This window comes from Peromyscus maniculatus, chromosome 6 (genome assembly GCF_049852395.1).
Source record: "Peromyscus maniculatus bairdii isolate BWxNUB_F1_BW_parent chromosome 6, HU_Pman_BW_mat_3.1, whole genome shotgun sequence".
Classification (NCBI taxonomy): domain Eukaryota; kingdom Metazoa; phylum Chordata; class Mammalia; order Rodentia; family Cricetidae; genus Peromyscus; species Peromyscus maniculatus.
The window spans coordinates 62732157-62876335 of NC_134857.1; the positions used below are offsets into that span (position 1 = coordinate 62732157).

Sequence of the window (144179 nt, forward strand, 5' to 3'; positions counted from 1 at the left end):
CATTGGAAAATGCTAACTCTAAATAGCAGATACAGGACTCCTATTATACATTTTAAATCACTTTTTTTTAAATCTTTTATGTGAGTTTAGTATTCAAGTACTCCATAATAACTGAGTTTTTACTTTTATGCAAGGAAAATGCAATTCTGCTAACCAAGCCTACTACAGAACCTTTTACATAGGTGGGCTCATCGCCAGTGACAGTGATTGCCTGGTGTCACATGACAAACGTTTAATGCACAACCTTACCTTTCCCCTCCAAGATCAGAGCGCTTGTGTCTCAGAACTTCACAAGCAGAGCCACACAGCTCTTTCTGAGCAGATGTTTGTCCAGCTGCATTTCCTTCTTCATACTAATTAGAGAGTTAGATGGCAGCCCAATGGATACTTCCTCTGTTAACACAAGTGAGAACGCTGAATCTCACTTTGTAGTGAAGCAAAAAGGATGAACTTTAAAAGGGAAGATCCGGAGTGGAAAACTGGCCTGGCTGTGCTTTGTAGGAGGGATTCTGGCCTACTCGTGGTTCTGTGTCCTATAGATGCCTAGTGCAAGCCGATGGCTAGCCTCAACACTGAGAATAGCATAGGGATGAAGCCAAGTTCCTGTCCTGATGTAGCTTATACTCCAGGAGCAAAGTGGGGCTCTGAAAGGGAAGCATGGACACATGAAACACATGTGCCAGCAGTTGTGAATCTAATAACCTGCAGGCCGGGTAAGGAGACAGAAGGACAGTCATTGTTGTGAAGGATTAGCACAGGTCTGTAAAGAAATGAATTATGAGCAAAATCCCAAGAGAACTGACTGAGCAAACCATGTGAATTAAGTAAAGAAGCCCTGAACCTTAGGGCTCCTTGGGCAAGACACAGACTTGAACATTACCCTGCATTACTGGTAAACTCAGAGCACTAACAGCAGGGACCTCTCAAGCACTTATACTATAGACAGTGACCTTTGACTATGGAGTATGCAATAGATATCTGAGGGCAAACATGGATGCTCATAGAGCTATAGGGCTATTAGGAAGAAGTAAGATATGGTCCTAGGGGAGCCTGGCCATCAAATTTCATGTCTATACTGAGGAAGAGGCTACAGGATTTACTGATGGATTGGGTAAGATTATGGAGAAAAAAATAGAAAAATCAAGGTTCCACTGACCAACTTGATGAATGGAGAGGCCACTCACGAAAATGGGGAACACTGGGTAAAGTCAAGATTGAAAGAGAAAACAATTTTTTGAAAATGTTAGTTACATATTGGTAACAGGTCACTAGTTAGGGCATTCAAATCACAGGAGAGAAGCTGCACAAATACAGATGTGTTTATGACACCACAGGACTTGCTGGAATTAGCTAGCCAGTAAGTGTATACAAAGAAGAAAGGAGGGTTCTGGAAAAACATTTAGGGAAACTCAACACATATAGGCCAGAAAGAAAAGGGACCCAGCACACAGCATAAAGGAAAGCTGGTGTGATTGGAGGAAGGCCAAGAGCCACGGATGCCCTGAAGTTAATTGCAAAAACGTGTTTGAAGGACAGTGCCAAATATTCATGGTAGATCAGAGACTAGGATACAGAGAGTTTGTGTGTTTGGTAATATGGAAGTCAGTGATGACTTAAGAGAATAAGATTTCAGCAGAGCACAGAGAGGAATGTTTGAGCACATCTTAGAAACGGGGAGGAGAGGAAACAGGATCAGTGGTGCTCGTGAAAGCAGTACAGAGAAAGCAGAGTGGGATCACAGGTGGAGGGAGTCTTGGGCGTCTAGGGTAGGTTTACTTGTTTCTAAGAAGAATTTGTTAACTAATATTTAGCAAAAATAAAACAAGATTGTACCTTTTATACTTTTATAGGAGGTACATATCCTATGATTGAAAAATTTAACTAACTTAGATAAAAATTTCTCTGCTATTTGGGCAATAATAATCATATTCTCTCCTTTTATCAAGTACTACCTAATGAGGAAATTGTCTTAAGGAATAATGTGGAAATGTAATGTTTATCACCTAGATTTGACAACTGTCAAGTTCTTTCTGGTCAGTCTTACTTATTTCTGCCCTGGCTAAAAATTATTTAGAGCAACCATAAAAGTTGGCAGTAATGAAAATATTGGAGAAATAATTACAGATGAAAATAGGCAGGGTTTTGACATGCTTAAATTTCTAGATGTAGAAAATAATTTATTTGGAGATTCATTTAAATAATTCTAAGTATGCACATTAATATATAATAATTAAAATGCATTACATATGTAAGCTTAGACATGATTTTTCTTATGGTGAAATGAAAAAGATAAAGAGAAAATAAACAGAGTGATGCATACTGTGGTTACATATGTAGCTCATCAAAGCTGTTGGCATTTCCGGAGTGTCTCAGCTTAAATGACCCTCACATCAAGAAAAAATAGAGAAATAAAATGTCATCCTTCAAATAAATGATAATTATTATCATCCTTGAGCCATGACAGCAAGTGAAATCTGTCACAAATATCACATATGAAAGCAGTTTCCAGATGTTTTTGACTGGGCCAAAGTATATGTTTTATTTATGAGTCATTCTTCAGACTTGCTTAATTGGGAATTTCCAGCAAAACAAAGCAGAAGAGAGTCAACGGATTGATTTTTCATTTTGATTACACATTCAAACTATATGAGAAGACTACTATTGAATTTATTAAAAGTAAAAGTAAATTAAACTCAAACATGAAAATTGGATTGAGTAAGCTACTAAATGGAAGTCTTTGAGATTTTTGATCTTAGAATTTGACATGTCTCTGCTGTTTTACCCCAGTGTTTGGACAATGTTTATGCAGATATCTCTTTTTCAGGTTCTCATTGCTTAGAATCTGGAGAATAGGAATAGGTTAAATAGAGAGCTGGGGTTTGAAGGATCCTCCTGAATGCAGGCTTCATAACCTTATTATGATACATCCAGTTCAGGCAAATGGTCATTTCTGTTGACTTTCAGAATTGTATGAAATCACCTTTATTGTTTTTCTTGGTCTTTATATCTCCTGCATAGACAAATACTCAGAGCCACAAATTAGAGGTGTAGAGTTGTTTGTTATCATTATAAGTCCCAGACATGGCCAGTTACACAGCCAGTTCCCTGCCTCAATTCTTGCTTGGTAATGGAGCTGTGGGAATGGGTAGGCTGCAAGATTCCCGGTTTAAACACTGACTTTGCATCTTTCCCATGCTAGTTCCCATGGTGACAGATGATATATTTCTATCAATATAAATAACATTATGTGCTCATAAACTTAGATGAGCATTGAAATTCCTGATAAAAAAAAGACAGGCAGAATATACTTTGTTATTTTTTCCTTGAACACAGAATAATGGCTGGAGCTATAGCAATCACAGTACTTGTTACTTCTATGTTCTTATAAAAAAGAAACTAGTTCTTCAGTCTGCTGGCAACAGGTCTTCAATGATTTGTAACCAAACATAATGTTCCATAACACACTCTCATTCTCTTAATGTGCACAACTGTTGTGGAATATTTGTTTAACTAGACAAAAATGTGTTAAATTTGTTTATGCTGAATTTGTTTAACTATGTAAAGATATGCTGCTGTTTTACCTTGTCTGTCTAAAGCACCTGATTGGTCTAATAAAAGCTCAATGGCCAATAGCTAGGCAGAGTAGGGATAGGCAGTGTTGGCAGGCAGAGAGAAAAGGGGAGTCAGCCAGCTGGCCAGGGAGTAAGCAGAGTCCAGCCAGCTAGGCAGGGACCAGACAGCCAGACATGAAGGAAGCAGGATAGTAGGACATACAGAATGAAAGAAAGGTAAAAAGCCCCCAAGGAAAAACATGAAGAGAAACAGGTTAAATTAAGTTATAAGAGCTAGTAGGATGTGGGGGACCAGCCCCCACTTTTATGACCCAGGGTACTCTTGAGTAGGGAGAAGTGAGAAATATTAGATAGAAAAAGATACCTAGTCATGAGAGGAAAGACAAAAACAGGATAGCCTTGGCCCAGGGCCTGGATCTTTATCCATCTGCCCAGAACTTTATTCCAAAGGGCTTTTTATGAGAATGCCAAGGGGAGGAGCACAAAACCTCCCCCTTGCTAGATACAGCCAAGTGTAGACCCTTCCAAGCACTTGGTACTCAGGCCCATACTCCAATCATCTTCCTCATGCAGACCTGCTGGATAAAGCCACTAGGAAACCTACATGGGACAAGCATATGATAAGGCTGAGCACACAACTAAGAAGTCTCCATGGCATGATTTGGGAGCTGGCAGTCTGAGAGTAGAAGACTGAGAGCTACACACAGCAACTGAATGGATCTAATCTTCCATGATACAGACAGGTGCTGTGGATATCACTCTATATAAATAAAACACTGATGGCCAGTGATCAGACAGGAAGTATAGGTGGGACAAGGAGAGAGGAGAATTGGGGAAACAGAAAGAAGGGGGGAGGGGGGACACTGCAGCCACCGCCAGGACAAGCGGCATGTAAAGATGCCGGTAAGCCACCAGCCATGTGGAAAGGTATAGATTTATAGAAATGGGTTAATTTAAGATATAAGAATAGTTAGCAAGAAGCCTGCCATGGCCCTACAGTTTATAAATAATATAAGTGTCTGAGTGATTATTTTATACGTGGATTGTGGGACTGCAGGGCTTGGTGGAACCTGGAGAGAAGCCCTCCAACAACAGACAGGAGTTAGTTGCTGTGGATGCTGGGAACTAAACCCAGATCTTCTAAAAAGAGCAGCAAGTGCTCTTACTTGCTGAGCCATCCCTTCAGCCATTATCCCACTGTTTAAACATGTTTATTGAAGAGTAATTCACAGAAATAGTCACAAGAAGATGTCCAAGGTTTTGATGTCTTTGTATAATATATATATATAATATATATATATATATATATTATACACTTGTATATACACTCTCCTCTTGACATACCAATATAACACCCCACCACCCCAGAGAACTTCATGCCTTTTCCCTGTCTCAGATCACACAAATATATCTTATCTGGCTCTGTGTCACTCATATCAGAGCTATACATAAGCAGAAATTACAGATTTACCATGCCATGTTTTCTTCTTCCATGGAGCATAACATCTCTGAGATTGTTGGGTATTACTGCATGCAATGCCAGTCTGCTGCCTCTGATTCCTAATAGAATACTACTGTGCATTGTACATTATAAATCCCCAACATGTGCCTGGTTTTAGTATTTGAGATTCTGAATGAAGACACTATAAACATCTTCATTCAGGCTTCTGAGGAACACAAGCTTCATTTCTGGTGAGCAAATGCCTTTGAATTGTACTGTTGGGTCATGGGGCAAGTATATGCCTAAGCATTTAAAGAAAGGATTATCAAAATTTCCAAAGAGATTATATCTCCATTACAGCCATTTTTTTTCTGTTATCAGCTTCTAAGTGATGTTATTTAGGAATCTTATTCTGGAAAGGGAGATAATGTTTACAGATTTTAATATATGTGTTCACAATGTTTGCCTCAGAGTAAATATGGATGGGTTTGGATTCTGTCACAAATAATTGTATTTAAACCAATTAGCTAACTCAGTGACTACTAACCTGTTATTTCATGAGTACCATTGCCTGCATCTGTCATGAGTAGAATATGACAAGCCATCAACAGTTTTGTCTACACATTCATGAAGCAATCAAGAATAATATAGACTAGGCAACACCATCATACACTATGGGTTTTGCCTCTTTTCCTAGTGGCAAAAAACTTCAAATTGACTTTAGGGCATGGCTAGAGACAACTGAAATTTCCATGTGTAGGGCCATTTAATGATTAGCCCAATGCCACAATAAATTGTTCAAAAGAATAATACTTGGTTTCACAGCTAGATACAGAGTGTTATGATCAAGAATGCGGCAATTGAGCCGGGCGGTGGTGGCGCACGCCTTTAATCCCAGCACTCGGGAGGCAGAGCCAGGCGGATCTCTGTGAGTTCGAGGCCAGCCTGGGCTACCAAGTGAGCTCCAGGAAAGGCGCAAAGCTACACAGAGAAACCCTGTCTCGAAAAAACCAAAAAAAAAAAAAAAAAAAAAAAAAAAAAAAAAAAAAAAAAAAAAAAGAATGCGGCAATTGTTACATGTGTTCTCTTTAGTAATGCTGTTAAAAAGCAAAAGCAAGGACAGTTAAAGATTTGCTTTATAATCAGAGTTTCCTACTTATCACAGCTTTCTTGTCAATAAATCAGTATAGAATATTAGTAAAGGGAGAATTAGCCGAGGACTTTTTTCACAATTCTTTTCAAAGTGTAACTATATACAGATGAGTGCACTGTCTCAAACTGATGCACATCGATTTATAAATTTTGTTAACCTATGACAGTTAAAATGTGCCACAAGTTACAAAAACTACCAAAATGAGCAGCATATTTTAAATAAAGTCATCTTGGGAATATTCTAAAGATAGACCCATTTTTTTTTTTAAACAGAATCAATGTGAGTGGAGAATATAAATGTTAACAATGTTAAAAATAGAAAACTGTAAGTTGGATATAAATAATGAAATTCAATTTTTATCTTTTTAATCAGTCAGAAAGAGTTTAAGTGAGGTAAGAGCCAAAGATTCAAACAGCCCCCTAAAATAAGAAATTTTTTTTGCATTAGTTTGGAGTGGGATCATCTTTCTGTCAAGAACAAACTTGTTTAAATACTCCCATTGTTTCTTCCTTCACAGGTGAGCTGCTTCTACATGAGTGACCTATATGCTCAGTATTTTAATTATTATTTTTCTAGAATTTTTATCATAAGATGGTGATAGATTTTTGTTAAAGGTTTTCTTTATTGTACATTAATGGAAATTTTCATGTCATTTTTTTTTTTTTTGGTTTTTTTGAGACAGGGTCTCTGTAGCTTTGGAGCCTGTCCTGGAACTCACTCTGTAGCCCAGGATGGCCTCGAACTCACAAAGATCCGCCTGGCTCTGCCTCCCGAGTGCTGGGATTACAGGCGTGTGCCACCACCACCCGGCCTTCATGTCATTTTTTTACCTTGAGTCCATTTATGTGATAAGACATGTTCATTGATGTAGGCATGTTAAACCATCCCTGCACCCCTGTGCTGAAGCTAGCTTGATCACAGGGAGTAATCTTTTGAGTGTTCTTGAATATGGTTTGTAAGCAGTTATTTGTGTCTATATTTATTAGGGAGATTGACTGGCCTGTAGTTCTAATTTTTGTTGAATCTTTATCTGGTTTTAGGTATCATAATCATACTGACTGACTTCATAAAGAGTTTGGAGAGTGCCTTTATTTTATATTTTACAAAATAATTTCAGTGGTATTAGTTTTAGTTCTTCGAAGGTCTGGTAAAGTTCTATGATGAATCCATCTGGCACTAACCTTTTTATGGTTGAGAATTTTTAAATCACTGCTTCTGCCTCAGTGGTTGTTATATGTTTCATGGTAATTTTATCAGTGATGAAAATTTTCATTCATTATTTGAAGACTAAAATTATCATCCCGACCTTGTACACCATCTCTCTTTCCCATGCAGTTCTACTAGACTTACACTACCATTGAAAACATCTTCACACCTATCATACTTAGTTGTAGCCTGTGTCCTATGGTTAAATGAACCCTGGGTGAATGCTGATTCTTTTGCCTTGATTTCTCCAGTCATTATTGGGTTTACTCAGGTTTATCATATGGTATTTTATACAAAATAGTTTATAACTATGCATAATGAATACTTACATGCTTAAGAATTTGTAGTGTTATGACATTTGTACTTGAATGAAAATTATGCTAGATATAAAATTTTGGAAGTTTTTCACCTTTTCTTGACACACTCAAGGCTCAGCATCCTCTTCCTCTGAATGTGCCCATGAAGGGGTGTGAGCATGAGAGAATTTTCATCCCTCACAAATAATTGTTATGGGCTGAACATTGAAGCCTTAACCTACAATGATGTTACTTGAAGATGAGCCCTTTGTGACTAAGTTTAGAAGAGGACATGAGAGTAGGACCACAGAATGGGATTAATGTGTGCAGACACCAGAGATGGCTCCCTCTTTGCCTCATGAGGACACTGTAAGATGTTGCCTTTCTGCAACCAGGGAAGAAAGCCCTACCCAGAACCCAGCCATGCCAGAACTATGATCACACTTAGTCTTTGATCTCTAGAACTATGTAAAAGTTCCTGATATATGAGCTCAATCATACATTTGGCTTCATCTCCATTCTATTGTTTTATTTGTCTGAGTCAGATACCATTGTCAAAATATATAGATGTTAATTCACATAGTTATGGAAAGTTTGCTTGTATATGAGAATATTTTTGTCTTCCATTTGCTAAATTATTCATTGAAGAACGCAGAGGTATATAGAGTTCCTTGTCTGACGTCCATATATACAATGTTCTCTATGATGCTTTATATTCTTTCCTATTACATATGATCCTCTCACTTTTCTCATTCATGTTCTCTAGGTCACTTGCTATGATGTGGGCAGTGTCTCTTCTATTCTCATGTTGACTCCTTTGTCATGTTCATTTACAGTGTTGTCCCACTGGCATCTCTGACTCTATAGTTCCGTGTCCTTTTGCATTGTTGCCACATCTCACCTCACATGTTTAGACCTCTGCTCCATGATTTGTTGTTAATTTCATTATGACTTATATTCAATTCAATTAAAAAGTTTGCCAATCCAGTGGAGATAATTTTTCCTCATTTCAAGCCTTTTTACTCCTTTTCCCACTAGTATTTAGATTAGTAATATTTATAAATGATAGTAATTGGTTTGATTTATTATTTCCATGTTGGATGATCTAAGTCAATCCCAACTCACTTATTTTAGAAAATTTGTTCTTAGAAAAATATCCCGCCCCCAAAACCACAGCTAGCACAACTTTAGCCCAATTCCCTTAGCAGCTTTTGCTGCTGCAAAGTAGTGCATGTGTGTATGAATTTGTATGGCACACTGTCTCACCACCCACAGAGATTGGCATCTGTGAACTGCTCACAGCATGGCACCTCAGCACTTCTCTGACACCTTCCCAGCACTTTCACCACCTGACATTTTCAATCCCAAAGGCAACTGCCCTATTCACTCTTGGGAACCACTTAGCCTTGGGGGAAGCAATCTCACTGTTAACATATGAGCTTTGTTCTAGTTAGTTCCTTTATTGCTGAAGGTTCTAACCTCAATGTATACTGCTTCTGGGAAAATGATGGCATTTCAACAGCTTCTGTGGATTCTGTAGTAGCAAGTGCCCAGGTGGTGTGGAGAGTGTTCTGTCTTCTCACACCAATGTGATCGTGGGAGCTTTTCCTCATGTATTATTGATTGAGCACAGATAACTCCTCAAGTTATCAAAAAGGAATTTTGTATTTTAGATAAATTTGTTATTGTGCTTCAGGTCTTCACCACTCCTTCCTCTCCTTCAATTCCAGTCCCCCAGTATCATACAGTTCTGTAACAGACTACATATTGAGGCCTTTCCTCACTCTCTGCCCCCATTCCTAGGGAACTGAGAAGCTCGTGGTCAGCAACCACTCCTATCATTTCTAAATGTCAGCTTCCATTACCTAGAAAACTATTTTATCCAGACTGCCCGCCCCCAGTGGCCACAGCTGTTAGTATCCCAAATGAATCCCCTACCGGGCAACACACAGCTACCACACCCTTCTAAGAGCAAGAGAGTTGCCTCATCCAGCTTTTGATATGAGGGTATATGCCTAGTCTTATTGTAACTTGTTACGCCATGTTTTGTTGATATCCCTGGGAGGCTTGCTCTTTCCTGAAGGGAGACAGAAGTAGAGTGGATCTCGGGGAGAGGGAACGTGGGAGCAAGACACTGGAAGGGAAGAAGGAAGGGGAAATTGTGGTTGGGGTGTAATATATGAGAGAAGAATAAAAACATAATTTAAAAAAGAAATTAAAGACTTCCTAGAATTTAATAAAAATAAATATACAACATACCCAAATGTGTGGGACACAATGATGCCAGGTGAGGCAAGTTCATAGCACTACGTGCCTACATAAAACAACAATAAATTGGAGCGATCTCATACTAATAGCTTAACAGCACACCTAAAAGCTCTAGAACAAAAAGAAGAAATCACACCCAAAAGGGATAGATGTCAAGAAATAATCAATCCCAGGCATAAAATCAAACTTTAACCAATGGAAGGAAATCTAGGAAGAACCTTGATGTGAGATGGGAGTGATCTTTACACTCTCAGCAAAATCTCTGAGAAAGTTTGAACTAGGTGACTCCAACTGTATCTGGATTATGGATTGCCTCTCCATCCAATGAAATGGGGAGCTTTAATTTATATTTCCATGATCTTTAGTGAGAAAATGGACTTAAATCCTTGAGTTTTTTTTTATTTCAATCATGATTTTTGACCCTTCTGATATTGTCAGACCATGAAACCATACAACAAGATTTTCATTAAGCACACACTTCTTAACAATATTTATAAAAGTGTTTTCAATACTAAAACTTTCACCCATGAGCAAAATTTACCCTAAGCAATGAACGAAAGCTTGGAGCAATCATCATTATTGTGTAGAGCAAGGAACAATGAAATTATATGAATGAAGAGCCCTCTCCCCTGATAGCTGTGCATTTGCATGGCGCCGGTTACTGCAGCGCAGGGATGCTAAGACAGACACATCAGAGTAAATGAATTAGCGGAAAGTAAGGGGAAGCACACCCTTTCTCACTGGATCCGGACTGAGTCATGGGGAAAACAGTGCTTTCCATTCTCAGAGGCACTGTGTTGAGATTTGGAAAGGCAAGCATTCTGACCAGAGAACTGGAGCTTCCCACCACTCCTAAAAATCTGATATCCCAACCCTGTCACTCAGAACCGGCAAGGGGCTTCTGCCACACAGCAGCTGCCCCTGAGAATGGCAATCCAATCGTATTCTTGTGCCTCTCCCCAGGGCACAGCCACTGAATGTCTGCATGAGGTAAAATCAAATTAAGTTGCCATCCATCCACTTAGCTGAATACAGAGAGCTTTTTAATCTATGAGCGTTAACATCTGGTTAGGTTTTCCCCAGACAACTCTGACTAAAGAAATCATGGAGGAATTACATGTCCTTTGTTAATTCTCAGAGGCAGTTGCATCATTTCACCATCTAATGAAATTCTCCTTGAGTTTCAGGCATGGCTACCTCGGAAATATTTAGGAGGTTCTCTGAGGAGAACTCAGGATATGATATGGGACTCTGAGTGTCTGACTCTTATCTCTGAGTGATCTTTATTCTGTTCTGAACTTCCACAATGATTGTACTGTGTTGTTTTTTATGGTTCTGTCTCCCTAGGAGACTGTTTGATTCTATTATACCAACCATGATTTATGAGTGCACCCATTGTCCATTCTTTCAAGCACACAGCTTTGCTAGCTGTCAGTGTCACTGTAAGGATGCCATAAAGATCTCACATCTCTCTCCTGACCTTAAGCAAGATCAAGTTCATGGTGACGAAACTCGCTCACAGTCTCTATAGGCTCGTGGAAGCATCACAACAGAAGATTCCCAGAAATACAGCAGCTGCATCCCAACTCCATACGCACACTGTGAGTCTACACTAACACACAAGTGCACCCTGGGTCCACAGCCACACAGGTGCTCAGACCTTCATGTCCCAAATACCACCTTTCCTTGGGAGATATGATCTGATTTTTCTCAAGTATCCATCATAAATTCTACTTTGAGAAGATAAGATGTGGCTTAGTTAACTGTTGCTTCCTAAGCCAGGAACTAGAGTAAGCCTCGTAGTACAATTAGAAACTTTTTGTTTTGTTTTTAGTTTTTTGGGGTTTTTGTTTTTGTTGTTGTTGTTGTTTTAAGTAGCTGTCTTAGTTAGGGTTTCTATTGTTTATGAAGAGACATGACCATGGCAACTCTTATAAAGGAAAACATTTAATTGAGGTGGCTTACTTACAGTTCAGCAGTTTAGGCCTTTATTGTCATAATAGGAAGCATGGTGGCATACAGGCAGACGTGGTGCTGAAGAAGGAACTGAGAGTTTTACATCTTAATGTGTAGGCACAGGAAGATACATTAAGCCACACTGGGAATAGCTTGAGCATCTGAAACCTCAAAGCCTGCCCCCAGTAACACTTCTTCCAACAAGCAACACTTACTCCAACATGGCCAAACTTTTTAATAGTGCCAATCCCTATGGGCCTATGGAGGCCATTTTTATTCAGTACACCACAATATGTAAATTTCTTATAAACACGAGTGTTTTGAATATCAGATTTTTTTTTATTTTTGTCATATTTGCATATACATAGTAAGATGTCTTAAGATGTGATCCAAATGTAAACACAACATATGCTTCATATTACACCTTATATGTAGAGTCAGGAGGTAATATTACATAATATTTTAGATAAAATTGTCCATGAGGCATCATTTCATAGAGTTTATAGTTTGAAAACTTGTGCTGATCCCTAAAAAGTTTCCTGTTTTGAAGCACTCCAGCTTGTGGATTCCTGGATTAGGGGTGCTGGAACTGTAGGTACACAAAAGAGAAGATGGGTGAATGTGGAAATGGTGTGAAGGCAAATTTCCTACTGAATTTAATTATAGTTCTTAATCAAACATAGAAACCTAAAGGAACCAAGCTAAAACAGTAAATATTCTACAATAGAACAGAGTACTATTTCTCAAGTTTCAGTCTTATATCTGAAGATGCCTATGCTTTCTGTTAAAAAAAAAAAAAAGACAGACATGGAACTTGAATTCAACCCCCCCCCCCATTCACAGGAAAACAACAGGGCTCCTATTAAGACACAACAATGGAAATACAACTACAAAGAAGAGAAGCTTTGAAAGTACAGTGACCGACCTTCTCATCTCAGCTCTCCTGCTTAATTCTTAGGCAGCCTGAACAAGAATCTCTAAACCTCAGCTTTTTCTGTAAAACACAGAGACTTTGGAATGCTTCTGCAAGGATGTAAGCATAATAGTGTAGCATAATCAGTAGAAAGGGGTCCCCTGCTGGAGATGTTTGTTATCAGTTGCTTCAGTGATTATGCGAGAGAGATGCTGCTGTCCATGGTCCTGAAAAATATATTTTGCACCTACAGAAATACTCAGTGGGGGGAACAGCGCATGAACTAATTCTTAGGTCTCTCAAAAAATAACAGACTTGAAACGGATGTGGATAAGAAGTCCAGAGTGCAGTGTTTTTTTTTTTTTACTTTTTTTTGGGGGGTCCACCACCCAGCTCCCAAATAAATACTCATAGAGGCTTATTCTTTTTTATAAATGCCTGACCTTAGCTTGGCTAATTTCCAGCCAGCTTTTAAAAAAAACTTATCCCATCTACCTTTTGACTTTGAGTTTTTACCTTTCTCTATTTCTTTATTTCTTTCCTTTTCTTCTTATTTCACGTCTGGCTGTGTAGCTGGGTGGCTGGCCCCTTCTTTTCTTGGTCCTTTATCTTGCTCCTCCCAGATTTTCCCTCCTATTCATTCTCTCTGCCTGCCAGCCCTGCCTATCCTTTCTCCTGCCTTGCTATTGGCTGGTCAGCTCTTTACTAGACCAATCAGGTGTTTTAGACAGGCAAAGAAACACAGCGTCACAGAGTTAAATAGATGCAACAGAAAGGAATGCAACACATCTTTGCATCATGAAGCAAATATTCCACAGCATAGACAAATGTAACACATCTTAAAATAATATTCCACAACACCAGAGAATAAGGGGTTCTCTCTCAGGAATATAAGAGGTTGTCTCTGCAAGCTACCCAAGAGGACAAGGCAAGAAGATTGTGGATTTGAGGTCTGCCTGTGCAACATAACAAGTTTTAGGCCACCCTGAGAAATGTTGAGAAAGCCTTTCACAAAACAAAAAGTAAAGGTGTGCTGGGACTACAGTCCAGTGTTAGCTTAGCATGGATGACACCATGTATTCAATATCCAGTGGAAGGAAACAGTGAAGCAGACAGTTATAATAAGGTGCTTAGATTGAAAGAGCCAGAAGCTTAGATATGTGGGAAGATGATTGAGGTGATCAACTGTAGGACATTTTGTGAAACAAAGTTAATGATGGGTTCTGGGAATAATTGTAGCTTGAGAGCTTCTCTCCAGATCCCACCAAGCCCCCTCAGTCCCACAACCCACATATAAAATAATCACTCAGATGCTTATATTACTTATAAACTGTATGGCCATAGCAGGCTTCTTGTTATATACTTCTTTTATCTTAAATTAGCCCATTTCTATTAATTTATAAGTTGCCACATGGCTCATGGTTTACTGGTACCTTACATCTCACTTGTCATGGCAGCGGCTGGCAGTGTCTCTCTGACTCAGCCTTCCTGTTCCCAGAATTCTCTTCTCTGTTTGTCCTGCCTATACTTCCTGCATGGTTATTGGCCAATCAGCATTTTATTTATACAGAACAATATCCACAGCAAATAATGGCAAGCAAAGCCCTGATTAGACCAGATCATCTAGCCTGCAACAAAGTTTTAGTCAAGACCAGACCTGTAGTTATGTTATTTGTATAAGGATATGTTTTCCCTAATTCTAAGTTGTGACTTTGTAAGTCAAGATAAGAGTCCCCAAGATCTGTACAGTTCATGTAAATCATGCAAATAAAACATCAACCTTACGCCAGTATCTGTCTGGTATAATCCAGTGGTGCATTCTTGCCTCTCTCCCAACATGAATGGCCTTAATGTTCTCCATAACTTGAATAAACTTTAAACAAGTTTCTTCCACACTAAAGAAATCTCACCTCCATTTTCTTAAAGCAATTATCTCTAGGCTTTTATGGATTCAATAGCCAGGAGCCCTTCACAACAACTTAGAAGCCATTCCTTTATAAGGCGATCATCAAGAAAGATTATGCTTTAAATCCCAAGCTTTGTGAACTTCCAATTCAATAAGTGACAGCTAGCTAATGGGAATGCCAATGATAACATTGTCTCTCTAATGTCCTTCAATTCTTCCCCAGGAGATTACTTCAGTACTTGAAAACTCTTTAATTGTAAGTGTTGGGAGATGAGGTCACTTCCTCTCTTCTATTGCAACAGTCATGAAAACAACCGTCTTTTGTCTTTGTGTGTTTGATATTGGGGGTTAAACTTAGGGTTATCTTCAGGGAAGGCAAGCTCTTTACCACTAAACTATTGTTTAACTCTTTACTTTGACAGTGTATAGCTATATAACCCAGGCTGGTCTTGAATTTTTCATCTAATAAATCAGCCTCTGGAAGAGCTGTGAGTATAGACCTGCACTACTGGGGCTGACCCCTTTTGTCCACTTAACTTGTTCTATGCAATGTTTCTTTTATGCACATGTGAAATTAAGGTCCACAAAGTTAGAGATGAATGATTGTTCTGTCACATCATTGCTGTGTCTTTAGCATCTATAGTTTTAATTATTATGCTTGGATCAATAAACTATGTTTTATGGAACAAATTTTGCCTCTTACCTTTTATTATCTATGATACCTTGAACTAGTCACTGATCTTCTAAATATTAATGTCTACTGGTAAAAATGAAGAAAATGCAAATATTTTAGTATCATAAATTGGCTGTAAACACTGAATCTGTATATAAAGCTTTAGAAATATGTAAGGCCTTTTGAACTTATTATTGTGTTTTCATCTATCAGACTTAAAACATAATATGGAAGCATTTTAATTCATTGCTTTTAGAAAAACAGAAATGAATTAATAGCTTAGAGAATTTAAAAAGAATAGAGAATCTGGAAAAAAGAGAAAGGGAGGGAGAGAAAGAAGAAGGAAGAAAAGAAGGGAAGAGAAAAGAAAGTGAGAGGAAAATGGAGAGAAAAGAAGGAAAGAAGGAAGGAAAGTGAGTAAGATTTGAAATAGGCTTCAAGGGTGAGGATGTATGAGTGTGTGAGAGTAAAACGTAAACAGGACTACTACAGCACTATTGTGCTTCTTGTTTTTATGGTTTTACTTTTCTGGTGTTAAGTCTTGAACCCAGAGCCTCATGTAGCAAGCTCTCTACATTGAGTTATATCCCCAAACCTATTGTGTTTGTTTATCAGGTAGAAAAAGACAGTATTCCTCATGCCAATTGTTATCATATCATAGATATGATCTGTAGTTCATTTTTTATTTAAGAAAATTTTAAATTCATTTTACATACCAACCACAGATCCCATGCTTATCCCTCCTGCTGCTCCCCACAAGCCTTACCTGCCTCTGCCCAACCCTCATTCCCTCCTCTGAGAGGATAAGGCCTCCCATGGAGAGTCAGCAAAACCTGGTACAATCAGTTGAGGCAGGACCAAGCCCCTCCCCACAGCATCAAGGCTGAGCAAAGCATCCCACCATAGATAATGGGTTCAAATAAGCCAGCTCATGCACCAGGGATATACCTTATCCAACTGCCAGGGGACCCTTAAACAGACCAAGCTGCACAACTGTCTCCCATATGCAGAGGACCTACTCTGGTCCCATGCAGGCTCCAAAGCTGATGGTTCAGAGGCTGTGAGCTCCCACAAACTCGAGTTAGCTGTCTCTATGGGTTTTGCCATCATGATTTTGATACCCCTTGATCATAGAATCCCTCTTCCCTCTCTTTGACTGGACTCCCAGAGCTTGGTCTGATATTTGGCTGTAGATCTCTGCATCTGCTCCTATCAGTTACTGGATGAAGGCTCTATGATGACAGTTAGTGAATTCACCAATCTGATTACGGGAGTAGGCCACACCCGCTCCAATACGGCTGGTAGTCTAAGCTGGAGTCATTCCTGTGGATTCCTGTGAATTTTCCTACCACCACGTTCCTCCCTAGCCACATAATGTCTCCCTTTATCAAGATATCTCTTTCATTGCTCTCCCACTCCATCCTTCCCCCAGCTCAATCATTCCATTCCTCATGTTCTCATCCCCATCCCCTCCCTTCTATTGCCCCCCCCAACTCCTAGTTTACTCAGGAAATCCCATCTATTTTCCCTTCCCAGGGCAATCAATATATCCCTCTTAGAGGCTACCTTGTTAGCTAGCTTCTCTGGAGCTGTGGGTTGTAGTCTGGTTATCCTTTGCTGTACACCTAGTATCCACTTATGAGTGAGTACATACCATGTATGTCTTTCTGAGTCTGGTTTACTTCACTGAGGATGACATTTTCTAGTTCCATCCATTTGCCTGCAAATTTCATGTCATTGTTTTTTATTGCTGAGTAGTACTGCATTGTGTATATGTACCACATTTTCTTAATCCTTTCTTCAGTTGAGGAGCATCTAGGTTGTTTCCAGGTTCTGGCTGTTATGAATAATGCTGCTATGAACATAGTTGAGCAAGTGTCCTTGTGTTATGATTGAGCATTCCTTGGTTATTGACTAAGAGTGGTATCATTGGGTCTTGCAGCAGATTCATTTCCAATTTTCTGAGAAACTACCATACTGATTTCCAAAGTGGCTGTACAAGTTTGCACTCCCAGCAACAGTGGACAAGTGTTCCCCTTATTCCACATCCTCTCCAACAGAAGCTGTCCTCAGTGTTTTTGATCTTAGCCATTCTGACATGTGTAATATGGTATCTCAGAGACATTTTGATTTGCATTCCCCTGATGAGTAAGAATGTTGAGCAACTCCTTAAATGTCTTTGGCCATTTGAGATTCTTCTGTTGTGAATTATCTGTTTAACTCTGTAGCCCATTTTTCAATTGTACTGTTCAGTATTTTACTGTCCAGTTTCTTGAGTTCTTTATATATTTTGGAGATCATACCTTTGTCAGATGTGGGGTTGGTGAAGATCTTTTCCCATTCTGTAGGCTATCATTTTGCCCTATTTACCATGTCCTTTGCTTTACAGAAGCTTCTCAGTTTCAGGAGGTCCATTTATTAATTATTGCTTTCAGTGTCTGTGCTACTGGTATTATATTTAGGAAGAGGTCTCCTGTGCCAATACGTTCAAGGCTTTTCCTACTTTCTTTTCTATCAGGTTCAGTGTAACTGGATTTATGTTGAAATCTTTGATCAATTTGGACTTGAGTTTTGTGCATGGCAATAGATATGGATCTATTTGCAATCTTCTACATGTTGACATCCAGTTATGCCATCACCATTTGTTGAAAATTCTTTCTGTTTTCCATTGTACAGTTTTGGCTTCTTTGTCGAAAATCAGGTGTTCATAGGTGTGTGGTTAAAGTCAGGGTCTTCAATTCGATTCCATTAGTCCACATGTCGGTTTTCATGCCAATATCAAGCTATTTTTACTACTATAGCTCTATAGTAGAGCTTGAAGTCAGGGATGGTGATGCCTCCAGAAGTTTCTTTACTGTACAGGATTGTTTTAGCTATCCTGGGTTTTTTGTTTTTCCATATGAAGTTGAGTATTATTCTTTCCAGGTCTATAAAGAATTGGTTTTGGATTTTGATGGAGATTGCATGGAATTTGTAGATTATATTTAGTAGGATTGCCATTTTTTTATTATGTTGGTTCTACCTATCCATGAGCATGAGAGATCTTTCCATTTTCTGATATCTTCTTCAATTTCTCTCTTCAAAGATTTAAAGTTCTTGTCATACAGGTCTTTCACTTGCTTGGTTGGAGTTGCCCCAAAATATTTTTTTACTATTTGTCACTACTGTGAAGGACAGTATTTCTCTGATTTCTTTCTCAGTCTGTTTATCATTTGTATACACGATGGCTACTGATTTTTTTGAGTTGATCTTGTATCCTGCCACATTGCTGAAGGTATTTATCAGTTGTAGGAGTTTCCTGGTAGAATTTTTGAGGTTACTTGTGTATACTATCATATCATCTGCAAATAGCAAAAGTTTGACTTCTTCCTTTCCAATTTGTATCCCTTGATTTCCTTTTGTTATCTTATTGATTTAGCTAGAACTTTGAATACTACGTTGAATAGATATGGGGAGAGTGAACAGCCTTGTGTTATTCCCAATTTTAGTGAAATCGCTATGAGTTTCTCTCTATTTAATTTGATGTTGGCTGTTGGCTTCTGCAAATTACCTTCATTTTGCATAGATGTGTTCTCTGTATTCCTGATCTCTCCAAGACCTTTATCATGAAAGGTGCTGGATTTTGTTAAAGGCTTTTTTTTTACAATCTAATGAGATGATAGTGTGTGTGTGTGTGTGTGTGTGTGTGTGTGTGTGTGTGTGTGTTTTCATTTCGGTTTGTTTATATGGTTGATTACATTGACAGATTTTTGTGTGTTGAGCCATCCATGCATCTCTGGGATGAAGCCTACTTTATCATGGTGGGTGTTTTTCATATGTTCTTGGAGTTAATTTGCCAGTATTTTATTGAGTTTTTTTTTTTGCATCAATTTTCATGAGGGAGATTAGTCTGTAATTATCTTTTTTGCTGTTGTTGTTGTTGCATCTTTGTGTGGTTTGGGTATCAGGGTAACTTTAGCCTGATAAGGAGTTTGGGAATGTCCTTTCAGTTTCTGTTGTATGGAACAATTTGAGGAGTATTGGTATTAGCTCTTCTTTGAAATTCTGATAGAATTCTGTGCTGAAACCATCTGGCCCTGGGCTTTTGTGGTTGGGAGATTTTAATGACTGTTTCTATTTCCTTAGGGTTTATATTTAAATTTAAATATTTTAACTATATAAATTGTTTATCTGATCTTGATTTAATTTTGATATATGGTATTTATACAGAAAATTGTCCATTTCTTTAAGGTTTTCTAATTTTGTGGAGTATAGGTTTTTGAAGTATGACCTAATGATTCTCTGGTTTCCTCATTGTCTGTTGTTATTCCTACATTTTTTGTTTCTAATTTTGTTAATTTGGATATTCTCTCCATACCTTTTTCTTAGTCTGGATAAGAGTTTGTCTATCTTGTTGATTTTCTCAAAGAACCAACTCTTTGTTTAATTGATTCTTTGTATTGTTCTCTTTGTTTCTATTTAATTGACTTCAACCCTCAATTCAATTATTTCCTGACATCTATTGCTCCTGAGTGAGTTTGTTTCTTTTTTTCTAGAGCTTTCAGGTGTGCTGTTAAATTGCTGGTGTGATATTTCTCCAATTTATTTATGTAGGTATTTAGTGCTATGAACTTTTCTCTTAGCACTGCTTTCATAGTGTCTCATAAGTTTGGGTGTGTTGTACATTCATTTTCATTTAATTCTAGGAAGTCTTTAATTTCTTTCTTTCTTCCTTAGCCCAGTGGTGATTCAGTTGATCATTATTCAGTTTCCATGAGTTTGTAGGCTTTCTGTAATTTTTGTTGTTGTTGAATTTTAACTTTAAGCCATGGTGATCCAATAAAATAAGGAGGTTATTCTAACTTTTTTGTATCTGTTGAGATTTGCTTTGTGACCGAATATATGGTCAGTTTTAGAGAAGGTTCCATGAGGTACTGAGAAGAAGGTATATTCTTTTGTGTATGAGTGGAATATTCTGTAGATGTCTATTAAGTCCATTTGAGTCATAACATCTGTTAGTTCTCTTATTTCTCTGTTAAGTTTCTGTGGGTAGACCTGTCCATTGGGGAGAGTAGAGTATTGAAGACTTCCAATATTACTGTGTGGGGTTTGATGTGAGATTTAAGCTTTAATAATGTTTCTTTTATATATGTGGGTGCCCTTTATTTGGGGCATAAATGTTCAGAACTAAGACTTCATCTTGATGGATTTTTCCTGTGATGAATATGTAATGTCCTTCTTGATCTCTTTTGAATAATTTTAGTTTGAAGTCTACTTTATTAGATATTAGGATAGCTAAGCCAACTTGTTTCTTAAGTCCATTTGATTAGAAAGTCTTTTCCCAACTCTTTACTCTGAGGTAATGTCTGTCTTTGAAGTTGAGATATGTTTCTTGTATGCAAGAGAAGGATGGATCCTGTTTTCATATCCATTTGTTAGCCTGCGTCTTTTTATAGGTGAATTGAGTCCATTGTTATTTGGCGATATTAATGACCCATGATTGTTATTTCTTATCTTTGGTGGTAGTGTGTGTGTGTGTGTTTCCTTTCTTTGGGATTTTCTGATGTGGGATTATCTATTGCCTGTATTTTCATGGATGCATCTAACTTCCTTAGGTTGGATTTTTTCTTCTAGCACTTTTTGTAGGGCTGGATTTATGGATAGATATTGCTTAAATCTTTTTTTTTTTTTTTTGTCATGGAATATCTTGTTTACTCCATCTATGGTGATTGTAAGTTTTGCTGGGTATACTGGTCTGGACTGACATTTGTGGTCTCTTAGTGTCTGCGTAATGTTTGCCTAGAACCTTCTGGTTTCCAGAGTCTCCATTGTTAAGTTGAGTGTTATTCTGATGGGTCTGCCTTTATAAGTTACATGGCCTTTTTTCTTTGCAGCTCTTAATATTCTTTATTCTGTATGTTTAGTGTTTTGTTCATTGTGTGGCTAGGGGACTTTTGGGGGTTCCAGTCTATTTGGTGTTCTGTAAACTTCTTGTATCTTCATAGGCATTTCCTTCTTTAGGTTGAAAATGTTTTATTCTATGATTTTGTTGAATATATTTTCTACGCCTTTGAGCTGGTATTCTCCTTCTTCTATCCTTATCATTCTTAGGTTTGGTCTTTTCATGTGTCCCAGATTTCCTGGACATTTTGTATTATGACTTTGTTGGCTTTAATGTTTTCATTGACTGATGAATCTATTTCCTCTATAGTATCTTGAACCAACGCCAGAGATTCTCTGTTCATCTCTTGCATCCTGTTGCTTATGCTTGCATCTGTAGTTCCTGTTCCTTTACTCAGATTTTCCATTTCTAGCATTTCCTTGGTTTGTGTCTTCTTTATTGCCTCTATTTTAATTTTTAAGTCTTGAACTGTTTCTTTCACTGTTTGATTGCTTTTTCTTGGTTTTCTTTTTTTTAAGTTCTATTAATTTAATTAGAAAGCTTACATAACATTATGGATATTAAGATAAGATTAAATGAAGCCAATGTCTATGGAGATGTTAGAAATCCACTAACTTTCATGAATAAAATCACATAATTAAAGTTTGCTAATGGCTATAAAGAAGATATACTTTCAAGTTCTCATTAGTGTCTCAGGGGATTTTCTTCTTTTTTTTATTTTTCTTTATTAAGAAATTTTCTACTCATTCCACATACTATACACAGATCCCCCCTCCTTCCACCCCCAGCCCTCTTTCCCAAGCCACCCCACATCCCCACATCCCCCAAATCGAGGTCTCCCAAGGGGAGTCAGCAGAGCCCAACACACTGAGCCTAGGCAGATCCAAGCCCCTTCCCATTGCACCAAGGCTGTGCAAGGTGTCACACCTCAGGCACCAGATTCCCAGAAGCCTGCCTGCCCATAGATCAGGGACAGAATCCAATACCCCTGCCTGGGTGTCCCCCAAACAGTTCGAGCCAAACAACCATCTTCCATATCCAGAGGGCCTAGTCCAGTCCCATGGGGGCTCCACAGCCACCAGTCCACAGTTCATGGGCTTCCACTAGTATGTCCCCCGGTCATCCCTGCACATCCTCCCATCATGATCTCAACATCTCTCGCCTGCAGAATCTCTTCTCTCTCTCTCATCAATTGGATTGCTGGAGCTCAGCCTGTGCCTGGCTGTGGATCTCTGCATCTGCCTCCATCAGTCACTGGACAAAGGCTCTATGATGACAGCTAGGTTATTTGCTAGGCCGGTCACCAGAGTAGACCGGTGCAGGCACCCTCTGGACCACTGTTCTTGGCTTTCTTTAAGGATTTATTGTTTTCTCACAATTTTTTGTCTTTTCCTCAATTTCTTTAAGGGAATTAATTTTTTCAATTTCTCTCCTTAGGCTTCTATCATCTTCATAAAGTTATTTTTAACATCATGTCTGTATCTCATGTGTTGTTGGGGTCTTGGAGGATGGGTGGGTTTGAGACAGAGTGAGACTTCTAGATTACAGGGTCTGGGGGGGGGGGGCGTTGGGAAGGCTTGCCAGTAGGAGTCTTGCCTACTGGCCTGTAACTGGGGCTGCAATCCTGTGGGTTTTTTTTTTTAATCTGTGGGTAATATTTTCTTTAAAAAGCTACCATTTGGCTATGTCTTTTGAGTGATCCAATAATGTTTTCTCTGGAGTCACTTGTCTGAGACTATTCATGTGATTTAGAGATACCCTCTCCATCCCATCCACATGCCTTGACACTGAGTTCCTAGCTGTCAAGGATATGTCTCCACAATAGAAATAGGTAAGGCAAACTTAAGGTAGGTTTAAAGGTTAAACAGTGTTACAGCCTAGATGCTGTCCAATTATATTAAAATGAAAGACGTTTTCATAAAGTTTAGATCTGATTTTCAGAAATCTTTCTCTAACAAAGAGGGGAAAAAGTAGAATTTCCCCCCTTTCCACTGTGGTTACTGAGTGACATGTGAGACAATGACCAGAGATGTTTAACCATTTATAATGAAAGTTGGGAGCACATGACCTACCTTTGATAGCAAAGGCAAGTTATCCTATAGGCAATGAACAGGCAGTACAGAGCTTTTGAAGAAGGACATCCATGAAAGCTTAAACATATGCATCTATGTTCACAGGAAGAAGAGTGAATGGCCTCCAGGAAGATGTTAAGAGGCCCACTGAACATTAGTTATGAATGGAAATGCTGATCATTTTAGCCTCTTGTATACTTCCAATGATAGGGGATGTGATATTCTGAACTTCATTAAGGCAGAATTTTTAAACCAGGTGTTGAAGGCTTCAGAAAACACAAGATTGCCTAGACTACATATGTCCTGTAGCAAACCTTATCCTGAACATGTCACTTTTTTATAACTATGCTGTGTGTGTTGGGGATGTGATGGGAGAGTGAGAGACATCAAAAAGAAGAGGTAAGAGTGTGAAAGATTCATATCAGACATAAGCTACATAGAAGACATGCTTTGGTATATACTTCATTCTTAAGCCTTTAGTAAATTAGATGAGATTTCATTCTATTGCGTTTTTTCACTTGTTTTCAATTTACCATTTCCTTTACCCAAGTAAATGAATCTCCTCAAGGGTTTTTATATATTAATGTCCAGACCAAACAGACGCCAGATACATTTCAAACAAGATAATTGTGCCTCCCTAGAGAATTCATTTTTTATAGGTTTTTGTTTTGTTTATCCCTGGGACAAAGCTTACTTGTCCTTTACCATAAAATTCTAGATTCTCCTTAAACTTTCTAATCAATCAAAGTGAAGTCATGGAACCACAGGTGTGCGTGCCTAGGGGTTACATTTGCAGTTCTTTGTAGCTAGAGTTTTCCTGCCTGGCCCACAGTCAGGACAAATCTTTGTCACCGACCAGTCCCACAGCCGCTCAGTCCCACCCAAGTAAACACAGAGACTTATATTGCTTACAAACTGTATGGCTGTGGCAGGCTTCTTGCTAACTGTTCTTATAGCTTAAATTAATCCATTTCTGTAAATCTATACCTTGCCACATGGCTCATGGCTTACCGGTGTCTTCACATGCTTCTTGTCATGGTGGCGGCGGCTGGCAGTGTCTCCCTTTCCCTTCCTGTTCCCTTAATTCTCCTCTCTGTTAGTCCTGCCTATACTTCCTGCCTAGCCACTGGCCAATCAGTGTTTTATTTATTGACCAATCAGAGTAATTTGACATACAGACCATCCCATAGCAGTTCTTGGTCTCTTTGCTTCAGCACACTACTCTACTAAGTCTCATCTGAAGTGCAGTGTTCCACATTGACCTCTAACACATGCACATCCATCTTTTGATCTCAGGCAAACACAAACTCCCAACTCTTTCATTATTGCAGCTGTCTTTTCCCTCCTGATCTTTGCATTGTTATTTTTGTGGGAAACTGAATGAGATTTAACATGTAATCATTAGATCAGTCCATTTCTCATCCTGAAAATGTACCAGACAATTTTAGAAATCACCTTATTTTCATGCCATAAATAATATTTTATAACATTCTAGACTACAAATTGAGAGGTAGGTTTCATACAGTTATATGTAAAATCTTGGTGATTTGTAGCCCACATGCTCCCCTTTTCATTGTTTGGAGGTTATCAGAAGAAAAAAAGTATAAACAAACATAGCTCTATTGTCAGTGGCTGGATCAGCCTCTTCTCCCAGAATCCATGAAGACATGTAAACCCCAAATGCACATTCCTATTTTTTTATTCATTTAGACGAACAATGTCATGTGGTGATATATTAGGTACCCCAATAAAGCTTATCTGGGGATCAGAGGACAGAGCCAGCCACTAAATTGGACATAGAGGTCAGGCAGTGGTGGTGCACACCTTTAATCCTATCACTTGAGAGGCAGAGATCTATTTGGATCTCTGTGAGTTCAAGGCCACATTGGGCTACATGAGAGAAACAGAACCAGGCAGTGGTGATGATGCCTTTAATTCCAGGAAGTAATATGGCAGGGCACAGGAAGGTATATAAGGCATGAGGAAACAGGAACTTGCTCTCTTTAGACTGAGGATTTCGTAGAGGTAACAACTTGTGGCTGGCTTGCTCTGCTTCTCTGATATTTCAGCTTTCACCCCAATATCTGGCTCCAGGTTTTCTGTTAATAAAACCTTTTAAGATTCATGTTACAGTGTCATTCCAAGATTTTGGTGGATTAGCACACTAGCTTGCTTTACAAGTTCTCAGTGACACACAACTGTTGACATAATACACTGATATGTCTGGTTCTTGCTCAGTCTAGTGTTTTGTGGCACCTATTTCTCCCCCATAAGCTCAATTCCACAAATGATTCAATACCCAGGATCCTTCCATTGTATGTTATCACTGTTCCCTGCCATTCCATTGTCAGAAAGGAGAAAAAGGGTGTGGAACAACCAACATACTCCTTTACAGTCTTAGCCTGAAAGTAACAGTTTATTTCTTTGGCTCATATTCTGAATTAGTTACACAATACATTTAGGAATAAAGGCTGCTCCCTAACTGGGCATCTGTAGCCATGAAACTCTGCTCAGGGCTTTATTCCTCATACAGCTCTGGAAGAGACAAGAAAAAGAGCATGCTTTGGTACACAATAAAAATCTCTACCATCATTGCAACTGTTAACATAGCCTATGTTTTGGTATTATAAATTTCCATGAAAAACCACCATAGAGGCTGTTTTAAGAAAAATAAATAAGGGGTATTGTTGTAATAAACCAATATTTTAACTTTCAGCAGTGCTTAAAAACACATCACAACATGCACATGATGATCAGTATTATGATCTCTGCACTGAGTTAGGGGTTACTTACTTATCCTACCACCATGAATAATGCCACAGTCCATTTCTTGTGTCACCTTGGTTAGGCTGTTACCAGAGACTGAATTTTAGTGTCTTTGCAAAGTCCTATTTGAAAATGCAATCCCTGAAGCTACAGTGTTAGCATTTGGAGCCTCTAGGAGTTGCTTTAAGTTGCAAAGTCATTCAGTCTTTTGGAAGTATGATTAATGTACTTACAAAAAAGACTCTATATGCAGACAGAAGTCCAGCATCTTAAAATGAAAAAGTAAATGTCCAGCAGATATCCATCCTAAAGGTCTCTAATGTAGTTGGGATTTTCTTTGGGCCATTAGCTCACAAAAAATGACACTGAGACATATTAATTATGAAAGTTCAACCTTAGCTTAGGCTTGTTTCTAACTAGCTCTTATCACTTAAATTAACCCATTTCTATTTATTTAATTTCCCTCTTGTGGTTTTATTACTTCATCTTCACACTGCCCATCCTGCTTGCTCTGTGTCTCCTGGTGGCTCTGCCTTCTTTTTCCCAGCATCCTGTCTGCCCAGAAATCCTGCCTAGCTATTGGCCATTCAGTTTTTTATTAAACCAGCCAGAGCGACATATCTTCACAGTGTACACAAAGACTATGCCACAACATCTAAAGTCTAAAACAGTAGAAAATTAGTTTCATATTATTTATAAGCAACTAAGTTTATGATATGTTATAGTATTCTAAATGAACAAAGACAGCTATGATGCCCAGATGTTTTACTCAACATCAGCCTAGATGTTACTGTGTATTTTGTAGATCTGATTGATATTTAACAATCAATCAACTTTTCCTGGGGTTTAATATCCTTGGTAATGTGAACAAACATCATCTGATCAGTTGTGAGCAGTAACAGAAAAACAAAGCTTTTGAGAAGGAAGAATTCTTCCTCACAGCATATCAACTTTTACCTGAGTTGTCAACCTGCCGCCTTTCACACAATTTAATTCCCCACAATTCTATGAGAAAACTCACTCTCCCTCTGTCCCTTCCTTTATCCAACTTTGTTCCCATCCCCAATTGGCTCTATCTCCAGTGAGAACTCTGACTGACACAAGTGTGGATATGATTTCATTGAGCCAATCAGATGCCTGAAAAGCAGAATAGGAATGTTTTCATAAATTACCCTTGTAACTTGATTAGACCAGCCCTTAACATAAAGAATTTATAACAAATGTAGAGGCATTGGAGTAAAGCACTAAACGGCTTCACAAACCATTGGATATAAACCTATAAATAAGTAGAAATCTACATATATGAATATATTCAACCAACATACACACACACACACACACACACACACACACACACACACACACACACAATGCTGCTGTTGCTGCTGCATACAAAGCCACAACAAACCAATGATTCATCTGTTTGGCAGGGGAGTCTGCTCTGAACAGTGTGGGTCCTGAGCTAGCCTTATGCATTTCATTACATGTCTTCTTGCTGTGATAAACTACCCTGACAAAGGCAACTTCAAGAGGGAAGGATTTACTTTTGCTCACAGTTCATAGATGAAGGACATAATCCACCATGAAAGCAAAGTCATGGCTGAGTTTGAAGCAGCTGGTCTCATTGTAACCACAGTCAGGAAGCAGAGAGAGAGAGAGATGAATGCTGGTGCTGATCCAGCTTTCTCTTTTTACTCAGTCAGGGATCCCAGGCACTGGGATGGCATCACTCACATCTAGGGTGAATCTTCCCAGTACTAATCAACCTAATATGTATATAATCCCTCAAAGATGTGCCCAGAGATTTGTTTCCATGGTTATTCTAAGTTCCATCAATTTGATAGTAGAGATCAACCATCATACTTGCCTACAAAGAATCACCAAAACAACTGCATTTAAATTTTAGTTCAAAGAGCATATTCTTGAATAAATTGTTTAGAAACCCCAATTCACTATTTTATGTAGTGGGTATCAGATACAAAGATTTACTTTTGACAGTTGAAGGGTACAATCTGTGCAAGGCATGAAAACTTTAACAGCATATATAGTGAATTAAAATAACTTTTGTTATTGTGATGTTTAGTGTTAATTGTCAACTCCACAGGATCTAGAATCACCTGGGAGATGGGCCTCTATTCATATTTGTTGGGAAATTTCTTGATTATTTTAATTGAGTGGTAAGACCCATTTTAATTATGAGTGGGGCCATTTGCTGGGCATGTGATCTGGGCCGGAGAAAGAAAACGGGACAGTAGCACCCATTTGTCATTGCTCTCTGTTTCTGATCATGTATGTGATGTGACAAGTTCCATCAAGCTCATGTGACTGTTATGTCCATGCTGTGATGGATGGAAGCCTGGAGCCATGCATACAACAAAATAAACCCATTCTCCTTTTTTTTTTTTTTTTTTTTTTTGGTTTTTCGAGACAGGGTTTCTCTTGTGTAGCTTTGCGCCTTTCCTGGAACTCACTTGGTAGCCCAGGCTGGCCTCGAACTCACAGAGATCCTCCTGCCTCTGCCTCCCGAGTGCTGGGATTAAAGGCGTGCGCCACCACCGCCCGGCAACCCATTCTCCTTTAAACTGTTCTTGTCACAGCAACGAGTAAAGAAACTAAGGTGCTCACTTTTGCCATTGTTGCTGTTAAGCACTACATTTGTTTTTGTAAGAGACACAATACTAATGTTTTTCATATTAATTAAAATATGAAACTACCTGGATTTCGCTGTGTCTAGCATGGGTTAGAATTGACCAGACTAAGAGCAGCAAGGGGATGAAGAGAGGATACACAGTAAAGAAACGACAGACACATACCCCAGAAAGCTGGGACCAGGTGCATTTTATACAGTCTCATAGAGTGGAACCAACTGCAAAGCATCCTGAAGCCTCAGCTAGTTTCCTGTGTACATCACGAAGACAAAGGAATTACATAGTCTCCGTAGGAGGTCTCTACAGGCTGACAGTCTCAGGCTGTAAATACAGGGAGGAGGAAGCTGTGATGTGGTTGCCAGTTTCTGTTCACCCTGGCCAATTGTGTCCAAACACTAGTACGTAGACTTTTTGTCTTTCCAGCCTGATTCAAACAAAAGGCATTGTGAATTTCCCATGGGTCTGAGCCCTTGGTTTTTGACAGTGTGAGCTCATGTCAAATAATACACACTTACTCAGGACTTCACTCATTCTTTCTATGTTCATCCAAGGCTTCCTCTGCTCCCCACGGGGCTTGGTACTGGTGGGTTGACAGGCCATTAATGTAGCATGTCCAAGTGAGCTGCTTGTTGTCACTGCAGTATAAATAGTAATGGCAAAAATGCAAATGTGTTGAAGGTAAAACATGGAACTTCTGGGAAATAATACTAAAATGATATGATGGTTATTTTCTTATTTCCTGAAAGAAAAAAGACAATTACACTAAGTCTAAAATATGATATTAAAATATTCATATTTAATTGTTTGGGGGAAGAGAATGGGAGGGACTCTTAAAACTTTCCTGTGATTCATGTTAGAGGTAAGTGGACATCTGTATTGTTACAATTTCCCTTACTGTTGCCTCCTCACAACATATTTCAAAATTCTTCAATGTTAGAAACCATCATTCCTATGAACCATGCCAGCATTCAAGCTATACATTCTTTCTCTTCTTGTCCTGGAGACAATGTCTGCCTTCCCATTTGCTAGAGAGATTAACCCTTTCATCAATGGGCCAGTTCCTTATCTCCTGGGCAGGACTCTGTATTCTCTTTGAACTCATGTATTCAAGGACATTGCAGCATCTCTCTAACTCTTCTCTCTTCCCTTTCCTCTTGTTATCAGTGTATTCTGTCTACTGTCACTCCAATCATTATCATGTGTATTTGCTATTACAAATCAAATCCAGAACAAGGACTTCATTCCACACTTCTCCCTTTAGCTACTGATGTATTCCTCTTTTCAGATTTGCAATGGACCTCCTTACTAGATTTACTTCTCCAAGCCCTTTCTGCTGTTCTCCTTTGCTTAATACAGCCAAGCTTTCTTTCCGCCACCCCATTAAAATAACACTACTTAAGATCATGCGTGGCTCCATCTTGTTGACGCCTGTGATAGGTTCTCAGCTTACATCTCACTCTGCCCACAGCATTTGACACAGACCATCATCGCTTCTCCTAGAAACCCTCCCATATCCTGGTTTCCAGGGCTGTGTTTTGGATTTCTCTTGACTCAACACTCACCTTGTTGAACTCTGTAATTCTCTTTGCCTTGGCTACTGATGAAGTGGAAGCTGAGAACTCAATCCTCAGTCCTCATGACTCTAACCTTACTTTTCGGTCCAATAATTTCTTTGAGTCATGTGCTGACTTTTAAGGACTATGGCAACTATAATTTCACGTCTGAACTTCCTTTTTATCTCAAGATTTATATATTCAAAATGCACCTATGGGCTAGATAGCCTAATAGATTTCTCAAACTCAATATATGCCATAAATGAACTTTCTAAACCCTCTATATGGAAATGGTGGTGTGGCTGGCATAGAAATCAGAAAAGTACAGTGGGGATTTCTTAGGTTATTATTAGATTTCCATCAGCCTGAAAGAATCATACACAGCATGTGTTACATATTTTTATGTCTGTCAAAGAAAAGCAAACAACTGTAGTCCTTAAAATTGTTTCTACAGAACACTGGGTATTTTCCACTTCTCTCTAAATGTCATTTCTTATTAAAATGAGAGAGATGGGCCAGAACAGACTTCAAGATCATTTCCTATTCCATATACCACAGCAATACATGGGAGTTGTATTTTAATTTGGTTTCAAACTAAGATTTCTAAAGAGGTGACATAGCAACAGCAACTGAAAAGAGAAAATGTGATGTCCAATACGGACAGTGGACATCCAATGGATGTTCCCAGTGGATGTACCATTCATACTCTCTCAGCAGATCTTACCCTTTCCAGCAACACCCATCTGTCTTCTCATTACCTGCCCCCCCCCCCGGCCTCCACAAATGCCATGTAATTTACAATGCCCCTTGCCATCTCCGATCTGTTAAACTGAATAAATGGAAGTCACATTCTTTCTCTCCAAGACTTGGACATGCTGACCATATTATAGATGGTAGTAGATCTAGACCTCTATGACAACAAGCATGCTTATTAGTGACTGTTCTCCTTTGATAGTGTCAGCCAAGACAGAGGGCTTGGGGATTTCTGACCACACTCTTGACAAATTTGGGATTATCTTACTTTATTATTTTCATTCTCTGTTTTCACATATCTACATCCAAGAACAGTTCATTTAATGTGTATGAGTTTGGCCCTGTCTCTTCTTTCAGACTACTTCTACATCAAATGCTGAAAGCTAACCAAAAGTATGTTGACCAAGCAGAGGCACCAAAGTCACAGGCCACTTGGGAATGATGGTGTGGATAGCACTGAGAAAGAAAGAAATGGTGCCCATTGTCTGGAAGTGAGGAAAACATTTTATCCAGTGGGTTGCAGAAAGCACCTACTTTTTGTTTCACTGGTTCTTACAGCAAAGGATGAAGCAGGAGGATCACTTGAGCCCAAGAATTCAAAGATAGCCTAGGCAGCAGGGCAAGTTTATCTCTAATAATTAAAAAACAAAAAACAAACAAATCTATAAGTGATAGGCAAAATATGTATTGTAGGGTTGTTGGCCTAAGTTTTCAAATTGTGGGGAATATTCAAAACCAGTGTGTTTTTATAATATGCCTCCACCCCAGCAACAATTGACTTGCATGTTCCCATTGATTGGGCAACAAGGTCAGCAAAGAACTCTCAGGGGTGTCCTTCATATACGTTATGATGGTCTATGTGCAGCAGCAACTTGACAGTGAGCTGGCTCTAAGTTTGCCCCACCCACTAAAAGTACCAACCCTAACATGAAATTATCTGACTCTAGCCACAAAGATGAATTTCTTCTCTACCAGACACCATACCTGGGACTGGTACACCCAAGATGCTGGGATTCAGGGCCTCACCACAGCACAGTAGCATCCATATCTGTCTCTGGAGCCCAGGAGCAAAAGTAAATAAAAAGGACTCAGGAGAAATACTTCAGACAAGACTGGTCTAGGACTCCCTATGGTTCTCTGATGCAGCAAAGTTCTACAAACACATTAGGAATCTTAGACAAGACTACCTGGCTCTAGTGAAGGTCAGGTGACCCATAGAATCTTTTGAAATAACATGGGTACCTTGTCAGAGGAGCTTGTTAGAAAGTACTAGTTAGTAATACTGTGCTACGTGCACTAAAGCCATTTCTGTGCCCTCCCCTCCACTGGCACATCTTCTATGTTCCTGTTTTCTGGGATCTCCTCATAGTCAGGGTGCATGGGGGCTCGGTGCCAGCTGTGGGCTTCAAGGGAAGACTTCTGAGGACTTTGCATAAGATACTTGCCCCTCCTCCAAGCTGTAATCTTTTCTGGAAGGATATGAAGCTTGAGGCTACTTAAATTTCTCCTCAGTTATTAATATTTATAACTGTATTAATAATGACACTCTCATAAGTAATTGAGAGGATTAAATAAGTACATGTAATACACTTAGGAAAGTACCTGGTACATAATAAATGTGATTAATTCTTAGTGAGGTTGAAAGCATGGAAAATAAGCACTAGTGGTATTACTTCATTATATATTTTTATATACAGAATCTGGCCTCTGGCTAGAAATAATTAAGTTGTGAGCAGTATTTTATTTTCTTTGGGGGTTATCGAGATATGGTTTCTCTGTGTAATAGCTCTGGCTGTACTGGAACTTGCTTTGTAGACCAGGTTGGCCTTGAACTCATGGATATCTGCCTACTGAAGGCTGGGATTAAAGGTGTGCAACATCACACCTGACTTGTGACCACTATTTTTATTTATTATTTATGATGATGATGATGGAAGTCTCGGGATTGTGAGATATGAAGAGATATATTCAAATTTTATTTAGTATGTGTATTATCTGATTATAAAATTTATTTTCCTTCAGTTGAATTTCATAAAGATATTGGCTCTATCTCAGGTCAAATATCTACAAAGTAATTGTTTTGTTTCCACTCCTCATTTATAGTTGATTTCCTTTGAAATTAAATAACATTTCTTTTTTAGGGAAAAAAAATCTTTACAAAGTTTTAGGTTCAGAGAAAAAATGAGAGATGTGCCTGCTGCCCCACAAATGCATAATTCCCTCTATCACCAGTGACCCCCACCAGAGTGACATTTGTTTTTGCAATTCATGAACCCATACTGGCATGTCATGATCACCCAAAGTTCACCCACTCTTGGTGCTGTGCATTCTAAGGGTGTGGACAGATATCCACCACTACAATGTCATCATACATAATACTTCCCCCCTTGAAAATCCTTGAGCTCTTCCTGTACATATTTCCCTCTCTCTAGACCCTGATACCTTATGTTCATGGTTTTATCTTTTCTACAAGAGAAAAGCTATTGTAGATGTTGCAGAAGTTTTAAGAAGTAGCTTTTCTAGATGGCTTTTTTTACTCAGTACTATGCATTTCAGTGTATATTCAAAACTTGACAACTCCAATCTTTCTCTTGATGAATAAGAGCCCATTGTTTGGATAGATCATCATGTATCTCCTGAATGACATAATTTGCAAGTTTGGACAATTATGGATAATTGTCTGCTGTAAATAAGTGGTGGCAGGGTGACAATTTTAATGTCCTGGGTCTAGAGCGATGGGTCAGTGGTTAGGAGCACTTGCTCTTACAGAGGTCCCAGGTTCAATCCCAGAACCTGTAAGACAGTTCATGGCCATCTATAATTCCAGTTCTGGGGGATCTGAGGACACCAGGCATACATACAGTGCACAGACATACATGCAGACAACATACACACAAATAAAATAAATAGATCTATTTTTTTAATACAGCACTGTTTACCTTCCATCTCCTTCAACATTAGCACTGCCTTTGTTCATGAATCAAAGTGGAGCTCACTCCACTAGGGAGTGTGAACTGATTAGATTACGCCTTGGTGTGTGCTCTACACTTCTACCCACTAACTCTGTGCCTGTAAAGGAGGTTGGGAATTTCTTCCCTCCCCCTTAGTCGTTTGCCAGCTGACAATAGTGAATACATTTTTCTCTAAGACATCTTTTGGATATGAAAACTGCAGAATTAAAAAGGATTTCAAGTAAAAGTAAATCTTCATAAAAGCACATTTTATTTTTATTGTTAACAACTGGAGGAGAGCCTTTGTAACATGTTAATCCTTAAATGTTTTGGTAGATCACCTTGTACTTATTATTGTATAAAATGTAATTATTCTGAGCATTGATGTCTCCCTGCTGGAACTGAGCACTTAAGGGCTGTAAGTGCATGCCTGGCCCAGCATGGCTCCCAGAGGGACAGCCTTGGGGCCTGCCAAGGACAGCACCCATAAAATGTCACTTAGCTGAACATTTTTACATGAATTGTTTGTCCTTTCCAGAGAGGAAATGATAGCATTAACATTTGTAAAAAGTACACATTTATTTACAGGCATTTACAAAGGAACCTACCTAAATTGGCATTGAGATTCTGTTTTCCATTATATGAATATTATAAAAATTACTACTATACTCATAGATAATTATTCATCTTTATCTATTATGCTATAATGTATTTTGTACAGTATGGAACATTTTATTTACATTCATTGTTAAATACATACACGCATAATTTTCCAGTCCATATATGGGTGTGTTTCCATTACCTATGTTTTGGAAAAATGTTCATTAGATTCTTTTAGAAGACATTTTAATAAACCTATTTCTAGTATTCATATCAGCATTTTTTGAAAAGACTTTGTGCATTACACCTCTTGATCTTCTATTTTAATTCTGTTGCTAACTGAAAACAGGTTTTGAAAGTTCTTGGCAACTTCAAGCTTTTCTTGAGTGTCCAGGGTAAAGTTGGCCTAAACCATTTAGGATAATCCTACTGTTCTTGTCATTGGTTGTTGACAAGGCAACCTTGGTTAGGAATTTAAAGGGGAGAATGGTGGGCTTTCTGGGACAGTGTTCCTGTTACAAGCTCCAGACACTCTTAGAGGGGTTCCTGATGCTGAGGGTGACTATAGCCATCCTGATGGACTGAGAGAAAAGCAAAGTTGATCACAGGAGTTTCATGTGGAACCCCAAATGGTGTGCTGTTGATTTGACACATAGTGGGTCCACTGATCTCTAGACTTTCTTTTATGAAATATGTGTGTCCTTATTGATTAGACCATCTGAGAAAGCTTTCCTGTGACTTTCAGCTAGAGCCTTCTTAGAATTTACTCTCCTCATTGTCATTAATCAGAGAGGGATGGAGGGAGGACTCTTGGTACAGGTTTCAAGTGAAGGACAGAACTAAGTTTGTGTCTGTGGAGTGTGCCATCACTAGACCACTCATTATAAACAAAACAGTCTCCTTCAGGATATGAAACAAAGGAACAAGCATGGGGGTTTCACTTTTATACAAGTACTTCTCAGAGTCCCTAGCTATTTGTATGGCATAAAATTCTGTAAACCATTTATTTCCATCGCTTAGTCGCCATCTCTGAAACCTCCTCTGATATCCCAAAGAGTTACTCCTATTATTATTAAAAGGCCTTGATATTTTCTAGAAGATTTATATACTACTTCTGTTATTTCTTGTTGTCCAGAATTTAACACATAGCTATTCCCTACAAGAAAAATACAGAAATAAAATCTTTATCCTAAATATTATGGTCCAGCTTTCAAAACAAAGAATACTTAGGTTTTAAAGTACAGCTTTGGTGTGTTGTACTGTTAACTTTGTTGTGTCTTATTCTGATGAAGACCTAATACTTATTTTTGATCATTAAACTTTTAAATTAGAGCAAGGCATGGTCTCGAATACCTGTAATCACAGCACTAGAGAGGCAGAGGCAGGAAGACTGTAAATTCAATGCTAGCCTGGACTACATAACAAGTTCAAGGTCAGCTTGAGAAAGAACATGTCTCAAAAATCCCTAAATAAGTGAAAACATAGAATATAAAGTAATTTGAAGTCTTCTGAAGCAATGCAATTGTTTTATTGGAAAGACATTTTTCATACAACATATTCTAATTATGATTGCCTTTCCTCTGACTCTTCAAATCCTCCCACATCTCCTTCTCACCTCCTCAGGACAAAAATGCACATCCTTCCTTGCTTGCTCTCATTAGATATCAAACAAGTTTCTAAAATAAAAAAAAATTATATAAATAAAATAAATATTAAATAAAACCTCTCTCTCTCTCTCTCTCTCTCTCTCTCTATATATATATATATATATATATATATATATATAGAGAGAGAGAGAGAGAGAGAGAGAGAGAGAGAGATAAACAAACCTGAACAAGGACAAAACAAACTGAAAAACAAGCAAAGAAAAAGCACAAGAAATATATAAGTACAGAGACACACAGGCAAGCATAGAAATCCCCTAAAAACACAAAATTGGAAATATATTATAGCAGCAAAAAACCTGTAGGGTAAGAAAAAAAATTCCCAGAGCCCCCATCCTCCCAAAAATAACTCTCCATAAATACTATTGAGTTCATTTGTGTTGGCAGCATCTACTGCTGAACATCGGGCCTGGTATTAACAGTGTCTTGTTTCCCCAGTGAGCCTCTGTTGGTGAAAACTAATTTTTCATTTGCAACTGGCTATCGATTGGTGATAGCTTTTGTGTTAGGGATGTGGGCATGTGTCCACCTCTCCACTCAGTAACACTGTGACCTCATCTGGCACAGATCCATGCATGCCCTGTGCATGCTACCTTAGTCTCTATGAGTTCACAGTTACATCAGTCCTGCTGCATTTAGAAGGCCTTGGTTCTTCTGTGTTCCACAGGGTCCCTGAGTGAGCAGAGGGATTCGATGATGACAGCCCATTCAGGACTGAATGTTCCAAGGTCTCTTGTTCTCTACACCATGTCCAGCTGTGGAGGTCTGTTCTCTGCACCATGTCCAGCTGTGGAGCTCTGTAATTATTCCCATCCACAGCAGGAGAAAGCTTCTGGATGATGCTGAGTAAGACCTGATCTACGGGGCATTGCAGAATCTCATTAGGAGTAATTCTGTTGACATGTCCCTTTAGAAGAACAGTAGTATTTTGTTTTACCCTAGGTCTCTGGCCTATCTAGTCTCAAGTTTCCGGCTCCCTGAGTGGTATCAGAAGTGAGTTCCCTTTCATGGAGTGCACCCTTAAGTAAAATCAGGTATTAGTTGGTTAGTCAACCAGCTTTGTGCCACTATTGTACTAGTACATCTTGTGTGCAGGTCACCATTGTAAATGGAAGGAACAGTAGCTGGGTTGGTGTTTACCTTTCTCCTTCAGTATCATGCAAAGTACCTTCCAGTAACATGAACACTAGTCAGGGTTGAAGACTCTAGGTAGGCACCAGACTGACTTCTTTATGAACAGTAAGTTGTGTAGGTACTGTCTTCAGCAACAGGGCCTTACCTTCAGTTTGTGGAGAGCAACCAATGGCCTTGGCAGTAGCCTGGGTTGTTTGGGCATCCTCATGTGACCCTTTTGGCCATCAACTGGATTGTATGTAACCCATCCCAAAACCTAGGAAAATCTAGGTGTAAAAATTGCATTTACAGTATAACAAAAACAACTGCTGCTATTATTCTGATATGCATTTCCTGACCTTTACTACACAGTGGTGACATACCTAAGTAATTTTGGTAGCTGGTATGGTTTGGGTCTTGATAGTTCCCCAATTTCCTGTGTGTTGAAAGCTAGGACCCCACAGTGGTGCTTTAGATAGGTAGTGGTGATCTTAGGAGAAAACACTAGTTCATGGGGAGACAGAGCATGCCCTGGAAAGGGATTGTGGGATCCCACCACTTCCTTAGTTTTGCTCCATGGCTTATGATATAAGTAGTTTTATGCTATCATATGTCCCCACCATGAGGACATACTTAACTCAGGCCCAAGCTGTGATCATAGACTAATATTTTCAAAACTGTGAGCCAGTAAAAAAAGTTCCTTCCTGTCTAGAAAAGGACAGAGCTCTGACTAATAGACCTGTAATCACTGAGTATATATTCTCAGAAGCGCTTCTTCTATAAATGAGCATTTTTCCTAGAATGTTGTTCTTATGGCTTCTTAGTAAATGGCAAGCACTTTGTTTCCAGACTATAAGCACTGCGAATGTATTGTGACGAGCTTTGGTAGAGTCAACTTATTTTCATTTTTATTGCCCATAACCAGTTCCTGGAAGGAAAATTTTAGGGTCAGTTTTCCTTTACATTTTTATAATTCCCACAGCACGTTCAGAGGTATGCATGCCAGTTGCCGGCACCTTCACACCCTGCTCACCAGCCTTCTCAGTGCTCTGCCCAGGACTGTAGCCATCAGCATCATCCTCAGCTCATTTGGACTAGTGATGGTGAACCTTCTCCCTAGATGATTCAGTCACATTTGCCAGTGTTGTATGATGTACCCAGAACACAGTAGCTCAGTATTTCAGTTCTGTCTGTAAGATGACATCTCTTTTTCTCTTGACATGATTTCAAGATTCTTGATGATAGGAAGTTAAATCAAGATTTTGTTATATATCTCTATAAAATGGACATACATTCCATAATGAAAAATAATGAATACATTAACAATTATGTATTATTAATAATTAATTGTTATATTATAAATTATTATTTATATTTTATAATTATATAAATATATGATACATTTATAATTTATAATTATAAATTATAATGTTTATAATTTAAATATTATATTAGGGGAAGCTAAAACTATAGAAGGAGAGACTGCATTGGATAGCCCTCTCATTATCTCAATGGGCAAGAAAAGTGATAGGTTTAAACTATTTGAATCCAGACTAAAAGCATTTGTGTATCATGTGGATCTTTCATTTTCTCTAAACTTACTTTAAACTTTCCCCCAATACATTATCTCCTACAGAATAATTAATAATAAATGTAAAAAAAATACATTTTCTGTTATTTTTTTTGCCCTTCAGTTTTATTTTTTATTCTTATTTTTTTTTTACTGAAAGTAGATTACTTTAATACAATATATTCTGATTATGGTTTCCCCTCCCCAACTCCTCCCAGATCCTCCTCACAACCCACTGACCCAAACCCACACATTTCCTTTCTCTCCTTCGTAGACTTTTCTTTCCATTTTATTGAAAATAGATTTTTTTTCTCATATAATAGATCATGATTATGGTTCCCCCGCCCTCTACTCCTCCGAGTTCCTTCCCACTTCCCCTCCCATATGCATTCATTCACTATATATCTCTCATTAGAAAACAAACATGCTGCTAAGGGATAATAACAAAATCAAATAAAGCGGGCACATCAGAACTGGAGAAAACAAACCAACAGATGGAAAGGAGCCCAATAGAAGGCGCAAGAAACAGAATCATTCCTTTGCACACTCAGAAATCCTACAAAACCCTACATTGGAAGCCATAATATATATGCAAAGCACCTAAAGGATAAAATGATAGAAGTAAAAATATATAAATAAAATAAAAATAGTAAGATAAAATTTAAAAAATAGAAAAGTCCTGACAATATTGTCAGACAAGGACCCTCCAAAGACGCTTGAGTTCATTCTCTGTTGGCCATCTACTGCTGTAGTTCCATTTCCTCAATGAGACTCCCTTGGAGAAACTAAATTGTCAGTGACTAGTGGTTACCATAGGAGATTGCTTCTGGGTGAGGGATGGAGGCATGCGGCCGTCTGGTGCAGACCCATGCAGGCCCTGTGTGCTGCCTCAGTCCCCTTGTTTCCTTTGTGTCCTTCACCTCCTCTGGCTCTTACATTCTTTCCACCTCTTCTTACACAGGGTTCCCCAAGACTGAGGTGAGGGATTTGATGGAGACTTCCCAGTTAGGGATGAATGCTCCAAGGTCTCTCATTCTCTGCCTAACGTCTGACTGTGCATCTCTGTATTTGTTCCCGTCTCTTGTAGGAAAAGCTAAAACTATAGAAGGAGAGAGGGCATTGGATAGCCCTCTCATATTATCTCAATAGGCAAGAAAAGTTTAAGCTATTTGAATCCAGACTAAAAGCATTTGTGTATCATGTGGACCTTTCATTTTCTTTAAACTGTTGGACCCCAAATTCTAGGGTCTCAAGTGGGTGCTCCAAGAACCCAGACTCCAGTCCAGTTGATGCAACAGCACGAGGTTTTTATTGAAGCGACTGTACAGAAGGGCAAACTCTGCTCCTAAGAGCAAGAGCCACATCTTACTGCAGCCCCATGGGGGCTTTTAAAGGAAAAACCCACAAAAGCCATAAGATTACAGTTCCCATACAATTTTGTTTCACAAGATCATGGTCTGATCACAGAGTGGGTACAGTCATGTCCACATGTACATTCTTCCTGAAACCTCAAGGGGCAGGTATCAGGGTGGGAGTGGAGTTTACACAAAGGTCACAGTGGTCCTTCCTGGAACACTTGCAACTATCCCAGTCACAGTTGAGCACATCTCTTAACAGAAATCTTTTTACATTGTTACATTGTTACAGGTTGAATAATTACTGAGTCAGGTGGCCCTTGGAACTAGTTTTCTTTTTAGTTCCTTATTTCCTTGGGCTTGGGGGTGTAAGCCTGAAGGGTTAGGGTCTATCAAAACTTACTTCTTTCCCACTTCGTTGTCTCCTACAGATATTATAGTACAAGGGGCTAAACCTTTGGAATGGATTTATTTACACCATAAGGGTCATAAAATACTAATTGCTTACCTTACTCTTCTTGCTCAATTAGTAAATCAGGGAGGACCTGATACCAACAATGATATGGATTTGAAAGTTGCTTTATTATATTACCTTTAACTAACAATCAGTTTTTAAAAGAATTACAGAATTCTATGGATTTTTCAAATTTCATTTGCAAATACTGTGGGAGGATAGGGAATCATTATCCAGATGGAAAGGTATTGGATTTTCCCATACAAACTGAATTTGTGACTACAAAAATTGTTCCACCTTCTCCCATTCCACGGGCTAATACTTATTTTATTGATGTCTCATCTATGGTTATAGGAGGCACTTATGGACCACATATTCATCAATCTATTAATACTTATTTTTTCCTCAAGTTAGCACGTAGAACTTGCTGTTTGGGGTAATATATTACAGATAATTCATACACGTTTCAATATGATTTCAGATTTTGCTTATGTTGTGGGATTATGTCTGGCAATAGACTCATATTCGTGCATACTCTAACCTCTCTGGTTTTATTGAAGATGGAAATAAGCAAGCTGATGCATTTCCCTGCTTTATTTTTACTCCTCCAGAGGAAAGTTGGGAAGGGGTATGCATCTGTCATTGCAGATGGATCCATTGAAACATTATGGATTCCTCTTCTGCTCCTCTGGCCCTGGCCATCAAAGACGAGGCAGAGGGCAAGGAGGCAATGGAAGGCACCATAAAGATAGCAGACCTCCAGCTAAAGGTCAAAAGGAGATGTTGATCATATCATCAGAAGTCAAGTCTGCCCACCTAATGCCAAGTTAAGGCCCTATGCAAAGGAGAAGTTATTCTTTTTTTTTTTTTTTTTCCGAGACAGGGTTTCTCTGTGTAGCTTTGCGCCTTTCCTGGAGCTCACTTGGTAGCCCAGGCTGGCCTCGAACTCACAGAGATCCGCCTGGCTCTGCCTCCCGAGTGCTGGGATTAGGCGTGCGCCACCACCGCCCGGCATAGGAGAAGTTATTCTATGAGACACGCAGAGCACTTTGTCACCTGAGAATCTGTTTCTGGTGATGTTACCTTCTTCGACCTGTGCCATCTGCAATACGTGCCTCTGAGCAAACGTATTGGTCTTGTGTTCCTCATCCTCCTTTACTTCAGCTTGTATATTGGAAGGATCTAGCTCCTGATATATTCACTAATGACTCTGTGATTCTGAATGGACCTTGGGCCTGTAGTAGACTCATGCATTCATCTGAAGAAGGGAAGGCATTTAACTTTTCGCTGGGATTTGAATCGCTTCCCATTTGCATAGGACATAACATCTGTATTCCTATTAGAGAGGAAATAGGGGCTTGTGTTTTAAAAGAGACCAGAACTACTGATCATATGGGTCTCTTTTCAAGCTATTCTCTAGATCTCTCTGATTGATATCATATTCTTAGTGGCAGAGTACTAATACACAGTGCTTTCACTGTTTTAATATTATTCATTATGTTTATAATTACTTGCTTATAGGATACTCATGCATCAAATGACAGTTAGATTTATCTACAACATCTCAAATCAAAGCCTCTCTGGATAGCCTGCTATTGAAACATAAAAATGGGTGGAGGATGTCACAACACAGTCCAAGAATGACGTAGTGGGAGGAAAATTCCGGGTGTTTGTGAGAATAACCCAAGAACAGGACAAGAGTCTTGTGACCTCAGTGTCCTCAAAACACTGAATTGTTCTTAGAATGTTTAAGTGTTCCTCCCAGGTATAGCAGAAAGGAGTGAGTTTACTTGATCATTCATTTCAACTGCATATTGTTATTTTTTATATGCCTAGGTGAAAAAAGATGTTTTGCCATGAGTGGCTTGTCCTCCACATGCAGCTATCCTGCCACATGTGGCCTGTCCTTGTGATTTCACACTTTTACTCATGTGACTCATCTTAACCCTCAGAGTACAAATCGTCAGATGCTCTGAATAAAGTTGGCTATTGCACAAGACTTTAGTCAGCCTCGTTTATCATCTTTATAATCCTAAGTTCCACCTCCTCTAGAACAATAGGTAGGTATATATTTTTTGGGGGTAGATTTTGTTTACTTCATGTGTGTGGTGTGTGTGTGTGTGTGTGTGTGTTTGTGTGTGTGTGTGTGTGTATTTTGTCTATATGTATGTCTGTGCATCATATGTGTGCAGTGCCAATGGAGACCAGAAGAGACAGATTCCCCTGGAACTGGAGTTACAGATGGTTGTGAGCTGCCATGAGAGTGCTGGGAACCAAACTCATGTCCTCTGTAAGAGCAGCCAGCACTCTTGACCATTGAGACATATATCTAGCCCTGGTATATTCTTTTTTGTGTTGGTGAACTGTTCTATAAATATCTGTTAGGTCCATTTGGTTTATAACTTCAGTTAGCTCTGGCATTTCTCTGTTCAGTTTTTGTCTGGATTACTTGTCTATTGATCATAGTGGGGTATTGAAGTCAGTGTGTGAGGGTAAATATGAGATTTAAGTGGTAGTAATTTTTCTTTTATGAACTTGGGTGCCCTTGTGTTTGGGGTATAAATGTTAAGAATTCCAATGTCCTCTCAGTAGATTTTTCCTTTGATGAGTATGTAGTGTCCTTCCCTATCTCCTCTGATTAGTTTTGTTTTGAAGTCTGTTTTGTGGGATAGTAAAATGGCTACACCAGCTTGCTTCTTATATCAATTTGCTTGGAATATTTTTTCCATCCTTCTATCCTGAGGTGATGTCTGTTCTCAATGTTAAGGTGTGATTCTTGGATGCAACAGAAAGATGGATCCTGTTTCTGCATCCACTCTGTTAGTCTGTGTTTTTATTGGGCAACTGAGGCCATTGGTGTTGAGAGATACCACTGAGCAGTGTTTGCTGACTGCTATTACTTTGCTTTTGTGTTTGTTTGTTTCTCCTCTTTTCAATCGTTGGTCTAGCAATATCTGTTCTCTGTAGATTCTTGGGTGTGGTTAACCTCTTTAGGTTGGAGTTTTCCTTCTAGTGACATCTGTAGGGCTGGATTTGTAGCTAAATATTGCTTAAATTTGGTTTTATTGTGATTTTTTTCTCTGTCTTTTGTGATTGAAAGTTTTGCTGGTTAGAGTAGTCTGGGCTGGCATCTGTGGTCTCTTAGAGTTTGTAGAACATCTGTCAAGTCCTGTTTTTTGGACTATTCATTGAGAAGTCAAGTGTTATTCTAATGCTTTTTCCTTTATATGTTATTTGGTCTTTTCTCCTTGCGGCTTTTAATAGTCCTTCTTTGTTCTATACATTTAGAGTTTTAATTATTATGTGCCAAATGGACTTTCTTTTCCTGTCCAGTCAATTTGGTGTTCTGTATGCTTCTTGTACCTTGATAGATATCTTCTTTAGGTTACGGAAATGCCTATGGCTGTGTTGAAATATTCTCTGTGCCTTTGACCTGGGTTTCTTCTCCTTCCTCTATTCCTATTACTCTTAGATTTTGTTTGTTCATAGTGCTCTAGCTTTCCTAGATGTTTTATGCCAGGATTTCTTCAAATTTCTCTTTGACTGAGCTATCCATTTTATCTATCATGTGTTGAATGTCTGAGATTCTCTCTTCCATCTCTTGTATACTATTGGCTAGTCTCTGAGATTCCCATTTAAGTTCCTAAATTTTTCATTTCCAGATTTCTCTGTATTTGGGAGATTGATTCTGTTTCTACTTTTAGGCCTTGAACTGTTTCGTTCATTTCCTTCCCGTTTGTTTACATTTTCATCCCCTCTTTGAGGACCGCTATCATATTCAGAAAGGCTACCTAAGGTCTTTTTCTTGTACCTCAGCTTTGTTGCAACACTCAGGACCTGCTGTGGTCATGTTGCTAGACTGTCATGGAGACAGATGGTCTTGGCTGTTTGATTGTGCTTTTATGCTGGCATCTAGGTGTCAGAGTTTGGGAAAGTTGCAATTCTAGGTGTTAACATCTGGTCTTGTCTTTGTTGGGTGCGTGTGTTTTTTCCCTTGGTTTCTGCTGCACTCTCTAGTTCTTAGAAGAGTTTTGTGACTGTGTGTTGCTTGGTAACACATTCTTCTGGTGTCCTGATAGGTGTGGTCACTGGGGATTCTAAGTAAAATGTGTTTCTAAGTATTGAGAGCTGGCACTTAGAAATGAGGATGGGCTGGGTGGGTGTTGAGGGTTTCAACTGGAGGGAGGAAAACTTGTTTTTTCCACCAAAATCTACTTAGTTCTCTGAGATTGAGGGCAGAGAGTGGGTAGACGCTCGATTTAGTGGTTTGTTATAGAGTTTAGGATGAGCCTGGGGGATTGTACTTGAAGGAATGGAGGGAGGTGTGAAGATCTGAAGTTAGCCTACCTGCTTTCCTTGCTGGATTGCATGTTATTTTCTTAATTCTTTGCTTTTTTTGTCAATAGTTTATGTGTTTAAAAATGAAATTCATGTAAAATTTTACTTAAAAATATGCTTTTTTGAAAAGATTTCATTTTTGTTTTTAATTGTGTCTAAATGTATACATCTATGTGTGAGTTTGTGCAAGTGAGTACAGTGTGTAGAGGCCAGAAGGGGGCATTAGATCCCCCAGAACTGGAGTTACTTCTACAACATAGCATCAGGCATTCTATTTCATAACTTTTTTCTATACAACTTTAAAAACGTTACTTAAGAAAAGTGACTTAAGTCCTATGTACTTATTAGTAGAGGCCCAAGCTGGACAAAGCCAACATATCAAGGATGTGGGGAGATTCACCTAACACTAAGGGCCATTTGAGGGATCATGTGGAAACCTACTACAGTAGAAGATTCTTAAAATATATGCATATATAAAATAAATCTAAATGTAATCACCAAATAACATTTTCACTTGTCAAGTGAAACTTCTAGTGTCAAGAATGGTTTACATCTAATTGAGTTGTTGGCCAAAGGAGACTATGAAAACCCCAAAATATATTCCTAAGGTTATTGGTCTCTTCATAAACTGATGCTTTAGGTCTTATTGCTAAAGACAGCACTTATGTACCCCATTGAACACAGAGAAGTCAAGCTGATGCCTACCTGGAGCCTTCGCTCCTATTGACTAGTGTTCATGGTACCTGGAGCACTCTGCAGGCTGCCAGAGGAGAAGGTAACAGGCAAAGCTTTAGGGACAGGCCCTGCTTCCACCACTAGGTGTCCCACAGATAGATCAAGCTACACAACTGTCACACATATGTAGAGGGCCTAGGTCATTCCCATGCGGGCTCTCTAGCTGTTGGTGCAGAGTCTGTGAGGTCCTATAAGCCAAGGTTAGTTTTTTCTGTGGGTTCCCTTGTGATGAACTTGAGAATCTGGCTCATACAATCTTTCCTTCCTCTTTTCAACGTGATTCCCTGAGCTTGGCTTAGTGATTGGCTGTGGATCTCTACATTTGTTTCCTTCAGTCACTGGATGAAGGCTTTCTGATGACAATTGGGGTAGTTATCAATCTGACTTCAGGAGATGGCCAGTGGTCACAGTGTTTCTTAACATCAATAGACTAGTAACTAAGATAGCATGTCTCTAACTTATTTGCTTCTACTAGGTCTCACCGCTTCTTACAGATTTCATTACAATCTAGTCATTCTAATAACATCATGGGCTATGCAGGAAGCCTGTAATGCATGGGCTTGTGAGGGATACTTATCTAACCATAGCAACAGTGTAGTTAACTACCATTAGAAAAATATAGGAAATGTTTCCTGACCTCATATGGAATAGAAACCACCACAGATGGTAGAAGGCTAAGAGGATTCTCAGATATAGCTGTTGTTTTTTATAATCCTTGTGAGAGTTGAAAAACACTGCCTCATTGGGGAAATGACTAAATTAACATGTTTGAAATTAATCCTTCAGTACTAATAGGGAACTATTGCTATCTAAGACATGTATCTACAAGAAAAGCACATCATGCTCCAGTCTGTTGTAAGCTATTATGCACGGCTCCCCAGAGAGCTGACAAAAATGAAGAATAATCGGAAAATGACAAGGAATGTACTTCATTGCATCAGCTCCGGGAGGTAGGCAGCCTGGGCAAGAAATGGGCTAATTAAAGAAAGCATTTTCCAGCGTCTTTTATACAAATCTTTTGTGATTAAAAATCCAATCAGTAGTTGACTAGTGAGTCCTTTGCTGTGGAACTGGTATCAACATTCCTAGAATTATTTGGGGTTGGTGGTGGAAAGCATTAATTGATTCGTTTTATTATGGATTGAGACGGGTTGTAAATGCTTTGGTCTTCTACTGATGCCTGGTGGGATCTCTGATTTTTTTTCACTTGTCCCTTAAGTAATATCAGGACTCTAGAGGATCATTCATATTTGTCCTCTGGGCATCACTGTATATAGATAACTGAGGCAAAAGAGCATATGTTGCCTTGAATTTGACTGTTAGGCAATACTTTACTTTACTTTACTCAGGCAGCTCTGTTTTCAGGAGGTTCTAATTCTTCCCATGGTTGCTGATTGCTCAGATACTTGCACCAAAATGTAATCGTCACACCATGAATGGTGTGTGGGTTACTAACAAGTACAAAATGGAACAAAGTCATTAAGGAGACTCCAGGCCTGTTAGGACTTTTTTCTCTTAATTGGAAAGCACACACACACACACACACACACACACACACACACACACACACACATTGAGAGAGAGAGAGAGAGACAGAGACAGGGACAGAGAGACAAAGAGAGACAGAAAGAAAAAGAGAGAGAGATTTAAGTGATCATGAAGAAAATCCAGCTGTAAGACACAGGAAGCTTCAGATCTTGGACTTCAGAACTGTAGGGAAGAAAAACTAATTTCTGCTATTTAACCCACAATACTTTGTTATGGTAACCCTAGAAAATTAATAAACTCAGTATTTATTTTTAATAAAAGTAAAAGGTGTCTTCAAGGCTAAAGTAAAAATTCGCTTTATCACAAAGCCTCTGTCAGACGTTGGCTGTTCAAAAGGCATTTCTAATATCATGTGTAAACGTAACAAGAAAAATGAACTCATTCCCTCTAGTACAAGGATGTCTGCTCTTTAAGAGACAGTTAAAGTAGACCCTGCTTTAAGGGACAGCTAAAGTAGACCCTGGAGAGAAGGTATCAATAACAGCAGGAACCTCCGCTCTGGCCTCCAGAGAACAAAACTCCCTTACCACCTCAGGCCTTGGAGGGCAAAAGCAAGGGCAAGCACAGCCCCACAGGCACTCCAGAACCCAGTGGGCACTGAAGCCCTGGGACCAGTGGTGACCACATATGAGGCCCCTCTGAAAGCACTTGGAAGTAACTGGGGGAACATGAAGGGTAGGGTATGTAAATGGAACTTTCTGGCTCATTAATTTAGTAAAGCTGAATGTCATTGGCCCTACAAGAATCTATTTATTTTCATACTAAAGTAATCTTAACCTTATCTCTGGACTGGAATAAATAGGCAATAGACTAGGGGACAAAGAGGTCTTTGCACTAACATTCAAATAAAGAAAGGAGAAACTACAGTTGTATCAGAGAGGATTACCCTTTGCAGTCAATGGTTCATTCTGTTGCCCAAACTGAATTTTAATTGATTTGGATCCTTTGGTCTTCAATCCATCTAGATTCCATTTTACATAACATTTTATCCTTTTTCCCTTAAGGCTTATTTTACAAGTTGCTAGAGATAGCCCCCTGCAGTCTGAATATCCCATCAAATGCAGCTGGTTCACCAATACAAAATAGCATTGAGCATATGTAATTGATTTAGCAAAAATATGCTTTCCATAAGAAAGCAGCCAACAACATGATTTAATAAAGCAAAAAGGCTAATTCAATACTTTTGAATAATAACCTTGATATATCTGAAGAATGTTCTTTGATTTATAATTTCTTATTAAGACCCTTTAGCATTCCCTGCCCTGCCAAGGATTTCAAATCGTGTTTGAAGGGTAACTTAGTACATTCTAATTCACTTGTAAATCTCACTGGTGCCTTACCTTGTGGCTGCACAGGGACTCATTTCTTCTTCTTCCCATAGAAGCATATATATAAAAGATGGCAACTATCTAGTTGCAAAACTCAACTAAACTGTTTGATCAGTTACAACTCAGACAGCGAAATCGTTAAAGAGACACAAGTCATCAGTAGAAACAGAATAGGAACCCCACATAACATGGCTCCTCAATTAAGGTTAAGGAGCTGACCACAAGGCACATCAATTTCCTACCGTCGTCCCACACTTAGTTTGCTCCGCTCCAGACCCAGAGACATTCCTGTTGTTTGTCACTTCCCAGGAACCCTTGTCCGGTGCTGGTGAACCTTCTTCCTTTACTCAGCATACTACTCCATAAGTCTCAGTAGCTGAGGTGACCCTCCCCAGAGACCTTCCCTGGTACTTTGTCTGAAATGGTAATCCTGCCCTGTATTTCACTTTCCATTATTGCCAATTCCACCTGAATTCAGCAATGAAGGTTTACAGTTTTTATTGAAATACTTTGAGAATAAATGTGTTTCCAGATAATGTGCAATTTATAGATTATTTATAAATGAACAATATATATATATATATAATTCATAATGCACAATTTACATATATAATTTATAATGCACAATCATAGAAAGATGGTGTATTCATTACTTTTCCTGTTGTTATAGAAAAGTATTATAAAAGCTACTTAGGAAGGTGTTATTTACCTTTTGAGTGTATAAATATTTGGGGGTACGGTCCATCATGGAAGCAAAGCCACGGTGGCAGAGCTTGAGGCAGCTGGCCACATTACATCTGTAGTCATGAATCAAACAATGAATTCTTGTGTTCAGCTCCCTTTTTCCTGTTTATTCAGTATAGGAGCCCAGCTCAGGAAATGGTGCCACTCACATTTAGGGTGAGTCTCCCCACCTCATTAATTAATCTGAATAAATCTCTTGAAGACATGCTCAGAAAATTATCTTCTATATGATTCCAGATTCTGTCAAATGGATAGTCAATATAAACTGTCACCAATATGCTTACTTTGGGCCACTGATTCATGATAAAATTGTCATTAATTTCACCTAAAAACACTTAAATTATTATCAGTTCAAACTGGACTTTGTCATCAAAAGAGTTATACAAAGATATATGTTTTTCAGAACTCCTTAGATTTTAGGATTCATGACATGAGATTTAGAGACTACAGAGAGAGAGAGAGAGAGAGAGAGAGAGAGAGAGAGAGAGAGAGAGAGAGAGAGAGGAAGGGAGGGAGTTCTAGTACTTTCTTATTTGAATGCTGTGTGCCAACTCACAAATTTTAAGCATTGGGGAAGAGGCATGGCATGCAATTAATAGTTTATGACTTTTAATATAAACTCACTGTCCTCTTAATGATTCTTTTGGCAGGAATCCAGATTTGCAAAAATCTTTCAAAAGAACATAAAGTGTCCTGGTGTAAGTGGCACTGAACTGAGTTATCATAAGCAAAATTACAAAGTAGATAAATTTGTGAACAGTGAGGTCAAACTGAACTAGAATGTGTTGGTCCTACACATTCAGTGGATGCCCGAGAGCACCATTTTTCTCTTTTGTAAATAACACTATGAGTAAGTGAGAGCAGCCAAGAGATAGGTAGCAATGGGAGGGAATGGCAGGACTCTCTGTCAGATACTAAGTGAGAGAATGCTACACCTGGAAATTTATTTTTTCATTCATTTTATATACCAACCACAGATCCCCCTCTCATCCCTCCTCCTGATCCGCCTCCCTCCTTCCCCCCATCCTCTCCTCCAACAGGATAAGTTCTCCCATGTGGGGACAGCTAAGCCTGGTACATTCAATTGAGGTAGGACCAAGACCCTCCCTGGTTTATTAGGGGTGAGCGGGGTGTCGGACCATAGGTAATGGGATCCAGAAAGCCAAGTCATGCATGAGAGATAGATCCTGATCACACTGCCAGGAGCCCCTCAAACAGACCCAGCTACAGAACTGTCTTCCATATGCAGAGGGTCTAGTCCAGTCCCATGCAGGTTCCACAGCTGTTGGTCTAAAGTTCTTGAGTTCCTTTGAGCTTGGTTCAGTTGTCTTTTGTCTCTGTAGATTTCCCCATCATGATCTTGACACACCTACCCCTTACCCCACTCCTAAGTCTGGTGCTTGGTTGTGGATCTCTGCATCTACTTCCATCAGATACTGGATGAAGGCTCTATGATGAAAAATAGCATATTCACCAATCTGACTACCAGGGTAGGCCAGTTCAGCACCCTCTCCACTGTTGTTAGTAGTCTAAACTGGAGTCATCTGCTGTGGATATTGTTCTGTATAAATAAAACACTGATTGGCCAGTGGCCAGGCAGGAAGTATAGGCGGGACAAAGAGAGAGGAGAATTCTGGGAAGTGGAAGGCTGAGTCAGGAAGTCACTGCCAGCCACCGCCATGACAAGCAGCATGTGAAGATGCCGCTAAGCCACAAGCCATGTGGCAAGGTATAGATTTATGGAAATGGATTAATTTAAGCTATAAGAACAGTTAGCAAGAAGCCTGCCACGGCCATACAGTTTGTAAGCAATATAAGTCTCTGTTTACTTGATTGTGTCTGAGTGGCTGTGGGACTGGCAGATGACAGAGATTTGTCCTGACTGTGGGCAAGGAAGGAAAACTCTAGTTACAGTCATCCTTGTTGATTCCTGGAATTTCCCTAGCACCAAGTTTCTCCCTTACCCTATAATATCTCCCTCTATCAAGATACCTCATTCATTGCTCTTCCACTCCATCCCTCCCCCAGTTCAACCATCCTGTTCCCTCATGTTCTCATTCTCCCATTCCCTACCCTCTATTGCCTCCCTCTTCCCTAGTTTACTCATTGGGATCTCCTCCATTTCTCCATGCCACATGATCCGTACATCCTTCTAATTGACCATATACACCTGGAAATTTTAATTTCTACCTTACCTTTTGTCTACAATCAACAAACCATGCCCCCCCCCAAGAAAAATAAAAGGACCTATGAAATTGTCATTAAAAAAAAAAGAGATAGCGGTCATATTACTTTAGGAAGAAATATTAAGAATTTTGTGTTTTTAAAGACTTGCAAAAACAAAGATCATATATGGCAGTGATTGTGACAGAACATATAGTTAGAGGGGCATATGGGAAAGTCACTGGAGCAGAATAGAGAACTCAGGAAAATTACCAGCTTGTCTTGACAAAGGTACAAATTAATTTAGCAAACATATATCATTTTTAATAGATGTCACTGGGACAACTTGACATTCATTGACACTGTCATAAACTTCAACTTTAACTTTATAGACTTTAAAATAATTAACTCCTAATAGGTCATGGAATTAAACACAAAGTTATAAAATATTTAGAAACAAATACAGGGTCCACTGAGATGGCCCAGCAGGAAAATGTGCCTGCTATAAGCCTGACAACCTGAGTCTGATCTGTAGGACCCACATGGTAGGACAGAACTTCTGCAAGATGTCCTCTGATCTACACACACACACACACACACACACAGAGAGAGAGAGAGAGAGAGAGAGAGAGAGAGAGAGAGAGAGAGAGAGAGAGAGAGAGAGAGATCAGGAAAAAGTTTTTGAGACCATGAAAAGGAGTTCATAGTTTTTGCACCAAAAACATGGTCTAAGGAAAAGCTGATAAAGTAAATTTTGTCAAAGAGAAACACTATTGATCTATGAAATAGTCTGTCAGAAAAATGAAGGACCACAGGTTGCAGAGATGTCTGTCAGTAAAGTGATTACTGTGTAAGCAGGGCAACATATTTGATTCCTCAAACCAATGTAAGAAACTAGGTATGGTGACACTCTCAGCACGTGGTGGAACAGTGGATTCTCGGGGTTCTGTGGCCAGCTTGCCTAGCCCAGTTCATGAGCTCCAGGCAAATGAGAGGCTCTGATGCAAGGGGACAGACAGTGCCTGAGGAAGTGACACTTGGAAGTTGTCCTCAAGTCCTCACATGCATAGGTACTGAAAACAAAAAGAAAAAAAGCAAACAGTCCAACTAGAGAACAAGAACAATGGGAGAAAGCAGAGGCCTGAAGAGCACACTTGAATTGTAACGAAGAACATGGACCCATGTTTGACATCACTAGCCATTAAGAAAAGCAAATATCAACCTTCACTATTAGATGGCCCTACAGCTATCAAAATGACTAAATCGACTGGTGATGACACCAGATACTGATGGGATGAAGCAACTGAGCCATTTGTTATGCTGTTTACCTTCTATTGACAACTTGGTTAGATCAAGAAACACTCAGGTAATTGGTGGAGCATAACTGTGGCTAAGTCTGTGAGGGTATTTGTAGAGAGGATTAACAGAGGACTAAAAAGATCTGAGGTGGCACCATCCATGGCTGGGGTCCCAAACTCAATAAAAAGAGGTACTGGAGAAATCCAGCTGAGCACCAGTATTCATACCTCTGTGCATCCTGACTCAGGATGCAATGTGACCAGCCACCTCCTGTTTCTGTCTCCATTTCCTGCCATCACTAACATATCCATGTATCACTCACAGTAACAAAAAGCAGTACAGCTACTATTGTGAAAAACATTTTTGGTAGCGTCCTGAGTAGTTTCATGTCAACTTGACACAAACTAGAGTCATCTGAAAGGAGAGAACATCATTTGAGAAAATGCCTCCATAAAGGCTGACTGTAGGGCATTTTCATAATTAGTAATTGATGGGAAAGGGCCCAGCCCATTATGGGTGGTGTCATCCCTGGGATGGTGGTTCTGGTTTCTATAAGAAAGAAGGGTAAGCAAGCCAGTAAGCAGCACCTGTCCATGGCCTCTGCATCAGCTCCTGTCTCCAGATTCTGCCATTTGAGTTCCTGTCCTGACTTTCTTCAGCTGTGAATGGCAATGTGGAAGCATAAGTCTAATAAACACTTTTCTCCCCAATTTGCTTTTGGTCATGGTTTTTCATTACAAGCAATAGTAACCCTAACAAAGACATGCGGTGTTTTATAAAGGGAAGCCCAAACTTAGTACACAATCCAAGAATTTTCTCCTGGTATATTTATGCTAGAAAAATGAAAATTCATGTTTACCTAAAACATTTATATATAACAATATATGTTGCCAGCAATACAAAATTAGAAACAACAGAGAAATAATTCATTGGGTGACTTTTAAACATTCTTGCCATGGGACATTACTCAATGATGACAAAAAGCAGAGGAGATGGGCCTGTGTGAATGGATCTCCAGGAAATTATGCATGCTGTGTCGGGGCCCAAGTGCCCAGTAATGATTCTACTTATTAACTCATTCTGAGATTTTTATATAGTTAATTAGGTGCTGGAAAGCTTGTGGGCACTGGGAATGGACCTCTTTCTTCTCTTGTGGTGAACAGTTTATGAAAGCAGTGACTAGATCAGAGGAGCTTGAATTACTTACTCCTCAGCACAGAACCTGAGTCATGTCCACAGCCCTGAATGAGAAATGACATCCTGAACTACTCTAAAGGTCATTGGTGGATAACTATCCTAAACTGTCTTAGACTGCATGAGGCCAAACCTTGTGGGAATAAAGATACATTACTGCTCCTTCTGTGGACTCAAAAACAGGCCTGTGATACCTGTGCAATACGGAGTCCCCTCGGGAAAAGTCACTTGTCCTAGAGATTTCATATGGTAGCACAAAGCTTGCCTAGAATGGAGATGAAAGTGTGGTCCAAACTTTGGCCATTGTCTACTCTGACCCTGTCAGAATGTGCTTCCCGCTACCCTTCAATACATTCTGTCTCTCCACCACACTATGGTGCTTCTAGTGCAAATTCTTTCAAGTGACATCAGAAGAACCAGGCAGACAGAAGGAATCTTGACATACTGGTGACAAGATGGCTATTGAAGGAAAAAATCCTCTACTAATAGTTACCAGGATTGAGGCAGCGAAGAAGGTAACAGATGGAGGGTACTGCAAGGCAATGGGGTTTTTGTGGTAATGAACTATTACATGTCTTGAATATGGTGATCATTGAAGAAATATATACCTATGACAAAATTTATTAGAATTATGCACATGGGCACACACACATAAATGTATAAAATTGATGAAATCTGGGTGAGGTTGCTGGCTTTAATATTGATCTTCTGGTGAAACTCTTATACAGTAGTCATATAAAATGGTATCATTGAAGAAAAGAAAATTATTCCCAGGTTTATAATTTTGTATTTTAAAGTATCATGTGATGCTATAATTAACCCAAACAAAACATTTAATTAAAATAATATATGCACTTTTTTTTTACACTTTGGGGATGAACTACAAAGTGATTCTACACGATTTCATGCTGTTTTGTTCTTTTAGTGGCCTAGACTTCCCTCACTCTGATAGATGATTTGTATGCAAGAATGAGAGAGCAAATGGAATTCATTAAAATTATAAACATGAATCAACTTGAAATGGAAACATTTATTCTTTGTGGTTGGAAAGTTTATATTTCTATTTCAACTAGCAATTGGCTCTAAAATATGAATTCCATAACCAGGTGAAAGTCAAAATTTCCAGTATCTTGACACCATACACCATAATTTCAGAAAAAAATAGACTTAGGTTGCAGGAACTGCAGAAAGTTCCAACCTGCTGTGGTTCTTACTTTTCTATAAGACTTGTAGCAACAATAAATGTAATGACAACTAGAGATCAAGATCATGCTTAGTAAGCTTAATCATGCCTGCCACAGATAAACATGGCTTTAAAACAGGATTTAGGGGCTACAGATATGGCACAGCAGTCAGGGCTGGTTACTTCTCTTCCAGAAGACCTGAGCTGCATTTCCAGTATCCACATCACTCATAACTACCTCCAACTAGTTCCAGGGTGCCCTTTTCTGGTGTCTGTGGGCACCAGGCATGCAAATGGTGCACATACTATATATCCAGGCAAGTGGTCATGCAGATAAAAATACATAAATAGTTTTTAAAAGAATTTATTTTTAAGAACAGTTTAGGTTCACAGTAAAATAGAGTGAAGGTACAGAGAGGCCCCCGTATGTCACATGCCCCTATGTGCCCAGCCTCACCACTAAGAAGAGCTCGACCAGTCATTGGGTATAGTTGATGCATCACTATCATTCTGAACTTACAGTCAATTTGATTTGTGGGTCTATTCTTTTTTGCTTGTTTGTTTTTGTTTTTTCAAGGCAGGGTTACTCTGTGTAGTTCTGGATGTCCTGGAACTGGCTCTGTAGACCAGGTTGGCCTCGAACTCACAGAGATCCGCCTGTCTCTGCCTCCCCAGTGCTAGGATCAAAGGCACGAGCCTCCATTGCCTGGTTGTAGGTTTATTCTTAATGCTGTACATTTTGTGGGTTTAGAAGATAAATATACAGGGGCATTTGCCACTAACAGTGGAGAAACCGTTCAAGGATTTGATGGAGTAGACTGAGACATTGCCCTCAGCAACTCACCGGATTCTCTTCAGATGTAGCTGGGATTCTGATGAACACTGAAAATAATTTCAGGCCACATCACAGTGATGCAAATTTGACAAGTTTATTGGTGAAGAAAAAGCACAAACGCACTTGAGAGGCAAACATGGGAGTCAGATAAAAACTCATTTAAAGACTTCATCAATAGCCTTGGAACCTTTAGAACTCACTGCTTAAAAGAGGAAATCTTCAGGGTTGAGAGAAGAGACATGAAAACATGCACCACTCCGCTAATTTCCTATCCAAAGAATACAATTTCTAACACAAGCGTGGAATGACTGAGTGGTTTGTGAGAGTGCCAGGCCAGCTTACATGTGAAATAGAAATGTGATTAAGGCAAATATAGGATTCAAAATAAAAGTTTCAAAGTGGTTAGCATTGTGTGGAGACAGAAGGGGTGTGCCCATGCTACAGGGTGTGTGTGTGAAGGACAGAAGACACATTTCTGGAGTTTGTTCTCTTCTCCCACCTGCATGTGAGTCCAGGGATCCAGCTGCAGTAACCAGGTTGTGCTTTGAGAATGGCTGTCTCCTGAGCCATCTCACTGGTTCCAAAGTAACTATATAGGTAGGGCAAAGAGGTAAAGAGATATTTTTATCCCAAGTACGGTTTACTAATCTTAATAAACCTATTTGTGGTATGTTAAGGAAGGGAACATAATTTTGTGAAGGGCAGTCTGCAGTCTGCTTGATGAAAACTCTTGACTTAGCAAGGGATTGAAATCAGACCCACATTGGATGAGTATTCCATTATCTAGATACACTGAAGGACTATCTATTCACTTACCGGTTGAACACCATTTGGTAATTTCGAATTTTCTGAAATAATGTATGTGTGTATTTTCACATGGAATAATTTTGTACTACTTTTAGTAGATCCTAATGAAAATGATGGGTGATTCATAGTTTTGGATGAAACTGAAAAAAAAAAAAACTCTTCCAAAATAGTTGTACTGTTTTGCATTCTCACCAGCAGCAAAAGGTAATGGCTGCCATTCCATCTTATTTGCATTTGATATTACAGGGACCAACGATGCTGCTGGTGAGAGGACTCTGTAGACAGACATCCTAAGTCAAGGAGTGCTGTAATCCAGTGCAGAGTGCATACTCTGCCTAGAGGGAATGTTATGAGTGTTCAGTCAAGAATTTAGATCAAAGAATGAAAATGAGCCTTCTTTCACTGTCTTGGGGTTTCTATTGATGTGATAAAACACCATGACCAAAAGCAACTTGGGTGGGAAAGCGTGTATTTGACTTATACTTCCACATCACAATTCATCACTGAAGTAAGTCAGGGCAGGAACCTAGCGGCCAGAACTGAAACATACATGATGGAGGAATGCTGTTTACTAGCTTGCTCCTCCAGACTTTCTCATCCTGTTTTCTTATACAACCCCTGAGCACTTCCCCAGAGCTGGCACCACCCATAGTAAGCCAGGCACTCCCACACCAACCAATAATTAGGAAAATACCCCCATCTGCTTGCTAACACACTGATCTTATGGAGGCATTTCCTCAACTGTGGCTCTCTTTTCTCAGATAACTCGAGCTTATGTCACGTTGACAGAAAAGCCACCCAGGACACGCAACTCCTCCCCTGTTTTGCCATCTCTTCTTCTTCATTGCAGCATCAAAAATTCATGTCTGAGTTAGTGTTACCCCTCAGTCATTATAGGTTTAAGAAAAAGCAGTCTAACTAAATGTAAGTTCCAACAATACCAAATGTAATAAATAATAACGTATTTCAATTGAAACAGAGAAAATAAGAGCAGATTTGCATAGAAGCACTATAGCTTTAACATGTTCAGCACTGATTTTTATGTCTAAAAGGCTATTTATTACTCACATTGTGTAGTTATAGGCAGTTATAAGGAGCACATGTGGGTTCTGGGATCTAAATCTGGGTCCTCTGCAAGAGCAGTAAGTGCTCTTAATCACTGAGCCATCTTTTCAGCACCTCCTTATCTTTGTTTTTTAATTAATTCTGTCTGTACCTATCTTTCATAGTGTCCCCAAATCACTACAAAGATAGCAGGACAAGAGAAATCCAAGGAGACAGGCACAATTGACCTGCAAATCAGGCTGTGTGTGTGGGGGGGGTGGGGGGCGACCAACTGCTCTGTCATACTGTACTGTTTCAGTGTCCCTTGATTACCCAGCTCTCAACCTGCTAGGATTTAGGAGTCTTCATCTCTCTGTACATGGTCACTGATGGCAGGAGATGTAAGCAGACACACTGCCCAGATTCCTGCAATGTTCAGGTCATTTGGCAAATACAGTTGCTGTAGTCTCCGGGAAAAGTAAATACATCAGTTTGGCTCTCTTGGAAAGCCACTAGACTAAGGCTCGGAAAAATGTTCCCTGACATTTGGAAATACTCACAGATGGGAGAAACAGTCTACTGACAACAGACCTAGGCTTCTACAGTTTGAATAGGCAACCCTCCAAACCCAGGGTAGGCACTTTGCTGTTTGTGAAGTGGTATTTTTTTTAAATTTATTTTTTAAGTGTTTTTTTTTTTCATTTTACATACCAACCTCAGTTCCCCTTCCCTCCTCTTTTCCCATTCCCACCACCTCTCCCAATCCCATCCTCCCCATCTACTCCCTTAGGGAGTCAATAAAGTCTGGCATACTAAGTTGAGGCAGGACAAGTGGGGACCCATGTCAAGGCTGAGTAAGGTATCCCCTGACAGTGAACTGGTAATTTTAACTAAACAAGGGATTTATACCAGAATAGTGTGCGTGTGCCTCTCTCTCCTCCCTCCCTCCCTCCCTCCCTCCCTCCCTCCCTCCCTCCCTCTCTCTCTCTCTCTCTCTCTCTCTCTCTCTCTCTCTCTGTGTGTGTATGTGTGTGTGTAAAATAGTTTCAAGTATCTTCATGTAGCTCAGGAAGGCATCCCACTCATCACAGAGCTACAGATGACTTTGAGCTTCCAATCCTCCTGTCTCCACCTTCCTGGGTTCAAGGATTACAAACATACACTAACCTGCTAGTTTACACAATGCTAGGGATTGGACCCAGGGCTTCACGAATGCTAGGCAAATACTCTACCAGCTGTGCTATCTTCCTCACCCCTCCTTTCTCTATCTTTTTGTATTACTTCTTGTTGTAGAACCGACCCTTGATAGGGCTCATTAATGTTTGGCAAAAATGACTCAGAGTTAGGACAGGAAAATTTCTGCTTTGAAGATTCAACCTTTCCCTTATATTTATTTTTTAAATGCTTATTAGTTCAAGCTGGTCATATGACCTAGAATTGCACATAGATTCCCACAAGTCACAAAAGTACATATTTTATTTCTGAAGGCAAATGAAGACATAAGTATGCTGCACAAAGTTAGGTACATATCTATCTTGTTCACCTCTGAGCTCTCCAGCTCTCTCAATTTCCTGAATGATGCTTCACTAATGGACAAGATGTTTAAAATTAATCTTAAAGGTCATGAATCTGGATGTCATTCTTGTGTTCTTCGTTAGTCAAAAACCCAGCCCAGCCATCTCAATAATGGTAAAAATTAAGTCACATGTGGTAGTGAATGCCTGTTCCCAGAGCTAGGAAGATGGAGAAAGGAATGTTGTGGATTTAGGGTCACCCAAGCTCCAAGCCAGTCTACATAGACAAACCCTTCTTCAAAAAGTATTTTCAAAAAGAAAAATGGAAATACCACTATTAAACTATCAAAACTATACATATTAAACTGTATAACCAACATTCTTCAGTGTTTGCTTATCTCTGTGAAGTAAGGTTTAGAAAGAATACTGAGACCCTTTGTACAATAAACATGAAAATCAGTACAAATATACAGCATCTCTGTCCCAAGTTCTGCCCACAAGTAGAGAAGATAAAAACTTTCAGTGTGCACTGTGTTCCTTCAACCTCCCCTTTCTCATGACAACAAAATATCTGTCCTAGGATCAAGAAATTTTGGGGGGTTAGAAGAAATAGATTGGATATTGGTGCTAACTAAAAACATAACTAGTTAATTCCTTAGAGAATTACATAAGATGAAGAAAATGTAAACATGGATTTAAGGGGAAAAAACTGTTGCTGCTGCTTTGACAGAGGAAATGTATGTACTAGGGAGCAAATGTATGTAAAATATATTGGGGAAATTTATAAAGGCCACTCCACGTAGTTAAAAGGAAGATTTATTTAGTGGATGACTTACAAATGAAGGAATTGATAGGTTGCGGGGGTCTGGGGAAGGTGTATCGCAATCCAGCGGTGTTCTCTGGAGCTCTGCCCAGTCAATCTCCACCGTCCAGGGTCCAGGCTCAGAGAGAGCGCCCAGAGAGAGCACTCGCCCATCCAGCTCTCGGGTTTCCAGCACCTCCCCTCGCCCTGCCTCGTAGGCGTGACAGTTGCCAGAGTCTCAATGGGGGTTGGAACTTCCAGATCCAAGCTGGAATGGCTACCCACTACATCTCCCCCTTTTTGTCTAAATAAGAAGGTTCTAAACTAATACAAGACTATATACAAAGGAATGGTTATCAAATATTGTCCAGAAATAATGAGGGATAATGACCTAGATAAGATGTAACTACAACCAATGCAAACAATATCAAGCAAGAAACACATTCTAAAATCCAGAGAAGTATAGAGCATAGGTAAACGGCATGTTATAAAGATCATTCAAAGGTGTCCTATCCTAAAGAACCTGATTCTAATACTTAATATGTTCTATCTAAGATATTATATATACTAAGTTGTAACTATAACTGCTAGTCTTCAGTCCCATCAAAAATGGCGCCCAACGGTTCGAGTTTCCACCTTAAACCTGAGAATATTTAATAACCAATTCTAAACAGAGCCAAAACCAGGTTCCTGCTTCTTGTCTCATATGGGCAGCTAGATGCTGCAAAACGTGGGTTTGAACACTGGCGGGTTCCTGGCATGTGCGTTTGACCGACAGTATGGAGGGAATGAGGCGTCTGCCAGCGGCACATTATGCTGTGTAGTAGATTTAGTCTTTACTAGTATTTTAAAAAAAAAAAAGGTTTCTGGGCTACACGCTGCTTTGATAAAAGCTTAGACCCACTATTTCTGAGACTTGATAACTCCCAGAGCTGGCGGAAAACGTACCACTGCCATGTTGGGAAGCTGAAGTGGGCGGAGCCAGCAGCCACAGCGCCGTTTCAGTCTTAAAATGGTACAGTTTAAACCAATAAGCTCAAGGTAATATAAAAAATAAGCCACATAAAGATGGCTACCACACAGAGAATCTGGATTATGTTCTCTTTGATATTCGTAACTAAAAAAAAAAAAAACATTTGATTACAAAAGCTGTTGAGTTATGCCAAAATGTATATTTTAAAGGTACCTTGACTTCAAAATTTGGATATAAGGATATGTTACTTTGGAAAAGAGGTTTTGCTTTTGTTTCCACAGAAAGCCAGAGGCTGTGGATTTGTTCCAGATTAAGATACATCAGGTTTCACCAGCCAAGACCCCCTGAAAGGTCTCCGATGACACCATGGCCCAGATGATCCAACATCCAGAGCGGTTTCAAGGCAACTGGTTCACACAATACAGCCTCAAGGACTACCCCATAGGCCTAAAATTTTCTTTGCGTCCCCATAAGATACAGCACCCCCCTCCAGCAGGAAGTAGTAAGAGATGCTACGCCCAAATTCCCAAATATACCAAGCTGGCTTTAAAGGTGGAATTAGTTCACTCCCCCTCTAAACCCAGACATATTGCTTTAAAAAAAAATGGTTAAGAGATTCTTGTGTCCCAAATCAGAAGAGCCCTCTGGTGTGGGACAGAGAAAAACCAATATTTTTATTTAAAACAGGTTGATTATAAATGTGATCTCTTTCTAAAAAAGAAAAAGGGGATATGATTAGATATATAGGAGGATATGGAGATGATAAGATAAAAGGGTAGATTAATGAACCTACTTTTACAGAACAACTTGTTTAAAATGTTTTACATTGGTATAGATTTTAGTTTATGTTTAAAATGTTTTACATTGGTATAAATTTTAGTTTATTGATACAAACTTAAAGTTAATTTTGTTATACTGTATATATATATATATATATATATATATATATATATATATATATATTCTATTCTTGTTTGAGGTATTATGTTTATGTAACTCATTTAAAATTGTAATGGATAATTAAAAATAGATTAATAATTAGTCATCTATGATAATCATATTTGTAGCCATGTTAGTTAAGTCTTCTAGATATACATAGATATATTTCAGATAGATAGGTAATCTTCAAACACTTCATAGACCTAGAGAATATGGCATTTAAATAACTTAGAATTCTGTTGACATGAGACACAATTGCTCCTGGCTGCACCAATTTGATCCCGAGAGAATGTTGGGCTTCTAAGACATTTCCATTGGGAAGTTTGTCTTCTTGGCACAAAATGGCCTACTGGGCAAAGAACTGCCCTTGCCTTGATGGCTGACAGTACAAATATAATGCTGTCCTTTCTGGACAAGCGGGACACAAGGAAAGCGACCACTGTACTCTGCCAAGACAGGGTAAGATGGTCTCTCAGAATTCCTGCTTCTAAAAATGGTCTGTCAGAGAGTCTAGGCCTGTAGCCAATTTGAATGTACCAACAATACTGAGAAACATTAGGTGACTGTCCAGGCTGCCAGCTGTCTTAGTCTACTTTTGCAAGATTCCCGAAAGTTGCTTGCATCCATCTACCATTTCTCAGGTACCATTATGTTCCTTCTCAGGTCTTTGATGTGGTTGAAAACTAGATAGTTGTAATTTCCTCAGTTATGATAAAAGATAAGTTAGATATAAAACCTTAAACTCACAAATATAAGATAGATAGGACATCTTCTTTAATATTGTAACTATAATTCTTGCTCGATAATTGTTTTGTTATATGTAATTTTACCATTTTAAAGTTAAAACCTTCCTTTTTAAAAAAATAAGAAAAGGGGAAGTGCTGTGGATATTGCTCTCTATATAAATAAAACACTGATGGCCAGTGACCAGGCAGGAAGTAGGTTGCCAGGCAGGAAGTAGGTGGGACAAGGAGAGAGGAGAATTCTGGGAAGCGGAAGGCAAAAAGAGACACTGCAGCCACCGCCAGGACAAGCAACATGTAGAGACTCTGGTAAGCCACCAGCCACGTGGCAAGGTATAGATTTATAAAAATGGGTTAATTTAAGATAAAAGAACAGTTAGCAAGAAGCCTGCCACGGTCATACAGTTTATAAGTGATATAAGCGTCTGAGTGATTATTTTATAAATGGATTGTGGGACTGCGGGGATTGGGGAACCTGGAGAGAAGCCCTCCAGCAACAAAAATATACTTGTTTTTCCAATTGTCTGAAAGAAAATGAGTCAGTTCCAAACATACAGCTGCTTCCTCTAATCCCTTATCCCTCCCCCAATTGTCCTTGAGGGACTTCTGGATGACGGGGTGCTGCTGGTTGTCTATTCTACCAGGACCTGTTGGCCACCTAAGAGAATGAAAGAGCTGTCCAAACTAATTAGGACCCCACAAAGTTAGTTCTATTTTCCTCTTACACATTTTTTTTTTTTTTTGGTTTTTTGAGACAGGGTTTCTCTGTGTAGCTTTGTGCCTTTCCTGGAGCTCACTTGGTAGCCCAGGCTGGCCTCGAACTCATAAAGATCCGCCTGGCTCTGCCTCCCGAGTGCTGGGATTAAAGGCGTGCGCCACCACCGCCCGGCTCCTCTTACACATATTTATAGCCCAGCATAGAAAAGAAGGATCCCAGAAAGTTTTAAAGTATAACTCAATAAAAGTATAGTTAGGAAATGTGCAGACTACTAAAATAGCATCTGGTTAATCATTCCTGCTCAGCTAATCATGCCTGTTCAGCTAATTGTGCCTGCTCAGCCTTATGTCTCATCCTCACTCCTTTCTCTCCTTTCTCTGCTGCACACTCTACCCCTCCATATCCCAACCCTCACTTTTTCTCTATCTATATCATCAAGTATATGCTCTCTCAATTCCAACATACTAGATGAATAAAGAAGCACCTCAGGTTGCTTTACACTTTTGCAAAGCATTGGCGTGCCTGAGTTTCAGAGATACTAGCTAAAGATCCCCAAAATAAACATCAACATGTATGGTAAAGATTCTCAAGGACTGACCATAATCCCATGATTTTGGAGAATGAGAATGTTATAGATCCAGAGCCAAATTTTGTTGGGGCTAGTTTTAGTTCCCTTAGTAGGCATTCATTGCTTTCCTATATATGACATGTCATCTTTTTGACTATCAGGCAAAACTTTTAAAAGTTCAAAAGAGAAGAAAGTGTTTGGAGATAAATTCCCACAGGGTACTCTAACTGGTTTTGTGTTTGGTAATTATGTTAATTTATCTTGAAAATTTTGGGAAAAAAGGAGAAATCTAACTAAAGATTTTTGTTTACCTCAATTGAGAGCATTTGATATTCTGAAATTGCTTTTCCCCATGCTAAGTGAGAAGTTTGAATACCCTATTTATTCAGACTTTTGGAACAACTAAGAAAAGAAATAAAATTGCTAAGACTTTTTTTTAAGTTTTGGAAATTGTATTAAAACTGAATAAAGATCTTGAAGGATGCAAGATTAATAGTGAAAATTTAGAGACTGTCTTAAAACTAAAGATAAATTCTGAAGAGATTAGCTTTTCTCAAATGTATGCTCCCATCTCTATCCTTGCCTCTTCTACCAGGAAAAACAAGCAAACAAGCAAATAAAAAACTCAGTTTAACCTTCATAGTCTTTTTCTACTGTCTTTTGTAATAATTCCTAAGGGGAATGAGTTTTATATAGAAAGAAAAGTTTGTCGTGGCTCCCTTAAAGCTAAAACTGTCTGAGTCTATCAGGGTAAATTGGAGATATAGGGACACATGGACATTCTAATCATATCAAGGATACCATGGTCAAGAAGATAGTCAGACTAATTAAAAAAGAGCACCTTCCTCACTCGTGTCCCATAAAAAGATGGAGACCAAGAACTGTGCTTTCCAGGGCCCCCACAGACCTGTCATCTGAATACCGTGTGTGTGTGTGTGTGTGTGTGTGTGTGTGTGTGTGTGTGTGTGTGTGTGTGTGTAGGACCAACAGTGAACCCCTGACTGTTCCTGGGACAAGCTCAGCTTGCTTTTTGAGCTGATGAAGTCTACTCTATAGCCATCCATCCATCCCCCTGCTCAGTCATCTAGACCTGCAGTCCATCCATCCACCCATTATTTCTTTTGAATCCAGTTCTCTTTTATTTTTCATATTGGTATCTAACTCTGCTGCTTCACTTCAAATACATAGGTTTACATCCATGACACTCAAAAATGCCTGGATCAACATCTTCCCTCCTGCTTGGTTTGGATCATCTTATCAATAAAAACTCCATTTATATTTCTATCAGCCTACTTCTGAAACCTTCTGAACTTTTCTGGGTGCCTTTTTAAGTCTTTGCATTCATCCTGTAACCTACATATGTAACCTACATATATAAACGTATATGGAGATGTGATGCAACATGACATATGTGATCTGAGAGTGAATATTGGCACTTCATATTGCAATTAGAGAATCTTCATTTGCCTTGTCTGAGGTTACCAAGGAAAGCAGAAACACATGGCAAATAGCTGCTATTAAAATGTCTGTGCCTTGTGAATTTACTGTTTTTTCAAAAATTCTGGTATTGCAGAAAGATAAAAATGTTTCTGATATAACATTCTTGCAACACAGATAAACATGACTGTAACAAAATAATAGACACACTTCTTTCCCCTAAAAGAGACATGCTGGAAACACTCTTTGAAAATACAGAACTAATTTTATTCACAAATGGTTCTTAGTTATGAAATTAACTTCTTAAAAACATTTCAGGAAGGGTATGCAGTTCCCTCTACTCTTGAGATAATCAGGAGTGCTCATTGCTCACTGAAATTCATAGCCTTAATGAGGGTATGCTATTTAGCACAAAACAAAACAGCTAAAATTGAGAAATAGACACCATGATTTTGGAGTTAAGATCACCATTACCCATGTAAATGCTTTATAAGGGTGGCAGCCCATTTGCACTCCCATAAAGTGGTAGAAAGAGATGGGGTATCCTTAGGACAAGCTGATTAGTTAGACTAGCCAAATCAAAGAGCTGAAGCTCATGTGAGAGACCCTGCTTTAACATGTAATGTGGAAAGTGATACCTGATATCAGTCTCTGGCCTCCACACACATACACAAAGGAACCCCTTATTTATACCTCCCCACACACATGAACATGGACACATATTTGTACAAACATCAGATGTAAATACACATACAAAAATGAACCAAACAGAAAGTCTACAAAAAACAGATCAACAGGTCTCAGAATTACCAGATCTTATGCATTTACCAAATCAATAGCCTATTTAAAAATCCCAAAACATCCTGAAACAAATACTAACATTGCAAACGATACTAATTTGGCTGCTGAAGCAGCACCAAAGGCTGAGTATCCTGAAAGGATCTGTCCTGTTCATATGCCAACTCTACCTCTGACTTCAGGTTCAACAAAACAGGACACCTGGCAATAAGAAGGGTTGTAAATTCAATTCCAAAACAATCTTTGGCTGGGACCTAAATCTTAGTCCACAATACTCCTAAGTGTGTAGTGGCCTCTTCTGGAATACACACATAACTTATTCGACTGGACATGCAGGACCCATAGAAAAGTGACCACTGAATTTTGCAAGATGAGATGATCCTTCAGGTTCCTCTTTTACAGAGGAGACTGTCAGACATTCTACAGGACACAGGAAAAAAGCAACTGAGAGACTAGGCCTATGGCCTAAAATTAGATGTCCCAACATTCCAGAGGAATTGGGTGACTGTCCAGGCAGCCAGCTGTCTCTGGCATTCTAGATTTTTGGAAGTTGCTTACAACGCTCTTCCTTTTTACTTAGGTACTATTATGTCTTTCTGGGGTATTTGCTGTTGTTGAAAACTAGATAGTTATAATTTTGCTTAGTTATGATAAACAATAAATTATATATAAAAATTTAGATTTACATATATAGGATAGATAGAATATTTTCTTTAATTTTGCCAAACACAAGTAGACTAGATATTGTAACTGTAATACTTGCTTGATAACTATTCTATTATATATAATTTTACCTTCCTGTTGTTTAGAAAGAAAAAGGGAAGTGATGGGGGAATGTCTTTCTGTATGCTGTGAAAATGTGTTACTCTGATTGGTTGATAAATAAAATGCTGATTGGCCAGTAGCCAGGCAGGAAGTATAGGTGGGATAAGCAGACAAGGAAAATTCTGGGAAGAGGAAGGCTAAGTGAGGAGATGCCAGCCCACCACCCAGGGAGCAGCATGTAATGGCACACATGTAAAGCCATGAAACACATGGCGACATACAGATTAACAGAAATGAGCTGAGTTTAAGTGCAAGAGCTAGTCAGTAGTAAACCTGAGCTAATGGCTGAGCAGTTTTAATTAATATAAGCCTCTGTGTCTTTACTTGGGTCTGAGCAGCTGTGGACCAGGTGGGACACAGGAAAACTTCCAGCTACAATAATCTCTTGGGGTACACAATATTTTGCAGTTCCCTCCACAAAAGCAGCTCTCACAGTATCCTCAAAATGTTTTATTTTTCCCACACATGGCTGTGGCAAGCAGCTTCATGGAATACAAGGACATTTCCCTTTACCAAATGGGCAACTTGTAACTTGATAAATAGGTTTTATCCAAATGCCTTCAATTCATACATCTTAGTCCTTTCTAGATTATGGTAGCTGGCCATATTGCATGCACCTCCAAGAAGCAGAGAGATGAATGCTTGTGTTCAGCTCACCTTCTTTTGATTTATTTCAGGGTCCCAGCTCATGGAGTAGTACTTCATATATTTAGGGTAGATCTTGCCTCAATTAACCCAATCTAGAAATTTCCTCGTAGACAAGTCTAGAGGTTTGTCTCCTAGGTGATTATACTTCATGTAAAGTTGACAATATTAATCATTACAAATGTCAAAGGTCTGCGGCTAACTGCACAGAATCAGTCTTCAATGACAATACCATTCATCTTAGAGTCATCAAAACTGGCCCAATTCAGGAACCAAAAGAGACTTGGAAGTATAAGCACCTGACTGGGAATTTCTGTACAAGTTCAATTAGCTACAACTATAGGAAGACATTCCTCATAAAGAATTCACTTTCAAAATCAGGAGGTACCATTTTGTATTAGCTGGATGAATGTACCTTACTGAACATCAACACAGATATGCTGAGGTAAAGAGAAAAATGTGTCTCGTTAATATGGCACTTAGTCGTTTGAGTAGAACAAATATGATCTTTTAACTCTTAATCTTCATTCCAAGGCACTCCTGAGCTAATTCAATTAAACTTTCAAAAATGAGTCCTGAGTTCTAACAGCCTAGCACATCTTAATGTGGATTTAATATTCTTCTTACAAATCTGATCATCAAAACCTAATTACTACACAGTATCTTGCTTCTAAAGCATGACACATTTGGATGATTTTTATCATCTCTGTAGGATGTAGTCATAACCAGAACTTTCTTAGCAATGGAAGCTATTACTAGTCTCTGCTTTAAAAATCATACCATAATTATAAATCCTAAATATAGCTGTATAGATCCAATTAAGCCTACTGTAAGTAGGATGTGTGAAACTTTAGGTTACATGCTGTTTTATGTCATTTCAATTATATTTCAGGGTTCATATGTGTGATATGGTACTCAGCTTCCCAATTACCCCATGTATTCTTGGCTAGTAAAATAAAATTTTTAATTAAAATCATTATTTGGTTAGCTATTGTCAGCAAAATCAAGTAACATACTTATCTTGTAGGGACTTCTCTTTGCCTATGTCTTCTATCATAGCCACAGATTAGAAGTAAGGCTGAAATACTATCAAATGCTGGGTAAGGAAAGTGACTGCTTGGTTCTGGATGTGCTAAACAAGGCAGGAGAAATGGCCTAGTGTTAAAGGCCTTTGCTGGGAAGTTTGATGACTTGAGTTCTCTCCCCAAAGGGAGCTGACTCTGAGATGGTACCCTCTGACCCCCACATGTACATTCTGAAGCATATACACGCACACACGTACACATGCACATGCCCCCCCTCAATAAATTTTAAAATATAAGAAAAAAGATATGCTAATTAAAGGGAGACAGATCAGCAGTGACTTACACCCTCTTATTCTAAGGGAAAGAAACTCGTGATGCCACTACCAATAATGAAGCTAGATACTATTTAGAAGGGTTCTTTGCTTGGAAAAAGAAGGGAGTAGAGATGGGACAACTGATAGAAAAAAACAGGAAGGGAAAAGGAGACAAAGGAGAAAATGATGTAAGGAAATAATGGAGGTAGAAATGGCTGGACTGTCAACATCAAATCAGCTAAAGTGAAGACACTGTGTCCCCTATTCATCCTATTTAGGATGCCAATCAATTTGAGAGTTGTAAGCCTGGGATTGTTAGCTCCTTCATTCCAAGATACTACTATGTTTAGATAGAAAAAGAGGTGGGTAGATGGGAGACTCTAGTGTTGAATGTGTTGAGGTAGCTCGGTGATATGGTGAAACATAACCCCTGAATTTCTTTGACTTAGCACTATCCACAGACAGGCCACGGGTCTGTACCCATGATGCTCAACAAAGAAACTTCTTTGTGATCACTTAGAGTCCCAAGCTGATGAAGCAGCTACATTATGGAATATTAAATCCTGAGCAGAGTTATAAATTGCACAAGAGTTTTTGGTTTTCCACCTGAAATGACATAAGCCTTTTATTTTTATGTTACTGTGAAATGTAAGAAATATGTCCCCACCTAATTTTAAGGAGGTGGAGAAAGACCAGCTAACATGGGAGGCACTGTAGGAGGACCACATACATCTAAGTAACAGTGATATGTGATACTTTTATTGTCCCTGTCAGAGAATGAAGACCATGCTAGACAGAACACTGTGCATCCATGTTGCCTTGGTTAATTATTAAGAAATAACAATTTTCTTGGGAATGGAACTCAACCAGGCTCATTTCCCCCATGATACAATAGGCCCATCAGTGAAATAGTGTGTTTGATGCAAAATAGATTATTCACAAAGCAGCCAAGTAAGAAAATGAGATGGCAAGCCTTAATTCTTCCTCTCAGAGCATAGGGTTATTGTGTGAGATTTTCCTGGGAAGAGACTCACCCTAGATGGGTAGACACTAAAGATACTAAGACACCAAGATAGACAACACTAAAAGAGTTCTACCAAAGTCCAATGTGGCAACTTGATTTGACAATGAAATTACTGAGATTTCCTATGGGATTGGGGGTGGAAGTTACAGGTTAACTAACCTACTCCACCTTGAGTGACGAGACTTCGAAGCTTCATTAAGCTTCCCTTCTTACATGCTGGCAACTCAACAAGTCATGGAGAGTCTCCTCTGGGCAGCTCAGTATCTGAGAATCTGGAAGCATTTCTGCCTCCTCTCTTCTCCCCAGCAATTGTTTATTGCTTCTGTAACCTCAAGGACTCTGTGTATCTTATCAATTTCAGGAACTTCTTTCCATTTGTGATGTTTATCTCTTGATTTTCATGAGCTTCCCCTGTCTTTTCTGGCAGGAATATCTCAACTTAGAAACTCTGAGCCTTAAGGAGCCTGCTTCCAAGAGGCACTTTCAACTCTGAGGAAACTGATGTACAACAATCTTTTAGGGTAATTTGAAGCAGGATGTTCTAATCCAGAGGGAAATGTGTTTGGACATAAGTAGAAGTGAAATAATCATTAATCTGAGCATGGGTAATCAACCATAGCTCTTCATGAGATATTTGATTTAAAAAATTGATGATGCAAACATCAACCGAGGACAATGTTATTCTTCTCACTGAAGTGACAAAGTTCCTTACAGAAGTAACTCAAGGAAGGAGAAGCTTATTTTGTCTCACACCTAAGGAGGTCAGTCCATCATGATAAGGAAACCATGGCAACTGAAACAGTGTGGCCTGATCTGTGGTAGTGGAAGCTTTCTGTATATATAGCTTGTTCACATTCCATGAGTCCCGCAGCAGAGAGCTCAAGGCAGAAACTGTGAGAAGCTATGACTTTCAAGTACAGTCCCACAGCAACCTACTTCTGCTACCTAGATCATATGCAAAGGTTCCACAGGTTCCACAAGCTGTCAAAATAACCCTGTGGAGATAGAGTGTTCAAGCACATGAGCCTGTGTGTGGTATTTTATATGCAATGCAAACCACAAAAATAGTTTTCAACTCTAATGGCAAAGCAGTCAGCCATTAGAAAGATTCCAGTGAAACATCTGTGAACTTAGCCAGTTTGAGCTAGACAAAAGTGCCCTCCACATTCCTGAGAAACAGCCAGGCAACAGTTACCATCATAAACCCACAAGTCAAAGTTATTACCTACAGCGAAGTCAGCAGTAGGCTAATAAAATGTTGCCTAGCTACCTGATTTCCAAAACTAGTGAGTCTTTTTTTAAAATAAGGTAAATTTTTATTTTATGCATAAGGATGCTTTGCCTGCATGCATGTTTGTGTACCATGTCTCTGATATGCAGTGCCCATGGAAACCAGAAAAAGACATCTGGTCCACTGGAACTGGAGTTACAGACCATTGCTAGCCACTATTTGGGTGCTAGAAATGGAACCTGGGTCCTCTAGAAGAGGAGAAAGTTTTCTTAACCACTGTTAAGAGCCATCACTCACACATAACACTGGTCATCTCTACAGCCCTTAAAATTGATGATTTAAAACCACACAACTAAAAGCATACACAGGAAGCTAAGCTTAGAGGGTGTGTTTGGATTTCCCTTTACCCTGAATAACTAAGGGCTTTATTTCCTGTTTTTCCATCTTAGGTATTGGGAGCTTTGGACACAGTTCCTGCTATCAACATTAGTAGAAGCTACTGGGGAACGTTCAAAGAATGCGCTCTAACGTAACCACAGGCTCACGCCTTTCCTCCCTCTGCCTAGAAAGCTGTTATGATGCTGCATGCTGAAGAAGAGTCATTGTACAGCTGAGGACCATGGTGTGCCCGAAATAACCATGAGTCCATGGTGCTCATGCCCCAATCCTGGCTCACACACTTTCCTTATATTCATTGCAATAGAAAATAGATCTCAGGTCCCATGAAATGGCTCTTCAGACAAAGACGCCTACTGCCAAGCCTGAAGACTCAAGTTCTAACCCCAGGACCATTAAGATGGAAGGAGAGAACTGACTCTTGCAAGTTGTCCTCTGACTTTGGAACCACAGTTTGGGAGCCGTTCATTTGTCTTGCCCTGAGACCTCACTTAGCACTCACTATAGCCCTAGAACATTTTTTCCACCTCTGATTAACTAGATTTACTTTCTGTATTTTTCCAGTTTTCGTGTGACTCGGGCTTCTGTATCAAAAAGCCAAGTGTTGTTCTTTCAAGGTCTGTAAAGAATTGTGATAGAATTTTGATGGGGATTGCATTGAATCTGTAGATTGCTTTTTCATAAGATGGCCATTTTTACTATGTTAATCCTGCTGATGCATGAGCATGGGAGATCTTTCCATCTTCTGATATCTTCTCTAATTTCTTTCTTCAAACTTGAAGTTCTTATCATACAGGTCTTTTACTTGCTTAGCGTTACCTCAAAATATTTTTAATATTTGTGGCTATTGTGAAAGGTGTTGTTTCTCTGATTTCTTTCTCAGCCCATTTATTGTTTTCATATAGGAGGGTTGCTGATTTGTTTGAGTTAATTTTGTATCCATTCACTTCACTGAAGGTGTTTATCAGCTGCAAGGAGTTTCTGATAGAGTTTTTGGGGTCACTTATATATACTATAATATCATCTGCAAATACCCATACTTTGACTTCTTCCTTTCCAATTTGCATCCCCTTGATCTCCTTACATTATCTGATTGCTTTAGTTAAAACTTCAAGTACTATATTGAATAGATATGGACAGAGTAAACAGCCTTGTCTTGTCTCTGATTTTAGTGGAATTGCTTTAAGTTTCTTTCCATTTAATTTGATGCTGGCTATTTGCTTGCTATCTATTGTCTTTACTGTGCTTAGGTATGTCCCTTGCATCCCTGCTCTCTCCAAGACTTTTATTATGAAGAGATGTTGGATTTTGTCAAAGGCTTTTTCAGCATCTAGTAAAATGGTCATGTTTTTTTTTTTCTTTCAGTTTCTTCATACCAGTGGGTTACATTGACAGATTTTCATATGGTGACTCATCCCTGCATTTCTGGGATGAAGCCTATTCAATCATGGTGGATGATCTTTTTAATGAGTTCTTGGATTTGGTTTGCAGGATAGCTACAACAATCCTGTACAATAAAAGAACTTCTGGAGGTATCATCATCCCTGATTTTGGACTGTACTAAAGAGCAATTGAAATAAAAGCTGCATGGCATTGGCATAAAAACAGGTTGATCAATGGAAATGAACTGAAGACCCAGAAGTAAATCCACACACCTATGGACACTTGATTTTTTTTTATAAAGAAGCCAAAATTATACAATGGAAAAAAATCATCTTCAACAAATGGTGCTGTCATAACTGGATGTCTGCATGTAGAAGAATGCAAATATATCCATGTCTATCATCCTGCACAAAATTCAAATCAAAGTGGGTCAAAGACCTCAACAAAAAATCTTAGTATAAGAGAAATTGGGGAATAGCCTGAACTCACTGGCACAGGCGGAAATTGGGAATTGATCTACCTCAAGACCCAGTTATACCATTCCTGGACACATACCTAAAGGACACTCCACCATAACAAGGACACTTGCATAACTATGTTCATAGCAGCTTTATTCATAATAGCCAGATACTGAAAATAACCTAGATGTTTCTCAACTGAAGAATGGATAAAGAAAATATGGTACATTTGCATAATGGAGTATTACTCAGCCGTTAACAATGGTTAACGCCATCCAGGGAGCAGCATTTAATTACACACAGGTAAAGCAGTGGAAAACATGGCAACATATAGATTAACAGAAATGGATTGAGTTTAAATGTAGGAGCTAGTCAGTGGTAGGCCTGAACTAATGGCCAAGCAGTTTTAATTAATATAAGCCTCTGTGTGTTTACTTGGGTCTGAGCGGCTTCGAGCTGGGCGGGGCCAGGAAAACTTTCAGCTACAGTGTCATGTGAGACTCCTAATAGTGAGAGCAGGGGCTGTCTCTGACTCTGTTACCTGCTTTTGGGACCCTTCCCTCCCACCAGATTGCCTCATCCAGCCTTAATAGAAGAGGAGGTGCCCAGTCTCACTGCTGCTTGAAATACCATGTCTGGCTGATATCCATGGGAGGCCTGCCTGTATTTGAAGAGAAACAGTGGAGAAGGAGTGGAGGGGTGAGGTGGGGGGAGTGGGAAATGAAGGAGGAACCAAGAAGAGGGGGGAGAGGGAAACTTTGGGATGTAAAAATCAAAAATAAAGCCAACTAATAAAAATCCAAGTGAGGCAGTATTCATGTGTGCTCATGTGCAGTAGTTTCAGGCACAAGACCTTCACTAGATCAAGCTAACCTAGATCCCAGGATGGATGGAAGCCTCAACCCTCGCCGAAGGACTATTGGCTGCTGAGGGAGAAATTCGTTGTGAAGCACGCGGGCTCGTTTCACACCTGGATAGGTCTCACTGACAGGGACGGCTCTTGGAAATGGGTGGAGGGAACCCAATATAGAGGCAACTACAAGAATTGGGCCTCCACTCAGCCAGATAACTGGCAGGTCCATGAAGAGCGTGGAAGTGAAGATTGTGTCGAGATGTTCTCCGATGGCCGCTGGAATGACAACTTCTGTTGCCAGGTGAACCGCTGGGCGTGTGAAAAGGGGCGAAATATCACCCACTAGGAGCCTGCTCTACCATGTTTCCCTTGTCCCCTCGCCCCACTGCATCACCCTAACTTCTTCACTGGTGGTGTTGAAACAAGGAAGAGAAACAGAACCCCTAGCATGAGGAGGAGTTATGGGAAAGCAGAAAGGGGGTGGCTTTATTGTCCCACACTTTGGGAAGGCTGAGATTCCAGCTTTCTCCACAATCACTGCAACTATTAGAAATTTCAGCCCTTGGAATGGAGTAGGAAAAAAAAGAAAGAAATGATAAAAAAAAAAAATCCAAGTGAAAAATCTGAGCATGGCTGCAGCTTTCCAGTGTGCTCGTGATTCTGAGCCAGCTTCCTCATTTGGTTGACTGTGTTGACCATATGGGTTTGTCACAGGATTTTACATACACGTCCTCTCAGCACTCTTTGCTCTTGTCACCTCAGATGCCACCAGTGGTTTTCCTTCACACCTGTCTTCGCTGTGCAACCTCTCCAAAAGCCAGTGATACATAAGGCAGGTGTGTCCACCTCTGACACTGGGTGGATTTCAAAAATCCTAGGTGAATTCTTCAAGCAGGAAGGATCAACGAAGAGGCCCATGGTAGTCAGGCAGAGTTCAGCTTTTGGAGCTAACATCGGGGGAAGTGGGTGACTGCAATGAGAACCCATCTGTCCTTGTGTATTCCATGCTTCCAAATGTTCCTAAGATTCCTTTCCCCAGCTTGTGAGTCTCCGTGCTGAAGCACGTTTTTTAACATGTGTAAAGCCTACTCCAACCCCAAAGCTGCAAGAACAGCAGCAGCTGCGTGTTTCCTTCCACTTACACAAACAGCCCCCTATCTCAATCATGTTTTGCTTTGTTTTAGTTTGGTTTGGGTGTTTTTGTTTTGTTGCTGAAGATCAGACTGGGGGCCTCAGCCTTCCCCTGAGCTGTATGCCTTGTCTGGTTTTTGTTTGTTTTATGTTTCTCATCTTTTTTTCTTTTCTGTTGCGGACAGAGTCCTCTACAAAGAAAATGCTTGAATTGCTTGTAAGTGGAGGGGTTGGAAATGGAAGAATCAAAATGTCCAGTAATAAAAGCACAGTGCTCCTGAAAGCATGTGTGTACAGATGATGTGAGAGTGGAAGCCAACTGGACTAGTAGATAAGGCAACTAATGGGAGGCAGAGAGGCCGAGAAAGGGGGGCCTCGCAGGGTAGGAGCTATGTGTCCAAAGTCTGTTGTATACCAGTGTGAAAATGGCATTATGTCACCATATATCGTGTCAGTTTTTAAGAAACTGAAAAAAAAAGGTGGGGGGGGGGAGAAAAGTCAAATCTGACTTCAGTGTTTCCCTGAGGAAAGAAAGAGGTGCAGGCATGTTCTCTGCCTGATGCCTTGGTGGCTTCATCGTTGGTATGTGTATGTTACAGACAGTACCAATTAAAGTAGACCCACTTAAAAATAATATGGGTTGCTACTAATAAAAGTTTGCATCGAAATTGTCTCAGAAAAGGTGTCTGATGTAAGGTGAGCTGGCACTTCTTTTTTTAATCACAAAATTTTATTCCCAGCAACGAAGGTCCAATTGCATCAGCTCTAGAAAGATCAAAGTTTTCCAGATTCAGTTTGCTTTCCTATAGTGAAGAGAGACCTTTACTTCACCAACACTATGCTTTGTTTTATTTTATTTGATCATATGAATTCTGTGAGGAAACAAGTGTGTGATGCTCAGGGTGTGTCTAAAGTTGCAGACAGCAAGTGTTCATTGTGATAGCAATAGGAGTTTAAGATCAGTTTCAGCTCAGGGAACAGGGAGAAGGCTCAGTCGGCAGAGTACTTGCTGCATAAGCTAAGGACCTAAGTTCTAATCCTAAAATCCAAGTAAATGTTCCAGTCTCAGTGAAAGACACTGACTCAAAAGAATGCGTAGGGCAATAAAGGAGGACATCATTGTCAACCTCTAGCTCCCCGTGTGTCAAGTGTACCCACACAGTCTGTATGGAGATCAATTTGAGCCCAAAGAGATGTGTGAACTTAGTCTGATTAAGTCTTCAGGCATGGTGAAGAAAGCCACATCACATAATTTTAATCAAAGGGTCCTGGGAGAGTGGCACTCCTAGGCTACCATTAGAAAATGCAATTGTCTTTGTGGAAGGCTATTTTCATCGTAGACCTCCACAGACTGCACAGAGAGAATTTCAAGGACTGTCTGCTACTTATGATAAATTGCAAGGTACAAAAGGAAGCAAACTGCTGCCAAGGCAGCAGGAGAGACCCTAGGAGCACGATTCTAGGGAGAAGAGCAGCTCGTGGACATGACGTCAGTATATGAGTCTATCTTCCTCCTCCTATGGAAAAGCCTGTTTGAAACTGATTGAGTCTCTGAACATCCTGCCAGAACCGGGACCAAGGAATATTGAATGCTAGAAACTACTCTCTGCTTTACCTAGAGACCAGGGAGGGCTGAACTGTAAGAATAAAAGGCATTTATACAAGCACCGTATCAACTCCATCCTATATCAACTTACCTGCCCTGTCTTTCACTGTCTGGCAAAAAGGAAAGGGAACATTCTCTGGGGGGCAATGATGTCACTGAGAGTCTCAGTTAATGCCATAATTTTTCAAGCACAATAGTGAGTATCAAATGAAAAGACATACAAGAAGACAAAAGCTGGGCTATAATGAAGAAAAATAAATTATATGAATGGATTTGCAGGGAGAAAAAAGCTAAAAAAGAAGAGGAAAGAGCAACATGGACAACAAAAAGGCAAATAAATGTAGATGAATGTCAATCAAGACTTTACATTAAGCCTCCCAGGCAGCAAACTAATGACACAATAGCAGATGTGTAAGCTAACTTAGATGTTCACAGACACTAAATCTGCAATAGGCCTCCTAGCCAGGAAACTCTCCCTGCTCTACCCTGAGGCCGGTGGCATTTTGTAGACTCCAGCATATTTAAAGAGAGCACACATTCCAAGTCAGAATTTGTATGGCTAGTCCTTTCAAACTGCACATTTTTGTACCAGGCATCCTGTTGCAGACTAGTACTTCAGGCAAACTGTTGAGACCAGACTAGTACTTGCTGAGACCAGGGAGGCACTGGTATTGGGAAAGCCTTTGCTCAACAATTGTGAAGACCAGAGTTCAGGTCCCCAGCACTTGAGTAAACAGCCAGGTGAGGCAGTGCATGTCTATGACCCCATTGCTGGAGGCTGGACTTGGCTGGATCCCTGGAACTCTTAGGCTAGCATACCTCAAAGTATGGTGATAAGAATTCAATGCATGAATACTCATGAATCACCTCGTGATAGGACAAATAGAAAATACCTTCTAAATAGCATTTTAAATAAGGAACAGATGCTAATATTTACTTTAAAAAAAATGAAAGCTGGAGCTTTAAACGTGAATTTCTACCACAAACGATTTAATCATCAATAATTTCAACAGTGACAATTACCACTAAGTCAAGTTCTATGCCAACTCCCAGAGCACAAAACTTTCTCCAGATTCTTATTCATTCTTAGTTCAGTACAGCTACTTAGATTCCCTGCAAAGGGTATCTTTGTACAGTCAATAGACTTAAATCATATTAATGGCTCTCCTCTTGCTTCTCTCCGTCTCTCTGCCAATTGGATCCCTAGGTATATTTAAAAATAGCTCACTGTGGTCAAAGAGGTTGCACATCAGAAAGATTCGCTATGATTCCTTGTAGTGAGCACAAAGAAAAGAGTACACAGCCATCTTAGATCTACATCCGGTTTTGTTTGTCAACATTGCCTCACAAGATCAATGCACCTTGATCTTGGTTTGGGGGTGCATTGCATTGGCTAGGAACTTTGTTTTCTAGAACTTCCTTCCATGTGTTAACTTTCTTCCTCTGGTTAGCATTTGCCAGTGAGAGTACTATTGCAGACCCATGCAAAAGCAGATTGGAGAAGGAATTTCCATTCTGGGGCATTATGGCAGCCAGACATTATAGCCTCACAGTTTTCTCCATAAATTCCTACTTGGCAGATTGTCAAGACCTTGACCCTTTATAGAAACTCAACAGTTACAATAACTTTGCAGCTCATTCAGAGGAATTTTTGAAGCAAGTGATTTAGACTGAACTCATCAGTAGCAGTACTTGCCAACAGCTGTTCCACCTGATCTCCACTCACAGAGAACTGTCAACATCCATGCTTCTGATCATTCCATTAGATGCTGAAAAGCCTTTGACAAAATCCAACACCCCTTCATGATAAAGGTCTTGGAGAGATCAGGAATACAAGGAACATACCTAAACATAATAAAGGCAATTTACAACAAGCCAACAGCCAACTTCAAAGTAAATGGAGAGAAACTCAAAGCAATTCCACTAAAATCAGGAACAAGACAAGGCTGTCGACTCTCCCCATATTTATTCAATATAGTACTTGAAGTTCTAGCTAGAGCAATAAGACAACAAAAGGAGATCAATGGGATACAAATTGAAAAGAAAGAAGTCAAACTTTCACTATTTGTAGATGATATGATAGTATACATAAGTGACCCCAAAATTCTACCAGAGAACTCCTACACCTAATAAACAACTTCAGTACTTTGGCAGGATACAAGATTAACTCAAAAAAATCTGTAGCCCTCCACAAGGACACATGCTGAACTATGTTCATAGTAGCCAGAACCTAGAAACAAACTAGATGCCCCTCAACTGAAGAATGGATTAAGAAAATGTAATACATATACACAATGTAGTACTCTCAGCAGAGAAAAACAATGACATCATGCAATTTGCAGGTAAATGGATGGAATTAGAAAACACCATCCTGAGTGAGGTAACCCAGACTCAGAAGGATAAACCTGGTATGTACTCACTCATAAGCTGACACTAGATGTAAAGCAAAGGATACCCAGACTACAACCCATAGCTCCAGAGAAGTTATCTAACAAGGAGGACCCATAGAGGGATGCATGGATTGCCCTGGGAAGGGGAAATAGATAATATCTCCATATGTAAACTGGGGATGGGGGGTGAGCAACGGAGGATAGGGGATTGGAGATGAGAACATACAGGAACAGGATGGTTGAGCTGGAATAGGGATGGAGTGGGAGATCAATGAAAGAGATACCATGATAGAGGGTGACATCATGGGGCTAGAGAGAAACCAGGTGCTAGGGAAGTTCCCAGGAATCCCCAAGGATGACCCCAGCTTAGACTACCAGAAATAGTGGAATGGGTGCCAGAACTAAACTGGCTTACTCCAGTGATTAGATTGGTGAATACCCTAACTGTCATCATAGAGCCTTTCTCTAGTATTGGATGGAAGCAAATGCAGAGATCGAAAGCCAAACACTAGGTTGAGCCCCAAGAGTCCAGTTGAAGAGAGAGAAAAGGGATGCTATGAGCAAGGGGCATCAAGATCATGATGGGGAAACCTGCAGAGACAACCAAACTAAACTATTGGGAACTCATAAAATTTAGATCAGTAGCTTGGAGCCTGCATGGGAGTGGGCTAGGCCCTCTGCACAGCGAGACAGTTGTATAGCTTGATCTACTGAAGGGGGCAGCTTGCAGGAGGATCAGAATCCATCCCTAGTACATGAGCAGGCTTTGTGGAGTTCACTACCTATGATGGGACACCTCACACAGCCTTGAGACAGCGGGAGGGGCTTGTACTTGCCTCTACTAAATGTACCTCCCCATGGGAGGCCTTACCTTCTTGTAGGAGGGAATGGGGGTGGATTGGGAAGGGAAGGCTGGAGGGGCAAATGGAGAGAAGAGGGGGATCTTTGGTATGTAAAATGAATAAAAAATTTTCTTAACAAAAAATACTTTGGAAATAAAAAAATAAAAAAGATTGAATCTCTTTTATTGACTAAGCCAAGACAAAATAGCTTAAAATTAGAAAACTAGGAATAGATAAGGATGTCCCTGTTTTGACAAAAGTTTAATAAAATGTATAAATCTCTTTTAACAAATTTATAAATTTAAGCTCATTCATTTTAAGATCAGAAGCAAGATAAGAATGTGCATTATTACTGATACTATTTTTAAAACTGGCCAAGAAATTAACTGATTTAGAGAGATTACAGGTAAAGAGAAAAAGTAATCATGACTTCCAATGATATAAACATTTATATTGAAAAAGGTAACCTGAAAATTATATGAAGTGATAAAAGTGATAGACTGCATTTATGAATGAAAAATAATATTGCTTTAAACCACAAGTAACTGGCTAGGAGTTGTAATTTAATATGGCATGTCATTCAAACAGAAACAATTCACTTTCCATAAGTAAAGGCATAATCAAAACGAGTACATAACTAGTGTAGCACCCCTGTATAAAAGGACAGACCTGGTCTCTGGGTCTGCTGACTGGGTTGTCACCCTTCTAGCTCAGCTTCTCTCATAAGAGAGGGCAGGAATTCAAGGACAGAGTAGAGTGCAAAATGCCTAGTTGGTTTCTTTCCAGCTTTACATAGGTCATGTCCACTCCTAGTCTGTTTTGTGAACAACATCAAAACACTGGGACTGTGCCCTCTAGCCATAAGCAAGCATGGCAGCTTCTATCAGTTCACTGGGCAGGTGTAAGATGGGAGGCTTCTTGCCAGGAACACTGAATATTTGCTACATTTTATCTTCTATTTATATTTGAATTTTTTATTTTTATTTTTTTTTAATTTAAATAGAGTTACATCAACCCCCCCCCTTCATTTCTACTTTCTTGAATTATCACAAAGACCTTGGGAAACTTGTATTACAGTCTCAAGCTTCAGAAGAACCAAATAAGTTGTTTAAGGTTGTGGAAATGGGGCTGTAGGAGTTAAAGCCCACTCTGACATCACAGAAACAGTGTTTTCTATAATCATGCACCAATGGTCACAAAGAAGCGGCTCGTGGGGTCAATTCATGTCCTGATACATAAACTCCAGTGTGAGTGGAAAAGTTTGTACCCTAAAGAAGCCCAGCCAGGGATATTTCTGTGGGTTATTAATTATCCTTCCCAAAGTCTACCCTTCCAACATGATTTCCCCATCTATTCCATAATTATAGCAGAAAAATGACAAATAATTAATGAAACTCTTTTGAGGGGGTATCTTTGTGGATCTCCGTGGGCCTCCCTAGCTCTCTGCTTCCTCCCCTTCTCACCTTCTCATGTGGTCTTCATTTACCATGGTCTCCTATTCCTTGTTCTCCCTCTCTTTTCTTGATCCAGCTAGGATCTCCCACTCTTTCCCTCGACTGTCGCCCTTCATTGTTCCCACTCATGACCAGGCTATTCATGTAGATCTTGTCCATTTCTCCGTGTCTTTTTTTGGGGTCCCGTTTTCCAGGTAGCCTCACTGGTGATGTGAGTAGCAGTCTAGTCATCCTTGTTCCACATCTAGCATCTTCCTATGAGTGAGTAGACTGCTGGCAATGGTCGCGAGACGGCAGGAACTGACCTACTCTGGTGATGGGATGGCCAGACACCCAGATAGTGGTGCCATAAACCCCATCCAAGGACTGAGGAATCTGAAGGCAGACATCCACGGCTGGGCCCCTGGTGGAGCACTGGGAGTCTAATTAGTGAGTAAGAAGAGGGTTTATATGAGCGAGAATTGTTGAAGCCAAGGTTGGATAAAGCACCGGGACAAATAACCAAATGAATGGAAGCACAGGATCTATGAACCAAAGGCTGAGGGGCCCCCACCTGGATCAGGCCACCTGAACGGGTGAGACAGTCATTTGGCTTGATCTGTTTGGGAGGCAGCTGTGCATTGGTGCCAGGTCCTGGGCTCGTTGCATGAGTTGGCTGTTTGAATCCTGGGACTTATGCAGGGACACTTGGCTCGGTCTGGGAGGGGGGAATGGACCTGCCTGGACTGAGTCTACCAGGTCAACCCCGGTCCTCGGGGGAGACCTTGATCTGGAGGAGGTGGGAATGGGGGGTGGGCTGGGGGGAGGGGTGGGCGAGAGGGGGAGAACAGGTGATTCTGTGGCTATTATGTTGAACTGAATGGTGTTGTAAAATAATAATAATAATAATAATAAAAAAACCAAAAAAAAAAATTAATGAAACTCTCCCATGTGGAAAGCATAAGGGAATAAATTACATAGTACTCTGAGTCAAAATTTAGTTTCCTATTTCATATTGAGAATATTTTCTGTTCAGTAAACAGAAAAATTCACTCCAATATCTAATTAACCATTAAGTTATCATGTTAAAGACATAAATTAACATTTGGGCTCAAAATGCTTATGGAACTCAAGAGTATGTTTAGGGTGCACTTTTCTTTCAGTAACTGTCCAACTTCATATCATGTCGGCACCCTGACCTTGATTTTCCATCCCCCAGGACTAGAGAATAAAGGCAGGCTGCTCAGTCATGCTGCTGATTTTATGATGACTGCTGGATCTGGGAAACTGAGATAAATGAAAAGTAGCTCGCTGAGAGCCTGAGGCTTTTACACAACACCTGCTAAGGGATTAATTGTTTGATTGATTATTGATTGATTGGAGGGCAAGATTAGGAAAAATAATAAATAATGAAGCAGCTATTCTCACTAAACTTAAGAGTTACAGTCTAATATGACTTCAATGAAGCTGCTCTTACGACATCTTGAAGGACATCTTTGGGTATTTTTCTTCACAGTTGATCCTACAATTTTAGGATTCAAAAGTTTCTCCAGACTTAAGTTTTTAATATTTCCTCTGTTACCTCATCAATTCATATATTCATTCATCCATCCATCCATTCATTCACTCACCAAGAAGTATTCAATGCTATCCATTGGAGCTCACTTAGCAGTGCCAATGCTATGTTGCAAAGTAAAGTTGAGAAGGACATGGCAGTCCAGCTCATCTGCCCAGGCTCTCATAGGACCACTTTCATATTATTGTTTGAAAACAGATTAGTGACAGTGCCTTGTCTCTTTGCTAAGGTCAAGTGTAGTGTCTATTCTTATCAGCTTAACAAATACATCAATCATTAATCTTCTGAAAAAATTTGCTATTGATTTAAACATGAGTGGCTTCAAAAATCTTGGATAAAGCTTCATTTTCCTAATGTAAAAACACTAAGAAATGGAATGGGTTCTATGTAAATTCTCCTGACTTCAGAAGGATGGACAAACACAGACTTGCAGGCATTCTTTACTCCTCACTTGCATCTCCTTCACAGAAAGTTCTCAGCATCCTTGGCTCCTTCCGTGACTTCATCTCTCCTGGGAAAGCCTCATGTTCCCACCAGCCACTCAAATCCTTTGTAGTTTAGTATAAATAATAAATTGTTTAGTGTGTCTCCTGAAAGATAGAGTGAATACAGCCATTCTTGTAGATCATACATAGTTTTTAGTAACTCCTTTATCTTGTTTTTAGTTTCAAATGTAAATCTATAGGTCTGACTATATTAGATACTCCATATGAGCTGGAATTCACACATTTGATTCATTTTTCTATAACTGGAAGATTTAACCCAGCCAAGGCATTCACAGAATCTGTCCCACTACAACATATATCATTGTACTTCGCTCATATTTGTTCCTTATTACCTTTTTTTTTGGCTCCTACCTCCCACTGATTTCTCCTTATACCCTGAAACAGTCTCCCCTCTGCCTTCACATAAAACTTTTTTTTTAAAAAAGTATAGATTCCACATACTAGAAAAACATGTAATGTTTCTCCTTCTCTATTTGATTCTCTATTTGTGTCCCACACATGGATCAAAGTGTCTTAAACATATAATAAGTGCCAGGAATGATGAGAAGGACAGGTTGGATGTTAGTAATAAAAGGCTTTGTTCAAATACAGTATTTTTTTAAAATTTCTTTGTCTTCTTATTTTATTTTTATAAAATTTATTATAAAAATTAACACACACATGCACACACACACACAAATTAAAAAGACCCACACATCTATACATCTCAATAAACTTCTATACAGTTAGAATAGTCATTTGAAACAGAAGCTAATTGTTTCTCTAGGTGTAACTTGGTCCCAAATTTGAAATTTTGACTTCATTCCTCTTGGATATAAACTCGGAATGATGTTGCTGGGTTGTAAGCAGTTCTACCCCTAATTTCTTGGGGGAATCTCCATACAGTTGCTATAGCGACTCCAATTTCTACTCATCCTCACCAACACTTGTTAATTTTTTTCCATTTGAAAAATAATCACCCTAACAAGCATGATGTGATATCTCATTATATATAGTTTTATTCATATTTCCCCTGACAAATAACGAAACAAATTTTAAATACACTTCTAAAATACCAGTTTCATGATAGGTCTCCTTATAGACTAACTGAATCTTGTCTTTGAGATGTTCATAGAAACAGTTTGTGTACAGACAGCTGAACCCTTAGCAAATCCTTTTAGAATTTCTCTGTCAATCAGATAGGCATAGTATAAGAATTATCCAAACACAAGTGATGTTGTCTATTGAATGCCAACACTACCAGACTGCAAGTTGCTTAAAGGAGTTATAGAGAATATCCTTGTATGGTGTATGAGGATCTTCTGGAGAGGACTGATATGTGAGACAGTAACTAAGAAGATAAAATCACCCTAAATATTGCAGTGCCATCCAGGATGGGGCACACAGAGCACCACTCTATCTGAGCCGCCTTGCTACTGCTGCTACAATCACCCATGGACATGCCATCTTCCTGAGCTTTTCATCATGGACTCGCACCAGTGCCTCCCCAGGAGGCACCAGGGCCTTTAGACTCCAACTGTGCCTGCATCATTGATCCTTCTTTCTCCAAGGATTCCAGCATAGTAGACTCCACACTTAACAGTTTAACTTCCAAGCATCCAGATGGCCACCGTGGGCTCTGGGTTCCAACTGTACAAACCAATCCAATAGCTCCATTTTTTAGAGAATATCATGTAAAAAGTAAGCACTGGGTCATCAAAGTCTATCCTGAGAGGCATCTCAGTATTATACAAATCCACTGCCAAGAAAATGCTATAGATTAGTCCAAATGTGGTAATACAGTACCTCAAAGTCAGCCATGGTGGCATGCTTCTTTGATCCCAACACTTGGGAGGCTGAAGTAAGGCAATTGCTCTAAGTTCCAGGCCATTCCTGAATACATAGCGACACAGTGAGTTCAAAGCCACCATTTCAAAACCCAAAGAAAAAGAATGCCACTTCAGCCTCATCTAGAAGATTCTTTTAAGTTTCAAGAGATTGTTCAGAAGGGCAAGGCATACATTAGTTGTCTACATCACTCAGTAGAGCTGAACTCTTAAGAAATGTACTCTAGGATGACCGAGCCAAGGCATCATGTCCCTGGGGCTAATCTGACATGATTATTCATTAATTCAACAGAAGTTCCTGGTTTTTCTGAAAAATTATTTTGAATTTTGCCTTCTGGGAACCTGCTGTGTAGGAGGAAGCAACAGCTTGTGAATAGCCTAGCATGTGTTGCAAAGAACTATGGTCATTGAAATGTCAGTCCTTGGTGATAGCCAAGGGCAACACGTCGAAATTAAAGACGCCAAACATCTCTCCAGAAGGTGGTGTTTAAGTGGCTGTACATTGCAGATCTGTTGATTTAGAAATCTCCAGATTTGATGGAATTTTCTGTCTTTTTTGTCCCTCCTTCCTTTCTTTAAAACCTTTAGAACATTCAGTGTGTGTGTGTGAGTGTGTGTGTGTGTGAGTGTGTGTGTGTGTGTGAGTGTGTGTGTGTGTGTGTGTGTGTGTGTGTGTGTGTGTTCATGTGTACGATTTGTGGAAGTGAGAGGACGGCTGCTTGCATGAGTCAGTGTCTTGGTTCCACCAGGTAGATTCCTGGGGATTGAGCTCAGGTTATGCCTGGCACCACAAGAAACAAGCAAACGAGCACACCACACACAGTCCCCCTGTCTTCTCTCTCCCTCCCTTCTCCCCTTTTCTCTCTCCTCTCCCACACCAGTAGCAATACACAGTGAGTGCCATGAGCAAGTGACTTTGCCTCCTTACTGTGAAAGCCAATTAGGAAGGATTGAAGGGCTTTGGCTACAATATGAGAGGGTTTTCAAAAACACCTGTTTTGAATATAAACAATTTGCCTTTTGATTGCTTTGCATCTCCTGATAGTTAGGACATCTGTACTAGGAAGTGTGACAACCAATAGAGAGAGTTTAGATGATCATAAAGTGCCATCACTCATCCCAATGGCTCCCTCATAACTCAGGGGGCTTAAGCAATAGGAAATCTGGACTCTTGCATTCAGACTGCACAAATCATGTTTATTAGTAAGGCTATTAAAGATCATTGAAGGCTCCCATTTTGGAGAAAAATATTTTTCCTTGGCACCAAGAACCCAAGGCTGTGACTTGTGATCAGTCTGGCACAGGACATCAAAAATCCTGCCCAGAACATTTCTCACATCTTTTCTTGAAATGTTGCACTTAATAGGAACCATGGTGCCTCCCTTTCAAATTTGAAGCAATGGCCTGCCAAGAAATCCTCATAAATTTATGAGTAATGTGTGAGAGTAGAGAGGAAGCCTCAGCACTCAGTATGGCCTTTGTGAGTAGGAAATCAGGCAATCAGCACTCATGAAATGACTGTGTAAGAGCAAAATTAACCACTTGGGAAATATGGACTGAGGTTCCTTAGCCAAGACCCACCATTAGGGCTAATTCAATACCCATGCGACTTCCAGAACCCCCCAAGTGGATCTAAAGCAAACCCAGTGTTGTCAAGTGTTCACTTACCGCTGCTCCCAACAATGAGTTTTAAATGGTTTGCAATCCCTGAGCTGTTCAGCTCTGGAATGTGACCCAGCTTAATCACCATTCACTTTACTAAAAAAATAATGTAATAAAGGCTAAGGGTGAGAGCAGTGTAGATTGCACAGTTCCTGACTATTACTGCTAGAGTAATTAGTGGGGGTTCCAGTCCCCCACAATAGGTGGTTCTGTGACAAGAGGACACACTCCCAGGAGCATGCTTCTGGACCACCAACAGCTATCTATGACTTGGGATTTAGTTACACCTCGGTCTTCAAAATGCATTTAAAATGGGTAATTTCCAAGTTAATCAGATGGGGTGGATTCCATCCCTTTGGGCAATTTAAGAGTATAAATTTGTAGGCCTGTACTTTAATGTTCTCTTGCTTAGCTGACAGGCAGATGGAGGGCTGAAAAAACCCCACTAGTTTGTAATAAACCAGTAATGCAAAAGTATGCTGAAGAAACATAGATTTTTCTATAAAATATATAACTTCAAACTTTAGCATTGTTATCATTTGTCTAAAACATAAAATACTTTTCTCCTTTATGTTTTGTTTTATACTGGGATAATGAATAAAATTCATTGACACTAATGGCTTTCTGGCTTTTATTTAATTTCTAGGGTAAATTATTCATCATAAAAACAAATATAGAGATAATAGATGTATCCTATTACACATAAATTTGAAATGCTACTTTTGCTAAGAGGAATATATAATTCTTCTGAAAATATTACAGTCTCAAAATATATAGTTACAAAGCAAATTATTTTTAATGAATTGGGTACATTATACAAGTTAAAGTACTGTCTAAATATGAATGGGTACATTTATCTTAACCTAAGCAGGGAAACCCGGTCAGGGAATCCATGAGCAGCACTTTTGAGTGGCTGCTGCCGTATGCTTTGGAGACAATCCAGCTCACATATCAACTATGTAACCAGAAAAGCTAAAACAGCCCAGTCTGGGTTCCTTCATCTTAAAAATCAGGCAACAGTTCCTTCTTAGAAGGTTTGTAATGATTAAGTACATTTTAAAAGATTGCAACTCAGAGAATTTCCCACATGGTAATTTTCCAATCACTGGCCCTTTAATGGATTGGAGACCAGCAAGAGTAGAAATGCAGAAGCCAATCAAAAAGCCAAGTTGGCAGTTCAGTCAAGAGCTGGGGATAGTCTGAGTTAGGGAAAGAGGGGAAACGAAGAGCTACAGATGTACTTGAGAGAGATGTATGAGTTTACAGGACTCAAAGTTTATTTGGACATGGGCTTCGCTACTAAGGGTCTGTAATACTATAAAACAGTCCCTGATCTCTTTATTTTCCTTCATTTTAGATGTTTATTTCATGCTTAAAATTTTTTTCTAACCCTTAGTAAATACCTCCCCCACCTTTACTTTTAGCTGAAGACCTTGTTGCTGAGTCACAAAGGAAATAGAAGCAATCAGAAAAAAAGTCTGAACTGCTCAGCTACACCTGCCTACTCACCCCCTTCGTCTGCACCCACATTCTCCATCATCCTGCTGTTACTGTGGTTACTACACAGGCCATCTCCAGCTGGGCCTTCAACACTGCACTTACCTCCTTCCTGTCAACTAGCACCTCATTCTCACTAGTATGTGAATATGGCACTTTTTTTTTGCCTATTTAAAAACAAAATAAAACAAAACAAACAAATACACACACAAACAAGAACAACAACAAAAATCTTGTGGTCTCATTTTTCCCCATAGCTAACATTCTACTTTGTGATTTGCTTGGTTTCAAATGAAACTTCCAGGAGTCTTGATGGAACTCCTATTCATTTAGTATACCTACTCCAATCAGACATGCACCAAACTATAAAATACCATAACCAGAAAGCTTACTTAGGCATAGGTGTGAATGTCAGGCTGAGAACATGAGAAAGAACATCAAGCAAGGTCATCACAAGGGAACTCACAGAAACAACTAACCTGACTCATAGGAACTCACAGTCTCTGAACGCACAGCCAGGGAGCCCACATGAGACCACCCTAGGTCCTCTACATATGTGTGACAGTTGTGTAACTTGGTCTATCTTTGGGACTCCTAGCAGTTGGATCAGGGTTTGTCCCTAAAGCTTTGGCTGGCTTTTGGGAATCTATTCTGCATACTGGCTTGCTTCTCCCAGCCTTAATACAAAAGGAGGAGCTTAGACCTTCCTCAACTTGATATGCCATGCTTTGTTAACACCCATGGGAGGCCTGCCCCTTTCAGAACAGAAACAGAGCAGTGGATGGTAAGGGACAGAGCAGTGGATGGTAAGGGCCAGGAGGAGAAAGGGGAGGGGAAACTGTGGTGGGGAGGTAAAATAAATGAAAAAGATAATATAAAAAAATGTGAAACCCTTAGTCATAATTGATCACACAAACTGCTGTTTCAAAAAAAACAATCTAAGCTTTTCCTGCCAATTGGCTCTGATTGACTTGCTGTATAATATAGTTTATTGGGGAGATGAACATTGGTGTGAAAATTATAACCACTATTGTTTTCTTTATGTCAGGCTTATGCTAGGCCTTTCTGACCATCTCAGAAAGCCAAGCACTAACAACTAGTTGTGCCAGGCGGTGGTGGCGCACGCCTTTAATCCTGGCACTCGGGAGGCAGAGGAAGGCAGATCTCTGTGAGTTCGAGGCCAACCTGGGCTATCAAGTGAGTCCCGGGAAAGGCGCAAAGCTACACAGAGAAACCCTGTCTCGAAAAACTAAACACACACACACACACACACACACACACACACACACACACACACACACACCAACTAGTTGCATCAGGGTTATTTGTGAAGGAAACATACATGCCCCCATCCTTTTAGAATCAGCACAAATATAAAAAGCAATAAATATAACATCAGTCATTTAAAAGGGGGAATTCAGAACCTATGGATTGGGGTTCGGGATTTAGCTCAGTGGTAGAGCACTTGCCTAGCAAGAGCAAGGCCCTGGGTTCCGTCCTCAGCTCTGGAAAAAAAAAAGAACCTTTGGATTTAAGAGTGAAGAGAAGGGGGTTAGAACAACTGATTTCCTATTACTGTTTGTCTTAATCAGAATGTGTCTCATACTCTAACAGATGAAGGCCGACCACAGTATAGTGCATGAAGTAAATGAAAAGAGACTGATTACAACTAAATAAGTTTTGAGATCAGAGTTATAAATGCCACATAAATAAATGTGCCAGAAGAACACACTTTATCTGGGAAATAATGATTTTAATGAAACAAGTAAGGGGTAAAACAGCCTTACTTGTTTGAGATGATAGGTCCCATCAATAGATATACTTCCATTTTACTAGGGATTCAAATATCTGCTTGTAAATCAAATATAAGTCAAAAGTGATGACCTTGTTAAAGGGATTTGGAGTGCATTGCTCTTCAAGAAAATGAATTTATTCATAATATACCAAAACTGCCTTCTGTTGGATTAAAGACAGTATTGTTGTTTTGAGTTGGAATAAAAGCAAGGACCTCAGTGTGAAAAAAACTGAAATGTTTATATATCATTTAAAAATAACATTTAATACAGTGAGTCAGGTTTTGGATGAAGCAACAAATGTATGCTAGAAAATGTTCTATTAAAATAATGAGTTTTCCTCTGAACTCTGTACAGTGACAGTACCAATATCTTTAGCCTTTTAAACAAGTAGTTAATATATTCATTTGGGTTGACAAAACATTGGTTTTCTTCTGTGTTCAGATCAAATGGGCACACAGAACACACTAAGGACAATAATGAAAACCATCCAAAAATAACCAATTTAAAATTTTCTATTCCTCATGAAACAGCCCAATAATATCTGCATGCTGTCATCCGAATGCTTGTTTGTGGTCCCTCCCCCAACCACGCCATTTAAACACCGAGACTCTAACCCCCAAGGTGATGATTTTAGGAATGGGGCTATCTGAAATACAACTAGGTATTGAGAATAAAGGCCTCAAGCCCCTTTGAGAATAAGTTTTGTTATGTAGGAGCCTGAGGGAGTTTGTATCCCCCTTTGAGGATGGGGTGAAAAGACATTGTACACATGGAATAGCCCTATCTAGACATCAAGGCTGTGGGTGCTTTTGTCTCTGACTTCCAGCCCATAGGACTGTGATATATCAGTATTCACTGGGTTATAAGCCACCAGCTCATGGTTATTTCATGACAGCAGCCCCTCAAATCTAAGACACTATGCGTATCCTGACCATGATGTGCACACTATTCAGCTACTGTCTGTTTAGGGCTGCACCAGGCCATATTTGAAGAAATTAACACCCCCTGGCTATCCAGCACTAGAAACAAAACTAACCCAAGCTGAAATATTGCTGGGAACAAAAACAGTCACATCAAATTTTGAAGACATTATCATAAGAATAATGCAAAATATATCACTAAAGATTTCTGGAGTTCTAACCAGACTGCAGAGAGCAAGAAAGAACATCCCTCCCACTACTAGAACAAAATAGGTGTTGGAATAAGTTCAAATTGATGAGTCGACTTACACTCAGGGAACTGGGGCTGCAGAGCCAAACTAATCAGAAGAAAGAGCCTGTGAGGAGAGAAAGGACTGAGCTCTTTCTCAAGAGATACCCCAACAAGCAGCAGCCAGCTGACTTAAGCTGAGAATATGATGAAGATTCTGTATTGGCTGGCAGAGAAATTCAGAATTCATGAGGGTTTCAAAAATATTACAGCCCCCAGGTTCTCAAAAAAAAGAACTGTGGAGCGAGAAGAAAATGCTCATTTAAGTAGAAACACAAGAACAGGAGAGCAATCCCCCTGCAGGAAGGCTAAGGAGCAAGAAGCATCTGTGAGATGGTATTGTGTTCTCCGAAATATTGTGCACCCTAACAAACTTATCTGGGGTCGGAGACAGAACAGCCACAATATTAAACATAGAGGATAGGCAGTGGTAGCACACACCTTTAATCCTAGCATTCCAGAGGCAGAAATCCATCTGTTCAAGGATACAGCCAAGCATGGTGACTCATGCCTTTAATCCCAGAAAGCAAGCCTTTAATCCCAGCGAATGAGGCAGAAAGCAGAAAGCTATATAAAGTGTGAGGACGAGAAACTGGAAGCATTTGGCTGGTTAAGCTTTTAGCTGGTTAAGCTTCAGGCTTTCGAGCAGCAGTTCAGCTGAGAGTCATTGGGATGAGGCTTCCAGTCTGAGGAAACAAGACCAGCTGAGAAGTTGGTCAGGTGAAGTTAGCTGTGGCTTGTTCTGTCTCTCTGATCTTCCAGTGTTCACCCCAATAACTGGCCTCAGTTTTGATTTAATTAGTAAGACCTTTTAAGATTCCTGCTACACATTTGAGCCCTCTTTCTTCTAAGGTTTCAGTTAGAGAAGTAGCACATGGCAGGGAGGGACACAAACACTTCCATCCTTAGAAGGGCTGGTGAGTGAAGAGAACTGACTCCTGAAGAGGGAACAGGAGTACATGGTAGGATTAAACAGCCAGGAAAGGGTCAGAAGAACTAGGAGGGCCTCATCTGACATCCAGAAATGTGGTGCCTGCCTACGCTAAAACACACCATCACATCTCTTCACCAACATGATGTTGATGGAAAGAGATTTCCTTTGAGCATGACATGGCTGTTGGCCATCACTGAGTACAGGTTGCTATGATAACCTAAGGAATGTTTAGTCTCTTTAGTTCATGACAACGAAGCAAGCAGAACAATTCAGTGACAGGTAGGTCTGTAGTGATGGCAATGGACTGTTAACACCCCCTAGTTAAAGGAAGGGGGTGCTAGGGGACTCTCACCTGGGATCTTAGGCATTTCTCCCTCTAGCCACCAAGCTGCATATGTGAGGTACTGAAGGATGTAGGAGATGGAATGTTAACTGAAGGCAAGATTCTGTGATACAGCTTTTATGATGTCACCACTCATTATGGGTGACAGAGTAGGGACTTTCAGTGATTCACCATAAATTACCTCTCCTTTGCTCCTTCTGCTTACAGCCCAATGAACTCACTGGATTATCAAAATAATCTGAGTGGAATCATTGCCTTGGTCTGTCTTCAATGTCCTAGCTAAGATAAACAAACCTTTGTTCACATATCCTCAGAAAAAAATACAACAAATAAGCAAACCAGCTTTAGATAACAGTAGTATTCACAATGATATTCTCTGCTGAATAAACTTAGGAGAAAACACCTAAGGCTGAAGACACAAAGACACGGATGTGGTAAGGAAGTCAATCCCTTTTCTAAATACGAGATATCACTGTAAGAATTCAAAGGGGGCACTGAGCTCAATCATCAAGACAGGCTTAAAATTTTGTCCAAATTCTACACTCATATAAAGGCCTAGTAGCTAGGAAGGTATACCACTTCCAGAATAAATTGTATATATCACCCAAGAGGCTTAACAACTATCAAAATCAATCAGATACGGCAGGCACACTTACTGGATTTACAAATAGCTATTAGTCATGTAGTCCAGATCCTAGTGGACACAGTAATCAACATACAAGATCAATTGAGAAATTTAATCAGAGACAAAAAAAAAAGTAAGAGGTGATCAAGTGAGAATTGTAGAAAAATTTAAAGGAGGGATAGGACATGGGTTGGAGAGATACCTTAGTGGTTAATAGCACTTGTTGATCTTGAAGAGGACTCAGGTTCAGTTCCCAGCACCCACATGAGGATTCATAACCATCCTTAATTATAGTCCCTATAGATGGGATCCAATGCCCTCTTCTTGCCTCCATAGGCTCTGCACACACATGGTCCACATACATGCATACAGGCAACACACACATATAAAATAAATCTTTCTAAAGAATTAATGAGCACTCACAAATGTCCATGAGTAAACACAACGCGTCCAAAGAAGAAATTGGTGAACTTGAAGATAGACCAGTAGAAATTGATCTACCTGAAAGAACTTAACCTACCCTGAAACTGATCCATATGTCCTGGGCCACAATCAGTACCATACACACATAATTGGACCCACAAGGAAAAGAGAGATCTTTGCAGAAAAAACTCATTTTAAAATAGCATAAAAGTAAGAACTAATTTTTTTAAGATTAAGGGCCCATAACAAAGAACAGGTCTCCAGACTCCAAAAAACACCAAGCAGAAAATTATCAAGGACAAAAGAGATTCACCTCCATGAGTACACCATGATCAAACTGGTGAAAGTCAAACTCCAAGAGAAAAGCTCAGTGACGCACAGATGTCACAGCCACGTCACACTCAGAACAGCAAAGCTGAAAACTGAAATAGATTTGGCTTCCGGTGGCTAAGACATAGAAAAGAACAACAGCTGCATCCAGCTGGGGCTCAAGAGCCTGGTGAGCAAGGGCACCCTGGTGCACACCAAGGGCACCAGCACCTCTGGCTCCTTCAAGCTCAACAAGAAGGCGGCTTCCGGCGAGGTCAAGCCCAAAGCCAAGAAGACAGGAGCTGCCAAAGCCAAGAATCCTGCAGCCAAAGCCTTCTTGAGCACGGCCAGGGACATGCCACTGTGCTCCTTAGAGCTATAGGTCAGAAACATAGAAAGGTGAGCATGAGAAAGAAGAGAAAGTGCTTAAAGGAGCAAGGAAGGGGGCTGAATAGATACACGTGATAAAAGCAAATGAAGAAAACGATATTGGGGTGCCAGGCAGAAGGAGGCAGGCAGAGGGGTATGCTTTAGGGCAATGGGTAAGGGGACAAATGAGAATGAAGTATATTGACACACAAGCATGAAAATATCATAATGAGAGGGCTAAGATATAGTTCAGTTGGAAGCAAGCCTGCCTATAATAAATGAATTCCCAGGCTTATGTGCCAGCCTGTATAAACCCAGTATGAAGACACATGCCTGTAATCTCAGAACTGAAGAGGTAGAGTCAAGATGATCGGAAGGTCAAGGCCATCCTTTGTTACAAAGTGAATCTAAGGCTAGTCCAACTTGCCTGAACCCATGTGTAAAAACAAAATAATAACATTTATAAAAACAAAATGTCATAATGAACCCCATTACTTTGCATACCAACCTTTAAAAAATCAATTAAAATATATAAAAATGATTTTTTTATTTTATATATTTTTTAAATTTTTATTTTATTTTATTTTAAAATATAATTTAGTTCTACATATCAGCCACAGATTCCCTTATTCTCCCCCATCCCGACACCCTCTCTTTCCCCCCAACCCACACCCATTCCCACCTCCTCCCAGGCAAAGCCTCCCCCGAGGATTGAGATCAACCTGGTAGACTCAGTCCAGGCAGGTCCAGTCCCCTCCTCCCAGGCTGAGCCAAGCGTCCCTGCATAAGCCCCAGGTTTCAAACAGCTAACTCATGCAATGAGCATAGGACCAGGTACCACTGCCTGGATGCCTTCCAAACAGATCAAGCCGATCAACTGTCTCACCTATTCAGAGGGCCTGGTCTAGTTGGGGGCTCCTCAGCCATTGGTTCATAGTTCATGCGTTTCCATTCGTTTGGCTATTTGTCCCTGTGCTTTATCCAACCTTGGTCTCAACAATTCTCGCTCATATAAACCCTCCTCTTTCTCGCTAATTGGACTCCCAGAGCTCCACCCAGGGCCTAGCCATGGATCTCTACATCCAGTTTCCTCAGTCATTGGATGGGGTTTCTAGCACGACAATTAGGGTGTTTGGCCATCCTATCACCAGAGTAGGTCAGTTCGGGCTGTCTCTTGACCATTGCTAGCAGTCTGTTATGGGGGTATCTTTGTGAATTTCTGTGGGCCTCTCTAGCACTTTGCTTTTTCCTTTTCTCATGTGGTCTTCATTTACCATGGTCTCCTCCTATTCCTTGTTCTCCCTCTGTTCTTGATCCAGCTGGGATCTCCTGCTCCCCCAAGCTCTCTTTCCCTCGACCCTCACCCTTCATTACCCCCACTCATGTCCAGGCTGTTCATGTAGATCTCATCAATTTACCCATCTTTGGGGGATCCCCATGTCTTTCTTGGGGTCTTGTTTTCCAGGTAGCCTCCCTGGTGATGTGAGTACCAGTCCAGTCATCCTTGTTCCACATCTAGTATCCTCCTATGAGTGAGTACATACCATGTTTGTCTTTCTGAGTCTGGGTTACCTCACTCAGGATGATTTTTTTCTAGGTCCATCCATTTGCCTGCAAACATTATGATGTCATTGTTTTTCTCTGCTGAGTAGTATTTCATTGTGTATAAGTACCACATTTTATTTATCCATTCTTCAGTTGAGGGGCATCTAGGTTGTTTCCAGGTTCTGGCTATTACAAACAATGCTGATGTGAACATAGCTGAGCAAGTGCCCTTGTGGTATGATTGAGCATTTCTTGGGTATATATATGCCCAAGAGTGGTATAGCTGGATCTTGGGGGAGATTGATTCCCAATTTTCTAAGAAAGTGCCATATTGATTTCCAAAGTGGTTGTACAAGCTTGCATTCCCACCAGCAGTGGAAGAGAGTTTCCATAGCTCCACATCATCTCCAGCATAAATTGTCTTCAGTGTTTTTGATCTTAGCCATTCTGACAGGTGTAAGGTGGTATCTCAGAGTTGTTTTGATTTGCATTTCCCTAATAATTAGGGATGTTGAGCAATTCCTTAAATGTCTTTCAGCCATTTGAGTTTCCTCTGTTGAGAATTCTCGGTTTAGTTCTATAGCCCATTTCTTAATTGGACTGTTGGGCATTTTGATGTCTAATTTCTTGAGTTCCTTACATATTGTGGATATCAGTCCTCTGTCAGATGTCAGGTTGGTGAAGATATTTTCCCATTCTGTTGGCTGTCACTTTGCCTTGTTGACCATATCCTTTGCTCTACAAAAGCTTCTCAGTTTCAAGAGGTCCCATTGATTGATTGTTTCTCTCAGTGTCTGAGCTACTGTGTTATATTTAGGAAGTGATCTCCTATGCCAATGCATTCAAGACTACTTCCTACTTTCTCTTCTAGAAGGTTCAGAGTAGCTGGATTTATGTTGAGGTCTTTCATCCACTTGGACTTAAGTTTTGTGCACGGTGACAGATATGGATCTATTTGCAGCCTTCTGCATGTTGATATCCAGTTATGCCAGCACCATTTGTTGAAGATACTTTCTTTTTTCCATTGTACACTTTTGGCTTCTTTGTCAAAAATTATATGTTCATAGGTGTGCAGATTAATGTCAGGGTCTTCAATTCCATTCCATTGGTCCACATGTCGGTTTTTATGCCAGTACCAAGCTGTTTTTATTACTGTAGCTCTATTTTAGAGCTTGAAGTCAGGGATCGTGATGCCTCCAGAGGTTGTTTTATTGTACAGGATTCTTTTGGCTATCCTGGGTTTTTTGTTTTTCCATAAGAAGTTGAGTATTATTCTTTCCAGGTCTGTGAAGAATTGTGTTGGTATTTTGATGAGGATTGCTTTGAATCTGTAGATTGCTTTTGGTAAAATTGCCATTTTTACTATGTTAGTCCTGCCTATCCATGAGCATGAGAGATCTTTCCATTTTCTGACATCTTCAATTTCTTTTTTCAGGGACTTAAAGTTCTTATCATACAGGTCCTCCACTTGCTTGGTTAGTGTTACCCCAAGGTATTTTATATCATTTGTGGCTATTATAAAGGGTGATGTATCCCTGATTTCCTTCTCAGCCTGTTTGTCAATTGTATATAGGAGGGCTACTGATTTTTTTTAGTTGATCTTGTATCCTGCTATGTTGCTGAAGGTGTTTATAAGCTGTATCAATTCCTTGGTTGAATCTTTGGGGTCACTCAAGTATACTATCATGTCTTCTACAAATAGGGAAAGCTTGACTTCTTCCTTTCAAATTTGTATCCCCTTAATCTCCTTATGTTGTCTAATTGCTCTGTCTAGAACTTCAAGTACTATATTAAATAAGTATGGGGAGAGCTGACAGCCTTGCCTCATTCCTGATTTTAGTGGAATTGCTTTGAGTTTCTCTCCATTTAATTTGATGTTGGCTGTTGGCTTGCTGTAAATTGCCTTTATTATGTTTAGGTATGTTCCCTGTATTTCTGATCGCTCCAAGACCTTTATCATGAAGGGGTGTTGAATTTTGTCAAATGCCTTTTCTGCATTTAGTGAGATGATCATGTGGTTTTTTTCTTTGAGTTTGTTTATATGGTGTATTACATTGACGGACTTTCGTATGTTGAACCACCCTTGCATCCCTGGGATGAAGCCTACTTGATCATGATGGATAATTGTTTTGATGTCTTCTTGGAGTCTGTTTGCCAGTATTTTATTGAGTATTTTTGCATCAATGTTCATGAGGGAGATCGGTCTGTAATTCTCTTTCTTTGTTGCATCCTTGTTTGGTTTAGGAATCAGGGTAATTGTAGCCTCATAGAAGGAGTTTGGTAATGTTTCTTCTGTTTCTATTGTGTGGAACAATTTAGAGAGTATTGGTATTAACTCTTCTTTGAAGATCTGGTAGAATTCTGCGCTGAAACCATCTGGTCCTGGGCTTTTTTTGCTTGGGAGACTTTTAATGACTGTTTCTATTTCTTAAGGGGTTATTGGACTATTTAAATAGTTTATCTGGTCTTGATTTAACTTAGGTATATAGTACCTATCCACAAAATTATCCATTTCTTTTAGATTTTCCAGTTTTGTGGAGCAGAGGTTTTTGAAGTATGACCTGATGATTCTCTGGATTTCCTCAATGTCTGTTATGTCCCCCTTTTCATTTCTGATTTAGTTAATTTGGATGCTCTCTCTGTCTTTTGGTTAGTTTGGATAAAGGCTTGTCTATCTTGTTGATTTTCTCAAAGAACCAACTCTTTGTCTCATTATTTTTTTGTATTGTTCTCTTTGTTTCTACTTTATTGATTTCAGCTCTCATTTTGATAATTTCCTGGCATCTATTCTTCCTGGGAGACTTTGCTTCTTCTGGATCTAGAGCTTTCAGGTGTGCTGTTAAGTCACTAGTGTGAGATTTCTCGAACTCCTTTATGTGGGCATTTAGTGCTATGAATTTCCCTCTTAGCACTGCTTTCATAGTGTCCCATAAGTTTGGGTATGTGGTGTCTTCACTTTTGTTGATCTCTAGGAAGTCTTTAATTTCTTTCTTTATTTCTTCCTTAACCCATTGGTGATTCAGTTGAGCATTATTCAGTTTCCATGAGATTGTGGGTTTTCTGTAGTTTTTTTTGTTGTTGTTGAAATCTAACTTTAAACCATGGTGGTCTGATAGAACACAGGAGATTATTCCAATTGTTTTGTATCTGTTGAGATTTGCTTTGTGGCCAAGTATGTGGTTGATTTTAGAGAAAGTTCCATGGGGTGCTGAGAAGAAGGTATATTCTTTTTTGTTAGGATGGGATGTTCTGTAGATATCGATTAAGTCCATTTGAGTCATGACATCAGTTAAGGCCTTTATTTCTCTGTTAAGTTTAGATTTGGGAGATCTGTCCAGTGGTGAAAGTGGGGTATTGAAGTCTCCCACGATTAATGTATGGGGTTTTATATGTGGTTTAAGCTTTAGTAATGTTTCTTTTACATAAGTGGGTGCCCTTGTGTTTGGGGCATAAATGTTCAGAATTGAAACTTCATCTTGGTGGATCTTTCCTGTGATGAGTATGTAATGCCCTTCTTGATCTCTTTTTATTGATTTTAGTTTGAAGTCTATTTTGCTGGATATCACGATGGCTACACCCGCTTGTTTCTTAATACCATTTGATTGGAAAGTCTTTTCCCAGCCTTTTATTCTTAGGTAGTGTCTATCTTTGAGTTTGAGGTGTGTTACTTGTATGCAGCAGAAAGATGGGTCCTGCTTTCATATCCATTCTGTAAGCCTATGTCTTTTTATAGGTGAATTAAGTCCATTGATATTAATGACCAGTGATTGTTCATTCCTGTTATTTTTTGGTGGTAGTGTGTGTGTACTTCTCTTCTTTGGGGTTTACTGCTGTGGCTTTATCTATTGCCTGTGTTTTTGAGGGTGTATCTGACTTCCTTAGGTTGGAATTTTCCTTCTAGTGCTTTCTGTAGAGCTGGGTTTGTGGATAAGTATTGTTTAAATCTGGCTTTGTCTTGGAATGTCTTGTTCACTCCGTCTATGATTATTGAAAGTTTTGCTGGGTATATTAGTCTAGGTTGACATCCATGGTCTCTTAGTGTCTGCATTACATCAGTCCAGGCCCTTCTGGCTATCAGTCTCCATTGAGAAATCAGGTGTTATTCTGATGGGTTTGTCTTTATAAGTCACTTGCCCTTTTTCCTTTGCTGCTCTTAATATTCTTTCTTTATTCTGTACATTTAGTTGTTTAATTATTATGTGGCAAGGGAACTGTTTTTGGGGGTCTAGTCTGTTTAGTGTTCTATAGGCTTCTTGTGTCTTCATAGGCATTTCCTTCTTTAAGTTGGGGAAGTTTTCTTCTATGATCTTCTTGAATATATTTTCTGTGCCTTTGAGTTGGTATTCTTCTCCTTCTTCTATCCCTATTATTCGTAGGTTTGGTCTTTTCATGGTGTCCCAAATTTCTTGGACATTTTGGGTCATGACTTTGTTGGCTTTAGTGTTTTCTTTGACTGATGAATCTATTTCTTCTACTATATCTTCAATGCCAGAGATTCTCTCTTCCATCTCTTGCATTCTGTTGGTTATACTTGCATCTGAAGTTCCTGTTCGTTTACTCCGATTTTCTATTTCTAGCATTCCTTCTGTTTGTGTCTTCTTCATTTTTCTATTTCCCTTTTCAGGTCTTGGACTGTTTCCTTCATCTGTTTCATTGCTTTTTCATGTTTTTTTCAGGGCTTTATTGTTTTCTTCCAGGACTTTATTGTTTTCTTCTAATTTATTTGTCCTTTCCTCTAGTTGTTTATAGTGTTCTTCCCATTTTTTTTTTTGTCTTTTCCTCTACACAAGCCTCTTCCTTCTTCATAATGTTATTCATAAGGCTGTTTTCTTCTACTTCTTCCAATTTTTGATGTTCAGGTCTAGATGTTGGAGGAGGGCTAAGTTCTGGTGATGTTGTATTGCTCTTCATTTTGTTGTATGTACTTCTGCCTTGACATCTGCCCATCTCCTTGTGGTTCGTTCTTGGTCTTATCAGTGCACTTGGTCCAGACAGAGCTGACAGATTCAGGAAGTCTCTCTCTTGTCCAGATGGGAAGTCCAGGGCAGGATGGGAGCTCTTGTCCAGATGGGAAATCCAGGGCAGGATGGGTACTGGGAGCCGTTCTCTAAGTCTCAGGAAGTGGCTGGGGTCTCAGGCAGATGGGCATGGGGTCAGGGCTTGGAGATTGCAGGGTCTGCCAGGGGTCTTGGAGAAGGGGAGCCTTTCCAATAGGGCTAGAAGGGAACCTGCCTGGTGGCCAGAACCTGGGGCCAAGTTGAGCAGGTCTTTCCCAGAGTGGCTGGTGCCCAGGGATGGGGTCTAGGCTGAGCCCAGGCACTCACCTCTTGTCCAGAAGGGAAGTCCAGGGCAGCATAAAAATGAATTTTTAAAAGTCAAACAACAAAAAAAATTGATGACGAAATTAATTTGCCTACATTTTGTAATTTGTTATATATTCTATAAATGATTTAAAAAAAGAGGAGTTAGAAAAAGTAAGAGTTTATGACAAAAGAATGTCTTTAATGTTCTAAAGAACAAAGCAAAGCCATTTCAGGAAATACAGATGTCATAAAAACACCTTCAAAACCAAAACATATTTTTTAAAAAAGGACAAAATTCATTGCCAGCAAACATAGAAGACATTAACTAGCTGTCTCTCTGTTTGTTCACCCATTTGCACACTTATATGCACATGCATTTCTGCAACCCTGGAGACTCACCCCAGGGATTCATACGTTATCATGAGCTCCACCAGAGAACTAAATGTCCAGGCACACAAGAAATTTTTAGTATACTTCTCTGACCATACATATGAGACAGAAATCTGAACTGATGCAAAAATATATATAGGAGTGTAATAGAATGGAATTTTAAAAAATATTTCTTAGACTGAACACATCTGAAAAACCACAAGCAATATATGGAAAAAGTCATAGCAGTCCAGTTTGAATCTGCAAACATGTTAGGGAGTGGCATTCACACCACACGTGGACAGGAAGACTTGCCCTATGATGCTGATGCTATGTGGTCTTTTATGTGATTCCTGGTTGCTCAGGAAAGTCTGCCATGAATGTTACACCATAAACAATGAAACTCTAAAGGAAATAAGACGGAATTACAAATAATTATCAATAGGAAACAAAACAAACAAGCAAACAGAAAAGATTACTATGGTGGTATTGTGTCCCCCAAAATATTGTGTACCCTAATAAACTTATCTGGGGTCAGAGAACAGAAAAGCCACTAGATACTTAGGATAGCCATTGGTAGCACGTGTCTTTAATCCCAAAAAGTGAGCCTTTAATCCCAGGGAGTGATGGTAGAAAGGAAAGATATATAAGGCATGAAGACCAGAAACTAGAAGCATTTGGCTGGTTAAGCTTTCAGGCTTCTAGCAGCAGTTCAGCTGAGAGCTATTTGGATATGAGGACACAGAGGCTTCCAGTCTGAGGAAACAGGATCAGCTGAGAAGTTGGCCAGGTGAGGTTGGCTGTGGCTTGTTCTGTCTCTCTGATCTTCCAGTGTTCACCCCAATACTTGGCTCCAGGTTTGACTTTATTAATAAGCACTTTGAAGATTCCTGCTACAGATTACAAAGAACAAAGAACAGAGAGCTGGCGAGGAGGCTCAGAGGTGAAGACAGTGTGCACTGCTCTTGCAGAGGACCTGAGTTCAGTTTCTAGCACCCTTGTCTACTGTGGGAATGGTCTGTATGTCAAATTGTTCTGATTGGTCAATAAATAAAACACTGATTGGCCAGTGGCCAGGCAGGAAGTAGGTGGCCAGGCAGGAAGTAGGTGGGACAAGGAGAGAGGAGAATTCTGGGGAGTGGAAGGCTGAGGCAGAGAGACACCGCCAGCTGCCGCCATGACCAGCAGCATGTGAAGACGCCGGTAAGCCACCAGCCACATGGCAAGGCATAGATTTATGGAAATGGATTAATTTAAGCTGTAAGAACAGTTAGCAAGAAGCCTGCCATGGCCATACAGTTTGTAAGCAATATAAGTCTCTGTGTTTACTTGGTTGGGTCTGAGCGGCTGTGGGACTGGCGGGTGATAGAGATTTGTCCTGACTGTGGGCAAGGCAGGAAAACTCTAGCTACACTTGTCGGCAGCTCTAAATAGCATGTGACTTAGCTCAGGAAATCCATCTAACATACTTTTCTACACCTCACCAACACACACACACACACACACACACACACACACACACACACACACACACGCAAGGGGAGCAGGGAGAAAAGAGTGACGGGGGCCTGGGGAACAAATGGTGAGAGCACATCAGGAGAGGAAGAGCAGTTGTTAGGTTGTCAGTCTCAGAGATGGAGACGCCAGGCTCTGGGGATGGAAGAAGTGGACCACTTTGCTTGTGCCCTGTTCAAATTTCTGATGAAAGGATTGCAGGATGGACTAATAAGAAACTATCATTTAAGGAATTAGAGTATATATAGTTTCATGGTAGAGCACTTGCCTAGCCTGTGTGAGACCCTAGGTTTTGATGCCCGGAACCACAATAAGCAAACAAGCGAATGAATAAACCCATTGTTTGAACGTAATTTATTACATAGTAACATGCATTTCAAGTATTTGGTGTTCATTAAGTTTTAAATTTAAAAACCAAAAAGAAGAACTTTCAAAATTTAAAGTATTCAAAAAACTGCTTCAGATAAGGCTATAGGAACACATGGGCCACCTAAGACATACTTTAGAGGTCACCGGAAGACTATGGTTGCTTGCATCCGTATCTTCTGCTGACTAGGTCCTTGCATTGTATAAGTAAATAGATGGGATGCGAGCCACATTGACATTTTCACTGGCTGCTGTAGTGAAGAGGAAGTGTGAAAAGATAATGAGACAGGCTTGATTTATGTGAGGATAAAGGAGTGATTCAAGGATTCTACCTTAGAATAACCATTATGAGGAGAGGCTTCCGGGTCAGATAGACTCTCTTCCCAGCTATTCTATTTTCTCACTGCCAGACACATTTCTTCCTCTTGCTAAGATGCTGTCTCCATATGTGCTCTTGGGACAATACAATTTCCCAGACACGTTATAAGAATTTGGCTTACAGATTCAAAGGAGATGAAGTTAGTAAGACTACCCTGCTTTTCAAAGAAGCTGCCATTCTGGAACACTCATGGGACTACTTTGGTTAGTTATCTAGCAAGACACAATAAGATGAGTCAATTTTAAGGAACATGAGAGGTGATACAAAACCTATGAGGTATGAGCCACATTTCATTGAAGATAGACAACAGGTAGTCCAGCCCAGGGGTATGAAGGGAACAAAGGAAAATAGTCTTGCCTTCGTCAGTTTTCTGCCACTTGGTGCTCATAGATATGGTGGTTTGGATGAGAATGATGATACCTGTGACTGGGTAATTAATAAAGGAGACAGGCTTGCTTCAGCTCTCAGTTCTGCCAGGCCAAGCATGGCACCAGGATTAACTAAGCTTCTGTGAAGGCTTCACAGCAAGACAGTAGAAGGGAAGGTGGTAGGTGTGGAACAGATACTATAACAGGAAAAGAAGCCAAAAATTGAGCCCTGGAAGCCAAAACCACTCCTAACAGTCTGACTCTCCCAGTAACCAGCCCACAGTCTGCTTTCCCAGGAACCAGCATAGTCCCTGTAGAGTAGGAACTTCATAGGGAAAGATATGATTCCTTCTTAATGACCCAGCTACCCTTTAGAGGCTCCATAACCTCCCGGCATACCATAGATCAAACCCAAACATGCAACTTTTCGGGAGGAGACGGGCCATATTCACCCATGGCAAGGTTTAAATGAGATAGTAGCAAGTTTCTAACAGCATTGCATCTCAAACTCAAATTTTTGGGGTAGTTAAAAGACACTGGGAGTTTCTGATTTGGAAAATAAATTCTGCTTCTCAGAAGAACGTGCTCTGTATACAAATCATTTACTTGTGGAACTCTCTAGTCACACACTACTCAAAGGCTGAATATTAAGATATTAAGAAAATCACATTGTAAAATTTTACATTGTCTAATTGCTTCATGCTTTTCAATCGCTAGGCAATGGAAAGTGATGTGTCAGTACAAATGTCATTTAGTAAATGAAGGCCTTTTGAGAGAGAGAGAGAGAGAGAGAGAGAGAGAGAGAGAGAGAGAGAGAGAGAGAGAAGTGTCAAAGCTTTGTTATGAGTATTATTCCAGGAATGTGTGGAGATGGATCTCATGCATAGTTTGGCCCTGGAGTTCATCAAGTCAGGGCAGGGGAGTAATAAAAAGTTTCCTGGGGGTCCTGCAAACTATGCATCTCATCCAGCACCTGCTACTCTACCCTCCCCACCCTGGGATGACCATTAAACTCTAACCAGCAGCTTTTGTGAGATCAGGTTTGGAGGAGAGGATGGCTCATTACTGATATTCAGGACATGGTTCATGCTCAGGTGAAGCACAGCTGGCCTTGGATTTGTGATCAGATACAACACGTGATCACCTTGCATAGGCATCAGAACAAATTTTGATATGGTTATATAAGATGAAATCACAGCAAGATCTGTAATAGGCAGGTAATGGGTAGATGGTTGTGCTATTATATAACACTGAATAAAGATGACAATACAGACATATATACCCATAAGTGTCATCTTTTTACGAAACAAAAGTAAGGAAGTTAGAGCAGATTCCTTTCTAGATGAGGCAGTTTTTGGTAAAGAGAGTAACTTTTTAATGATCAATAAGAGGTCAGAAAAATAGGATTTGCATCTAATACAGTCAGTAGCCAAAGCTCTGGGCTCTGGTAATAAGCATGGCTTAGGAACAAGCACATCATTTTTCATTCTCAATATGAGAAGTGATTGACACAGAATTGCTCCTCTATCTTCCTGCTACGCAACATTCTGTTGGAGGGTAAATACTACATGTAAGTATTTGTTTATTATTCTGTGAACTGATGTTTCAGAATATGACATGAGTTGGGTGCAATGCTGACTGGAAGAAATGCATTCACAAGTTGCACTTCCTGACTGGAGTTGTGATGGCTATTCTCAATTGTCAGCTTGACTACATCTAGAAGGAACTACAACCTAGAAAAGGAGGGCACACCTGTGAGAGATTTTACTTGCGTGAATCCACTTCTAGTCTGGACCTTTGAGGTAGGAAGACACACATCTTTAATTTGGATCTTAAGGCAAGAAGGCACAACTTTTATCTGGGCCACACCTTCTGCTGGAAGCCTGTATAAGGACATGGAAGAAGGAAGCTTTTGCTTTTTGTCTGATAGAGCTTGCCTTACTAGCACATCCATTCCTTCCCTAGCACTGAAGCCTATATCTTGGGGATCCCAGCATACACTGAAGACCTCGCTTGTGGACTGAGAAACTACTGGATTACTGGACTTTCTGTTCACAGTTATGCATTTCTTGATTGCCTGGACTGTCAGTCATTCTGAGAGAGAGAGCAAGACAGAGAGAGAGAGAGAGAGAGAGAGAGAGAGAGAGAGAGAGAGAGAGACAGAGACAGAGACAGAGACAGAGACAGAGAGACAGAGATTCATTCTATACATTCTATAAGTTCTGTTATTCTAGAGAACTGGTTCTTAACTTTCCTAATGCTGCAACCCTTTAATACAGTTTTTCATGTGTCATGGCCCCCAAACACAAAATTATTTTCATTGCTATTTCATAATTGTAATTTTGCTACTGTTATGAATCATAATGTAAATATTTTTTGGAGATAGAGGCTTGCCCTAAAGGGTCATGACCTGCAAGTTAAGGACCACTGTTCTAGAGAACCCTAACTAATACAGGAGGTATTTCCATTCTAGGTGAATTGAAGTATTAAAAAGTTCTGTATACAAAAGCTAAAAAAAAACCATAAATATGAGTACAAAATAAATACTATATAAAGTGTTGTGGGAATGTCAGTAGTTTGGTGAACCCATCATGGCAAAGGTTAGAGAAGTGAGTGGCAGAAATGAGCAGAAACTTCTAGAAAAGGACCTATGTGGTGAGTGAACAGAGATGTTAAGAAAGGCATGGAGCTTATTAAAATTTCAAAGGGGAAGTAATTTTAGGTTACAGGGATTGAGGAGTTAGATCATTCAAAGGGCTTTGAGCTGTGAGTAACAGAAAATAAAACTGACCAAATGGAGCTTAAACAATAAGTGACTATATGTCCAGGGTTAGTTAGCCCAACTGCTCAATCCAATTGTGGTCCAGACAGATATTTTTTCCCTTTTCTTCAGTCTCTTCAAGATAATTCGTGTCCAGAAAATTGATCATTATTTACTCCTCAGGGCAGGATTCACCTTGTCTAAATGTATGTCTCCAGGAGACCAAATCAAAAAGGATACTGCTGGTAAAATATGAAGTGGGTTAGAGTGGTAAAAGGCACCTACCATTGATGCCTGAAGTACGAGCCAAGGTAAAAATACCCCCTTGCTGAATGGCTATAGGATCGGGAAGATGTTGATAGAAGGTGCTATTTAAATTTTGACAGCAGCCAGGTCGTATAACCCATGTAAATTTTATCTCTAATGAGTAGAAAGCAGTTGGTAGATTTCAACAGTAGATGGAGTGATTATGAAGTTATTATGGCAAACTAAGGTAACTCTGGAGTGGGCAAGGTTGGAAACCTTGGTGCAGTTTGCAGGGAGTTACAGGGCTTCTGATCAAAGTGGGAACCAGAGCAGTTCTGGATGAGGTGGGTGGCCTTTTGGATGGAAGCATGGCAGAGACAGTGGAAGACTTCATGATAACTCCTTTAGTCTATAGGCTGAAAGACAGTATGTCATGCCAGGAAAGACAACCAAGAAAAATGACTTGTGATGAAAGATGGGTTCGGGATTTGTTGAAGGCAAGAAAAAAAAGGGCACGGTCAGGTGGTGGACATTTTCTGGGACCAGGTCTGGACAGCATACCAATTTGTCATTGGTGCCTACCACAGATCATTATGCACAACTGTTTTGATTGATGCTTCTCGTATGTAGTCTGACATACTGGTGATTTGAAACTGAGCTCTCATTAATTATGGGCTAATAGAAAATGCTTAATTTTGAAGGCATGGTTTCTCACTATTCATGGTTGATTAATCTTTTATGTGTTCCTGCAAATTTATGGCTCTCATTGAAGTAAAATCAATCGTGCTGTTGGTAATGATAACTGATAAAATGCCTCATGACACAGTGGCACCCTGAGTTTGTATTAATCATATGAGAAACCCATACATCTGAGAAAGAACAATGCATATGGGTACCCAACCCATTGTTCAGTCTATACTATATGGAGCCACAGACTGCTTGAAAAACTCCTCAGACCTTGGAGGCCCAAAGTCCTCCATGTGACACCTCTTAGTTTGATGGATCAGCTATCACATCATACGTGAAAATCTTAGGAAGCCACAGAACTATATCTCCTGTTTAAAGACTGAAATAGTGTGTAAATTTCAAAATCCTGTCAAGTGAAGACGTTTAGTGGGTAGTATTTTGATACTCTATGGGAGAATGTCCTGTCCATGCATGAATCTCTATGAGAGCTAGGCAATGGCACATTGCTATCACACTGATGAGAACACTCTTATGTATCTCCATAATCAATGTTCCTCCTAGAGACCCAGAGCTCTTTCTGCTCAAGGTTACATCCCTCTTGCAGCATTTGTCTCTCTATTTTAGAAGTCATCCATTCCTGGGGTCATCTCTGCTGTGACTTGAATATGGTTTGTACTAAAGGGTTTTTGTACTGAAATGTGGGGCCAGTTGATGAGACCTTTTTTTTATAATTATATTTTTTTCCTTCTATTTTATTTTACAATACCATTCAGTTCTACATATCAGCCACGAATTCTCTTGTTCTCCCCACTTCTGGCCCCCTTCCCTTCCCCCTAGCCCACCCCCCATTCCCACCTCCTCCAGAGCAAAGCCCCCCCCAGGACTGAGATCAACCTGGTAGACTCAGTCCAGGCAGGTCAAGTCCCCTCCTCCCTGCATAAGCCCCAGGTTTCAAACAGCCAACTCATGCAATGAGCACAGGACCTGGTACCATTGCCTTGATGCCTCCCAAACAGATCAAGCCAATCAATTGTCTCACCTATTCAGAGGGCCTGATCTAGTTGGGGGCCCCTCAGCCTTTGTATCATAGTTCATGTGTTTCCATTCGTTTGACTATTTGTCCCTGTGCTTTATCCAACCTTGGTCTCAACAATTCTCGCTCATATAAACCCTCCTCTTTCTTGCTAATTAGACTCCTGGAGCTCCACCTGGGGCCTAGCCATGGATCTCTGCATCCAGATCCGTCAGTCATTGGATGGGGTTTCTGGCACGACTATTAGGGTGTTTGGCCATCCCATCACCAGAGTAGGTCAGTTTGGGCTGTCTCTCGACCATTGCCAGCAGTCTATTGTGGGGGTATCTTTGTGGATTTCTGTGGGCCTCTCTAGCACTTTGTTTCTTCCTTTTCTCATGTGGTCTTCATTTACCATGGTCTCCTATTCCTTGTTCTCCCTCTCTGTTCTTGATCCAGCTGGGATCTCCCGCTCCCACAGGCTCGCTTCTCAAACTATGACCTAAATAAATTCTTTTCTCTATATTACTAAGCCTCAGTTATTTTATTATTACTATGGTAATTGAACTAATAAATCATTTTTCAATGCCTGATATTGAAAAAAATCTGATTTCAGTACCATACTTACATACTTCCACAGGACTTTTTTTTTTTTTTTAACTACATGGTCAAAGTAAAGAAATCGTCGAACAATTTAGGACAGTCTCACATTCTCATCAGCAAAGCCTAATTCCACAACTTTACATTGATACTTATTTGGTATGTAAAATATTCATTATCTAGTTTAATAATTAATGCAAGCTTCCTACAGTGTATTTTTATATTGTGTTACAGGGATAAAGCATTATAATGTAACAGAACAAGAACAAAAATGGTTTCTAATTGCTAAATACACATTTAACACCCTCTCCTAATATTGAAATCAACTGCTTTGTAATTAAATTCTCAATGAAATCCTTCTCAAAATCTTATATTGTTTGAAAAGCAACACATCAATTACCTTCCTTTTTAATTCAAAAGTGGAACATATAGGACAAATTATAATGCTATCAGCTTCAGTAAGATTTTTTAATAGTCACAGTTGAATTGGTTCCATCAAAGTGGTATTCGTAATGCTCCGTGTACTTTCTAAACTGTGTGAATTGCCTTTAACTCATGCTTTTAATAATATACATGGGCTCCCTATTGACTAAAATACAATGAGTGCAATTTAGGTAATAATATTTTTAAATTTTTCACAAATCCCCATATGGAAAGTTAAGTGAAGACAGACCATAGTATATCACTTGTCTCTATAGAGCATGAGAATCATCTAGAAAAATATACATTGAATTTTTTTCCAAGAAAGTCTGGCACATGGGAGAGAATCATTCATCTAGTGATGCCCTAACAAAAGGGAGTAAATAGTGATCACAAGACTGGGACTGGAGCCAAGGTAGCTGAAACAACCACCTTTGGCCCTTATGGTTTCTTACCCTGCTAATGGAGGCCAAGGTACAAAGACTCATAAAATGTTTCCAAATACTGTTTGTCTGAAGAGTTCATTTTCCCTGCATTTCTGAAGCGGTGGCAGGTTCTAAAGAGAAGAAACAGGAAACTTGGGGCTGGAGGGACAGCTCAGCAGTTAGGAACACTTCCAGAGTTCTATTCCCAGCATGGCAACTAACATTATCCATTAACTCCAGTTTCAGGGGATGACACCCTCTTCTAGCCTCTGTGAGTACTGGGTATATGGTACAGATATACATGCAGACAAGACATCCACACGTAGAAAATAAAAATAGGTAAACTTTCTATAAAAGTTTTTTAAAAAGGAAACAGTGAAGCTGAAAGAAAATGAGTTGAGAAATACCATAGTCCTATATGATGAATTTTAGCCACAGCCATGAAATCTTCGTATGCTAAAGCCACAGCTTGATGCCTGATTACAGTTTATACAGGGCTATTCCTTTCATGGGTTAAATAGGAACAAAGGGAAGAAAGAATTTCACCCTCTTAACTTGCAGGGCAGGCTGAGTGGTCACCTCCATATCTGGTTACTTTCAAGCAGTTAAAAGGTTCCCAGTAACAATTATAAAAATTTACAAACTCTTGTGATAACATTGATACTTAAAATGATACCATCCCATTAGGGTAATATGTCTCTTCAATAACGTGAAAAACCCCAATGAGGTGTGCCACATCAGAGGAGGCATGATCATTAATTACCCATCAGTACTACGATAACTTCACCTTTTCCCCTGCGGCAATCACTGGAAAGCACATCCTCCGAGGGAAGTGGGAATTAGAAAGCGATGTTTCTCAGTTTCTTATGATTTATTAGGAGGAAATATCTCAGTGCCAGGTGGAAAAACAGGATTGCAGCTAAGTAAAGATGTCCCACATAGAGATAAAAATTCAGAGTTGTTGAGAGTGGATGAAAGAGGCAAGTGGGGGTAGCTCAGGTATATTAATACTTTAAATGATGACACCATGTTCTTTCCCTGAATATATAAACTCACTACATTCATCACTTGGCATTAGGAAGTACAATAAAATAAAGTTGAGTGAAAGGTTTACATGATGGAAGCAAGCCTGGTAATACCTTAAGCCATTTCTCTTCTAGAGCTAGAATTCTAACAGTGCAATAGGTTTTAGTGTGTGTGTGTGTGTGTGTGTGTGTGTGTGTGTGTGTGTGTGTGTGTGTATGCGTGAGTGGACATAAGAGTGGGCCCACATATGCATGTTCAATCATGGGTATAGAAGCAAAAAGTTTATCATGTACCTTCTGCTATTTCCCTCATTACCTTTTTTTTCCCCCTTATTGCAGAGTCTCTCACTGAATCTTAACTTACTGTTTTGACAGACTGGCTGGCCATCGTGGCCCTGTGACCCTCCCTGCCCTATGCCTCCAGCAATGTGGTTATAGACACATGTTGCCATGTTTGGCTTTACACATGCATGCTGTGAATTCAAGATCAGGTCTTCCGGATTACACAGCAACTCTCCTTGTTAAGCCATCTCCCCAGCCTGAATTGCATGGTAATTAAAAAGAAAATATTTAGGCACTAATACATCATGAAACAGAAACCCTAAAACCTTCCCCACTAAAGACATTTCCTGTCATGGTAAACCAAAACTTAAATTCCAAGCCTCACAAAATGTGAAGGTAAGGGCTTGAGCCTAGGCTAACAATGACCTTTCAACCTAAGGGACACCTCTCTAAAGAGGAAAACCAAAAATAACTAACATACCTCCAAAGAACTGTGTGGCGATTTGTTGTGGAATAGGTCAGTGGAAAGAAAGAAAAACAAAAGATTTGAAAAGTCACTCGAAACCGGAACACACAGGGGAGTATTTCAAAGTGTGGACCTTGGTGAAACAGTCCAAACTGTCTGGCAGAGAAAAAAGGCAACATAACCTGGATAAGCCGCAAAGGGCATCTGCAAATAGCATCCCAAGGAACACACGAAGCTCAAGGTGAGGGATCAAAGAAATACAAAAAGCTAATGCAAAGAGGTGGCACATTTTAGAATTATTGAGTAAGCGCTCTGAAGTAAAATTATTTTGTTTATACATAAAGACATGACAGACATTCCATAGAGAGATACGCTAAGTGTGGGAAACTAAAAATTAACCAAAAACTACGTAGCAGATGGACAAACACTGACACATGGAGCGGGCCTTTAATAAAAACAAAAAGTAGAATTGGCACCAACATTCAATGATTGGGAGGTCTGTGGGGCCCCTATCGGCCAACAACTCATAAAGATATAACCCATTCCTGGTACTGTGGTTTTGATTTGCTAGCATATGCTGAATTGTAGTATTACATGTAGTATGGTGATGCCCTTTAAACTCCTTTTACACACTATTTTAGGAAGCTTCTGTAGAAGTAGGTTTCCATATGGCTCTTCAAAAGGCCCTTAGTGTTAGTTGTCCTTCCGTGTGTCTCCTCTTCTATCTTGACCTCCACCCATTTAATCCTCTCGTTCTAATTGACCTAAATTATTTTTACTGCCTAAGAAGAACAAATGTGAAAAGAGTAGTCTCAACTTAAATTGTAAAAGATGGTTTTCACAGTGCTTTGGTAAAGCTGAGGAAAGAATTGTAATTTGGAAGATACAATAGCAGAAACCATGCAAATATGTCATCATGGAAAGGGGTACAAATTGTGAGTATTTGGTACGGGGAGAAAAGAGTCAACAGCAGGGCTAGAGGGTTCACAGCATTTTAAGATGTATATTATTGCTGAAGAAGAGGTTAGAGGTATCAAGTAAACCTAGACTTCAATAGCTTAAGCAACCTTTAAAGAAAGGATAAATCCCAGAAAACAACATGGATAGAAAAAAAAAATTCTAGGTATCAGAGAGCAGGTCATAGCTAATGATATCAAAACGCAATTGAAAAGTAAATTCTTCTGTGCTTTTGAAACCCATATGACATTGTCATTATCTATAGTAACTCCTTTGTGAACCTAAGTAACAATAAATTCAAAAAGTATTGCAAACCATAAAAATATAGTATTCCACATAAATCAGCACATCTGGATCATCACTTGATTGGCACGGTAGTCCAAATAAAACATAATAGCATGTTCATTTTTGGAATTATAACCTCTTTATGTGGTGGCTGTGGTGTTTGGTCTTGATGTAACTTGCCATTAACTATAATCAGCTGAGTAGGAAGCCTTAGTCATGGAATTGTCTTAATTTCCTTAGTGCCTGTGGGAAAACCCACCTTTCTGGGAGCGGCCCAGATAAAAAGTAGCATGGCAGAAAGAAGATTATTTGCCTCTGCTCATTCAGCCTTCTCTCTCACCACCAAGTTAAGTCATGCTGCTGCTGCTGCTGCTGCTGCTGCTGCTGCTGCTGCTGATTCCTTCACTAACATCAGAACCAGTGATAACCATCCTTGACTGAAGAGCAACAGTTCTCTAGGCAACCTACAGAGTTTCAGCAGATTGAGACTGCTGAGGCTCCTAGACCTACACACTGAGCAACTACGAGGTTGGTGGCCTCACTAGTGTGAGGCACTAATGATGGAGCAACCCCAAATGCTGAGAGACCCACAGAGGGACCCCACCTGAAGGACCAAATAGCTACTGTGTTCTCAGGCTCTCAGGTATAATTCCATTCTGTTATCGTTACTATTCAAAATAAGCTGATTTAATAAAATACTCTCTCTTTCTCTCTTGTATTCTAAACCTCTAAAGAACCCTAATGAATACAATGGCATACACCTGTAGTACTAACCCTGAGGAAACCAAGATAGAGGATGATAAGTTCAAGGTCAGGCAGGGTTATACAATGACAGCCTGCCTCAAATAAAACAAAATCCCACAACTCCTTGGTCGTTTCAATAACATACTGTCTGTTCTATCACAACCTAAGTGATACTCAAGCTTTTATCATTTGAAGTTCAAAGTGCTAAACCTTGAGCCATTTAATCAAGTAACAAAAGTCTTCAGTCATAAACAAGAAAACTTGTGAATGCTATGAATGACTTCATCATCATAAAACATTCTAATAAAGGGTCATAAAGACAATTTACCAAAAAAAAAAAAAATGAAGATTACAATGGCATAAGGATTTTGAGTTTGAAGGGACCTTTCTTGGCCTAGTTGTGCCCTAACCAAACCTAGAGTACCAGACACTCACAGTTATCAGAGAATGGCCCTGGGTGGTAACTCTGGATCTTTCTGTCTCATGCCAATGAAGGTTAAAGACACATACACCCATAACACAATTCAAAGCATAAGTCCATTTATTTTTATTAAATAGAATTATAGAAATGTGATAAATTAAGGAAAAATAAGAGACACTCCCTAGAGAGGGAGGGGTTTTCAAGAGAGGTAAAAACCACTGAACTACCTGGTCTTGGTTTTTACAGTGCCATGGTAAAGACTAGACAAAGGTTAAGGTAAGAGATTTCTTAGCTCTGTGAACTATCTTTACCTAAGCCAATGAGGGTCTCTGTAATCTATATCTGTCCCCTGGCTCAGTCAGGGAGGTGACATGCACTGACCACATAGGTGTGATAGAAGCCCCCTTCTCTCCATCTCTGGCTTATACTTTGTTGCTGATCTTGGCTGGCAGTCCTGACTAGCATTACCATCATTGACTTTGGCAGGTGTCTTCTTGGAATCTAATTAGACTGCATTTACTTTCTTCTGACATTTACATGCTCCTCCTGTAGCCTTTCAGCAGCAGAAAGTTGACTCTCTTGCAGCTACCAACATGTAGTTGCAGTCTTTTTTGGTTACCTTTTACTTAGCTCATCAAAGAGGAGGAGTGGGTATGTGACACTAGGTAGAAGCTTCTTGTTAGAAGCCTTCCTTACTTAACATTTAGTCCTTCATTAGAAATAAGGATACATTAATGGGAACAGATAGTCATGCAATAGTGCCTTATGTATATTCCTGTGGTGGTAATCTAATTGTACTGAATTATTATTTTGATTGTATGTTAATAAATAAAGTTGTCTGGGAGTCAGAGCTATTAGAGCCATAGCAAGAGTGTGGCGGTGGTGGCACACGCCTTTAATCCCATAAGATCTCTGTGTGTTCAGGGATACAGTCAGCATTGGAGACATATGCCTTTAAGACCTAGGGGGCTGTACATTCAGACGGTGACAAGGCAGTCATGTGTTTGGGTTTACAACCAATGAGAAGGCAGAACAACATACTATAAAAAAAACGAACCGACAGGAAGTAGGGCTCTTTTCGCGAAGCTGGGACAGCAGGAGGAAGGGTGAGATTTTAGCTCTGAGCTCTGACTTCTCGGCTCTCTCTTTTACATTGTTTCTGTGTTTCTTATTTAATAAGACGGTTGGTTACATCTACATCTGGCGCCCAACGTTCGTGTTACGAATTCATGAAAAAGCTGTTTGCCTGTGGCCCTGTGAGCCCTAGCTCAGGCCCAAGCTACACTCGGCCGGTGGTGGTGGCGGCGCACGCCGGTAGGATTTGCTGAAGGAGACAGAGGCAGGAGGATCCCGAGTTTGAGCCGGCCTAGGGGGCTTGGGAGAAGCTTTGGCCCAGACTGAGTCACAAACAGTGGTGGAACCATGGAAGCAGTGGCTACTGCTCCACGTTGCCAGCTCCTTCTCATCATGTTGGTGACTGCGGTGATACTGCTACCTGGGACACAGGATTTACTGCTGCTGGTTCAGAGAAGAATTGCCAGGACCATCGTGTTACAAGAAAGCATCGGCAAAGGTCAGTTTGGAAAAGTTTGGCAAGACAAATGGTGGGGAGAAATTGCTGTGAAGATTTTCTGTTCTAGGAAAGAATGTTCATGGTTCCGAGAGACAGACATTTATCAGACTGTGATTGCTCCAAACCACAGAGGAGGCACAAAAAAAAAAAAAAAAAAGTCTGCATGGAACCATGACCACACCTAACAGCAACTTTGAAATCTTCAAAAAGATGACAGGATCCTACAACGATGATTCCACATGGACTATGATAAAGCCATTAAGCCGATTAACACCATGGAAAAATCGACTTTGGACTACAAACTGGTCAGAACAATTTCGAGAGGACTAGTTGAGATGATCCAGCCTGACAGACTACTCAAACAGGGACTTGAAACAAGCCCTGAACTTTCCTATTATCCAGAGACTGGACAAACGATACAGGACTTGATGATTAACCCCAAAATTTTCTTTTCAAGAGTCCCTAAAGATATCTTCACTCCTAGAAAGCAAAAAGAAAAAGAGAATATAGATATGAGATAGATCATCGAATCTACTCTGAAAAAAAAGATAAAGAAATAATAGGATAAATAGGTGGATCATTGAATCTACACTGAAGAAAAAGGGGAAGATATAAAAATGACAAAAGGTAGACTAATGAATCTATTATGAAAAGAAAAAAGAGAAAATATGGATATGATAAGATAAAAAGGGAGATTATGGAATCTACTTTTAAAAAGGAACTACTTGTTTTAAATAAGATAAGTAATGAAAATGTTTTGGTCTGAGTTTATCAGATGTTACTGGACTGGACATTGTTAATACATATAATGGAGTTTTTTCTCTGGATCTGTCAAATGTTAATGGACTAGACATTGTTAATGTAATCTTGACTGTATATTGCATATGCTTATTGAAGATAGTTTTTCTTGTATTAGTTATAAGCTTTTTTTTTTTTTTTTTTATTATTTTATAACACCATTCAGTTCAACATAATAGCCACAGAAACCCCTGTTCTCCCCCTCTCGCCCACCCCTCCCCCCAGCCCACCCCCCATTCCCACCTCCTCCAGATCAAGGTCTCCCCCGAGGACCGGGGTTGACCTGGTAGACTCGGTCCAGGCAGGTCCATTCCCCCCTCCCAGACCGAGCCAAGTGTCCCTGCATAAGTCCCAGGATTCAAACAGCCAACTCATGCAACGAGCCCAGGACCTGGCACCAATGCACAGCTGCCTCCCAAACAGATCAAGCCAAATGACTGTCTCACCCGTTCAGGTGGCCTGATCCAGTTGGGGGCCCCTCAGCCTTTGGTTCATAGATCCTGTGCTTCCATTCATTTGGTTATTTGTCCCGGTGCTTTATCCAACCTTGGCTTCAACAATTCTCGCTCATATAAATCCTCTTCTTACTCACTAATTAGACTCCCAGTGCTCCACCAGGGGACCAGCCGTGGATGTCTGCCTTCAGATTCCTCAGTCCTTGGATGGGGTTTATGGCACCACTATTTGGGTGCCTGGCCATCCCATCACCAGAGTAGGTCAGTTCCTGCCATCTCGCGACCATTGCCAGCAGTCTTTTGAGGGGGTATCTTTGTGGATCTTCGTGGGCCTCCCTAGCTCTCTGCTTCCTCCCCTTCTCACCTTCTCATGTGGTCTTCTTTTACCATGGTCTCCTATTCCTTGTTCTCCCTCTCTTTTCTTGATCCAGCTAGGATCTCCCACTCTTTCCCTCGACTGTCGCCCTTCATTGTTCCCACTCATGACCAGGCTATTCATGTAGATCTTGTCCATTTCTCCGTGTCTTTTTTTGGGGTCCCATTTTCCAGGTAGCCTCACTGGTGATGTGAGTAGCAGTCTAGTCATCCTTGTTCCACATCTAGCATCTTCCTATGAGTGAGTACATACCATATTTGTCTTTCTGAGTCTGGGTTACCTCACTCAGGATGATTTTTTCTAGATCCATCCATTTGCCTGCAAACCGTGTGATGTCGTTGTTTTTCTCTGCTGAGTAGTATTCCATTGTGTATATGTGCCACAATTTATTTATCCATTCTTCAGTTGAAGGGCATCTAGGTTGTTTCCAGGTTTTGGCTATTACAAACAATGCTGATATGAACATAGCTGAGCAAGTGCTCTTGTGGTATGATTGAGCATTTCTTGGGTATATGCCCAGGAGTGGTATAGCTGGATCTTGGGGGAGATTGATTCCCAATTTTCTAAGAAAGCGCCATATTGATTTCCAAAGTGGTTGTACAAGCTTGCATTCCCACCAGCAGTGGAGGAGAGTTCCCCTAGTTCCACATCCTCTCCAGCATAAAGTGTCTTCAGTGTTTTTGATCTTAGCCACTCTGACAGGTGTAAGGTGGTATCTCAGAGTTGTCTTGATTTGCATTTCCCTGATGATTAGGGAAGTCGAGCAATTCCTTAAATGTCTTTCAGCCATTTGGAATTCCTCTGTTGAGAATTCTCTGTTTAGTTCTAAAGCCCATTTCTCAATTGGACTGTTGGTCCTTTTGATGTCTAATTTCTTGAGTTCCTTATATATTCTGGATATCAGTCCTCTGTCAGATGTGGGGTTGGTGAAGATCTTTTCCCATTCTGTAAGCTGTCGCTTTGCCTTGTTGACCGTATCCTTTGCTCTACAAAAGCTTCTCAGTTTCAAGAGGTCCCATTGATTGATTGTTTGTCTCAGTGTCTGCGCTACTGGTGTTATATTTAGGAAGTGATCTCCTATGCCAAGGCGTTCAAGACTATTTCCTACTTTTTCTTCTAGCAGGTTCAGAGTAGCTGGATTTATGTTGAGGTCTTTGATCCACTTGGACTTAAGTTTTGTGCACGGTGACAGATATGGATCTATTTGCAGCCTTCTACACGCTGATATCCAGTTATGCCAGCACCATTTGTTGAAGATGCTTTCTTTTTTCCATTGTACACTTTTGGCTTCTTTGTCAAAAATTATATGTCCATAGGTGTGTGGGTTAATGTCAGGGTCTTCAATTCGATTCCATTGGTCCACATGTCGGTTTTTATGCCAATACCAGGCTGTTTTTATTACTGTAGCTCTATAGTAGAGCTTGAAGTCGGGGATTGTGATGCCTCCAGAAGTTGTTTTATTGTACAGGTTTCTTTTAGCTATCCTGGGTTTTTTGTTTTTCCATATGAAGTTGAGTATTGTTCTTTCCAGATCTGTGAAGAAATGTGTTGGTATTTTGATGGGGATTGCATTGAATCTGTAAATTGCTTTTGGTAAGATTGCCATTTTTACTATGTTAACCCTGCCTATCCATGAGCATGGAAGATCTTTCCATTTTCTGAGATCTTCTTCAATTTCTTTTTTCAGGGACTTAAAGTTCTTGTCATATAGGTCCTTCACTTGCTTGGTTAGTGTTACCCCAAGGTATTTTATGTCATTTTTGGCTATTGTAAAGGGTGATGTATCTCTAATTGCCTTCTCAGCTTCTTTGTCCATTGTATATAGGAGGGCTACTGATTTTTTTGAGTTGATCTTGTATCCTGCTATGTTGCTGAAGGTGTTTATAAGCTTTATCAATTCCTGGGTGGAATCTTTGGGGTCACTCAAGTATACTATCATGTCGTCTGCAAATAGGGAAAGCTTGACTTCTTCCTTTCCAATTTGAATCCCCTTAATCTCCTTATGTTGTCTTATTGCTCTGGCTAGAACTTCAAGTACTATATTGAATAAGTATGGGGAGAGTGGACAGCCTTGTCTCGTTCCTGATTTTAGTGGAATTGCTTTGAGTTTCTCTCCATTTAATTTGATGTTGGCTGTTGGTTTGCTATATATTGCCTTTATTATGTTTAGGTATGTTCCCTGTATTCCTGATCGCTCCAAGACTTTTATCATGAAGGGGTGTTGGATTTTGTCAAATGCCTTTTCTGCATCTAGTGAGGCGATCATGTGGTTTTTTTCTTTGAGTTTGTTTATATGGTGTATTACATTGATGGACTTTCGTATGTTGAACCACCCTTGCATCCCTGGGATGAAGCCTACTTGATCATGGTGGATAATTGTTCTGATGTGTTCTTGGAGTCTGTTTGCCAGTATTTTATTGAGTATTTTTGCATCAATGTTCATGAGGGAGATCGGTCTGTAGTTCTCTTTCTTTGTTGCATCCTTGTTTGGTTTAGGAATCAGGGTAATTGTAGCCTCATAGAAGGAGTTGGGTAATGTTCCTTCTGTTTCTATTATGTGGAACAATTTAGAGAGTATTGGTATTAACTCTTCTTTGAAGATCTGGTAGAATTCTGCGCTGAAACCATCTGGTCCTGGGCTTTTTTTGGTTGGGAGACCTTTAATGACTGTTTCTATTTCCTTAGGGGTTATTGGACTATTTAAATAGTTTATCTGGTCTTGATTAAACTTAGGTATGTGGTATCTATCCAGAAAAATGTCCATTTCTTTTAGGTTTTCCAGTTTTGTGGAGTAGAGGTTTTTGAAATATGACCTTATAATTCTCTGGATTTCCTCAATGTCTGTTGTTATGTCCCCCTTTTCATTTCTGATTTTGTTGATTTGGATTCTCTCTCTCTGTCTTTTGGTTAGTTTGGATAAGGGCTTGTCTATCTTGTTGATTTTCTCAAAGAACCAACTCTTTGTTTCATTAATTTTTTGTATTATTCTCTTAGTTTCTAATTTATTAATTTCACCTCTCACTTTGATAATTTCCTGGCGTCTATTCTTCCTGGGAGACTTTGCTTCTTCTTGTTCTAGAGCTTTCAGATGTGCTGTTAATTCACTAGTGTGCGATTTCTCCAACTTCTTTATGTGGGCATTTAGTGCTATGAATTTCCCTCTTAGCACTGCTTTCATAGTGTCCCATAAGTTTGGGTATGTGGTGTCTTCATTTTCATTGATCTCTAGGAAGTCTTTAATTTCTTTCTTTATTTCTTCCTTAACCCATTGGTGATTCAGTTGAGCATTATTCAGTTTCCATGAGGCTGTAGGTTTTCTGTAGTTTTTGTTGTTGTTGAAATCTAGCTTTAAACCATGGTGATCTGATAGAACACAGGAGGTTATTCTGATTGTTTTGTATCTGTTGAGATTTGCTTTGTGGCCAAGTATGTGGTCGATTTTAGAGAAAGTTCCATGGGGTGCTGAGAAGAAAGTATATTCTTTCTTGTTAGGATGGAATGTTCTGTAGATATCTATTAGGTCCAATTGGGTCATGACATCGGTTAAGTCCTTTATTTCTCTGTTAAGTTTCGATTTGGGAGATCTGTCCAGTGGTGAAAGTGGGGTGTTGAGATCTCCCACTATTAATGTGTGGGGTTTTATATGTGGTTTAAGCTTTAGTAATGTTTCTTTTACATATGTGGGTGCCCTTATGTTTGGGGCATATATGTTCAGAATTGAAACTTCATCTTGGTCGATCTTTCCTGTGACGAGGATGTAATGTCCTTCTTGATCTCTTTTGATTGATTTTAGTTTGAAGTCTATTTTGTTGGATATCAGGATGGCTACCCCTGCTTGTTTCTTAAGACCATTTGATTGAAAAGACTTTTCCCAGCCTTTTATTCTTAGGTAGTGTCTATCTTTGAATTTGAGATGTGTTTCTTGTATGCAGCAGAAGGATGGGTCCTGCTTTCGTATCCATTCTGTAAGTCTATGTCTTTTTATAGGTGAATTAAGTCCGTTGATATTAAGGGATATTAATGACCAGTGATTCTTCATTTCTGTTATTTTTGGTGGTAGTGTGTGTGTACTTCTCTTCTTTGGGGTTTACTGTTGTGGCTTTATCTATTGCCTGTGTTTTCAAGTGTGTATCTGACTTCCCTCGGTTGGAATTTTCCTTCTAGTGCTTTCTGTAGGGCTGGGTTTGTGGATAGGTATTGTTTAAATCTGGCTTTGTCTTCGAATGTCTTGTTCCTTCCGTCTATGATGATTGAAAGTTTTGCTGGGTATATTAGTCTTGGCTGACATCCATGGTCTCTTAGTATCTGCATTACATCTGTCCAGGTCCTTCTGGCTTTCAAAGTCTCCATTGAGAAATCGGGTGTTATTCTGATGGGTTTACCTTTATAGGTCACTTGGCCTTTTTCCTTGGCTGCTCTTAATATTCTTTCTTTATTCTGTACATTTAGTTGTTTAATTATTATGTGTCGAGGGGACTTTTTTTGGGGGTCTAGTCTGTTTGGTGTTCTATAGGCTTCTTGTATCTTCATAGGCATTTCCTTCTTTAAGTTGGGAAAGTTTTCTTCTATAATTTTGTTGAATATATTTTCTGTGCCTTTGAGTTGGTATTCTTCACCTTCTTCTATCCCTATAATTCGTAAGTTTGGTCTTTTTATGGTGTCCCAGATTTCTTGGACATTTTGGTTCATGACTTTGTTGGCTTTAGTGTTTCCTTCGACTGATGGAACTATTTCTTCTACTGTATCTTCAATGCCAGAAATCCTCTCTTCCATCTCTTGCATTCTGTTGGTTATACTTGCATCCGAAGTTCCTGATCTTTTACTCAGGTTTTCTATTTCCAGCATTCCCTCTGTTTGTGTCTTTTTCATTTTTTCAAATTCCCTTTTCAGATCTTGGACTGTTTCCTTTGTTTGTTTCATTGCTTTTTCATGATTTTCTTTCAGTGCTTTATTGTTTTCTTCCAGGATTTTAATGTTTTCTTCCAGGACTTTATTGTTTTCTTGGAGGGCTTTATTGTTTTCTTCTAATTTGTTTGCCCTTTCCTCTAGTTGTTTACAGCGTTCTTCCAATTTTCTTGTCTTTTCCTCTACACAAGCCTCTACCTTCTTCATGAAGTTACTCATAAGGCTACTTTCTTCTGCTTCTTCCAATTTTTGGTGTTCAGGTCTAGATGTTGGAGGCGAGCTAGGTTCTGGTGATGCTGTATTGCTCTTCATTTTGCTGTATGTACTTCTGCTTTGACGTCTGCCCATCTCCTTGTGATTCCTTCTTGGTCTTATCAGTGGACTTGTTTCACAAAGAGCTGACAGACTCAGGAAGACTCTCTCTCTTGTCCAAAAGGGAGTTCTCTTGTCCAACTCTTTGGTCCAGAAGGGAAGTCAGGGGCAAGCTCTGGTCCAGAATGGCAGTCGGGGACAGGCTGGGAGCTGGGGGCCGGTCTCTAAGTCTCAGGAAGTGGGTGGGGTCTTGGGCAGATGTGCGTGGGGGCAGGGCGCGGAGACTGCAGGGGCTGCCGGGGGCTTGGAAATGGGGATCCCTCCCGGTGGGGCTAGAAGGGGAGCTGCCCGGTGGCCAGAACCTGGTGCCAAGTTGGGCAGGCCTCTCAGGAGTGGCTGGTGGCCAGGGATGGGGTCCTGGCTGGACCCAGGCACTCACCTCTGGTCCAGAAGGGAAGTCGTCAGGGGCAGGCTGGGAGCTGGGGGCCGGTCTCTAAGTCTCAGGAAGTGGGTGGGGTCTTGGGCAGATGGGCGTGGGGGCAGGGCGCGGAGACTGCAGGGGCTGCCAGGGGCTTGGAAATGGGGATCCCTCCCGGTGGGGCTAGAAGGGGAGCTGCCCGGTGGCCAGAACCCGGCACCGAGCTGGGCAGGCCTCTCAGGAGTGGCTGGTGGCCAGGAATGGGGTCCGGGTTGGACCCGGGTACTCACCTCTGGTCAAGAAGGGAAGTCGTCGGGGGCAGGCTGGGAGCTGGGGGCCGGTCTCTAAGTCTCAGGAAGTGGGTGGGGTCTTGGCAGATGGGCGTGGGGGCAGGGCGCGGAGACTGCAGGGGCTGCCGGGGGCTTGGAAATGGGGATCCCTCCCGGTGGGGCTAGAAGGGGAGCTGCCCAGTGGCCAGAACCCGGCGCCAAGCTGGGCAGGTCCTCCCGGGGTGGCAGGTGGCCAGGGATGGGGTCCGGGCTGGACCCAGGCACTCACCTCTGGTCAAGAAGGGAAGTCGTCGGGGCAGTTATAAGCTTTTTTAATTTTAGACAAAAAGAGAGGAAATGTGGTGGTATTGTGTTCACCAAAATATTGTGTACTCTAATAAATTTATCTGGGGTCAGAGAACAGACAGCCACTAGATACAAAGGCTAGAAAATGGTGGCACTCACACCTTTAATCCTAGCATTCCAGAGATAGAAATCCCTCTGGATCTCTGTGAGTTCAAGGCCACACTGGAAATAGCCAAGCATGGTGACACGCCTTTAATCCCAGAAAGCCAGCCTTTAATCCCAGGGAGTGGTGGTAGAAAGCAAAAAGATATATAAGGCGTGAGGACCAGAAACTGGAGGCTTTTGGCTGGTTAAGCTTTTGGCTGGTTAAGCATTCAGGCTTTTGAGCAGTAATTCAGCTGAGACCCATTCCGGATGAGGACTCAGAGGCCTCCAGTCTGAGGAGACAAGACCAGCTGAGGATCTGGCGAGGTGAGATAGCTGTGGCTTGTTGTGTCTCTCTGATCTACCAGCATTGACCCCAATAACTGGCCTCGGGTTTGATTTTATTAATAAGAACTTTTAAGATTCCTGCTACATATTCCTCCACAGCTTCATGAGGAAAAGCTATAGTAAAACAGCTGGAGTGCTTACAGTCACTGGCTGTCCCTTTTATTATTTATTTAGCTTGATTATCTCCTACATATTCATCCTCCTTAGTGCTCCAGACTTTGGTGTTTAGCCTGCAATATTCATTTTAATTCCAGCATCTATTCTCCCTATGCTACATGTGAGCAACTTGACATGTTCATCATGGGGCCTGTTTCCTTATTATCTACAGAGAGCTGTCTCCTGACTCAAAAAGGTTTAAGGGATCATTATCTTTTTAACATGCATCATTTACTTAAAACAGGTTAAAACTTCATGGAATGTTGAATATGAAGGTTTAGCACCCAAATTGTTAAGCTGCTAAAAGCTTAAGCCTGTCTTTCCCAAGAGGCACTGCCCCAGTAGATGCCACTACCTTCTGGATAACATGGTATTTAAGACAGTGAAATTACTTTCACTATCAGTAAATATTCAACTGTCTTCCCCAAGTGAATTTTAGTATCTTATTAGAAATATAGATTCTAGTTTAATTGTGTTTAAATGAACACCGAAGCCTATACTCATGACTGAAAAAAAGTAATACAGCATAATTAAAAGAACTTTCCTAGTGTTTTTTATTTTTGTTTTTTGTTCTCTTACACATTAAAATAATACTAGAAAATCTGTGCTTCAGCTAAATCTATATTGTCTCTGGAATTTTTCTGGTGTTAGTTTGAGACAAGGTATTATGTAGCCCAGGCTGGGTTTGATTTCCTGATTCTCCTGCTTAACCTCCCAAGTGTTGAGATCATAACATGTACCACATTTGTTTTAAAGATATTATTTCTATATTTTATTTGTATACTTTTAAATCTTTGGCTATTATACTAAGAAAATATATTAAATTATTACAAGTTTTCTTATATTGAGTATATTGCATACATCATAATGTACAAACACCAAGGAATGAAATAATGTATGAGATGGTATATGAATTTAATGAAAACTAGAAGAAAGAGTAGTCCTCACATGCCCATCTTCTGAATTAAAAAAAACATTCTGGAAAACATCAAATTATCTACTTTAATAAAATCTGAGAAATGAGAACAATTTAACATCTTGAAAATGAAAATGCTTTTAAACATTTAGCTTTTATACATAGCATTATAATTGTTTTGTTAATCTCTTTCTTATTTTTCAGGAAAGAAATATTTCACACAAAAAGATGACAGGTCAATTCACCAAACAACAATTGGAAAGTTAATAGCAGCCACTGTGAAAGAAAGATGGGAGACAGGATAAATAAGCAGGCAATCACGCCAAGCCAGAGGGAAGTGAAACTTCAGAACCAAGGAAAACTAATCGCCCAAATTCCACATAGAAACTTCTTTGCTACTGGAAGAAAAAAGTGACCAATAAAATAAACTTTTTTATTTTTGGATCTTGAAATTACCAAATGTTGTTTGAAAAGCTTAAAATCCAGAAATATTGATACATCAAAACAACTCTAATTCTGGTTAAAAAAAAATTATTTCTAAAGTGGTTAGTAGGCGAGTTACATAATGCAAAAATGTCTAAAGTATTATAAGGGTCTATAATTTCTAAAATATAACAAGTATTTTGAAAGCAGCTAGGAAAAATTAGCACATCAAACAGTGCCACTCTTGGATGTAAAAGTTCCTCTCTTTCCTTATAATTCTTTACTTTCATCGGCTCAAAAAAATCTAGAAATTAAAAGTGGTTTTGACAGGTCAATACTCATGAAAGCCATTTATAAACCACTATATTACATACAAAGTTTATGCCAAAAATCTCTAACAAATTTTGGAATCTTGTAACTTAATATTTGTGATATAATCTAGACAGATATAATCTGAACAGAGTATCTTTCTAATGTTTTTTTGCTGGTTTTATAGATAACAAAATATATATCATGAATTTTAAGGTATATATTAATTTATAATACTATACCTGTACATTATATTAGTAACTTGTCATGTGCTATTTGAGCTCACTGAGAAACTAGCTCTGGAAGTGAGACTCCCCTCACAAATTTCAGAGCCAACTTTATTTGACTCAGTGGGTCCTTCAAGGCCTCTGTTCTGGGATTGCATTGAACCCTCTCTGTGACAGAGAGAAGGGAGCAGCAGAGCAGTAGAACACCGCATCCTCAAGGATGGCAGGTGCACCTTCCAACAGAACTCACTAATGATCATCCCACAGACTCAAGGTACCCAGAGTGGAAGCAAAAAGCAGGAAACTTAACATTGCGAAGTTCTCCCGTGGAGAGAAAGCTCATTTGGGGACTCAAGATGACTGTTTCAACTTCCCTAGTCAGTTTCTGATAGATGTTTTCATCACCCAATGTGATGATATTTTGCTGTCTATCTATACATCTATCAATCATCTATCTCTTGCTATTTATTCCTTTACTTTGGCTTCCTGTTTTCTTAATAGAGTCAACTCATCCAAAACCAAAGGACCATACAAAACAACATTGTTGATACATATGACCCAAACATTGCTACACCACGTGAGAGAATCCTGCTGACCACATGCAAATGTATGCCATCCACATTTTCCAAAGGTCATCATTAACATTACTAAAGAGCTGATTTAAAACTTTCTTGCATCATTTGTCATCTTGTATTATTGAGTCCTCAAATAAAATATCTGTGCCAAATCTCATAGCCAGGCATGCACCTAGAGAAATTTAGGGTTCTTATTTTACTGTTTCCCATTCGCCATTAGTACCACCAGGACCAGGTGTAACAATGGAGCAGAGAGCCTTCCATCTCAACTGCACTTGCTGCATATTTTTCCGAGAGACCATGCTCAGAAGAGCATCAGGAGGGTTGCCACCAGTCATTCCTGCTCACCACGAAAACAGACAGGTTATAGCACAGGACGCCTACTTCAGAGGCACAGAACATTCCTCAAACACTGCACACTTATAAACCGACAAGCTTCCAGACTGACAAAGGATGGCCAAGGTGGATACAGGTTTCTGAGAGAGAATGACTCTGAACTGTGTTTCTCTTCTAGCAAAACACACCCTCTTTGGGGGAATATATGGCATCCTTAGCTGGTGCTATATATCAATAATTAAAAAAATACATGCAAAAAGCCCTGGGTTCAAAATCCAGTACCTCATAAACTAGACATACCAATGCCTGCCTATAATCCCAGCTCTTGGGAAGATTAGACATTCCAAGTCCTTTTAGAGGCCAGACAGGGTTACATGAGACCCTGTCTTAAAAATGACAAGAAATACCAACAAAACTAAGCCATAAGACAATTTATTCACTGGGAAGTCTCAGTAACTATAAAATATAAATTCCTGTGTGTGTTTTTAAATAGCTCGATCTGTTTTTTATAGCTACCTCTTAAGTGAATCTCACCTCTATTCTAAATTCCTTGATATTGCAGTTACACCAATTAAGTTAATGAAGTGCTTTTAATAAAAGCATATGTGAACACCAGAGATTCCTCCTTCTTGAGATCTACTAGAATTGCTTTCATGTCCTACTGCACACCTTCCAGATACTTGCAATGCCATTTCTGAAATAATTGCACCTGCCCAGGGACAGAAATTCCACCTTTCATTTCAACAATCCTTCTTTTTTCTGTGTTTGACTCATTTCCTTGGATGCTAACATGTATGGGCTTGCCCCATGCTTTCCTGATGATCTGAGGAGAGCCCAGTGAAGAAGGGTTTGATTTCAGCAACTAAGACAACATGGATCCTTAGACATGTCCATTCCAGATCTTTGTTTTTAAAACCATGCAACTCTCCTTCGTTATCCTTTGCTGGCTCCTTTTCTGTGACCTTCCATCTGCTCTTGTTCTTCCATCTTTCATCATGTATCATTTAATGTGCTTTTAATGTATGATAATTGTCATATAATATATGCATATAAATGCTAAAAGGGATTGTACAATTAATCTTAGATTCCCTCTTCAAAATACAGAGTGATTTCCCAGAAGGATTTAATTAAACACCATTTTATTCATCCTCATAGATCTCTCTCTCTCCCAATAAATATTAGTAAAATAATGAGATGATACCAGAAATGCTAGTTTATCTTTATATATATATATATATATATATATATAGATAGATAGATAGATAGATAGATAGATAGATATAGATATAGATATAGATATAGATATAGATATAGATATGCAGATATATAATAATCCTTTCAAATTAACATGTGCAGTCTGCAATGGTTTGAATGAGAATGGCCCCCATAGAATTACATATGCAAACGCTTGGTCCCCAGTTGTAGAACTGTTTTGGAAGGTTTAGGAAGTGAGGCATTGTTGGAGGAGGTATGTCACTGGGGATGGGCTTTGAGATTTCTGAGTCCCTTAACCATTCTGTGCTTGCACTCTCTGCCTTCCAGTTGTGAATGAGAATGTAAGCTCTCAGCCATTGCTCCAGTGTCATGCCTGCCTGCCTAATGCCATGCTTCCCACCATGATGATCACTGACTCACACTCTGGAACTGTAAGCCCCAACAAACTCTTTTGCGAGTTGCCTTGGTCATGTCTTATCACAACAATAAAAAAGTAGCAAAATCACACAGTCCTACCACAATTTTTTTTTGCCTCTACCCCGCCTCTAATAGAATTTTATCAGGTCACCTAGTCTGGGCTCAATCTCAAAAATCTTCTTGCCTTAGCCTTCCAAGTACCACGGGGGTCACAGGTGCATGCAGCCATTAACTAGATGGGCTGTAGTGGGAATCCAGAATTGAACTAAGCATCCAGAAGGTGTTATTGGAATCAGAAGTTAGCACTGATGGCCCTCAGGACTGAAATTCATTTCAGAAATCCATTGAAAACACCTACAAAGGAGGGCATGAAATCAATCTTACACATGTATTAAATGTATAGTTTTACAGTCTTCTTTAAGTGGTTATATGCACATATTTTATGTCAATTACCATGAGCCAATTTGCTCTTTAGGCCTGATTGGCCTTCAATTTTTGATTCTGCTGACTCCACAAGATTAATACCCAAGTAGGTACCATCACACCTGCCCTAAAATATGTTTTGATATAAGAAGTGAAATAACAAGGCCAGCCTGGGCTACAGAGTGAGTTCCAGGAAAGGCGCAAAGCTACACAGAGAAACCTTGTCTCAAAAAACAAAAACAACAACAAAAAAGAAGTGAAATAAAAATTTCATATTATTTTTCAGAAACCTCACTTGTCTAGATATGCATTTTCGGGAGCGTCTACAATGATAGGGCGCCATATAACTTTTTTGAAAGGTCTTTAGTGCTTGTTGTCCCTGTCCATAGTCCCTCCTCTACCCTGCCTCCCATCCCCAACCCCATTGAACTTGATGTCTAAAAGGTTACACAAAATTGAATGGACAGAGAAAGGGGGATGGGTTTGGGAGGAGTCGGGGGAGGGGTGAATAGGACCAAAATACATTGTATGAAATTCCCAAATAACTAAAATTTAAAACAATAAAAAAACTTACTCTTCCAGAATGTGAGCTTTCTTGGGGAGGGGGTAGAAAAATCCAAAAACTGAAGATGCTGAGTACAGAAAACTGTACATTGACTCTTCTATCTGCCCCTAAATGAGAATGTGAGTAGTCCAGTCTTTATTCAGTGCAGAAAAACTAATATTGTACTAATGTAGATTTAATTGTCTTGTGTATTGAGTTTAACTCTTATTAATTTTATTTGTTATGTCTCTTCCATTTTCTACATATGCATTTTAAAGTTTTATCTGTTAATGTATCAGATGTAAAAAAATGCCTCTCAGGTAAGGAGCTAAACCACTTATTCCATAACTACACAGGGCTGTCTTTAATGCCTTGAAGTAAACTATTCAGCTACTTACACTCATCTAAAATTTTAAGTGGGCAGGATCATGGAACAATATGATTTTGTGACTGGAAGCTTTCCCTTATAGTAGACATTTTATGTTCAAAATACATACATAAAGGCACATGCTTTAATCTCAGCACTTGGGAGGCAGAGGCAGGTAGATCTCTGAGTTCAAGGCGTGCCTGGTCTACATAGTGATTTCCAGGACAGCCAGGGCTACAAAGTGAGACCCTGTCTCAAAAACCACACCATAATAGTCCGGACAATTTTTAAATCTGTAATTCGTTTAGAACAAATAAGTATGTTCATGATTTTGCCTTTATAAACTAAACAGTATCTTCAGGGTCAAATCATTACACACTGAAACAAATATTTATTGCATATGTACATGAATACTTGTATAAACTAATGCATATTTTTTGTATAACACATTATAGAAAACACATTAGTTCATGGAAATAAACAGCTACATAATATAACATTTCCTGACAGTACTATAAGTATTTCAATCTTTTTTCTAATAATGATATTCATGTTGTTTGCAGTCTTTTACTACATCGAACATTCTCCTGTATCTATACTTTTATGCTGTTAGATATTTTTTTATAAAATGGATCCATAAAAGTGGGTTGATGATAAATGCATAATGAACATTAACATATGAATACACCCAAATCAGAAAGGAAGTCATTCAAAGCATTCTGGGAAGCTACCTGTGGTAGGCGGTAAGCTACCTCCCTATAACGGTGGATAACATATCCTGTCTTCCAACAACATGGGTTCATTTTTACAATTTGCTAACTTTATTTAGAAGTTGGGTGTAGTGATGAGTACCAATAGTCCTACCTTCTTGTGTTCAGAAGTCTGAAGGAGGAGGATCATTGTGGCCGGGAGGTAGAGGTCAACTTAGTCAACTAAAAATTCCTGACTCAAAGCACAAACGCACTTACAAAGAAAGAATATAAATCTTTGTTTCTTACACCCATCAAGACCTTTTATAAGATTCATTTCGGCTGTTTCATATAAGCAATAGTTTATACTTGACAGTTGCTCTGGATTACTAAATTCTGTAAATATATCACAGTTTATCTAGTAGACTACCAATGTCTACCAAAGTTTGATCCCACTTTTCAGCTGCTGTGAAGTGTGTAGCAGTGAACACCACCTTGCATACTGTCACAGTTCTACGCATGCATTTCTTTGGTCATGTATCTAGAAGCGAAACTGCTTGGTGACAGGGCAGAGTCACTCGTGTGTAGTAGGCACTGTCAAGTAGCTTTGAAATTGAAAAGTCTCTTTCCACATTTATTTTGAAATAATACAAAAACTTAGCAACTATTTGGAGGCTAACTTGTAGTGACAGAAAGGACTAGAATGGCTTCAGCATTTTACTTCATAGTGAGAACCAAAGAACTTCTTAAGAGAAAAAAAAATCTGTATTGTAATACTCTACTAAACAATTTAATTGGAAAGGGTGAATTTAAAAATCAATAGATAATTTGGTGTTCAAAAAGGTTTACATTAATCACAATGAGAGATTGTCTTACCCTTATTTAGTCAAAGAAGAGAACCTGTATTTATCTTAAAGTTTTCCCCTTAGTATAAAACCAGTCACAATGATAAAAAGAATATAGTAACGGAAATCTAATAAGAAAATCAAGTTTCAGGTTTACTATCGCATCCTTGCATGAGTCAGTTAAGATTCATAGGGTATGTAAGCTCTTCATTTGCACATGAACATAAATGTATGTTCCATGTTCATTTACTAAAGTTGCTGAAGATCTCAAGTAGACACTGTTCGAAAATGATTAAAATATTATGTGAGACATGATACCTTTTCCATGTATTGTCTATTTCCACCTTTGAGCATGTCATCAGATCCCTTCTAGTTTAATTTCTAATAAATGATGAATACAGACAGTGACAAAGCAAAATCACATTGTCTGCAGGAGAATGAATGAAACTGAAGATAATTGTGTGAAGCACAGTGATCCAGACTCAGAAAGACAAACAATATAAGTTCTCTCTCATCTAAAGAATCTAATTTTTTTAAAGATACAGAAGTACAGAGAAACTTTTGAAAGACTCACAGAAAAAGGAATGAGGGAGAATAAACTGAATAAATATATTAAAGTAAATTTTATGAATTTATTAAAATGTCATAATAAAACCCATCATTTTGTACAACTAATATGTAACAATTCTTTTTTAAAAGAAGGTAAATATCAGCCTAGCAGTGGTGGCGCATACCTTTAATCCCAGCAGTCAGGAGGCAGAGGCAGGTGGATCTCTGTGAGTTCAAGGCCCGACTGAGCTACAGAGTGAGTTCCAGGAAAGGCACAAAGCTACACAGAGAAACCCTGTCTCAAAAAACCAAAAAATAAATAGATAGATAGATAGATAGATAGATAGATAGATAGATAGATAGATAGATAGATAGATAGATAAAGGTAAATATTAAAAAAATAAATATTGTTGGGGTATCCATGATCCATAAATTAAACTCTATGTAAATGTAATCTCAGTCATTATACCAATGTGCTTTCCTATAAAAATGTACAAGGTAGTATTAAAATTTGTGTGAAAACACAAAGACCTAAGAATATTCAACATGATATCCAAATAAAGAACAAGTTTGAATGATGACTACTAACTTATAAGATACACAGTAATCTAGAGGCTGACATTGCCATAGCAGATTGACAAAATAGTCTAGAAAATTTCTCAATAAATATAGTCAGTTGATTTCTAACAAAGATGCCAAGATGTTTGCTATTGATGACAAGAGAATTGCATTAAAATATGGAAAGTCAATAAGTACAAATATCAATTGAAGTTAATCAGAGATACACATGTAAAAGCTTGAACTATGAACTTAGGAGAAAAGCAACTCTTTCCTGCCTTGGACTTGGCAATGATTTCTTAGAAATAACGTAATATTAAAGTAATATGAAAATAAAAATAATAAAGTGGGCTTCAACAAAACTAAAAAGAAAAAAATATTTGTTACCACCTGAATAACATAGTATGTTAATATGCTATACATTACACACATATATATGTATGTATATATATATGTGTATTATATATATATATATTACCATACATGTTTATATGCATATATATCCAGATTTTAAAAAGACCTATCACAAATTAAAAAAAAAAACACAAACTGACAATACAAAACCAATTTAAAACTAAGCAGTGGAAGCAAATAGCCATTTGTGGGAAATACATGAATTATGGATAAGCACTTCAGAAGTGATTGTCACTGGGGAAATGCAAATCAGAAGCAAGAGGAGAATTCAACAACAACATTAAAATCCAAACCCACTGACAGTATCTAATGCGCAAAGGCATGAGGTAGCTGAATCTCACACATATATCAAGTGGGAAAGAAATAGTTTGGGAAATGTTTTAGACATTATACACTTCTTAAAAAATGTTCCTCATGCTTATTCTATAACTTAGTAATTTAACTGTTAGGTAGTCCCTAACATTCATGAAAATATATGTCCAGGAAATACTTGAGAAATGCTTATAACCAATGTCATCTTAGTGTTACTGGAAGAAAAATGGCCAAATGCCTGCTTTTGTTCCTCTTTCCAAAGCTTGAAACTTTTGGATCAACTATCTTCAAGCCTGCTCATGCATAGAAAAGGAAAACTGTCTCCCAGGGACTTCTATACTCATGCCCCCAGGCAGATCTCAAGGCATGAGCCATCCAAACACCAGGCCATATTCTATATCTGGAGAGGAGTAGAGGAACCAGTCTTGAGAGGCAGGGATGCTCATGGGAACTGGTTCACCAATCTATAGGGAGGCAGAAGTGGGAGGCTTGCCAGAGATAAAGGCTGCTGGTAGTCGGGGAGACAGTGGACTCCAAGATTTGGGGTCCCCTCTCCTCCCATGAGTTTTACTGCTTGCTAATCTTACTTTTGCTTTGGCCTGAATTCTTCTCTGTCCTTAATTTTCTCATAGACAGAAGAATAAAACTAAATCCTAGAAAGTAACAATAATAACCCCAAACTTGTATCTACCAAGAGCAAAATGTCATAAATATGGTGTTCTCATAAAGTTGAACATGACCCAGCAATTAAAATAATAAGTGAAACATTTATACTATTAAACATTTATACATTATCCACAGCTTAGATAAATCTCCAAATGTAAAGAATGCCAATGAGAAAACAAGTCTATCATTCCATATGAACCTATGTGCATTTCTCTGTAAGTTCCACTTGAACAGAAAGATGAGGGGGAGCAATTTGATTCTGAGCCTGGGGTGAATGCAGCTTCAGCCATGCTGCAAAATCTGGGAGAACCTTCCAGTGGCTATGCACTCATTGGACCTATCCAAGCTTGTTGAATTGTCATTTTGCTTTCATGAGTTCCTTCCTTTCCATGCCTTCCTTCATTAAATAAATTTTTTAAAAAGTACTCTCTTAAAAGGCCTATCTCACACACAATCCTTTCACGTTTGGAAGAAGAGCAAGAGCTAATTATCAGAGAAATTAGTCATATGAAATCAATGAACTCATTATGTAATTAATTATTAAAATGATGGTGTTCTAGTTATAATGATCAATAATGACATTGAAATGTTCTTGTGTGGAGAGTTTTGAGAGCTTTTTGGGTGATGTTAGCTACAAAGTGTGAGCACTGTTGTCACTTACCCTGTATGAGGAGATCTCCCCCTGAGCAGAGAAAGCTGCACCTGGCGTTAGACACCCATGCTCAAGTGGTCATTACCTAAATCCTGCCCTTTCCCCTCACCTCTTCCTGGTATGAACTAGTTCATACTCAGATTTAGATCCTTCTGTGCCCTCTTAGAGACTGCAACTTGGATTACCCATCTTAGCTCCCCAACTTTAGTTTTATGCTTCACCAGGAGCATATTCACCCTCTAGGTCTCCGCCAGTGAGAATATTCATTTGTTTAATGCCATGAGTTTTCAAAAAGCTTAGCATAACTTTGTTTCAGAGTCTCATAATGAGCCTTAGGAATACACTGGTAAAAAATCCGGTATGGTGGTATACAATAGCTCTCTGGGGTTGTGGTAGGAGGTCCCAGAGTTAAGGTAAATCTTGACTAGAGAGCAAATTCCAGATTGGCTCTGGCTGAATGAGATCCTCTCCAACACACAAACCACGGCAAAAATAAACAAACAACAACAGCAACCCTCTTATAGACAAAATATATTCAGTGAAAATGCTAAGTCATTAGTACCAATCTATCAAAATACCAGACCAGTTTTTACTGTTGTTTTGATTTTTTGACACTGAAAATCAAACTCCTGTTATGTAGGCCAAGCTGACCTCAAACTTGAAACTATTCCTGCTCCTGGATGCTGAAATTACAGGTGTGCACCACTATTTCTACTTAAGTCTTTGGCATTCATACAAAAAAAATAAGTATTTGTCACAATTCTGCAGGTTGAAACAGCTGAAATCAAAATATCAACAGGCCTTGTTCTAGAGAAGGCTGATCTGTGAATATAAAACTATAACTTATTATACATTTTCACAGGGGGAAGAACACTGTGTCCTCATATGGTGGCTGTAAAAGGACAGCAGAGCCAAACATTAAGTATCACATGAAGCCTCTTTCCTAATAGCAGAAACCCTCATGGCCTAGTCACCTGTTTATATAGTCACATTGGCCATTAAATTTCAACACCTGAAGCTTTTGGGGGAAGCATTCAATGATAGCAAATGGTAACAACACAACTACAAACAATTACTATGATTAATAAAGCACCTTAAGGGATAGGCTGAAGTTTTGTGCAGAAATATTTTCCATCATATACTCACTGTGTAGGTTGGTTTTTGTCAACTTTCCACAAACCTAGACAAATCTGGGGAAAAAAAGGATTCTTAATCGAGAAAATGCCTCCAGAAGACTGGTCTGTAAGCAAGTCTGTGGAGGTATTGTCTTGATTAATGATTGATGCGGAAGGCTCATTCCACAGGGGACAATGTCATACCTGGGAAGGTTGTTTCCAGTTGCAAAGGAAAGTATGCCAAGCAAGCCACGAGTAGCAAGCCAAATAAGTAAGCAGCAATCTGCCATGGCTTCTGCCTCAGTTCCTGCCTCCAGGGTCCTGCCTTGAGTTCCTGCGCCGACTTCCCTGGATAATGAACTGCAAGCTGTAAGATGAAATAAACTGTTTCCTCCTGAAGTTTCCTTTAGTCATGGTATTTTATCACAGCAATAGAAAGCTAACTAAGACATTAGTCTTGTTTCCAAAAGATGCGCTCTGAAAAAGTGACTCTCCGAGGTACATCCTTAAAGAAAACTGTAGGTGTGACAAATAAATTTAGGGCTGTAATTATTTATCTAGACTTGCAGTATAGTAACAATTATAACTTATCCTCATTGGGGTCTTCATAGGTCTTCCTACATCTAATTTTGAACTGCAAAGCAAACACCAGAAAGTAAATGTAAAAATCTTACCTCAGTGACAAACCAGATTCATTGGAGCCTTGTGGAGCTTCTGAGCTTAGAAGCAAATGAGCACACCACCACCGGTACAGTTATGAGGCTTTCTGTGCCTTTGACACCAACTACTGAGGTGATTGTCTAAACAAGGTTGCCTTTGCAGGGAGGCAGTTTTTATTTCTAATAAATTGTGTTTTCTGGAACAAATGGCAGAAACAGCTCGAGTGGCAAACCTCCCTCTCTCGTCTGATGAGTTTAAAATTACGTATCTCTGTTCATCAACATCTTGCTATTACATCTCTGCATGTGGTCATGTCCCTTAGCATCCAAACTCTGCTGCACATTGTTTTGATTGATGATCTGATTCCATTTTAATATGCACTGTGCATTCAACCGTCATAACCCTAAGTATGTCTTTTGTTTCTACTCCTTGACTTCATTAGAAACAGGAGAATGACTTCATTAGGTTGAAGAGCAGAAATGACTGAGTAGTAGGTGCTCTCCCCAAATCAGACACCTCAGAGTGACATCACAGCTTATTCTAGGCTAATAAACATGAATTATTTCTATCTAGAAGCTTGATAACTAGCTGTCACCTTTAATTACCAACTGGCTGAATTAAGTAGGCTACACTCACCAAGAAACATTTTTAAACCCTACATATTCAAATTAATTTGTTCATATTCCAAAGTACAGTCTCTTCTCTTCACATTCCACCCCACGCACGCACAGCCTAAGCACAGTTACTTCTGTGGGGACAATGATGGAGGTGGGCATGCCACTTGGAATGGACTTATTCCTGTCTTTAGATGCTGAATGCTCCATGTGCAGATAATTTGTGGTATTGGGTGACAAAGCCTGACATGGAATATGTATGTATACGTACATATCTTATTTTTAGATCACTTATATTACTTTCTGTGAGAAACCAAAAAGTAGAGAAAAATAGTTACTAGTACATTGCTTTCATGTAGTTTTGTGTAGATGATACAGTACTTTTTTATTTTAATGACATAGCACACTCCTATCAGAGAAGCTATGTGCTGTTTAGTAAGAAATTTGATGGAGTGTTGAAATTTGTCAATGTTTTAATTACAAATGAGTAGATTCTGAACTGGGCCTTTTGCACTTCCACTCAGTTACATATTCTGATATTGACAAGAATTGATATTGACAAGGTGTGGCATGAATCTTACAGGTATTTATTAATAAAAACAAACCTGGAGCCAGGTATTGGGGTGAATACTGGAAGATCAGAGAAGCAGAACAAGCCACAGCTACCTCACCTTACCAATTTCTCAGCTGGTCCTATTTCCTCAGACTGGATGCCTGTGAGTCCTCATCCAGAATGAATCTTAGCTCGAAAGCCTGAACGCTTAACCAGCCAAATGCTTCTAGTTTCTGGTCTTCACGCCTTATATATCTGTTTGCTTTCTGCCATCACTTCCTGGGATTAAAGGATCACATCTTGGGATTAAAGGTGTGAGTTACCATGCCTGACTATTTCCAGTGTGGCCTTGAACTCACAGAGATCCATGCCTCCAGAAGGCTAGGATTAAAGGTGTGAGTGCCACCATTTTCTGGCCTCTGTATCTAGTGGCTGTTCTGTTCTCTGACCCCAGATAAGTTTATTAGGGTGCACAATATTTTGGGGAATACAATACCACCACAACCAGGTTGTCTTAACCTTCTGGTTTCTAATACTATGAACTCCTCAGATCACCTAAAGACTTATAATCCCCCAAGATCAATTTTTACTCATCATTTGTTTAATAAAATTCCTATTTTTGTGTGTGTATTGTGTGCTTTTCCTGATAAGGCATAGAAAAACACCTATACAGCTCATATAGGACACTAGCAACAGACCAAAGGAATGATTCAGCTACTTTACTGGGGCTACTCACGGGAGTATGGATGGAGAGAGATATTTACTGGAACACGGATGATACAAAGGCACTTGCATCACTAAAAATCCCGTACCAGCATGGTGACCACTCTGATAGCTGCATCCCAGAGCTTTTGGCAGCTCAGCCAATTCTCTCTTCAGCAACTGTTATTGATCATTGTACTAGTTGTTTGTTTATCAGTTTAACTCAAACTAGAATTATCTGGGAAGCAGAATCTCTATTAAGAAAATGCCTCTATCACCAGATTGTCTGAAAGGAAGTCTGTAGGCATTTTCTTGATTAGTGATTGACTTGAGATAGCCCAGCCCTGGTATACTGTAGGCAATGGTGGTATAAGAAAGCAGGCTAGGCAAGCCATGTAGAATAATCCAGTGATCAGCATTATTCTGTACCATCTGCTTCAGTGCCTGCCTTCAGTTTCCTGCCTTGAGTTCTTGCACAGCAATTTTAAGAATACGACGCCCACATTCCCAAAGAGGTGGTGTGGGGCGGGTGGTTTTTTGTTTTTTGTTTTTTTTTCCGGTCTTTTAATGGCTTTGGGGTCTGGGATAATTTTCATTGCTTAGGAGGGTTGGTTACAAGTTGTTGTTAAGGGTTGGGAAAAGGGCTAAGCAAAGGAGATCAGATTTAAGGTTCTTGTTATAAAAAAAAGAAAGATAAAGAAAAAGACAATTAGTAGTTTTAAATACTTTACATTGGATTGGATTTTTTTATATTGTATACAAATTATATATATTGAGATTGATATTGTTAGAAAACGCCATACATATATTTCTAATCTTGTTCAAGATATTATACTTATACTGTTCATTTAACAATGTAATGCAATTTTTCTGATCCTTGAATGTTATTATTACCAACTATTAGGATATAAAGAAATAAAAATTAGTAGTTAGACATTATAATAGAAGTTGTAGTCATATTAGGTGTGCTTTCAAGATTGAGCAGATATATTTTAGATAGACAGGTCATCTTCAAACCCTTCAGAGATCTACAGAATATGGCATTTAAAATGTTTTAATAATTTAGAAAAATTTTTCTTTTTTGTTATGACTATGAGACATGTTGGCTCCTGGCAGTACCAATCTACTTCAGAGAAAATATGGGCATTGAAGAAACTGCATATGGAGTTAACTTTCACTGTGGCAAAAGTTAGCCACTGAACAACAAAGTATCCTCAAATCAACTGCTGACAAACAGGACAGACAGGACATGAAACAAAGGACTACCGATTCTTGCCAAGACAAGTGTAGTTGTGGCTTTAACAAGAGGCATCCTCTGAGGCCAAGACAATATGGCACCATCCTGAAGTGGCCTTTACAATCTGGAAAAGGTACAGTGTATTTTTCCTCAAAGGCAGCTGAAGAGGCAGTGGGCCAATGGCTTCTGATGTGCAGTGGAACAGTTGCTGAAACAGTTATTCTTAAAGAGGAACTAAGCTCACACCTCTCAATAGTAGACTGACATTTAATAGAGGGATGTGGAGAAGAATGGGATGCCAAAATAAAGCCACACACACACAGCCAAAAAGAATAAACAACTGAATTCAAAAAACATCAACGATTTCCAAAATTTAAAATCCTGAATCATGACATGACACTAGTAGAATTCAGGTGTTTCTGGTTCATGAACTGCTCTCACCCAATGTGAGGTCAAACTGTTGACCTTGTGTACATCCTACTTCACAAATGAGTCTGTCAGATACACTAAGCCTATAGGCTGAAGATGATGCCCCAACGCTGTGGAGAAACCTTGGTGACTGTCCAGGCAGCTGTCTGTTTCTATCAACTCACATTTTTTTTGGAAGTTGCTTGCATGCACTTACTGTTTTTATTTTTTATTAGGTAATATTATTTCCTTCTTGGGTCTCTGAGGGAGTTGAAGATTAGTTATAGTTGAAGATTAGTTAATTATAGTTAAAGATTAGTTAGTTATAGTTATAGTTTTCCTTGTTAAGAATTTCAGAAAAGAAACTCACTAAGAGGTGTAAGTATATAAATTTAAAAGACATTATAAGACAGTTCTATAATAATATATTATATATTATTATATAATAATATAACTCTAGTAATATAAGTTAGGATAGAGTAAATCAGGTACATTTTGGACTTAGCAAAATAGTATAGATAATGGAATTATTTTCTCTGAATTTGTCAAATGCAAACAGACTAAACATTATTTGGGTATTTATTACTTGTATATATGGTATATAGTTATTGTAGTTTTGTATATAGTTTTTCTTATGTTAATTATAACCTTTTTTCTTTTTATTAAAATAGAAAAGGGGAAATATGGTGATATTTTATTTGTACTAAAATGTGATTTTATTTGTATGTTAATAAATAAAGTTGCCTGGGTATCAGAGCTAATAGCAAGCCATAGCAGAAGTCTGGCAGTTGTAGCACAGGCCCTTAATCCCGACCAAATGACAGGCAGATCTCTGTGTGTTCAAGGATACCACCAGCATGGAGATACACGCCTTTAATCTCAATACTAACCATAGAAGACCTGGAGGTCTGCATAGATGGGCAGTGATGAGGAGATCATGTGGTTGGGTTTACAACCAATGAAAAGGCAGAACAGAAAGTCTATAAGAAGACAGATACACAGGAAGTAGTTCTCTGGCTAAAGAGGACAGCAGCGACAGTGAAGGGTAAGGTTTTTAGCTCTTAGCTATTGCTCTGATCTCTTGGGCTTTTTAACTCTGCAATCGGCTCTGTGTTTCTTATTTTAAAAGATGGTTACATCTACACTTCCCTTCATGATGGGGATGAGGTATAAGATGAAAGAAACTCTTTCATCCCCAAGTTGCTTTTGGTCATGGTCTTTATCACAGCAAGAAACCAAACTAAGACACTTACATAAATATGAGGAGGGGCCTTGTGAATCTTCTAACTTTTAGGGGCTTCCTGAGCCCTGTAAATTGCATTTAATTCTTGGGCCTCACATGTTTTAATTACTTCCTGAGTCTGAAAAGCCTCCATCCAGGCAGGAAGATTTCATAGGAAGCATCCATACAACACCCCAGCCCTTCTTCAGTATTTATATTTTTTCTGCTAGGACTTGTGACTTCCCTCGTCACTGACTTTCGTTTGGAAAGGAGTATCAGATGTGAGTTTCCTATTGCAGAGTTAGCCTTAATCCAACCAGAAAGTAGTTAGTTGCACCCATAACAGCTGTGTCACAATTTTACTAGTAGGCATACTTTGCTTGGCATGCTGGTTATCTGTTACACAGGATATATAACTTGTCAGATTTTTCAATGACAATTACCCCCCCATCAGCAGGAACAGTATCTTTAGTACCATGATGCCATCAATCAGGGAGAAATCCTCAAGTTCAGCCCTACCTCAATTTCTCCATGCAGTATACTCTAGTAATAAATGTAGCTAGAGTTTTCCTGCCTTGCCCACAGTCAGGACAAATCTTTGTCACTCGCCAGTCGCACAACGGCTCAGACCCAACCAAGTAAACACAGAGACTTATATTGCTTACAAACTGTATGGCCATGGCAGGCTTCTTGCTAACTGTTCTTACACCTTAAATTAACCCATTTCTATACTATTCTACGTGGCTTGTGGCTTACCGGCATCTTCACATGTTGCTTGTCATAGCGGCGGCTGGCAGTGACTCCCACCTTCCTGTTTTCTCTATTCTCCTCTCTGTTAGTCCCGCCTATACTTCCTGCCTGGCCAATCAGTGTTTTATTTATTGACCAATCGGAGCAATTTGACATACAGACCATCCCACAGCAAATAAAGGCTCACCATTTGTTCCTTGCATGCAACCAACAGCAGTGTCCAGAACCTTAATGATTTGTGGAATCTCAAGGGCCTCCAAACTAATAACTCCTAGGGAGGTTTCCCACCCTTGGCTGTGGGATTTTCATTCAACAGCCTTACAGTTTCTAGGAATGCCTTTTCCCACTCATGCACTCATACAGAATCTTTCAAACTCTTTTATTTCCTTTAATAAATCTGCAAGACACACAAAAGTTAGCATTATGTAATGAAACATTTTAACGCAAAGAACAGAATTTCTGATGACAGCCACCACCCATCCCAAGTAAATGCCTTTGGACTTGGGTGGCTAATGAGATTCTAATAAAAAAATGTTTGCAAGGTGTGATATTGTATGAAAAGATCTCTTATCAATCATTTCATAAGAAAAGCTATAATGTGAGGCTAGAGAGACAGCTTAGTGGTTAAAAACACTTGCTGCTCATATAGAGGACCCAAGTTTAGTTTTTAGCATCCACGTGATTATTGACATCTGTCTGTAACCCCAGTTCCAGGGGACCCCGCACCTTCTTTTGGCTTTCATGAGCACCAGATATGCACATGATGAATGTACATACATGCCTGCAAACACTCATACACATAAAATAATAATCTATTAAGAAAAGAAAAGCAATATTTGTAGATGAAGACATAACTCAGTCAGCAGAGGACAGGCATGAAGACCCGAGTTCAATTCCCCTAAACCCATGTTACGAAAACAAAGCTGGATGTGGAAGCTTGTGCCTTTAATACCAGAGCTGAGGCGGTAGATATCCGAGGGTTCCTAAGTCATTCTGTTTTTCCAGCCCAGCCCATTTGATAAGCTGCAGATCCCAGTGAGAGACCCTGTCTCAAAAGAAAAGGCAGATGGCTCCTGAAGGTGACTGTCCTCTGCCTGCATGCACACACATGACATGTACCCATATAACTGAACACACTCA

At 39.6% G+C, this 144179-nt stretch overlaps 1 long non-coding RNA gene across 2 annotated transcripts; it reads right to left on the reverse strand.

Moving 5' to 3' along the window:
* Window positions 1-25730: 25730 nt before the first annotated feature.
* LOC121830188 (uncharacterized) lies at window positions 25731-93573 on the reverse strand. Of its 2 annotated transcripts, XR_013052127.1 has the most exons (3): window positions 93389-93547; window positions 29267-29386; window positions 25731-25872 (listed from the first exon to the last, which is right to left on the reverse strand). It is a non-coding gene; the product is annotated as an uncharacterized LOC121830188 (long non-coding RNA). The 2 variants fall into 2 exon arrangements; XR_006073186.2 differs by lacking the exons at window positions 25731-25872; window positions 29267-29386 and adding an exon at window positions 50554-50906 and having other exon boundaries at window positions 93389-93573.
* Between the last annotated feature and the right edge of the window lie 50606 nt (window positions 93574-144179).